Source organism: Copadichromis virginalis, linkage group LG2 (assembly GCF_057382275.1).
Source record: "Copadichromis virginalis isolate Kocher_CV1m ecotype Utaka linkage group LG2, C_Virginalis_male_GT1.1, whole genome shotgun sequence".
NCBI classification, from domain to species: Eukaryota; Metazoa; Chordata; class Actinopteri; order Cichliformes; family Cichlidae; genus Copadichromis; species Copadichromis virginalis.
In genome coordinates, this window is record NC_140619.1 from 4,347,235 (window position 1) to 4,491,413 (window position 144,179).

General features: G+C 40.0%; 3 protein-coding genes across 9 annotated transcripts; 1 reads left to right on the forward strand and 2 right to left on the reverse strand.

The window, feature by feature from the left end:
* Positions 1-1,364: 1,364 nt before the first annotated feature.
* Positions 1,365-82,039, reverse strand: fam13b (family with sequence similarity 13 member B). Of its 6 annotated transcripts, none has more exons than XM_085468790.1 (24): positions 81,795-82,039; positions 64,955-65,102; positions 63,242-63,454; positions 57,325-57,537; positions 55,726-55,903; positions 54,035-54,179; positions 41,398-41,522; positions 28,204-28,248; positions 16,121-16,216; positions 15,633-15,780; positions 13,199-13,296; positions 12,412-12,463; positions 11,911-12,031; positions 11,376-11,447; positions 10,524-10,797; positions 10,114-10,255; positions 9,761-9,842; positions 8,903-9,097; positions 8,069-8,283; positions 7,088-7,171; positions 6,891-6,986; positions 6,426-6,796; positions 5,661-5,762; positions 1,365-4,881 (listed from the first exon to the last, which is right to left on the reverse strand). In XM_085468790.1, the coding sequence occupies exons 3-24, from the start codon at positions 63,405-63,407 to the stop codon at positions 4,758-4,760; spliced, it is 3,144 nt and encodes a 1,047-aa protein (XP_085324916.1). In that variant the 5' UTR covers positions 63,408-63,454; positions 64,955-65,102; positions 81,795-82,039; the 3' UTR covers positions 1,365-4,757. The 6 variants fall into 6 exon arrangements, with proteins under 6 accessions (XP_085324916.1, XP_085324925.1, XP_085324908.1 ...); XM_085468799.1 differs by having other exon boundaries at positions 16,136-16,216; positions 64,955-65,107; XM_085468782.1 differs by having other exon boundaries at positions 64,955-65,107.
* Positions 17,137-20,462, forward strand: LOC146716836 (zinc finger CCHC domain-containing protein 12-like). 2 transcript variants are annotated; one of them, XM_085468841.1, is made up of 3 exons: positions 17,137-17,422; positions 17,538-17,623; positions 17,830-20,462. In XM_085468841.1, the coding sequence occupies exon 3, from the start codon at positions 18,719-18,721 to the stop codon at positions 20,378-20,380; it is 1,662 nt and encodes a 553-aa protein (XP_085324967.1). In that variant the 5' UTR covers positions 17,137-17,422; positions 17,538-17,623; positions 17,830-18,718; the 3' UTR covers positions 20,381-20,462. The 2 variants fall into 2 exon arrangements, with proteins under 2 accessions (XP_085324967.1, XP_085324960.1); XM_085468834.1 differs by having other exon boundaries at positions 17,538-20,462.
* A 1,544-nt stretch (positions 82,040-83,583) lies between the features above and the next one.
* Positions 83,584-94,835, reverse strand: cxcl14 (chemokine (C-X-C motif) ligand 14). Its single transcript, XM_085468856.1, has 4 exons — positions 94,424-94,835; positions 92,655-92,760; positions 88,985-89,098; positions 83,584-85,681 (listed from the first exon to the last, which is right to left on the reverse strand). The coding sequence occupies exons 1-4, from the start codon at positions 94,485-94,487 to the stop codon at positions 85,666-85,668; spliced, it is 300 nt and encodes a 99-aa protein (XP_085324982.1). The 5' UTR covers positions 94,488-94,835; the 3' UTR covers positions 83,584-85,665.
* Positions 94,836-144,179: the final 49,344 nt, after the last annotated feature.

Consider the following 144,179-nt stretch of genomic DNA (forward strand, 5'->3'; position numbering starts at 1 on the left):
CCAGGTAGGATGGATTTTTTTTTTACAATTGGAGGACAATTTAAGCTTAAAAATATTGAAAATTATATTAAATGTCACTTAATGTTATAACGCTGTTATGTATAAATCAAATAATTAAGCAACGAATTACATTTGTTGAGCTCAGGCATCAAAGGTACATTTTTTATTTCAAAATGTCAGTGATAATATTAGTGTTTTCTCAAATAGATGCGAGTTGTGGGATCTCATAGGCTGTGAAACTTGGAGGACACAACTTGTTGTACTTTTAAAATATGTTTTAAAAACAATAATGGTTGACTGTGTGAGACGTCTCAACAAAATTAGAACAAAGGGCGGTATATAACTTATCTTAACTGGTATGTTTGACTTGTAGTTTGCAGGAAAAAGGGAAGGAAGAGTGTATTTGTGCAGCATATGTGTTCTCTAGCTTCCACTAGAGGTCACTGATTACTAATTTGTAGTTCACCTAATCAGGTTAAAAGGTTTCTGTGATAAAGGGTTGGTCAGATTTTTCAGTAATCAGATTACTAGTTTACTCGCATCTATTTGATGTTTTGAGAAAACACTAATATTATCACTGACATTTTGAAATAAAAAATGTACCTTTGATGCCTGAGCTCAACAAATGTAATTCTTTGTTTAATTGGTACCCAATCTCGGGTGGGGGTGATGATCTCTCCCCCTGACCTGGCGTCCTGGCTCCCCCTTGCCGTAGCATGTGTTTTGTACCTCGTCAGTCTCTAGCAGTGGGAGCAGTCCCTTCTTCCAAACGAACACAGAGCTATTAGTTGTTTTGCCATCAACTGTGGATGTTGGGTATTGAAGATTTCATAGGTCTACGGTTATAAGATTCCCTTACTGTATATAGAATGGAACGGGTGGGAATCGAACTTGCAACTCCTGCTCCAAAGGAGCGTGGTCTTACTACTACGCTATCCATTTGTAGATGTATAGAGCATAGAACTACTTTTATGGGAACTACAGCCTGCAATTGGAGAACATCACACATAATGTTGAAGAAGAAAAATTATCAGAGACAAGTGACATTATGTCTATGCATCTGTTTACGCTATAAATCATATTTGCGTGATAATAAGACAAATTAAATACTTATTAAAGTAATTTAAAAAATTAGCATAGATTGATGAAAAATGGCTGCAGAGCTGGTTAAATTCTAATTTAACCTAGTACAAAACCAGTCTGTAACCTGGATGGGTTTTAATGCTAAAAGTGGTAAATGAGTCATCTTAAGGATTTGTTTGTTAAAAATGGACATAAGTTATTTAATATTCAGGGCAAGTTTGCAGGGGACATCCTGGTCCCAGTATATTTCATTTAAAAAATAAAACAGTCGGGAGAAGTGGTGTGGCAAGCTTGTAAATTTTATTTTCATGTGTAAATGTTTGTTACTGATTGTATTTTCTCATTTTCGTCAATGAAGGAACAACTGAAAAAGCATTCACAAAGTAAGAAAACAGTTACAGATGCATACGATATATTAATGCGTTAAAACGCGTCACGTGTAGGTCGACTGGAGGAAATGGGAGGGAGCGTCTGATGCCACATCCCTCCTGAAATCTCGACTGAAGGAATTTATAGCAAAATCCCATCTCAAGGATGTCCTGAGGTTTTCTTCTTGACTTCAGACTGTTTGTAGTTAAAGGAAAAACATAATTTCTGTCTTTTAAACGAACTTCTGGACAACTTTTATTTAAATCACTTTAAATAATCAGTTAGTAAAAATGTGTCCAATCTCTAAAGTATCTCCAGGAGGACCTAGGAGACGTCTTTGAAGAGGAGTTTTGCTCTGAATTCCTGGTGTGTAAAACAACCATGCACGTCAGATGGGTAAGTGTGAGATGAAGCATACTGTACACCGACAGAATACATTTACATTTGTGAATTTTACCACTCTGCTACAGGCACAATGAAAAACAAGTCGACAGAAATAAAAGCCCTTCAGATATTGACGGTGGATCGCTTTTCTTCACTTTTTTGATGACGATAAAAACTGGAATGTTTTCAGATGATACATCTGTCATTGGCTTTTCAATCCCTGCTAGTTTCACAGACTTATTGATACGTTGGATTTCAGCAGTGCCGGCGTGACGCAGAGGTAAAAACACACTGTCCAACCCCGAAAACATCGTACCTCAAATGTTCACTCGGGATCAAACCCACAATGCTTTTTTGTGTTAAAGAGAACACAAACATATTATTGCTGCTTCTTCATGGCACAAATAATGGAAACAATTTGACTTTTTTTTCATATGATTATGTTCTTGTTTGCCATGCAAGCTCACTACAGTACAGCTTCTATATTAGCTTATATTACACAGAGCAACAAAGTAATTCAGAAAACAGAGCAGGTTCATGTGCGTCTCGCCACAGTGCCAGACTAACGTCTACAGCTGGTTTTACAGTTAGTGAGTACATACAAAAGGATTATTATTGTCGTTACCACACAAAATAATGGTTATGATACTACAAGCAGTATTCATAATATTAATAATAATAATAAAAAACACATTCTCAGGGCATCACAAACAATAATAAACCAAAGGGGGCCAAACTTAATGTTTGAAATAATTTAAACATTTCTTTTGACATTCATTCCTTCGGGTATTTCTTTTTTTTTTTTTTATTAAATGTACAGTATAATTTCTGTATAGAAGTAGTGCTTCATTTCTAGAAATACAAATGGAAAAAAAATTATAAAACACAAAAGGGCTGCATTCTGTGAATGCTGTGCAAATAACATCTTTTTACATCAAACTTTTTAACTTCAACTGTCCCAACTTCTCACACTCCTAATAATCTTCACACAACACAAAAGGTTCACCTCATTCATAGCTTTGAATGCCCACCGACAGACAGACTTGCAGCCTCCTCTGAACCAGGCAGAGAATTGTGCGTCAGCTTTGTCCTGTGCGCCTAAAACATGCAAGTGCAGATTGAAGAAAAACGACAAACAGCTGACTGACGAGCTCGCAGCTTAAAACCAAAATTCAGTGACTGTCGGAAACTTTTGTCCCACACTTTAAAGCACGCTGTGACGCCTCGACTCTTACTGGAAACAATAAAAGAAGAGCTCAAATCAGACTTTGTTCCCCTCACCTGCCCTACTTTGACCTGCCAGCAGGAAATCAAACTGCAGACCGGAGGTCAGAGGCACACCTAAAGACCGTTCACTCGTTAAAAACACCCTCAGCTCTCTCAGTATTGAGGACATCATGCTAACATACAAATGATCTGCTCAGCTTCAAATTTCAATTAAAACCTCCAGATTAGTCACAAGACTACTAATGCCCGCTGCCAACATGCTTTTGGATTCTCAGATGAAAAACAACACAGACCTATTTATCACCCATAACTCAGGAACTACAATGTGGCAAACTGAACAGGAGACGGATGAAACACAAGGAGCCAAGTCACAGCTGTTTCCTGTGAGCATCTTCTGTTTAATGAGGCCTTGGGAACTGTCGAAAGACTTAAAGCAGCATTTCTTTTTTTCTTTTTGCAAGATGCTCCCACATCAATGCAAACAAAAAGTAGAAGAAAACGCCTAAGAATAGAAAATAACGAAAAGAATTAATACTTTTGTTGGAATAAATCTTGTACGGTGTACATCATCTTTTTAAAACAAAGCGGCTTTGAAATCTTGTGGATGAATATTTAAAATCAGTCAGAAGGTGAGGCATCCAGGATGTAAGGATGTTAGACTATTATTAAAATGACAAGTGAAAGAGGTTGAAGCGCAGTGCGAGACGTTCCAGATGAATCCAAAGTGTGTTGAGTGAAGAGTGTCTAAAATGCCAGTCCTCGAGCTGTCCGATGAGATTCCTCAGAAACGCAAAGATCGACGACAACAGTAATGTTCTTGAAATCAAAAAGTCAAAATGCTTTTGCCTTTTTCTTCCTGGTCAGAAAACCAGGAGGTGAGAGACGAGTGCAGAGTCTTGAGTCAAATTGGTGAGATGATGATGATGATGATGATGATGATACACACAGTGATTAGTTTCTCTTTGTCTTTTTTATTTAAACTGCTGTTTGTTTTCAGATGATATGCAGACTGAGGCAGCGGGGATGGATGATGGAAGTTGCTTTAAGTTTGACCAGCGGCCGTGCTGCATTCACATCAGGGGGAAAAAGTTGTAAGAACGCACATTTAACTTTAAAATGCTCAACTAAAACCTAGGTTTCAGATATTTGGCAAAGCACCTCGGTTTGGCCACACATTAAATGACGGCTTTACTTTTCCAGTGTTTGTCCTCACACACTTGCAGGCATTTGGCAGATTGGATCACTAACAAGTTAAAAAAAACATTTGAGATGTCATTCCATTTTTTAATTTGAGGAAATGACACTTGAAGCCGCCCTAAAATATTCTTCTGTTTGATATGTGGCAGAGTCAGTTATGTGTTTCTCTTTGTGAATATTTTGGGTGTTTCTGTACCATTTTAATTTTTGTGAGGCTATTTGTAGCTTAGCTACACCATATGTCGTATTTACGATTTCGGTGGCACTTTTATTTTTTATTTTTTTACTTTTTAATAAAAGCAGTCAGAGCTGACTTAATTTCCCCATGATGTGGCTGCAGGGTACCAACAGGAGGTCATTTGTTGTGTGTTGGACTGTTGGCTGCAGTCTTTGTTAAACTCTCCAGGCGTGATGACAGGCTAGACGTCCTGGGCGTAGCGTCGCTGCAGTGATGACAGCTGATGTGTGCGGGGATAGCGGATATTTGAGGAAGGGGTCTAGATGGATTTGGAGGAATCTTGCTTGCTGATGAGGACCTCCAGCAGGCGGAGTTTGGCCTTGATCCTCTTGTACTCTCTGTACGCCTCCAGCATCGGCACCCGGTCCTCCTTCTGAACATTTCTAAAAGGGGAACGAGAGCAGACAGAGTTGTGAGGTTTCTGTTGTGAGGTTTTATGTTTTTATTTTTCAGCTCTCAGCACTTTTGCAGCTTCCATCTGAAACGCAGACTTTTTATTAGTTGAATTTCCCTGCCGTTCAGTTTGCTGGTCGCTTTCAGCCATGTCGGACCTGTTAAGTTACTGCTGAGCATGGTGAACCTGATCCAGCTGCTCCTTCACTTCAGCTAATTTGTTTTGGCAGGAAATGCAGTGTGTTTATTGCCAAGCAGGTGGAGCTTCAATAAGGATATTTTTCTTGACTAAAAACCGATCTCGGAGAAACTTCTGCTCTTTCTAGTCAGTGGATCACTGTACCGACAGTGAGAGGATGTGACATCTCGAACATATCATGAAGGTAAAAAAACTTTTTTTGCCTCGCTATATGGTTCTCACACCCCGCCTGGCTTTCATTTTCACAGCTTGGCCAAATTACCTGCCACACACAGGCTGAGACTGTTTTTCGCTGATCTATCCAGACAGACAAAGCTCTAACACAAAGACTTGCCTGTCAGAAGGTGTGGTATTTATTTTTTCACAATAGAGAAGCTGTGAGAGACCAGAAAAGAGCTGCATGGAATACAGAAAAGGGAGTCCGTCACAAATGTATACATCCTACATAAAGGTTGTCCTGATTCAGTGAATAAACAATCTCTGCTGAGTTTAAAAAGACAAAGCTGAAATCATTGAACACATGTGATGTAGCTGGACTTCATTCCTTAAATAAACGTGTGTCCCACCTACCTTCCATTATGCTGATAGAAATCTTCTTCAAACTCTCTGATGGTCTTCCTCAGTTTCTTCTTCTCTGCTCTGGCCTTCCACAGCTGTTCCAGCAGCTCTGGCCTGGAGGATGATGGGATAGAAGAGGATGCTGTAACCACACGTAACACTACAGTGGTGTGGAGACATGAGAACAGCTTTATTCTCAGCAACATTTGCTCTCTTTAACACTAATAATCACTTAGCTTATAAACCAGAAATTAAAACTTGAATTCAGAGAGAGAAGGTGACCAGTGTGAGCAGGAAGTGACCTAAACAGGAGTCACAACCTATAAGAAACACATCACAGTTGGACTCAGGAACCTGAGCTGATCAGAGGTGTGAGTCTATGTATGTTAATGCCAGGCATTATCCTGTGACACGTTAAACAGATTACACCTCAGCTGCTGAAACCTGTGTGAAAACTGTGTCACACTTCCTGCTTGTATCTGCACAGTTTGCAAAGCAGAAGGATACGTGAACATTTCCTCTCCAGGGTTTAGTAATGAACACAGCAGGCTACACTTCTCCTGTCTTTGAGATGAAGGCAGAGGCTCAGTGAACTTGCAGCTACACTGAGAGGAACAACTGTAGACCTTTACATTTGCAACAAATATGTATTCAAATTCACAATATCACCCAAATTCAGTATTTCTAAAATTTCAGCGTAACAACACATCAGTTTTTAGGCCCTAATGTCGCATGAATGCGTGTCTATGAATGCGTCTGCGTGTGTTTTGCTCTCACATGGATGAGGCGTTCGAGCTGGACAGACGCAGGTCGAGCGCCAGCCTCCCCGATCCCTCCTCCATCTTTTCTCTCATTGAACAGTCGCTCTGTCGGTCAGACTGGTTCTGGCTGCTCACGGGCCCGTCACTCGAGGTCATTGGGTCGATGGCCATGATAACCTCGGGGCTCTGCATCTCACCACCGCTGCTCTCTCCCTCTTCCTCCTCCTCCTCCTCTTCTTCTTCCTCCTCATCCCTCTCCTCTTCTCCTCCACTTTTCTGCTCTTGCTCCTCCTCCTCTTCCTCTTTAATTTCCTCCCAAAAGTGAGCAGTTTCACCCTCAATGATTGGCTGCAGGGTTTTACTCCGCCTCTTACTAGATGGAGATACCTAGAGGAGGGAAAGGAAGGTAGATGCAGTTGATCCGTTGTCTGCTCCATGAGTGCTGCTAACTTTGTGTCTCTGGTGGAGATTGTGAACTTACTGCAACAGGTGTAATGCTGACTCTGGTGAGCATCTGTTTGACCAGCCTGTAGCGGTCGTACAGAGGTTTCACTACCAGCCGCTCCTCTCTGGTCACCTAGAAGGACAGGTGCAGCGACAGACCTGGTTAGAAGGGGTTTCTTTTTTGCTTTTTAAGGCAAAGACAAATCTTTGCAGAATTTAGGTTTTTGAACGTACCGGTCGACCGTGCAGCCCTTCGTAGTGCAGCAGATTCTTCTGCAGGACAGTCTTCTCACAGGTTAATTGCTCTTTTGTCATCTTCTACAGAGATGCACAGATATTTAACACTCAACAGTGTCTTTCCTGGTTTTAATATTACTAGTCATTAAATGTGAGGAAGGGGAAAAAAAGATCAACTAGTTTAAAACACAGAGACGTAGAAATAATGTACGTGTAGTTAAAAACATAAGAATTTTTTGCTGAAATGTAGGGCCTCACAATCAGAGCACAGGCCCGCGTCCACATGCCCGAGCACAATGTGCTTGCACATCACCGAGCTGAGGTGAGCTGCCGCGCGCTTGTGGGTCAGTTTATTCTGAAACAGCTTTCATACATTTGCTAATTTTCTGCATCAAAGTGCTGCAGAATCTTGTGTCGTCACTGCTTACTTTCCATCTTGCTTGTTTACTTGCTTGTAACTTCCTGTCGCAGTGCAGAGCCCTGTTAGTGGCTGATGGCCTTGCAACACCTCTGAACCAGCAGGTAACTGCCATTGTATGTTAATAAAACAAAAGTAATACATTTAACTAACTAGTATTTAAACTGGTGATGGGAGAAGTTCACAATCAAACTATTTAAATTACCCTTAAAGTTATAGTCAAACAATATACCAGCAGTTTGTAAGTTGTAGTCTATAAATTTTGTGCATGTCCATCAAAAAGATTTCTTCTCTTCCTGTAGAACTTAAAAGCATGAATTGAAATGTAAAAATAACGTTTTTGTCAATAAAACTGGACATGTTTAGTTCTGCTAGGTATGTAAACCTACACCAGACCTTTTCTAAAGGATTTCATAAACCCCAAAAAACTCTATAGGTTATATTCTGTTCTTTTTCCCCATCTTGACAACTATATATCTGATCCACATCCTTTTTATTTGTCCTGTTGCTGGAGCCCTGGATAAGTGCAGTGGCTCTGCTGGAAAATATCTGGTCCTTACCTTGATATCATCCGGCCAGCCGTCCTCCTCCCTCTTGTCTTTGACTCTGCATTGGATCAGCTCCAGTGTTTCCTCCCTTGTAGGCCGCGGGCCTTTGAGCTCCCCTGCTGCGTCATGAGCACTGTGATCCAGTGTGGATCCAAAGCTCTTGGGCAAGGTGTTGCTGCGGGGCCGAGTCTGAGGGCCGAGCTCGGTCTCTGCACGGTGTTTGGCATCTGGGGAAGGATGAACACATGAGGTTGAGGAGAGAGGAAAGAAATAAGGGCAGGGATAGAGAGAGAGGGAGAGACGTAGAAAACAGAGAAAGTCAGTTAAGGCATGCAGGAATTTATCCGTCACGATTACAATTAACCCATCAGAAATAAGGAGAAAGAAGACAGTGTGACAACACACAAACACACCACCACACAACATACAAAGCCAAAGACAGAGAGCAAACTTTTTCCAGACAGTAAAATCACTAAATTCAAAAGGCCCTGATGGCTGTAAAGGTGAAACACTTCTGCACCTTCAGCACCGCAGCATTCTTGTTTAAAGAACTGATACCAGCAGTTAGACATGTTTTTTTGCAGTTTGCCAACATTTTTAACATGTCAGAGACCCAAAATGTCTGGCAAAAAAGAGAGCTTGTTTTGTATTTTGAAATCAGAACCATAAATGTGTAATTTCATCATGATGCTTCACACTTCTCACCACCTCTCCATTAATTATCCCATGCCAACAAGCTGTTTCAGCAGACACCGAAACAAGGAAGCAAGATGCTCTCACAAAGCCGCCTCGCTGTGACTGTCAGTAGTGTTTGAGATGTCTACTTACTGAGGGGTTTGTACTTACTGAGGTGAAACGGTCTAGAGCTGAGTAGGCCTGAGTAGGGGTGGAGCGGGGGGGTGAGTATGTGATGGGGAGGTGAGCAGATAGAGGAGGAGGAGGAGGAGGAGGAAGGGGAGGAGGGAGCATGGTGGCATCTGTGTGAATGGATCAAAGCCTGGTGCCTCAACGTGCTTCTGGGCAAAAGGTGGTGCTGGCGTCCTGGTTGGCCGATCAGTCAATCAATCAATCAATGGGTCGTTGGGCAGTAGGAGGAAGGAGGAAAGTGAAGAGCGGATTCTCACATTATTGATTTCAGTTTTGATTTGAAACAGTGACAAATGTTTTGGCCGCTGCGTTACTCCATAAAGGAGAGCCGGCACCTCACAGGAAGGAGGTGGACGGGCGTCCTGCAGGGTTCGTTCAGTGTGGTGAAACAACGGGAGGAGAAACATCCGCCGGCAGAAAAGAATTTCTATACATTTTATATTTTAATATCTGATTTTGGACATGCTGACTGGCAGCCAAACCAAAAGCTTCTGCAACCACAGTTTGGGATTTCTGACCAAATATTTTCAAATACTTCCTTTGTGTGTTTTCCGCTGCTTCACCTGACTGAACTCACCCTGCAGGTAATGAATGTGGGTTCACAAGGACGCACCAGCACACTGTAGGGTGGGAGCCACGCATGTGAGAGCCACGTTGACCCTGAGCACGTGCATGTCTGCGTTATGTCTGTCAGACCAGCATACATGCCATGTTGTCACAAAAGGTCAAAGGTTGAAAGTGGGGTCAAAATGTCCAGCACAGAACAGGATGGCATACAGACACTCTAACCCCGTCAAGCACACATGAATGCATGCCGACAGCAAAACGTAGTTGTACCTTTAATCTGCCTGCGGATCTTGGTCAAGTCAGTCATCCATTTGAGGACCTTGGGGTTAGCTGCCTTATCTGCATGAGAAGGCTGCAGAGAGAAGAGGGGGGACACACAGAGACCAAGAGTTGGCATTTCACCGAAAACATCAACAACAGCTAAGACACAAATACAAAATTACATTTTCAGAATGTGTGACAGTGTAAGCAATTAAACAATGTGTTGGTGTTTCTGATGCAGAGGAAGATGACTGTTTGCTATAACAGCCTGAAGAAAGCAATAACTGACTGGCTCCTGCAGTTTTTTTCTTCTTCTTTTTTTTAAATTACTACCTAAAAAACCACTAAAGTTCTGATTTTACCTTGTAGTTTCTCTCCTTCTCAAACTGCTCTTCAAACTGTTTGATTTTCTTCTTCAGATGCTGAAGCTTTTTGGTGAGCTGGTGCATCACCGAATCTCCTCCTCTCATCGCCTCTTTGGAACCAAACGATGCTCGCCTGGGCCTGAGGATAAATAGTAGACTGGTACTTGATGGCTCTTTTTGACTCCAGCTCAGCCCTTAAAGGGCTTTTTACTACAAGCCACTTTCACACACACTCTAGCCCCTGAGCCACAGCGACCCCCCCCAGCATGACAGAACTACCAAAAAAGAAAAACAACCCAAAAAAAACCTTCGGGTCTCAGACCAAAGATAACGATTTGTGGGTGTCATTATAACCATTAAACCCTCCCAAAACACCAGTCTTACAGTGAATAAGCTACACATCATACCTATGTACTTTGGTGGGTGAAGTGGCGTCCAGATCCTGCTGGAGAAATCTCTGGGCACCGTGCACACCAAAATCAAGAAAGCGCCGTGCCAGCAGGTGAGGGTGGGAGCGGGAAGAGGAAGGGGAGTCATCCTGCCCTCCCTCTCCCTGTTCCTCTTCACCACCCTCCTCCAGGGGGAGCGGAGGGAGAGGAACCATGCGACCGGCCAGCGGGGAGAGCTGTGCCTCTCCGCTCTCGTTGTCATCCTGCCAGGATTTAAAAGCTGGGACGGGGTCTGGAGAGGACGGAAAGAAATAAAGAGAGGAATCAAGCCAAGTAAAAAGAGGACAAGAAGGAAGGGAGAGGCCAGATGATTAATCCCTCTCTAGCAAGTGCATGAGAGAGAGAGAGGTGTTATACATATCATGATGGACAGATATGTACAGCAACATTTTATTTTGTTTACTTCCATACCTGCTGACTCACGCTAAGCCTGATTACCGGTGTATTTACAGTCAGTGCTATGCTGCCAAGTTGAATCGAGGAGGAAGAGAGAGTGTAGGAGGGGTCGTGACCAATAAGAGCAGCAGAATCAAAGTGTAAATTAAAAAAGTAAGAGGGAAGAGTGAAGAAAGAAAAAACAAGTTCGCCTGCTATCTCATGAAATCTGATGGAGGGAAGAATGTTACAGGGAAGGATTTATCACGATCAGCGTCACCACGCGCACATTTGAAAAGCCGAGGCTATTTTAATTATATTTTAATATAGTTTCTTTTATTGTTGTCACCCGTGACCACCATTAAAAACAATAACAAGGACGAGTGAAAGGAGGGAGGGGTAGACTGGTGAATGGGCGCTTATGAAATGACTTACCTTGGCCTTCCTTTTGCAGATGCATCAATGAGAAGTTGATGGGAGGGAGGTGGAGATGGGAGGGGGGTGACGCTGTTTGGATGGACGGAGGAGAAGTAGAAGGACGAGGAGGAAGAGGGACAGGGAGAGAGATAGCACAGAAGAGGAGCAGTGAGGTCATTCATAACTTCACTCACCAGCATTCATCCAATGTGTGTTGTGTTTAATTGCAAACAAATGCCACCAACGTCAGTTTTTCATCACTTATATGAGAGAATTTATCCAACTGAGCAGGTTTGAATTGAGATCTCAGCGACATATTTAAGCTTAGAGTAAAAATATTCCATAATTTTTATATTTAAGTAAGAGTAATTCATACAACAATCTAAATGAAATTAACTTTTCCCATTATGTCACTTTTATTAGATAAAATAAATTAATTTAAAGTTTTAAAAGTCTGTTCCTCTGCATAACTTCTCCAATGCCACTTTAATTTTCTATGAATATTTATGCTGCACTGAGCAAGCTGGAATTCCCAGGATATGATGGAACTCACCTTCCCATTGGTTGTTGGGAAAAAGCTGGAGGTGGGAGGAGTCTGGTTGGCATGGTGACAGGTGGTTCCTGTTGGGCTGGCTGGTGTTGGCGTTGTGATCACAGCAACATGAACTGGAGTCCTGGAGGAGTAAAAAAAAATAAAATCAATAAGAGATAAAAGAAATAAGGAAAATGGACCAAATAACTGAAGGTAAATTTGCAAGTGTTTGAAGGAATGTTGGCCTAAGGTGTTTTTCAGACCAGCACCTTTGTAACCAATTTCACCTAGCAACTTCCAGCAACCACTTGCCAACAAATCAGGGAATAAACATTTTCCCCCAGCATCTGCTGGTTTCCATGGGGTCACTGACTGCTCTGTAGGCCCGTGTAATTAAGGCCTTAACAGATACTTAAAAGCTTTACTGTGAAGGTCCAAGCCAGTGGATGACATAACCATGGCTGTAGCCATTGTTTATATACAGTCTATGAAAGGTGTACATTTCCACATCCTGTCACTTACACAGCTTATGGTGACAGTGTGCTCCATCGTCACAAGAGGCTGATTGTCCTGCCTGAAAATGAAGATTAGAATGAAATAAAATTAGATAAACACTCAAAATTAAACCATAAAGGAGATAAACACATTAACACTCCACCAGGGGATGTACGTTTTCAGTACTCTTTGGTCCAATAACAAGAAGTACTAATATGGTACCCCTGTACAGACTCATCTGGATAAGTGTACTTTTATAAAAGCTGTCCAATCATATCACTCTCACCATATTTAGTCTTCCTGAAACCTTGCCTGGATAACAGCTGACGAAGAGTCACACCACAGTCACACAACAAAGAAATCTTTCCGCTGCACGAATAATTCGACGAGGAAAAAAACTCACAAAGCTGTAACCAAAATCAGTGCTTTGTGTAGTCAGTATTTTGCCTGTTTTAAATAAATAGGTGTGAAGCAGCATTTGTCAGTTTTAACACTGCATGCCACATTGATGGCGGTGTACTCACTACAGCTGTTAACAACAAGCTGGGGGTGTAATATCATCATATGACATGTAAAGATACACAAGAAGGAAGCAAAAGTGAATAAGTGTTGGGAGTGAGAGAGACTGAGATAAAGATGCGTTTCAGATGCAGCATAAAATGTGAGCTCTGGTTGAAACAGCGTGTCAAAGCAATTTGCAGAAGGCAAGTGTCTGATCAGCACGGCAACACTGCTGCCTCTCGTTTGCTTTGCATCGAAACTAAACTCTGAGGGTAAATCCAGGCAGCTGGTGTTTGTGAAGTAAACAGCTCACCTGGCAGTGTTTAAGTTGTTCTTTGCATCGGTGACAGACTCTGCATCCAGGTCCATTCCTGAGCTCTCCTCCAGGGTGGGGACAGAGTCCAGTGAATTCTGGAGGAAAAAAGACAGGACAGCAAGATGTTCTGTTTAACTTAAACAGGAATAAGCAGAGCAAGAGACAGGAATGGGCAAGAACACAAACTGAGCTACACACTGGAGTCTAACAGAAATAAGTAAAACACTGTAATGCTTCACTTCCTCAGTTAATGAGACAACACAGAGATGTAGCACTCCAACAGATCAAATGTTCACAAAATACCCAGAATACAGTGAGGTAATCATAAATGCATTAAATAAAGCTCTTTCACCTTAAATAGTTAAGAATTTAATGCTCCTTAAAAATTAGAGGTTAAAAATGCCTCTGCTCATCTTCAACAACTCTGTAAACCTTGAAAAAGTTACTGGACTTCTTGAAGTTTGTGAGGCTTTTCAGTCCTGAAAACAAAAGGTGGAGAGTCCCACGTATTTAACATGGGGGTTGTTCTCTTTGGAGGTGGTTTGGAGAGTCGTTGACCCAGTATTAATCACATCATGTGCATTGTCACGAGCCAAGGTGGGAAAAAAGGTGTGGCTTAATACCATCAGGGAAGTTAAGGGTGAAACTACTGTGAAACCTTGCCCCACCCTATCATGTGACCTACTGACTCACATCTGAGGTAAGTTGTGAGTGAGATTTGAAAAACCTGGGAAGGGTTCTCAAGGCAGGTTGGCTTTTGGCTCAGCTAAATACGTTTTTTAGGGTTTTCCACTAGCTGGTAATAATGGGTACCACTTCTTTAGTACCTACTCAGCTTCCGAGCAGTCTGAGGCGAAAACGTGACATTAACAGACCGCATGCCACCGATTGGCTAGTCAGTGGCATCACTCGATGAGTCACGAGAGCGACATGCATTTTTGTGTCAGATACAGAAGATGTCACAGGACGTTGCTATAACAACCTCATGCACATAAGTTGGTAATCAATTGTAATGGAAAATGACTGAAACCAAGTAGAGTCAAGTCAAGCTGAGTAGGCGCTACAGGAAAAGGAAGAAAAAGCTACCATTTCTGTTCATAGATCTTTTTCATTTACTCCTCTTTCAAGCCATCTGTCTTTTCAGTCCAGAATGTGAACATTGGCATCGTTGAAAGAGAGTTTGGGAGTTTTGGATGAGAATGAAATGTCTTCACAAGCTTAAAGATGTCCAGATACCTTCTGTTTCCCCCCCTCAAGTTTCTAAGACTAGCATCACCTGAATGACTGAGAACCTATACAGACGACTCTGTAGGAACACAAAAGTCCTCATCATAAATGAGAAGACATTTCACAGCGTGTATGTTATGTGGACATACACATATTGAACTCATTGTTAATAGCACATGGCACAACTATACAACTTTTTAAACATAAAACCAGTGTAAATACATGCATGTCTGTGATGATGTAGTACAGTGGAGCAGCTGTCATTCTTTGGCTCTTGGCTGATCTATTTAAGGACTTGGATCAAGATTATTGTTTCTGTGACAGCTTCTCCTCCAGCCGTGGCTCTCATCTCCCTGCCTACCATGTTGTCTCCTCCTCACCCCTCTGGAAGCTAACATGGTTCTTGGGATAAAAGCCAGTAAGGCTGAATGGGGGGCACTAGTAACAGGGTTTTGATTTCCAATGAGACAGCTTCAATAAAAATGTATGTGATGTGCACAGGAATACAAAGAATATGTGCCGTGTATGTCTGCCTAAAACTGGATATTGAAAATAAAGAGAAACATTACTACTCTTCAGAATGTGTTAAACAGATAATGCATCTCAAAGCATCATCATCTGGATAATAATTTTATCAGTTCGTATCTATTCTTACCAAAATGTGAAGAAAGCAAGGTCAAGAATTTCCAAAGCCCTTGAAAGTAGCTCCTTGTTTTTTAATATAGCATCCTGGCATATGATAGGTATAAAAAGTGGCAAATGTGTTCGCCAAACCTTGAGAAAGAAGCTACTCAGCACTTTTTCCAAGTACAAAATGACCTTATTAACATTTAGTTATGACTAAATGTGTCTGCGTGTTTGCATTTGTTAAACAACCCTCTTGTTTCTCGCTTTCCCAGTAAATTTCCAGCTATTGTAGCGATCAGAGCAGAACAAAGATGGGCCTGTGCTGATAATATCAAACACATTTCGCCTTGGAATGAAGCGACACACTGAGATGGGAAGGAGGTTAGCTATGGGAAGCATGCTCTGAGCCCACACAGCAGCTTGCTACGATTTTCTTTTGTGTCTTATCATCTGATGTCACTTTCTGTTTGAACACAGGGGAGCTGCTGTTCGGCCAATGTTACAGTAACAGGCAGCGCGCGCAACTAAAACAAAGATTCCCTTTCTGGTTATCACGTCATGACGTCCCCCCACTGACCTGCGCTTCTCGCTGATTTTGTTGGATGTGCTGCTCAGGCTGTGTGAGTGGGGTTCCCCCTTCTGTGTCGCAGGCACTGTCTTCAGGGTCAGTTTGTTGCTCCTCGTCTCCATCACAGCCCTGGTCTGCAGGCTCACTGGGACTCTCCCTAACATATCACAATGGAAAGATTAATAAAGCAATGAAAGTACCCTTATTTAAATATAAATTCATAACTTGTATCCAGGGGAATGCTATGCAAAGTAGCATAATGCTAAAGTAACCTCTAAATGTGTTTATCTGTAACGTGAACCATCTGGCTGGCTTTGTGCCTTTGTACATGAGATTTGCTATCTTGGAAATGCTTCTTTAGAGTCATCTGATGCCACTTTAAAACACTGAGCAATCATGTTTGTACCAACAGGTGCAACTACAAAGTGCAACAGACATTTAATTCATGCGTGCATAGAAACTTTGTGGTTTCAGGTCTGCCTGTGTTGCACTCTCACCCCTGGCTGTCGTACCTGCTGAGGTCTTGGTCGATGGAGTTTTTCAGATCAAAGAAGTGCTGCTCCACTGCAGCCCTGATGGTCCGCTGAATAATACTGGGAAACAAAGCAGAAATACAAGTTAAAATGATGTTTAACACTAACCACTGTCCAAAGAGTTCAGACTACCTTTAAAGAGGATAAGCAGAGTTTCCAAGGTTTACATAACTAATTTGCATGAGATCCAGTGACCATGTTTTTTTCCTGTTCATTCAGTGCAACAACTCCACAGAAAAACAAAAATAGATAACCTGAAAATAACATTATCCACCTGAAGTATCCACATAAAACGAGCCACAGCAATAATCCAAACACCCAAGATGCTGGGCATGTTTCTCTGACTTCTATCGAGCAGAGAAAAAGTCTGTGACGTCAACAACTGTTTTGATAACCAAAACGAAAATACTTCAACCATGTTGCAAATAGTCAAAGCTGGAGACCGATAAGTTCCATCTGTCGTCCACCTGCCAGAACCATGCGCACTATTTAGGCTTGTGTATGTATTTATTTCTGAACTGCAGTAGGACACGATGTATCAAAAACCTAAAAAGATAAAAACTGATTTGCAGAGTAACAACTACCCAACATTACAGCACTACCATCACTATTTTTTTAATCCTTCAGTTAAACATGTTTTTTTTTAGTGATTAGTATACATGCTTTAAAAACGCTCACATAATGCCTAAAACTGTTGACATCAACATGACATCCTTAGTTCAGTTACACTGACGAGGTTAGAGGGCTGTTTTTCCAGATTTAATTAAGATGTTTGTTTTTAGCACTACCTCTGTGTCTGGAACCTCTGCTGATCAATTAACAGATAAATGGCATTTATATGTTCATCTTTATATAGTAATTAGGTACATATAAGAGACATTTATTGAAGTTTAAGAGTGAATAATATTCATCATTTTCACTCAGTGCTTTTTTCCCCCTTCTGAGCTATTTAACAAGTCCTTATTAAGCCAATTGTAACCCATATTTGAGTATGGCTTAACTAGAATACACCAGAATAAAAGAATCATTAATCTAAGCAGCACACTTCATTTGTAATGAATAAACCATAGGTGCAGCAGTTAAGGAGTTAACTGTTCTGGTTTAGACACGTGCTACTCTAGGCCAATGAGCTGCTGAAACGTGGTACAGGCTCCGCCTGCCGCCCCTGCCTAGGAGGACACAGATTTTTCTTTTCTCTCTTCCGCTCGCGAACTTTCCATGAGCAAGCTAGTGAGGAAACGAGACACAGCGATTTACTGAGACGAGGTATGAAAAAGAGTAATATAGACGGAGAGCTAGCACTCGCCGTTTACGAAAGATTGTTTTACTGTATGTATATTGATAAGACGAGTAATTAGTTGGTTCTTTTTACATTGCTTAGTCGAGAAAGGTCGGGAGTTAGAGACGACGCCATTTCATCGGTCGTGCGCCATCTCGCGCTGCTCCGTCTTTCTAATTCTGAGATCGGTGAGCAAAGTGTTTTACTTGTTCATTATTTATCTGTGTTTCATGAATGCCTTGCAAGTAAAATGTTCCAGTGTTTAATGATAATTGTTTAGGAATGTTCTGTAGGAAACTTTGTTCAATTTACTGAAACCCAGCAGTTGAAGTGAATGTGTGAATTGTGATTTTTATGAGGAACTCAATATGTCCCATGACACTGTCGTTGACAGGTCAGGTTTTTCCTTTTGTTTGGTTTTGTTTTTTTGTTTCTTTGGTTTGTATCTTCCTGGTGCATTCCAACGGATCCTGAAATTGATGGCGAGCCAACCCCGTTGAAGGACCAAATGACTTTGTTCTGTCCTGCACATCAGAGTGTGGTAGGCCAGATGCAACAAACCAGAGACACACCGCGCCATTTTGTACTCGTAGTCCCCCTTTTTCACACACATCCCCCTGGACTCACGGGCGGGTTGTTTTAAGGACACGTTTTACGGACTCTGTACATTCCATGAATGTGGACAAAAGTGAGTGTGAGCGGTCGGAAATAACCCTCCAGCTGATTAACTGTTGCTATTTGTAAACGAAGTCTGTGAAAATGCAAATAAGTGTTAACATTTATATGCTGATGATTGACATTGTGGTTCATTGTTAGATGTGAACTGTACCTCTAGAAAGGGTGCACCCAGGTAAGATTTCTTTTTTTTTTTTTGTTTTCATCGAGTGGTCACTGTGATTTTGCCAAAAGGTATTATTGAGAGAGTACCGGTACCGAAAGGGAATAATTTCAATTGTAAGTGTTTTGTGTGTTTGTCATAATGTCCTGTTATTTCTAATTGAAAAGAAAAATACAATTCCGGCTATTTTTCAAAACTCGCGGTTGTCTGAGTCTCATTCAGTTCGCCTCTCCTGTACGTAGCCGAACCTACTGGTCCAAATCTTTGAGCTCTTTGGTGTCAAATTTGGGTGACATACTCTTGTTTTGATCTGGGAGTATTTGAGACACGCACATTAGTGTTACAAGTTGGCGAGCCAGCAGCCAGGAGTTATTGTGAAACTGCATGAGACTCATCTTATTAAGTATTACAACGATAAGAAACAATCAAAACCTAGTTTGACAAAATGGACGTAGTACTTAAAGAGGCAATTAAACTCCCAAACGCAGTAATCATAAAAGGGCTTACTAACAGCGACCTCGATGAAGAAGTAGCTATTTACCTGGGGAAACACGGTTCAGTTAACCGCCACATCCGTATAGATGATCCGCATTCTGAGTTTCACAGGCAGATGATAGCTGAGTTCAATCATGCCAGTGCAATGGATACTTTGAATCCTCTTTTGCCGCAGACTATTCAAAGCTCTGCTCAGCCTGAAGTCACGTTTGAAATTAGGAGTTTAACTGAGGCGTATGCAGCGAATGCGAGGAATGTCACAAGAGCATACATGAGACAACTGTCTGAAATGGCCAATCTTAGTGGCCATTCACTAGAAAACATGCTCAAAGAGGGACTGGCTAACTTAAACGTGCCCCCCCTATCTCCTCAGCCTACAGTTTCTCCCCCTGTTGACAGAGGCGAGACAAGTTTGCATGCACAGGGTGACCATTCCCCCAGTCAACCTGCTGCTGATTTTTCACAGTCTACGGATTCGATTCCAACCTTAAATCAAAACCTGATCGATCCTGACCCACCGACCCAGTTCCATCCCACACTTGAGCTTAACCCGCCCAATGTCCGGCGGGTGGTAGTTGAACATGTGGTGCGCAGTAGTGAAGTTTCTTCACACTCGCCTATGCCGAGTAGGATTAGAGCTTTCTCTGGGCGCATTCCTCGCCCTAACAGTGAAGCTGATTACGACGCCTGGCGCACAAGTGTTGAAGTCCTCATGAGTGATCCAGCCGTTTCTGACTTGAACTGCACACAGAGGATCCTTGACAGTCTTCTGTCGCCTGCCACAGACGTCACTAAGCATTTAGGTCCAAATGCTAGACCCCCTGAGTACCTGAGAGTACTCGATTCTGCGTTTGGAGCCGTCGAAGATGGCGATGAGCTCTATGCGCGATTCATGAACACACTTCAGAATGAAGGAGAAAGACCATCAGCCTATTTGCAAAGGTTACATGTCTGTTTGACCAAAGCAATGCGACGAGGAGGTGTCAATGTGTCGGATTTTGACAAGCAATTGTTAAAGCAATTCCTTCGTGGCTGTTGGGAGGACAGTCTCATCAGCGACCTCCAGCTAGGACAAAGAAAAGAGAGCCCACCTTCGTTCTCTGAGCTACTCTTGCTTCTACGCACGGAAGAGGACAAGCAAGCCTCAAAAGTCCGTCGTATGAGACAACATCTTGGTCAGAGCAAACCTGGCCCTAGCAATCCAAAGCACCGGGCCATGTCAAATGTACAAACAGCAAGTAGCTGTGAGTCTGACCTCAATGTGTTAAAGAAACAAATTGCTGAATTGAGTGCACAACTTAACAGTTGGAAAATAGAAAGCCAAAAGCAAAATCAGCCCAAGCACTCAAAGTCAGAGTGCCACACAGTTAATGCCAAAGTCGAAGTCTACCCCACGAAAAGGAAGGCTTCGACCGCACAGAACTTTACAAAAGCCAATGCAAAGCCGCGTCCTTGGTATTGCTTTCACTGTGGTGAGGACGGTCATATTGCCTCATCATGTGAAAACGAACCAAATCCATCCTTAGTGGTCACGAAGCGAAAACAGCTGAGAGAAAGGCAATCTAGTTGGGAAGCATCAACTAGGGCCAGTGATGAGCCGCCTTTAAACTAATCCCAGCCTCCAGTGTGGGACAAGTGGGGGCTGCCGGAGACAATTCTCGTCCCAAGCCTCAACGTGCCTTTTCAAGGGAAGTTCAGTCAAAAGCGCCGTCTATACACCTTCCAAAGGGTTTGGTCGGAACCAAAACTTCTGCTACTGTCATTATCGCTGGCAGAGAAACGAACTGCCTTCTTGATACAGGGTCACAAGTGACAACCGTGCCTCAGAGTTTTTATGAGAAGCATCTCTCAGACTTGCCTATAAACCCGTTGGGCGATCTCCTGGATGTAGAGTGTGCAAACGGCCAATCCGTCCCTTACCTAGGTTATGTAGAACTCTCAATCACCTTTCTCAAGAACTTTGTGGGTTCGGATATTAGTGTTAATACCCTAGCATTAGTTATCCCCCCTCTGCGAGCCGAGGCGCGAGAACAGATCTTGATAGGTACAAATACCTTAGATGCCCTTTATGCTGACTTCCATGAGTCCAGTGCGAACTTTCAGCCCGTCCCCCATGGTTTCAGAGCGCTCCTCAAAATCCTTGGAGTACGTCGAAAAGCCGCTAGCAATTGCAGCCTTGGGTGTGCAAAGTTAACGGGTAAAGAGCAAGCTGTGGTGGCGGCAGGGCAGACGGCAGTTTTAGAAGCTTCGGTGTACATTCCCAACTCCATTAATGAGAAATGTGCAGTTGTCGAATCGTCATCAGATTTTCCCTTGCCCAGTGGTTTGCTTGTGTTAACTGGTCTTGTCAACCTGCCAGCCAAGCGGCCTTGTAAGCTGCCGGTTGTAGTAAAAAATGAAACCGATCACGACATTGCTGTCCCGTCAGGCCGTGTGCTAGCTGACATTAATGCTGTGACCAGAGTCATATGTAAAGAACAGACAGAGAAGATGTCAAACTCTTCAGACCACTCAGGAAATTCTTCTCAACCTGAAGAAATCAGTTTCGACTTTGGAAATGACCTACCTGATGAATGGAGAAATCGTGTCACAAAGTTGCTAAATTCAATGCCTGGAGTGTTTTCACAGCATGCATTGGATTTTGGACACACAGAGAAGGTGCAACATCACATCAAGCTTAGTGATGAAACCCCATTCAAGTCCAGACCCCGACCAATACATCCACACGATGTGGAGGCCGTGAGGAAGCACCTGCGGGAACTGCTCGACGTGGGAGTGATACGGGAATCTGAATCACCATTCGCTTCCCCAATCGTAGTAGTCAAAAAGAAAGATGGTTCAGTTCGCTTGTGCATTGACTATCGGAGGTTAAACCTCCAAACCATCAAAGATGCATATGCACTCCCGAATCTGGAAGAGGCTTTTTCCGCTCTAGCAGGGTCGAAATGGTTCTCGGTCCTAGATCTCAAGTCGGGATATTATCAGATTGAGATGTCAGAGTCAGACAAGCAGAAAACAGCCTTCGTATGTCCCTTAGGATTTTGGGAATTCAATAGGATGCCCCAAGGGATCACCAACGCACCCTCCACTTTTCAAAGGCTCATGGAGCGGTGTATGGGTCCGATGAATCTTAAGGAGGTCCTTGTCTTTATTGATGACCTCATCATCTTTTCATCATCTCTTGAAGAACACGAGCAACGCCTGAAGAAGGTCCTGTTGCGGCTGAAAGAGTTTGGGTTAAAATTAGCACCCGAGAAGTGTAAATTTTTCCAAACCTCTGTTAAATATCTCGGCCACGTGGTGTCAGAGCGTGGAGTCGAGACTGATGCAGAGAAGATCAAAGCCCTCACGAGTTGGCCCGTCCCCACCAACCTTAAAGAGTTAAGGTCATTTTTGGGCTTTGCTGGGTACTACCGGCGATTCATCCAGGGTTTTTCTAATATTGTAAGGCCGTTGAATGAGTTAACCGCTGGTTACCCACCATTGAGAAAAGGAAAGAAAAGACCCACGAAGCAACAAAGCTCCATGTACCATAGCCCGAAAGAGCTATTTGGTGACAGGTGGACTCAAAAGTGTCAAGAGGCTTTTGAACAAGTCATTGGTAGGCTAACCTCAGCCCCAGTGTTGGGCTTTGCCGACCCCAGACTCCCATATATCCTCCATACGGATGCTAGTACCATTGGCCTTGGTGCCGCTCTGTACCAACTCCAGGATGGACAGTTGAGGGCCATAGCCTTTGCTAGCAGAGGACTTTCAAGAAGTGAGATGAGATATCCAGCCCACAAGCTGGAGTTCTTGGCCCTTAAGTGGGCTGTCACCGAAAAGTTCTCAGACTACCTATATGGTACAGAATTCACAGTAGTGACAGACAGTAATCCGTTAACGTACATCCTAACATCAGCGAAGCTGGATGCAACGAGTTACCGTTGGCTCTCAGCCTTGTCTACTTTTTCATTCCAACTCCAGTACAGGGCTGGCAAACAAAACGTAGACGCGGATGCACTGTCTCGTCGTCCCCATGGTAGCCCAGGTGATGATCCTGTCTCACAGAAGGAAAGTGAAAGGATCCGGCAATTCGCCCTCACTCACCTCAGTGGCGATGACAGAGAAATGGTTTCTAGGGAGGTTGTACAGGCCATCTGCGAAAGGCATTCAGTTAATTCTGCAGGCCTGGATTCAGGGTCATTCACTTGCCCAGGTTTGGCTTTAGTTGAGTCCTTAGCCTTACATGCTACAGCTGTCCCTGATAGCTTTGCAGGGGAGCTGTTGAATGGTTCTCCTTTTCCCCCGCCTATGGCAGAGGATGAGCTCAGACAGAAACAGAGGCTAGACCCAGCTCTCGATGCTATAGTCACTCTGTTAGAAACTGGTCAGACCCCACCTCCCAGTCTTAGAGCAGAACTACCTGAGCTTCCCTTGTTGCTGCGTGAGCTCTGTCGTCTTGAACTGCAGAATGGAGTTCTTTACCGAAAGAGGCAAACCGGTCCAGACATCTCCTTTCAACTCGTGTTACCCGAGGAGTTGAGGTCAGTAGTCTTCCAACACCTCCACAGTAACATGGGCCACCTAGGAACTGACCGCACTATTGACCTGGTCAGAACTCGGTTTTACTGGCCAAAAATGCAGACGTCAGTTGAAAAAATGATCAACACGTGTGAACGGTGTGTTCGCCGGAAGTGTAGGCCAGAGAGGGCAGCTCCCCTCATGAACATCAAGACAAGCAGACCCCTTGAACTGGTCTGTATAGATTATCTATCGATTGAGCCAGATCAGTCTAACACTAAGGATGTATTAGTTATGACTGATCACTTCACTAAGTTCGCAGTAGCTGTCCCTACACCCAACCAACGAGCGCGCACTGTTGCAAAGGCCCTCTGGGAGAACTTCATTGTTCATTATGGTGTCCCAGAGAGACTTTTAAGTGATCAAGGCCCCGATTTCGAATCGAAGACAATAAAACAACTCTGCGAAATTATTGGCATGAAAAAGATACACACAACGCCATACCACCCCAGAGCCAATCCAGTTGAGAGGTTCAACAGAACACTTCTCCAAATGCTTGGTACCTTGAATGACAATGAGAAGTTGCATTGGAAAGAGTATGTAAAACCTCTAGTACATGCATATAATTGTACCAAGAATGATGTGACGGGCTATTCGCCTTATGTGCTGATGTTTGGGAGACAACCAAGGCTTCCCATTGATCTAGTATTTGGGTTGCCTGTGAATGCTCAGAAGAAGTCACACTCCCAGTACGTCAGTGATCTAAAACATAGGTTGGAGGAGAGTTTTAAGATCGCAACCTCAAACGCACAAAAGAATGCTGAGCGCAATAAAACTCGCTTTGACAAGCAAGTGGTTGACTCAACTCTCAACGTGGGTGACAGGGTTCTCGTGCGTAATGTTAAACTGAGGGGAAAGCATAAGTTGGCAGACAGATGGGAAGATGATGTGTACGTAGTTCTGAGAAGAGCAGGCGAACTACCAGTCTATACGGTCAAACCGGAAGCGAAAGAAAGACCAGTCCGAACATTGCACAGAGACCTGCTCCTTCCTTGTAGCTTCATACCGGTCACAGAGTCAACTGAAACCAGTCCCAAAAAGCCCCAGGCTCGGCGGAACACAAGGCAAACTGTTGTTCAGGAAGACGACGACGACCTCGACTCCGAGTATTTACCAGTACCTACCTGGATACCAATCTCCATTACCAGCTCTGTCAAGCCAACTCTCGTTGTGCCCCGCACTGAAAGTGTGCAAAGACAATTTCCAGCTTATGGTGAAGCCGAACGTGACAACCCCGCCGAACGTGACAACCCCACCGAACGTGACAACCCCGCCGAACGTGACAACCCCGCCGAACGTGACAACCCCACCGAACGTGACAGACAATCAGAGGAAATTGAGGAAACTGAAGTTGTGAACTTACCTGAAACTGCAACTGAGAACTTACCCGAACATGTGGACTTACCTGAGCCTAGTTTGCGGGAAACCAACGTTCAAGTTGAAAATCCTGTGGAAAGGACCCAGCAACCTAGTGAGCAAGTCCTGCCCGAAGTGGATGAGACTATGCTAGAGCGTCCTAATGACCAAGAAAGAGTCATAACTGAGCAGCCCAGTTCATTTGGTTCACAGAACAGCTCTCGGGAAGAACATGACGTTCTTCGTCGATCTCAAAGGTCACGTCAGACACCAGAAAGGTTGCAGTATTCTACCTTAGGTAACCCCTTACTGTATGTTGTTAATGCAGTATTTAATAGCCTAAACGAAGCCATTTCAAGCTCTATGCAGTCTAACCATTTGGATGCACAGGGACGTGCATACCATCAAGTGGGGAGGGTGTAACCCATATTTGAGTATGGCTTAACTAGAATACACCAGAATAAAAGAATCATTAATCTAAGCAGCACACTTCATTTGTAATGAATAAACCATAGGTGCAGCAGTTAAGGAGTTAACTGTTCTGGTTTAGACACGTGCTACTCTAGGCCAATGAGCTGCTGAAACGTGGTACAGGCTCCGCCTGCCGCCCCTGCCTAGGAGGACACAGATTTTTCTTTTCTCTCTTCCGCTCGCGAACTTTCCATGAGCAAGCTAGTGAGGAAACGAGACACAGCGATTTACTGAGACGAGGTATGAAAAAGAGTAATATAGACGGAGAGCTAGCACTCGCCGTTTACGAAAGATTGTTTTACTGTATGTATATTGATAAGACGAGTAATTAGTTGGTTCTTTTTACATTGCTTAGTCGAGAAAGGTCGGGAGTTAGAGACGACGCCATTTCATCGGTCGTGCGCCATCTCGCGCTGCTCCGTCTTTCTAATTCTGAGATCGGTGAGCAAAGTGTTTTACTTGTTCATTATTTATCTGTGTTTCATGAATGCCTTGCAAGTAAAATGTTCCAGTGTTTAATGATAATTGTTTAGGAATGTTCTGTAGGAAACTTTGTTCAATTTACTGAAACCCAGCAGTTGAAGTGAATGTGTGAATTGTGATTTTTATGAGGAACTCAATATGTCCCATGACACTGTCGTTGACAGGTCAGGTTTTTCCTTTTGTTTGGTTTTGTTTTTTTGTTTCTTTGGTTTGTATCTTCCTGGTGCATTCCAACGGATCCTGAAATTGATGGCGAGCCAACCCCGTTGAAGGACCAAATGACTTTGTTCTGTCCTGCACATCAGAGTGTGGTAGGCCAGATGCAACAAACCAGAGACACACCGCGCCATTTTGTACTCGTAGTCCCCCTTTTTCACACACATCCCCCTGGACTCACGGGCGGGTTGTTTTAAGGACACGTTTTACGGACTCTGTACATTCCATGAATGTGGACAAAAGTGAGTGTGAGCGGTCGGAAATAACCCTCCAGCTGATTAACTGTTGCTATTTGTAAACGAAGTCTGTGAAAATGCAAATAAGTGTTAACATTTATATGCTGATGATTGACATTGTGGTTCATTGTTAGATGTGAACTGTACCTCTAGAAAGGGTGCACCCAGGTAAGATTTCTTTTTTTTTTTTTGTTTTCATCGAGTGGTCACTGTGATTTTGCCAAAAGGTATTATTGAGAGAGTACCGGTACCGAAAGGGAATAATTTCAATTGTAAGTGTTTTGTGTGTTTGTCATAATGTCCTGTTATTTCTAATTGAAAAGAAAAATACAATTCCGGCTATTTTTCAAAACTCGCGGTTGTCTGAGTCTCATTCAGTTCGCCTCTCCTGTACGTAGCCGAACCTACTGGTCCAAATCTTTGAGCTCTTTGGTGTCAAATTTGGGTGACATACTCTTGTTTTGATCTGGGAGTATTTGAGACACGCACATTAGTGTTACACAATGGTGCGGCCCTGGTCTAAAAGGATTAATATGGAGTCAGGGAGAAAAAAAGAGGGGATGTTAGAGCCTATAAAAGGTAACATCGGCAGTCACACGCTGACCTTTTCTGCACCGACATGCAACGCCTGATCCACCGGCTCTACTGAGATTCCATCTATCTGGCTTCAATTACTGGACCATGTTTGTTTGATCATAATGTATTCCTCCCTCATTTACTCTGGCTTCATGCAGTCTGTGAGTTTTGTCACTGTTCCAGCTTGGACGGCAGCAGAGCCTAAGTTGAATGGGAAAAGACCCAACTCCCCCATACCAACTGTTCACTCACTTCATCTGCTTTCATCACGTGTTATTCCAACTTTTCCTCTATTTTTCTATCATATAACTTCTGCTCCTTAAGCTGATCCTCAAAGTAAATGTCCAGACAGTGACACCAAGTTGTCCCAGGTACTGTAGATACGCATGAATTTAACACATCGAGTACCTGTAGGGGATTTTCTGCTATGTCCATTTAAGGCAGAAACTCATAAAGCTACTGAGCTGAGATAAATGAAATGTAGGTGTCAATATATGAACACATACACTCAAACTTCGCCTCCACCTCCAGGAAGCTCTACAATAATAACTACACTGCACATCACACACAAACAGCCACTTCCAGAAATAAACACATAAGCAGTAAAAGATGATGCACTTGCACTCTTTCCTACTTACATAGACACAGAAAGAAGCACTTACACTCACACAGCGTCCAAATTTTTACCTCCCAACAGGGAAACTCGGTGGGACCTGCAGGGTCCCTCTTTTTAAATTTAAGGGAAACTTTTTTTATTGGCATGTGCGTTATGAAAATAGATTAAACTGCTTTTTTAAAATCTGCACAGCAAAAAACTGTCTCCCCATCTCCATCATCATGTGTTTCTTCTTCTTTTAAAACCATCTTTACTATTTTCTGTCAAATTGGTGGGCAGCTGAACATGTGACAATTTAAACTCCTTTGACTGCTGGTAGTGAATTCCAGCTTTTATGTTTAATTCCTCATTGTTTAAGTCTAATAAGTAAACCCACATTAAAGCGCTGTACAAAGAGAAATAATTGTATTCTGCGTCCATGCTGAGCAGCGTCGAAGAGACGGCCTGACTGTCATGTGATTGCAGTTCGTGTCCTTGAGACCGTCAAAGTGCCACGCCATGCAAAACGCTTTACTTTAGCTTCCTAATCAAAACACAAGGCCGGCTCTCCTCCTTCCTGCTCGTCTCTTCCTCTAAACCTTGTACAGTTTTTAAAACTCACTTGTCTCAGCAGCGGCTGCACATCAATCTCGATTTCTATTATTTTATTCGCCTCTTGAGAAAACGCTATTTGACTGTCTCATCACGCTTAACATATAATATGGCTCTGTCTTTCTCTTATTGATTATTTGCAGTTTCATTAATATTATATTCTAACATGAAATGCCTTTGCGGGATATAATATTAAGAATTATTGAGTACATATTTTATTACAGCTTATGATGTTTATGATAAGTTGTTGTGATATAATGCGTATGTTAGCGTGAGTTTATGTCTAAGTATGTCATTGAGAGTGTGTGTGAATATGTGGAGACTTACTCAGCAGAGTCAGCAGGCAGGATGGATATAGGGGAGAGGTGGGAGCTGTAGAGCCAGAGAGAGGAAAAGCACAACAAGGTTAGAACATCACGCACTCCTCGACTCCTGTCCCGCACTGACCTTGGAGGAGGCGGGTGTCGAGCCGCAAGAGTCAAAACAGGGAAGAAGAATGTTAGCAATGCTGTTAACAATGAGTATGTCTGTGTATTCTATACGTGCATTAGTGAGACAGAGCAGGGATCGAGCACTGAGGTAGTAGAGGTGAAATCAATGAAAAACATGTAAAAATTAGCACAGTGATGTCTGAGATGCCCTGAAATGACAATTTCAGCAAATGTATCACGCGCACAGTTTTAGTCAGTGGCGCCACTCTGAGTGGGCAGATTGTTATTTAGGCTACAGAGCTCTGCTTGACCCTGCTGATCAGATAGACAGTTGTGTATGTAATGTCATACTTGTTCTTCCATAAGCAGGGAAGTGTGTGCGTGTGCATGTGTACACGGCATGAAACAAGAAGTTGGCTGTGATGTGTCTCATCACTTGATTCACAAACACACCCACTGACAGGCACGCCAGGATTTATATAACACACACACACACACACACACACCTACCTAAGACGTGTCGGTGCTCTTGGACTTAATGCGAACGACCTTCTGCTGTGTGTGTGTGTGTGTGTGTGTGTGTGTGTGTGTGTGTGTGTGTGTGTGTGTGTGTGTGTGTGTGTGTGTGTGTCAGTCAGTCAAGGGGGCAAACTCGACTCATTAGAAAAACAACAGCTGACGTTATGCAAGCCTTTCATGTGTATATGTGTTCTGGGTCTGTCTCTCACACACACACACACACACACACACACACACACACACACACACGCACTTTTAACGCTACAAGAAGTGCTCAGGTTGATCGATAATGACTGAATTATTAATGGCAGATAGGAAACCATAATGCCCTCTCTTTATTCTTCTCCTTCTTGCTACTTTCCCTCTCTTTTCTTTCTCTGGGGTGTTTGTCTTCCATTAGCTATGTTTTAAATCAAATCTGCTTCTGTTTATCACTCTATTGTTTCTTTTCATTCATGCTCACTCAACCCCAAAAAGCCTTTTTAGTTTCATTACTGCATCTCTTGAGCTCTCCTTTCTCTTCCGCTTTGCTTCTTTTTTTTTCCATCTTACTGACTATGAAGGCAGCAAACATCCGACATTCCCTTCCTGAGAATGTAGCCTTGATCATGAGTGAGTGTGAAGGCAGGACAGACAAAAAGGAAGGCGCTCGTATTGCAGAGACCTAACAATGAGTCAACCAGAACACACACACACACACACACACACACACACACACACACACACACACACACACACACACACACACACACACACAGCTTTGCTTCAAGTAGTTGGATTAGAGCAGCTCCTAAAGCCTCGACGGCAGACACAGATAAGCCCTTAATAACATTTTAAGGAACCACACCTTTTATGGCTATTTGTTGGCATTAATACTCAAAACCCTTTGTTAGTGACCAAAGTATAAATAGTTCAACTTACATTTAGTCTCTACATATATGATGACCACTAAACTTTGTATTATTCAAACAGATTATGACAGATTTTTTTGATTTTACTAACTGCATTATTATCTACGTCTTAAAGGTGCAGAGACGAGCGCGTCAGAGTAAAAGGGATGCTTGCCAGAATCACTCAGATCGCATCAGGTTAATCTGCTGCCTCCTCCCTGGATCCCTCTGCTAGAAACATCTCTCCCGCAGCAGGGTCAGTGGACACAGTCCAACTTACACACCACCACAATTAGCACTCTTGTGTAAACTTTTTAGTCTTGGTTATAGTAATCATCACAACTCAGCTCTTAACTTGATATAAATCAATATCAATAAATCAATATAAATATAAAACTATCATGTACGTTTGGCCATTTTTCTCCAGTTGGATTACATGGGTTTCCATTTGTGAAGAGCAATATTTATACATTCATAACATATTTACTGCTGATTTACCACCAAAGGATTATCTCAGTCAGCACTGCCACGGTCTAAACACGACTGTTATTTCCATCTGTGTTGAAAGCTATCCTTCCATTTGCTGCTGTGCGTGCTGCTGAGGTAATTCAATCATTATTCAACAAAGCTGTTTTAAAAAATATCTCCTATTGGCTTTCAGTAATGGAGAAAAACTTGTAAGATTTAATATTATCTCGCAATCACACATTTTATACTTGCAGCACGGGGCGTGACCTTCAGGTATTAGGAGATAAAATCATTGAGAAATGTGGATGAAATGTGCAGTATTTACTCGACTCTATTTTGAGTTTGTGCAATTATCTGAAATCTAAAACATTACAGTACCCTGTGTGTATCACAAATTTAGGACACCGGTATCAGTTTTGTACAGATAAGAGCATGAACTGCAGAGGTGAACCACTGTGCTGTGTATTAGCGCCATCAAGTCAGCTGACTGGTGACTAAACAGCTAAAAGATTGTGGGTTACTGCAAAGTAGAGCAGAGGGACTTTGTATTATCAGTGATGACACTAAAGAATAAAATAACTAATCAATTACCCACTTTTATTCTTTTCAATGGTTCTTCTGATGCAAAGGCAAGAATATACGAGTGTGTGCGCGCGTAAGGTAAGTTAGAGGTGAGATATGATTTTAAAGATGTGCTGTTGTCAGCAAACCTGACTCGGCTCTGCTCTGGCTGGGAGGTAATAGTGACTGCAGCAGCCCCCGCACACACACACATACATACATATATATTTATATATATATATAAACCAGCATGTTCAACAAAACATAGCTCACTGCTTAAGCTCGTTACCCACTTCGGACATAAATACACCTTGCCTGCATAAGCCTTTCCTTCCTTAGCACAACCTGAAACACACACTCACTTGCCCACTCTTCTTCATAAGCATCATCTTACATCTCATAAACAGCTCTCCTGGCTGCGTCTGAAACTGTAAACATTTATAGTCCTTCGTGGAAGCGCCAAAAATCCGTCACAGATGTTTGTATTCAGATCGCAACCTAAACACAGACCAGGTCAAAGATGTAACATCTGTTTGTTTCACTGCCTCCATGATGCTCATTTGTTTCCTTCCATCATTTGCTTTGCACAGCTCAGATTCATTCATTTTCTCTTAATTGTCCCGCAGCAGTTTGGCCATCAGAGAATACTGATTTGATTTTGGTTAAGTTGGCCCAACAAATCCTCCTCATTCCACCATTCACCAGTCACGAGGAACTGATGCAACATTGTTAAGAGCTTGCACATTTACAGATACCCTCACTGTTTTGATTATTTTACATCTAACTATGCATTATATATATTTTTCCATATTGATGGTTTAATTCACATTCTTTTCCATGTCAGAAAAAGCCAAAAATGAATCAATGATTATTTTCTTGCTAAATAGATTTGCTTGTAAAATGTGAGGTAACAGCATTAAAAAGAAAAAGCTCAAGGTCACATCTTCTAATTGCTAATCATTAGCTGAACGGCATCAAAATCCTTACATCTGAGCAGAAGGAAACAGGGGTTTGGCATTTGGCACATCAGGACTTGTTTTACTTTAATCAGTTAGCAAAATTTCTGTCGATAAACTTCCACACGCCTAATTACTCCCTACTAACTTGCCTTTTCTTTCCTTCTATGGTGCAAAAAGTGCTGACACACTGTCATCATGCACTCTTGTGTCATTTATATTCAGATTACATAACTTAAAAAAATCTGCTGTCAAGTATATACTTCCTCTGGACTCCTATACAGCTTCTCTCTGGTAAATAAAGACTGAGCAACAAGCACAAACTATCTTCCTTCCCCTCCAGTTTTCCATGTACAATGATGTTTTAAATTCCTAACATTTCCACCAATTCATACCTAAATCAAAACTTCAACTATTCTTCCTGCTGCTTCTTACAGTCATTTTCCCTCAAACAATCCACAACGATCCACTTTTCCCCACCTCTTCTCTTTATTCACTTCATCAATCATCCAACCACATATTTGCTTTCTCCTTCATCCATCTATTCATCCATGAAATCTTTCATTCCAGTCAGACTACAGGAGTTACATAACCCCTGATGTTTACCTCTGCAGCAGAATGTCACAGGCCATTCTCATTTTCCCAGCTGTGTTTCCTCTCACTGTGATCTACTCTTTTTGTTTAGCTTTGGGGTTTTTATGCCACTGGATCAAGCCTGTAGGCGGTTCAGTTTCTGTCAGTTTCTCTGTTGAGTATCTTCTTTCTCGTCTTTCCACTGTACTCAGCAAGCCAACCTGTAGGTTATTGAAGTCCAGTGTGAGAAGCGAGCTTGACTTTTAGCCAAACTCTGCACGATCTCTGTGTTTCTCTTCTTTTTGCCTGTTAACCAATTGACACATCTCCTGTAGCAGCAGTATCCAGCTGTTAAGCTTGTTCTTCCTGAACCCTCAGTTTTTCCTTCCTTCTTCGAGTACCTGGCAGGTCTGTAGATCAACCTTGTATTCAGAGGTTATCCCAATTGAGCACTTTGAGGTGTCAGCGTCAGTACAAGCAGGTCTAGCAACAGAGCCACGGTGTCAGCAGGGTGCATGCTGTAGCGTCCTCTAAAACGGTGTGTGTCTTGAATTTATGAACAAGTGTGGATGTGTGTGTGTGTGAGTGAGTGAGGTTGCCTCACTCTGCACTCTGTCTCCAAAAGTGCTGCAGTAAATATCCAGAGCTCTGCTCAAATATATGAGCTTCTGATGTAACCAGGCAACAACCCCAGGAGGACCAATGGGATGGGAGGGGCTGAATTTGAGACCCAATTGTAAAGAGGGAAGAGGGAGGGAAAGCTATGTGGGCCAATCTTACGGCAGAAACTGGGAAGAGGGTTGATTTTTTTTGTCCACTCAGTGCCGAGTATGAACTCAGCAGTTTACAGTCAGCCCCGTGGGCTGTGTAATGGCGCGCACGCACAGACAAGATGCACACAAACTAACAGATGCCTGTGTCTTTTAAAACACCCTGTATGAGCTTTTTCCAAAAGAGAAGAATTAAAACATTTAGAAAATACAGACTAAAAAGGCACAGAAACAGTGTACGAAAGAAAAAGGGTGTGAAGGAACAAAGAGGCCAAAATATTTATACCAGTCAAAGAAGGAAGAGTTAAAAAGGAACAAAAGAGAGAACAAGTATGACACAAATGGACTAAAGGTGAAGACTCCTATCAGTGTGCTGATTCATTGCCTACAAATATCCCTGATAATCATGACTCAGACAAAGCAAGTAAAACTGAATGGGAACCGCTTCGATCAGAAATCCTAAAGAAACTTCTGTGGGTTCCCTCAAAAGAGAAGTAATAAAGACAAAAATATCCACTCGCCGATCAGCCAAACTAAACTGACAAAGTCAAAAATCTAAGAATTTTCCTGGATGGCTTTATCGGTTTTAGTTTTCTTTCTTTTAGTCTATTTTTTAGTTCAGTTAACTAAAATGTGTTTTTTCCTTATTTTGTTAATATTTTTGTTATCTATAATTACCATGGTTGTATATATTAAGTTATTAAGCTTTTTTAAAAGATGTATATTGAAGTTTTAGAGAACTTTCGAGTCTCGTAGTAAGAGCGGAGAAGGAAAACAATAGACTAAAACCATTATAGCCCCTGAGATTTAGAGGCACAGCGCTCACTAAGCATGACCTCAGCAGAAAGACAAAAATCATGAATCATCCTGAGCAAACAGCTGCTGGGTAAAAGGCAATACTAAATACTAAATACAAGACTAGGTACATATTTTACAAAAAAGAAAACCAAATACTGATTTTGTCTGTTTAAGCAAAACGTACCTACAAAAGTAACTACACTTAAAAAATAAGCATTTTCCATTTGGGAGCTTCAGTGTGACTATGAACACAGTGTGTTTATATCAGACAGTGTGCCTCTGTTCTTCTGTTCTGGACAAACTGTAAGGTGAAGCTTCTGGAAGTTTCCATAAAGAACAGTGAAAGTTAAAAGTTGATGATTTTACAGTTGCACAAGCAAAATTTAACCCTCACATACAGCAACTAGGAGAAGTTTGATCCAAATTTTTGTTTTCTGTATGATTTTTTAAAAGGAAGTTTCGACATATTAGATCTGTATTGACACTTTGTGTTCTGTGCTTATGATTCAACTGATCCTTCAATTAGTTAGCACAACTTCAATGATTACAGTTTGGATAAATTCTTTAAAAACTTCACTTTAAACTTGACGACTGGGTATTATTATATATAACTCTAACCGCCGTCAATTTGAAGACCATGGACTTGCAGATTATTGACAGACTACAAAAATTTAAAAAACTTTTTCATGACCATCATAGATAAGAAATGTGCAATACACCAAATCCGCTCAGTGGTGTACAAATCCTGCTAGTTCCAAACTTCCTAAAGGACCCAACTTTAGATTCTGTTATTTCCATGTGGGATACACCTGTCTACACACAACGTTCCAGGAATCTCTCAAGGGAAGAAACAGACGAGGAGAATGTGTAAATGTTATGAAGCGTTCTTCATGAATCATTAACACTACTTTGACTTTCAGCCTGCCTGGTATTACCGCTGACTTTGGTGACGCCTAAACTAAAACTTTATCTTCTATTTATAAGATACAGACACAACAGGGGCAGCATGTTGACAAAGAGGCTTCAGAGCCAATCAGAATAACTGTTTTATCTATTGTGATTTAGAAACGTGAGCACTCTTTGGAAAGATAGAACAGCTGTCCCCGAACTGTGGATGAGCACTGATAGCACGTCAATGAGCGGTACAATCTGGGTCAGCTGGTATATCATTTTACACACTGTGCCCGAAGCTACTGCCAAGGCCACAGTCTAGAAACAAAGGGCGAAAGGACCAGGAGACCTGTTTGAACATTATTAATGGGTTCACTGGGTTGTACTGACAACAATTCACCAAGCCATAAGAAACCAGTCCCATCAACTTAATGCAGTGATATAGAAACATATAATTAAAGCCAGAAACACACTGCTGCTGAATGGCATGTGTCAAAACAGCAGCTTCTAATGTTTTCTATGTATAATTAGAAACCCTGCTGTGACTAGTCACACAATGATGTGCGTGACATTTCACACAACTGCAATAACCCTTCACCTACACTTATAAACTTGGTAAGGTGTGGCTCTGCAGACTGGCTCTACAACTAAGAAATCAAAGTTCAAATGGTGGATGCACATGGGATTTTGTTGTCCCTCACAGACAGGTTATTTAACGTGGTCCGAGTCACACTTGGCCGTTGTTCGTGTCACTTGATGCACATCATATGCCATGTTGCAGTGCTGCTGTGGCTGTGTGTTTTCTCCTTTAGGTGTTTCAAGCTGAAGGCTTGTGTTATCGTTTCCAGCTCACTCTAATCTCTGTTCCATGAGTGTCACAGTGATATAGATGCATGGAGAGTGGAGCTGACGACAGCTGTGCAACAGCTTTCTGAGATTAAATTAACTGCAATGACAGTTTTGTTTAGCTCTATTTGATTGCGTTGTACATTTTTTTTATGTCTCCTATTACTTTCCCACTGCCTTGACCTGCTGATCCAGCCCCCTCCATGTTCCAGACCTCTTTGTTAGAGTAATCCTCTCGTGCTGAAGAAAACACACTATGACAGTGTTGACTAGTTCTGTGTATCCTTTTAAATGTTTTGATTATGTACTGATCCCTCACTTCCTGTGTGCATTACACTCCTTTTGCTATAGAAACATACATCACAATTTAAAAATGCTAAAGAAAGAAAAGAATCTAAAAACAACTTGGTCTGTGTGCATATCTACCTTTTTTCTTTTGGTGTCAGCTTTTGAAAATAAAGCAAACATGACCTATCCATATACAGTCCATGTACAGGTCACGCAGAGATCTTATAGCCAACATATTCGAGTAATGGTTACCTTAAGCATGGGCAGGGTGCAAGTAAGGAAAACCTAACGGAGAACAGCATCAACACATGTCAATACTTACTGAAGGGTTGTTATTTATAAAATTTCTGGAAGCAGACTGCAGAGCAGAGACAGCCCAGAACAGGTTTACCTTATCAATTTGTACCAGGAAGCAGCAAAGCCCTGGGAAGCAGAGCTAATTATGTGTTGGATTTGAACACAAAAATCCGCAATTATTTTTTTCGCTTTTGAAAAACAAGACAGGGTGGTTTGAATTGGGACATTTTCTCTCCTTTTTATACATGATGTGATTCTTTCAGCATTTGTGATAGATCGTGCTATCACAAGCTTTCAGCTCTGGATGAGGATATAAAACTAACCATGGTTTCTGTCTCTTTCTGTTCCTCATGTGCAGAGAGTTTAAAGGCCCTTTTACACTGTGCAAACTCGAGGGAAGAATTGTAAGGGGACTGTGGTACAATTTGTGCCTGTTAATCCAAAACAGTGGCTATGAATTACACCTGATAAGGACTCCAGCGGTCAGTTTGGAGATCATTTTGGACCAGTGCAATATGGCATAAAACGATACAGAATACACAACCAAGCTTTCAACATCCAATTCACACAGGTAAAAAAGTAAGTGACTGTTTGTCTCGATGCATGCTCAATCATCCAGGTAAGGAAATCCCCAAAAGCTGATTCTGTTCATCTGAACGATGGGTTTTCAGTTGGAGAAACAGTTCATCACTCATCCAAGTGACTTCTTCAGTCTCAGCTCACTGCAGGTTTCCCAAACATATAAACAGTTCCTTTGCACATTGCCCAAAACTAGGACCAGACCAACACAGATCAGTTTCATGATTATTAATATCCAAATTGTTGTGACCATTGACAGTTTGGTCAAAGCCAGTGTAGGTGACCCAGAAGGGACGAGGTCAGACATATATGTGTGCGTGCACATGAAAATTGTTGGCACAAATGGACAGAACAAGGCTCTCCAGCCTGGTATGGTGTCCCAGTGAGATATACGAATCATTTCCACAGTCACACAAAATAATCTCACGCGTGATTTTTATGTACACAGATGTAATCTGCTTCACGAAGAGCTACACAGGTCAGTCACGCTAGACTGGTACGACGCTCTAAAAAGTAAAAAATTGAGGCCAACTTGTCTTCAAAGGTAAAATTGAAGACAAACGTTTGCTAATCTTTTTAAAATCTACTGTCAGGCTGACATTTTTCCTCCTGAGGTCTAGTATTGCATTATCACTTAGATTGAAAATCAATAAATCGTTCACAAGTAGGGACATTTTCCAGTTCTTATCTCACTGTGGCGCTTTTAGCTGCCTGAATCTCCATTCCCTCCATTAATCCATCGCTCTCCTCCCGCCTTTAGCCATAGACGTGCTTTCTAAGGGTGATGCTTCTCATGCTGCCAGGGTATTTCAGTGATCCCATGAAAAATACTTTCCACACATGGAGAGAGAACATAAGCAAGGGCAGAGAGGGAGGGAAGTAGTGATGGGGTAAGAAGAGAGATCAGAAGAGAAATTCCAGGGAATATATATATAGATCTGAAATGAGTAGAGGCTGTTGGAATCTAAGGTGTGTGTGTGTGTGTGTTGGCTGTCAGAGTCTATTAAGAGGGCACAGCAACAGCCACAGAGGACAGCCTTCCCTGTCTGTCAAGTCTAGACAAACAACTGAGCCACCGTTAACGCTGAATCACTAGATGGGAACTTACCTTTTTGGAGCCTTGTCAAAGCATATGGCATATACATATATGGAACAGCAAGCTCAACTCAAAAAAAGGTTTGAGGACAAAAAAAACAGCCCAACCTGATTTTCAACAAAAACATTTCTGTGTATTTTAACAGAAAATTAGACAAGTCTCCAAATCTGATGTTAAAACTTCATGTAGTTCTATAGAAACGACACTGTTTATCGTCCACATCTCGTTGTGTTCTACCTAGCAGTGCTTATCCTTAAATGGTTTAGGGAGTTAGGTTTGTAGTGGGATCACTGGTGTAATTATGTGGCAATGATAAATAGTTAAAATGGCTCATGGATCTGTCAGGAAGATCCTTTGGCAGAACTTTGCTAAGGCCCCAGAGAGGTCAGGACTGGCTCTGGATCAAGCACGTGGGTTAAATTAATAGACTCGACTGTAAGTGTTTCCAGCTTGCTTCCAAAAACGTGGTGGTTATAATCGTAGAAAACAAAAAACAAACCCATCCAATCATAACCAGTACCATCCTTAATGCTCAAATTCTAAACATTTATGCATTTAATTTAACAAGCCTATGAAAATGTCAACTCTGAAAACACAAAATTTTTTTTTTTTTCACATAACCAGACTCGAGAGGACTAAATAGGACTAGGAATTTAAAAAAAAAAGAAAAAAAAAAACAATCTCTAAATCTGTGCATTATTGAAATGGCTCTGCGGAGTACCCTGGATGCTCCATGGTCTACAAATACCACAGTAATCCCCCCCAGACCAGACAAGAGGTTAGTCGAGGTCAAAGGGATGATGGCTGCAGGCTAGCCACGGCTAACCGAGATTTAATACCAACTAAAATCAATCCCATGTGACTTCAGGATCAAAACCATCTGATGTGCATTGTTTAATTTAAAGAATTTACTGCATGTAATCCCCCCTTTGTTTTCACTGGCAGTCTGTGCACTGTGGTACAATAGCTGCAACCTTAAATCTTCCTCTAATAGAGCTCACATAAACATAAACACAGTCACGGAAAACATTTTGTATTGAACCACAAACAAAAAATTAACTGCTAATACCAAAGATATACACACTCATACTCCAACTTGATCCCTGCTGTCATTGCTGACCTTTTATACTATAACACAGTTAAATATGTTCACAGTGGGCTAAAATGGGACCACAGCACAAACAAGATATCATCCAGTTAACTTCAGAAGCATACACTGACCTAAATACATTGCAACTGCAAAAACACTAAATTGTCTATATTAGTACACAGAGGTGTGGACTCGAGTCACATGACTTGGACTCGAGTCAGACTCGAGTCATTAATTTTATGACTTTAGACTTGACTTGAAAAAATGTTCTAAGACTTGTGACTTGACTTGGACTTTTACACCAATGACCTGGGACTTGAATTGGACTTGAACCGGTTTACTTGAAAAGACTTGATATTTTACCCCAAATATAAAATTTAACACGCATATTATATAGAGATTGAAAATGTGACGTCATTCACGGGTAGAACCGCAAAGGATTCTGGGAACTCGTGGCAAGCGGTACTAGCGCACGCAGGCTTTCAATTAAAATCAGTTATACAGCGATAAAAAGAAACACAAAAATGTCAAGAAGCTGTTGTATCATTAACTGCAATAGCCGGTCGCATGACAGCCACGGGAAGCCGACGGGTAAAGAGATCGGTTGTTATCGGATTACGTCGTTGAAGAGAAATTGTTCGAGCCATGTTTCCGAAGTAATAAAGAGGCGACTGGATTGCAGCCATTCAAAGACCAATTATAACGTCCCAGAACACTCCAGCTCACAGGTTAGTCTGCTCCAAGCATTTACACGAAGGTCAGTCTGCTGTTGTAGTTAATACGTCATTTTTGTTAACATAATTGGTGATATAGGTTACAAGCAAGTCTGGCGCTGAACAGAAATTGTGGCGCTATGCTCCTTTATTTATTGTGTTTATTGTGCATAAATAGTGAATTGTCCTGACACAATATTGCGTTTCGCTTCTGTTATTATGGTACATTGACAAAAACATATACTTTTATTCACAGGATAAAACTGTTGTTTTGTATCACTAATTGCCCAGTACGATTACAGCATACAGTATTATTGTCACTGCTACATTTCTGTGATGCTACCAGAAATTATTTCCACTACTAATTAATTACCGTTGAGCTCAAAGGTTATATTAATAAACGGTTAACGAATGTGTATTTATGAAGACAATTTGTGAGACTGGTAAACTTATGATACGTACGATGGTCTTTCGTTCTACACGGTGCATTTCAAGGTCCTGTACCCATCCGTCGGTAAACTGTACCTGGGCTTGTTGCAGTGACCTGAAGTTACTAAACTTCATGAGTGTATGCACTCACTCCAAGAAGCGTATAATTATAAATATGCATATAAATATGCTACGATGAGATAGCTGACTTCATCTAACTAGCAAATGTTTTCCAGGCTACGTTGGTGATGCAGTTTTTTTTTTAAATGATATTTTAAAAAAAATATCATTTATTTATGTATGATATTTTTGTCATGCGATTTTAAAGCCGGTCCTACAAGTGCATCCAAGAATAACATGCAGCTTATCTCAGAACTGTCGGTGAAAATTATTCTTGGAGCTAGGTTTAATTGAGCTGCATTTTAAAGAGGTGCAATTTCACAATTTGTGTATATTTTCTAACTTCACTATTTTGTCATGTGTTGAGAAAAACACAGATTTTAAAATTACATGGTCTAATATTTACATTTAGCATAACTGCAACATTATTTTTTCGTTTTTTTTTTTTTAAAGACTCGAAAGGACTTGAAATTCAAAGTTTCAGACTTGTGACTTGACTCGGACTTTTACACCAGTGACTTGAGACTCGACTCTGACTTGCCTGACATTACTTGAGACTTGACTTGAGACTTGAGGATAAAGACTTGAGACTTACTTGAGACTTGCAAAACAATGACTTGGTCCCACCTCTGTTAGTACACATCAAAAGGGTCTGACTGAGAACATAAAACAGACTGCTTTCTTGTGTGGAGCAAACTAGAAGTAACTAATCTGTAGGCGTTACGATCCAGATGCTACAAATGTGCTGTAAAAGATGCCCATTTCTGCTAATATATAAATAAAAGAGGAACTGATATTTCACATGAAAGAAGCTATTTTCCACATGTAGGCATGCAGGTGTGCCTTGAAAGTTTGGCTTGTCTTTTGGTGCGCCTTGGGATTAAAATATTTGTCTTTTTAAAAATCACTGTTTCTAGGGCATCATAAAATGAAATAACTCGATGAGTGAATGAGCTATTGTTCCTACACTGAGAGTCCATTACAGACCAAACAAAATCTCTCTTAATCAGACTGAGACGAGCAGCTGATAAAGTGACCACATTGCTAGTTGGCCTGAAGGGCTGTCGAAAAATAACACAGAACTGGAACGTCTTGGTTTTTAATCCAAGACATGTCATGCCCTTTATCACATGTCATATCCTCTGCCTAATATGACTCTGACACATCATGTGATCTAATAACAAAGACAGAGATGTGTGACCGCACCTGACTGCGGGGTTGTCATCGGTGTGCGTGCGTTGCGGTGAATCTGAGGCAGGGCCGTCCTCCCCGTCCTGAGGCAGCTCTTCACATTCTGCCTCACACTTCTCATCATCCAACAGCTCTGTGATCTGCAGACAGAAATATAAAAGGATGTAAATGAGGAGCACTACAAGCACTAAAACAATTAGATTTAAAAACAGGATTACATTACGGAACAACAAAGGTTACAGCACAGGTAACCACCTGTACTGCGGGTGTAGCATAATCCAGAAATGTTTATCAAAGCGGTTTCTTAAAGGGTAATGCGATGCATGTTTATTTTGCAATAAAGATTTCGGGTAGTAACGTGAAACTTTATTTATCTGTATCTCATGCTGAGTGGAAATATACACGCTGACATTAACCAGCCTCACGATGGAGTCCAATGAAGACGGCCAACTTCACTGTTAGGTTTACAGTTATAAGAATAGCATGTGAACATATCCTATATTTTTATTTTTCAGGGACTTCCAGTGATTGCAGAGATAAAATCATTTCATATAAAGCTGTATATACTCTGTGTTTGCAAGGCAGAACCAAGATGTTACCGTTTGTTCAATTAGATATCCAAATATAGACGACGCTAATGAGTAACACATTGACAGCACAGATGTAGTCTTCAGGAGGGAGGGAAAAAACATTTCTTTGACGGACAGATGGAGGGGGCGATGAGTGGACAAGAGAAACGAGAAGGAGGGAGAAGGACGGGAACGAGGGTTTAAATTCGGGCTTGAGGATGTATCATTTTCTCGTTGACGTAGCAATGTCCCGATGCATGATAGTCACATTCCAAGACTGTAATAAGGAGAAACCAGACCACAAGGTATGCAGCACGTGGAGCTTTGCTGTTTGATATAAAATAAATTAAAAATTAACAAGTGAATGCATTTTTCTTCTAAATGGCAGATACTCAACCTTTTTTAAATGTCAGACTGCATCCACAGCTGTAAACACACTGAGCACATAGTTGACATGTATGATACGTGTGGGTCTGTGTACTCTGCAAATATAGAAAGGTCACAGAAATGGGTCAAAAATTGATTATTAATATAGAAAAATAACCACCAGAAGACATTTTATTTAATTGCGGAGGTTTCTGGATGTTAACTCAACCATATCACACAAACTCTGTGAAAAACTGAACACGCAACACACACACCAGAAGGAAAAATCACCGTCTTGTTTTTCCTTTGACTCACAGAGAGCACATGTCCTATTGTAGGTGCAGGAAAATCCTTTGATTGGCCTGCACGAGCCACATATTCAAAGCTTTTACAGAGAAGGAAACAGGGTGATGGAAAAAGACGAGCTGATGCTGCGTGTTTCTAGTGCAACCTAAACTCGACAACAAACTATTGAGTTTCTTTTGCCGCAGCTCCGGTTTTAAGGCTAAGATTATGTAAGAAGGTGTGAATACGATGAGGAAAAGGTCAAGCGAGCGAGCCGAAGGGAAAGAAGAAGAGTGATAATGAATCTGCCAGTAAAAAGAAAGAAAGGGAGACGGGAAGGAGATGGATGTAGGAGAGAAGGTGGGAGGGGGAATAAATATGTTGACAGAAATAACTCATCATCATTCTGGTAGGTGACAGCATGTGAACAAGCTGTACTTTATGCTCCAGCTCAAGGATTTCTTTTGTTGATTTAGTAAAACATGACTTTTATAAACAGATATTTTTTCCTGTGTAAAATCATCAGCTATGTCTTCAGGCTACACCTTATGCTCACATTGCATTAGACACAAGTTTGACCTCAACTACAAAAACCCAGAAAGGAACGTGGACTAAAAGGTTAAATCAGATTCACTGTCATGAGGAAACAACATCACCCTGTTTGCCCTTTCCTGTGCCTCTCTCCTTTGGTCTTCTCAGCATCTGCTGCTGTCACTGTACTGTCACTATGGAAACACCTCTGTTAAAAAAAGCCCTGATTGGCTGTTGGGAAATTCTTGCATCGTCACATGTGCAGACCTAGGAGGATGACTCACAAGATTCCCTGAAGTAAGAGAGCGTGTGTGTGTCTAAGTGAGACCAAGTGCAGAACGTAGACTTTTAAACAGCTTCAGTCTCAGTTTTTATGACAGAGCTTCAATTGAGAAGTGAAAATATCCTTTATCCCAGCATGCAGTTAATTATCACCCCGTAGCTCAGCTTATCTTTACGTGTAGGTGTGTGAAATACTGATTAAATTATATGGAAGCCTGACAGACAATTATTAATCTCCTGACCATCCTTTGCTATTAACACATAAAAAATACAAGTGATGCTAATGTTTCACAGGAGCTGGAAAAATAAGCAGCAGCTCAGCTCATGGTGATGTTAAGAGAGGACTCTGTTCATTTCTGCCTTTACATCACATCACAATCATACTTGGACTTTTCTAGAAGCGACCCTGAATTGGATACGTGGAAGAGAATGGATGGAAACCATGCTACCATCTAGAGCTGGGCGATATATCGAGTTTTTAAAACATATCGATATATTTTTATACGAGATATAAGATGTGACAATATCCTTTATATCGATATAGTCTATGTTACGTTATAATTATAGTTGTGGAGCCACAAGTTTGCCTCTCTTTCGTCCACTTTTGTCTCTACGCAACGTTACTCCGCCTCGCCTTCACTGAAGACAACTCCCCCTCCTCCCCCATCGCTTCACGTGCAGGCAGCGACAAGACGGACACGGCAAATCTCCGTTAACGAGTTACTGCGCATCGCCCCATGCATGGGGCTGGACAGCGTCAACGTGCTAACGAGCTAACCGCGCTAACGAGCTAACAGCGCTAACCCTAAAATCCTTTCATTCTCTCAAAAGTTGATAGCGCGCCTTATGTATGAATCCTGGTTGTGCTTGGTGGCCGCGAACCGATTTTATGTGGTACACGGCGCTCAGCAATCTGTCAAAATGTTTGAGTACGACTTTGGTAAGCTACGGAGCTGCACCGCTTGATAGGTTGTCGGCGCATTACGGCTACCGAGGAGCTTCGCGGAGTGATACGTACTGTGCATCAACGTAATATTACCGTATTGTGTGTGTATAAGGACCATAAATGGCACCTGTAAGAGACGTGGTTATGAAGCGGATTTCAAACTCCAGGCTGTCAGTCACACAGCAAAACTTGGGAACAGAGCAGCTGTGAAATCTGTCTTTGTTATTACGCTCAGCGTCTTTTAGTTTATATTTTGACTGCACAATTGTGAGCTCTTTGTTTAGCACAAAAACAACCTTGTTTTCTTTTATTTATGGAGCATGATTATTTAATGAATGCTCATAATTTAATTTTGAGTAATTTTTCATGTACATCTGTGCTGTATGTTAATAAAAGTGCCTGTGTGACATCTGGGACACAGCTTTGACTAAGACCTCTCTTTTTGTTCTTACTTTATGGCTTAAAAAAAAATATCGAGATATATATCTTATATCGCCATCCAGCTAAAAAATATCGAGATATGAATTTTGGGTCATATCGCCCAGCCCTACTACCATCGGGAAGTATTGTTTTGATTTATTAAAACTCCAGTTTTGGATGTTTATATATGCATGCAGAAAATTCATCTCTTATCTTAGACATTTATATATAAGAACCCAACTTTCCAGGCTTGCTTCTTTCAGCTGCTTTTCATTAAAACGTTCTCCGCTGACCCGCACATACACATAATTATCAACCAGAGAGCTGAAACAATAAATATAGAAACTGTCATTTAGTAAACACCTTCCTGATGTTATAATCCAAATCAGAATATTTTGAGTGTAAAATAATTTCAGATTATGTGATTGCCACAAACAGATACAAACACACACAGCAGGAAATCACAGAAAGACGGGTTAAACATTAAAATTATGCAAAACTCATGAAAAATTCTCTGCACGAAAAATTAATATTGAATTCAATGAACATGAACTGGGATTAAAGATTTAACAGAAGCATATTCTATCCAGGCTGCTGGTCAGTGACATGGAAAAATTGGTGTGGATAAGCTTTAAATACAAAAGCCCCTGTGTATCCACATTAGCGGTTGACATCATGAACAATGAATCTTGATTGTATAACTTCCCCCTGGGCTAGATGTGTTCATTCAAATGGTATAAATGGAGTTATGAATATGGTCAACAATGTGCTGAGTAAGTTATCAGAAAGCATTTGAGGGGTTGTAACAATATTAGAGGATAAGAGAGGTTAAATCCCCCTGTCAAGATGACCTTGCTTGGTCATTCATTGGATTGGTTAAACAGTTATAACCCCCCGCCCCACCCCCATTTAGGGCTGTGGAAATCTTTAATCGGGCTAACTTATCAAATTAATGTTTAAAAACAGAAGATGCAGTGCTTTTAGACATCAAGTCCCAGTGATGATAGACAAGTGCGCCTCTGTGTGGTGTGTGTGTGGTCGAGTGGGTGAAACGATGGGAGAGAACACTCTAGAACAAAAGGTCACGACATTGGCCCTTATTTAGCAGTCTAATCCAGAGTTTCAGGATGGAGAACAAGGAACAAGCTGCACTGACATCACTAGCTTGGCTGTCAAACTGTCTGTGGGCCAAGAACACAGAACAATCACAGAACAACTGATTGGGATGGGCATTACCGATCTCAAACTGTGGCCTACATTTGCGGTTTCCAAGGGGTCATTTGTACGTTCAGAGCGGTATGAGACTAAAGAGAACAAAGACGAGAAGCAGTTCTTTCTCATTTTCAGATTTATCTACTGCAGAGTGGAAGCTGAACTGTGAAGTGGACTTTTTTTAAGGTGCTGGAAGTGTAAAGGTCCAAACTGTTCAACTGAATCTCCTCTCAGTGCTTTATTGCTCATTCTTGCTTGCAAGACTGCACTGTTTACTTCCAGCAGTACCACTGGAGAACAGCCCTCTGGCCTAATGTTCCTGCAGTGAGTGGGCAGTGTGATCTAGATCTTAGTCAAAGTAAATAAATCAAGAATGTAGCTGTGTATTCATAAGACGTTATTGAAAAATCCGTAGATCTTTGTGTGTTCATACTATATATCTCTCCACAGCTATTATACATCTCCTCTACTGTCCAACTAGGCCAACAGATCCTCCTTAAATAACTCCACATTCAAACTTAAATAGGCTACCACTCAATAATTTATCACTCGTGTCAGAGGTCCAAGCAAGTGTGTGTCCTCCATCCTAAGCAGGCTGTTCACTGCTGCTGAACACCTTGATATTTATGAATTTACTACATCCACCCAGTTGGAGTTACTGTTCACAGTTCTGACCACACCTGTGCTTTCATTAAGACAGTAATTAAGTAGACAGACAAGTCTTTCATGCATGGAACACATAATCCTAGATTTTCCTAGGTTTTAAAATTATAACCTTTCATTCACTCAACTGCATGTATACACATTGCAGCTGCACTACAATGCAGCTATTGATTATTTTAGTAATAGAGTAATCTCTTCCATTCCATTTTACTTATACAGCACTAAATCACAACAACAGTCACCACAAAGAGCTTTATATTGTAAGGTAGACCCTACAATAATACATACAGAGAAAAACCCAACAATCATATGACCCCCTATGAGCAAGCACTTTGGCGACAGTGGGAAGGAGAAACTCCCTTTTTAACAGGAAGAAACAGGTTCAGGGAGGTGCAGCCATTGATGGATAATCTATTGATTAATGCATCAATTAATCGAGTAATCAGATAAGAAATACTTGTGATAATATATGGTCTAGTACACCCAACACCCCCCTTTAGACTCACCCCTGTTTGCTACAGGTATTGCTCCAATGTAAAACAGGACGGCTGCTTTCAGCTAGGGCTGCCACAAACGATTATTTTGATAGTCGACTAGTCACCGATTATTTTTGCGATTAGTCGACTAATCAGATCATCATCCATTGGACGTAAAACGTACAGCTTATTGCACCAGCAGCATCTGCTCTTATATAACGATCATTAGCTTATAGCTTTAAGTGTTTCAGGTCTGTGCTAGCTAAAAATAAAGACAAGATGATAGTTTATTCAATTTTAATGAAATTTGCAGATTGTTTCGGTGAAGTTTAATAAACTCCTTGCTATCTAAAATATAACGGGACACCGGAGTATATTCTCCAGCATCTCACACTTCTGATAATCAGCTGTCTGCTTGAAGTTTATTCAGCTGTGTAAAAACTATAACTTTAATCTCAGCCAAACAGATTTACTCAGGAACAAATAAAATACAAAAAAAAAAAAAAGCCAAACAATAATATTTTTAAGTTATCTAAGTGACTTATATATGTTTAACCTGAGTAGCAAAAGACGGCGGTGGATTTGAAAACGATTTGCCGGGAGTCCGGTGTTCTCACGGCTCTAGTGACCTTGCCCCCGGCTAGCTATCGAGCTAGTGGGTAACAGACGTCTCCGAAAACGACAGAGCGCTTTTGAAAATATGTGGTGTCTTGATAAACTGTGCAAAAGTTTGAGGTTTACACAGCTACATTCTCGCCTGAAAATATGTTAAACGTTTATTTTGTGACCCAGAAAGAAGAATAAGAGTAATATTAAAACTAACTAGCTGCCGCCATTGTTGGAAACTGTTGGTGTCACTACCCGATCCGTACTGGAAACCCGATCGGTACCCCGCATGCGCAAATCTTACGTCACTTCCTCTCTTTGTCAACATCCAGTTGTTCAGTGATGACACGACGAATCCTACTTCCGGGCCTAAAGTAGTCTGCGTTTATATCCCACATGTGGTCTCTTATTGGAATTTCTTTGTCAGTGACATTAACTGGAAAAGAGTATGGACAATTCCTAACAAGTATCTGGTAACGAATAAAGTGAAGGAAGTCTCATTTAAAATGCTGCATAAATTTTATCCTGCTAATCATTACATGACAAAGTTCAAAAGGGACATAAATGTGAACTGTGGATTTTGTGGAAGCCATCCTGAGACTGTGCAACACCTCTTCTGGATCTGTTCATACGCTAGAACATTTTGGAAAGACTTCAGTAGATTCATTGCTGGACATCTCTATAAAGACTTTACTGTGAAATGGGAAAATGCTGTATTTTGTTTCTTTCAAAGGCAAAAAAAGAAGATGTTTACTTTATAATAAACTTGTTAGTTATCTTAGCTAAATTTTATTTTCACAAATGCAAATACAGTAACAAAAAACCTAATTTTAAACATTACTATAATGATGTTTTATGTTACATAAAATTGATTAGTGGATCACTTAACAAAAAGGCTATGAAAACTATTACTATTTGTAGTAATTACAAATTATTTGAATGTTTGTAATTCTTTGTATTACACCCCCTGGCATATGTTAATTTTGTTCTGATTGTATACATGTTCTGTATATTGTTTCTTAATAAAGTTTAATATTTAAAAAAAGAAAAAAAGAAAAAAAAGTAGTCTGCGTTTAATATGGCTTTTGTGTTGTTAACATGTTTAATATGGCTTTTGTGTTGTTAACATGTTTAATGTTTTGTATTTTCTTCTATTTGATCTCAAAAAGCTCCTAAAACAGTCAGTGATCCCTGTTGACCTCCCTCGGCTTTTATTACCAATAATCATTTATTTAAGCTCAGTTTTTAAAACCTTAGGATGTAGCTACAGCCCAGCCCATGCAGCAGTATATGAATGACTAACCTCGTATTGTGGGTGGATTATCTCAGTTGTTCTCCTGGCTGAAGTTTGGTCCTTTTACAGCATCCTGCCATGCGATTACATTTGTTTCTGACCACCGAGAACACTCACGTTAACTTTTATCGAGTGGAAAAAAAGTTAGCTTGTTTATATTATGCTAACATAGCTGTGTCACTAGCGGTCACGCAGCACATCATTATATACCAGCTAGCCAAACTTCAGTAACCCTACAAACGTCCCTGCTGTTTAGTTTTCTGTCTTCATTACACCTGGTAGAGCAGAACGCTGATCATTTTATTAAAGATGGAAGACTTTAGACAGTTTTTCAACTCTCAGTAATGCCATAGTGATCGTTTGATATATGGACCTGCAGCGGAGTTTAGGTCCAGACACGGCTAGTGACGTCAGACTGAACAACCGGATTGCGACATTCAATATATTTGAATGATACGGTTAGCGCCCAGTTAGCTCCTAGCATTTCTCAACAGCTCTGCCTCCTTTTCGACTGCCCGGGACATTTAAACAATGGACACCTCCGTATACAAACAAATTCATGCTTTTCTCCTCCACAGAGAGCGTCCCCCGATTGAACAACAGCGCCGTAAAATACGAAGAATGGCGCCTAATTACAGACTTAATAATATTGACTTAGCAATGTGTCACGTGAAGATTCATCAGCCGGATTAAGTGTTTACTGACAACTGACAGTGATAGCGGACATCATCATCATCACTATTCCAGTCAATCCTCTCCACACAGACAAGCATAAACACACTCGACTATCACTAAATCAAATTTAACACACGTTTGTAATGACGCCAATTCAGTTTACAATAGGGTTCATTCGCTCGGTCAGCAGGTCCCGATCCGTAACTATCTTTTTACTTTTCGTTTTTGTCTACATTGTTCTGAAATGCTTCATCATTGCAAACATTTTAAGATATACTTATTATTCTTAACATCTTAACAGATACTCTGACCCATAACTATCGTAAAATGCTACGACCGGAAGTAGACACCTTTCGCGCATGCGGGGTACCGATCGGGTTTCCGGTACGGATCGAGTAGTGACGATTTTGATAGTCAACAGTTCATCTGCACATTTTAATATACGTTAGTGAAGATTTTTTTGCTGTCTTAAAACAAACAGTGGTGGATGGAGCAGCTTCAGAGTTCAATTTTCCTCATGTCAGCGTTTGTTGGACTCTGCCAGCATTTTTCCAGTAAAGGTTTAAATGGTGATCACAGGAACAGCGCTGCTGTTTTGGATGCAAGTCTCGGTAATGGCTCCTCCTCTTTTCTTTTCGCGGTGTGTAAACAGCGTCCGCACTACACGTTAAACTGTGCCAGCATCATCATCACTGCTGCTGCTGTTGTGTCATCAGGGTTTTTGTTTAAAACTGTGTGGGCTTAATGTTGTTAAACTTTTTATTCTGCTCCTAAATCTGTTGGTACTGCAGGTCTGCTTTAAGTCGCAAAGCGCTCACGTTCCTACGGTGACAACGGCACAAAAGCAGTCAAAGAAAGGAATTTGTATCGAGAATTTTTTGTAAGAGAACTATATGAATTACTCCATGAATCGTTGCAGCTCTGCATTAAACAGAAATGACACCTGGTGCAATTAAAGGGTCATACAGCAACGCAGCAGGGAGCAGAAAAGTAATAACAGAAACAACTACCCACATACTAAGTCTTCTCACAAGCTGCCTAACAAATGCATTATAAAACATCTGTTGCTGAAGCCTTAACTTATGTCCACTTCGGGCACAGGGGATGTACAAAGGGATCTGAGGTCTTATTGAGACATGAAACAGAACAATTATGTAACAAGAAAAGAGCTCAAGAGGAAAAGGTCTGAGGTTCAGCAGTCAAATTAACTTCAAGCCTACAAGCCTCATTTAATCTGCAGAAATATCAACTGTGGCCCCAGTACGCAAGGCACTGTGCATCACAGATATTATTATTCCGATGGGACAGTGTGCACACTTTTTATGTTTGTAATATTGGTACTGCAGTATCGCTGTCTGTCTAAAAGCTATGAGTCACAACAGAGCAGCATTTTAGTGCCACAGGATTGTGGTTGATTAGAGCAATAATATATTTTCAAGCTGGTGTGTATCCAAAGAAAAATGTGGGCTAAGGAATCAAAACACACTATCAGACAGTCCAGCCAAGCCAAGCTAAGCTGCACCAAAAATGTCACAAGCCATCTCAGTAGAGAATCCAGAATATTTTTCTTTCATATTCCAAGCAGAAACCCTGAAACGAAGAAGTGTGAACTAAAAAACAAACCTTTTATTATCCTCGCAACAGCAACAAGCATCAGCGTACTCTTGTTGTCACCCAAGCAGAAATTCAACTGACTCCGATTGTGCGATAAACAAGCTAAAATCCATCTTTATATTCATCTTTGTCAGACCTATTCCCGCCTTGTTGTGCTCCAAAGGTGAGCACAAACACACCATAAAAACAACACCTGCCTTCCACCTTTCTCCGCTCATTATCGTTCATGTACTTCTCTGTTACGCTGCTTTTACAATGTCTCTCCATTTCTTAGGATGAATTGGCTCCTTTTATGTGTGCTAGCTAGGCTCGACCAAGCATTTTCAACTTACTCTTTAGTTTGTAACCAGGCTTGATTCAAGGTCTCCTGTGTGAAAGCAGGTGTGTGTGGGAGATAATCCCCTTCATGAGAGTCATCCCCGGTGTAGAGCAGGGACTGGAGGTGTGAGTTACATGGTTACATCATCCTCCTCCCCTGTCTCACCATCTCTACCTCCCTCCCTCTCTCCTTCCCTTCAGTTATTCCTCTTTTGTCTCTGCACTCTTGTCATTTCTCCCCTATCTTCCTGGCTGCTTTCTCTCCCCCTCCTTCTTCAAACCACCCACTTTTTTGCCCTCTCTATTACATAAGACACATGGATCAGTGCACAGAAATGTCTTTACAGATTTGCTTCTGTCTTCTCATTCTTCATCTGCTCTCACCTCCTCTCTTAGATTATAGTCTCATTCATCTGACAAATCAGACAATAAAACCGAGGTCAACAGCTAACAGAGGGAATGATATGACGTTGCTTGAAAGAACTTGTGCTTTATGTTGTTGTTGTTTAGAGCGCAATTACAATCTAATTAGTTGTCTTTCGCAAGGCAAAGGCTTTAAACTTTTCCTTGAATAAAAGGAAGGATTTGGCAGATAATAACTCCAAGGACTCAATATTACGAGGCAAGTGGAAGCAAAGTCTGCAGTGGTTCGGTTAAGAGCACACTAACTGTGTGAAGCGAAGAATAAAAGATAAGGAGAGGGGAGCAAACAAAGCAAGCAGCTGAAAGGTTTTGAATAGGTGACACAATGTAGATATATAGCAAAGTTTCTCTTTTTCTTTTTGTGGTCATACTTTCACAATGACAGGCTGCCCTTTCACTCCAACATTTTTAGGCTATCTTTAAAGAGTCCCTGCTGTGGCAAACAACGTACTCTTAAATTAAAGTAGCACAGCATTTGAGATACTGATCAAGGGTTGCCTCTTTATTGTTGTATTTTTGTTATCGCACAAAAGCACAAGGGCACTGTAAAGTTAAAAGTTAACTACGCCTTTCTTTGTACTGTGCACGACAGCAAAGAGAACGAGCTGTTAGAAAGCGGAGGAAAATGTTTGGTTTAGGCTCAGGTGTTTCTATAAAACTACATTCTTGTAATGCTCTGTGTAAAGTATGCAGGGGTGTGCCATTGTCCTTGGGCGGGAACACCAAGATCATTCGGAGAAAAATTTTGTTTACAGAAAAATGCTGTATTGTTTTCCTTAAACGCCACTGCTTACATTTCAACATTACCAAGAGGAAGTGGGTACAGCTGGTATCAGTTTTATTTACATGTCCTTACAGCAAAACTTCAGCCTGATCTTCTAGCTAATTAATAACTCCAGTTAGACACACTGTAGTTTTTGTACATAACAGGTTTGAATCAGTTAATGTGATGTCTTCTAGATTTCTAATACTGGAGTCAAAATAAAGCAGAATTGTTATTCTCACGTTAGCCTTTAAGGTTGATCATTTATTACATCTAACTTACTGCTGCTGATGCCAACAACAAAATTTAATTATTTATAAAAAAAAAAAAGACCCCAGCGCAAGACAGAACATGCTTGTTAGATGGAACAATCACTTCAAGCCTTTTTAAATTCTTTTATGCTGTTGGGTGACATTTATAAATTTCATCTTTCGCTTTTCATAAGATTTGACTGCTATCTCTGTGCGTCAGCGCTGAAAAACTTCCCCTCTGACCCTGGCACGGTTAAATGCCACATTTTACAGCCAAATGCCACCAGAGAGGACGAAGAAAACACAAAGAGGAGGAAGACAAAGAGGAATCTAACAGCTTTTGTGAAAGCACGCTTTTGTTCATATGTAACGATTGATGCCAATAAATTAACTTTTTTACAAAAGTTTTATTTTCTGCAAATAACTTGGCAAGAAATTTTAAATTTGTCTTGTTTTTCCATTTGATTGTTTTGTACTTTGTTTTTGTTTGCAGATTTCTAATTATTATATCAGGTTAAGAAGGCATTTACCATCACTCTCTAGATTTAGAGACTGTGTTTGTTTGAGGATAAAAGAAAAGCTACAAAGACCCCTATGGGAGAATGACCGGGGTGAACAAAAATAGATGAAGAAGACTTTATTGATCCCAGGGGGAAAATAATCTGTTACAGCAGGAGGGAAGACATGTGTGGGCTGGAAACACCAAAAACTGCATTAACGAGTAAGCTTGAAAATAGACGACCTCTCTGTGGACTGTGATAAAATGTTTTGCTACGACAGCACAAGCTATATTTACAATATCTTCACCATTCACAGTCATTAATAAATTCAAAAGCATTTGCAAAATCAAGTGTAGAAAGTTTGCTATGCTAATTATTGTCATATTATTGGACACCGACAGTACGCAAGGCAGAAACAACAATACTGAGAGGCGTGGTGTAAGAGAGATGGGTCGAACCTGTTCATTGATGGAGCTGTAGTCATTGGTGGTGGAGACATCATCGTCCTCTGAGTCAAACAAGCCCTCCTGATTGTCCAGCAGCTCTGCCAGGACTCTGCTGACAGACTCCTGGTCCCGAAGGTCCTCTCCTTCTGTTGACAGACTGCAGATGGAAAATGACAGAAAAGTTTGAGTTGGCTGCACACTGCTTCCCATGAGATTAATAATACTCCCATGAGAATAAACACCCCTCTTTTTTTAACTTCTGTGTAAACGTGTTCCTGCAAGTGCCAAAAATAAAAACTTCTTTCACTCTTTTAAAAAAAATAGATATTCAGCTGTCACTCCATTCTGTGGCTTCATTAAATGTGATGTGGTATATGGCTTCAAGAGTTTCCTTCCACGGACTTTACAGCTTTATAATCTGATAATTTGCACTTGATTAATCATTTCCACTGAAGATGTAACAATGAAGCTTTTGAATACAAGCAGCTAGGGATGCACCGATACCGGTATCGGCCTCGATACCACATTTTCTAAAGTACTCCTACTTGTTAAAAGTCCCCCGATACCGAGGACCGATACCACGGTCTGAGACCTGTCTATGTTTGAGCGGCATGTAAGGGGTTAATCACAGGTGCCGAGTGCCCGCCCCCAGGCCCCAGCTGCAGCTCAGAGCGGGGAGAAAGCGAGGCGAGACATGTCAGCTGTGTGGAACTATTTCAAAGTGAACGAAGACGCGAAAACAAAGGCGGACTGCAAATTGTGCTCAGCGAAATTGTCCAGAGGAGGCTCTAAAGGTAGCGCATTTAACACAAGTAATTTAATCAAGCACCTAAAATCCCAACACGACAACGAGTACAAAGAGTTTACCCACAGAGGAGCATAGCTGATGCTATAGCAGTGGGACGGAAAATAGTTGGGCATTTTAAACATTCCGCCTTAGCCTACTCCCGCCTCGAGGACATTCAGGGACAGCTCAACCAACCAATAAAGAGACTGCAGCAGGACGTACAGACGCGCTGGAACAGCACGTATTACATGCTCCAGTCCATCATTTAGCAAAAGCGAGTGCTGGGCGTGTCCGAGCACGAACTCCCTGACTATCTCACCGCTCACCAATGGGCTCATATGGAGACGACTGTTGCCATCCTCGCCCCCTTTGAGGAACTAACTAAAAAAGTGAGCAGCTACGACGCACCAGCCTCTGATGTCATCCCAGCTGTGACTGTGCTAGTGAGACTTCTAAACAGAGAAACAGACGAACAAATTTAAAATTAAATTTTGTTTTTTTATAATTATTTATTCTGTAATATGTTGCATACAACATGCTTTTCATTTTAAATAAATGTTCTTAATTCCAAACTAGTCCCTTGTTTGTTTGTTTTTTGTTAAATTATAGGACTAAAGCTGTTCCCTGCAAATTTAAATCATGTTTTTATTAAGTACTCGGTATCGGTATCGGTATCGGCGAGTACTGAAATGCAAGTACTCGTACTCATACTCGTTTCCAAAAAAGTGGTATTGGTGCATCCCTACAAGCAGCAGGAGTTCTAAAACAAGTAATGTAGTACTGAATATATACTAGTGACATATCCACACCATCCTCATTAAGTTAAAAGTAAACATCTGTAAGATGGAGACGGTAGCTGTGTACAATGATCAAAATTACGATTCGAAATTCTTAAATAACTGCAGAAGAATCTTACTGGAAGATGTCGGGTCCAAAGACGGCGGCCAGCGCTCCGACGTTCCAGCTCTTTTGCTGAAGTGACGCCACGCTAGCCAGGAAGCGGCACAGGAAACGCAACAGACCGTAGTTCAACTGGGGAAGATCCTGAAGCAGATACTTCAAATTTCTACACACCTCTTCTTCGTTGTCGTAATCTAGCAATGTGAAGACGAAAAACCGGATATCATTACTTAAGCCAATATACATTCATTTCTTTGCTTAACCACTTCCGCTTCACCGTCACCGGGGCTGGAGCTCTCATTAGGCGAGAGGCAGGGGACACCCTGGACAGCTCAACAGGTCTAACAAGGCTAAGAGTATTTACACCTATGGCCAATTTAAAATCATCAAACAACGTTAGGTTTTTGATGGACTGTGCAAACCAGCTCCCGGGAGAACCAGCAGGTCGTACTTGCTATGAAGCACAGCTGGCGAGAGCTCGACCCCACAGACAGGATCTCTTATGTAATTATTTTATTTTTAGTTGAAAAGGGTGTAAGCTCTTATTTCAGAATCACTATTAGAATTTCTGTTGTAGTCTGTGTTGCTTTTAGAGCTTGTTCTCAAAACTAATGATAATGTGGGGTGAATTATGGGTTATCGGGTCCTTCTTGGTCCTTCACAGATAGCCTTAAAAAAATCTAATCAAGAGAAACTGCACACACAGATAACATTATGCTCAGTTTCACCTCTGGGAGAGGTGAAACTAGGTGAGACGGAGGGCGACAGAGAGGAAAATGTGCAAAAAAGGCAATCCTTTTTCAAGTGCAGTGGTGCCATTACAGAATATAACACACTGAGAAATAAATGGCATGACAAGGAGTCTCGACAAACACACAGCCAGTCTTCTACTATAATCTGGATGACAGCAACCGGAACAACCATCATTGTGACAAGGGGATTAGAGCAGATTATCTGTGATAAAAACAGAGGGGAAAGAGGACAGGCCAAAGAGCCGAAACAAAAAAGGGAAATGAAACCCATGCCTTTCAATCATTTTTTACCCAAATACACAAAAATCCCTCAAAAATGAAGAATTAATAAGACAGCAGTTCTCTCTGGGACATTGTTAACACAACCTTAGATTTTGAATTTGAGAAGAGTGTGGACAAGCAGAGGCAGAAAGAATGAAGAAAGGAAAAGATAAAGGCTGTGCATCAGCGTAGCAGATATGCAAACATAGAGATAATTCAGGTTCTCGTTATGAAAGAGTTTGTTTCAGCCAGTTTTCCTTACATGCAGACCACCGTACTGTGTACTCACAGCTTATATAACCAGCATCAGCCTACATGGGCACAGCCTTAACAGCTTAAAACAAAATCAACTTGGATGAAGACCCAGAAATGATGCAGAAGAGTGTGCGCTTGTTTTTATAACAGCTATGGTCAACACTCTTTTCATAGGAAGTACATTTACGGACTGAGCAGAACAAACTCAAAGCTCCAACCGGACTTTAGGAGGACAGGGTGAAAAAGGAGGTTAACTGCATTGTACTGGATAAAAACAGACTGTGGTTGAGTGTAGAAGAAATTCGTAAAATAGCATGAGAAGAGGAAACACAGCCACGGTCACACACCTTGATAGAGCTGTAGTATACGTCCCTGTATAGCCGTTGGGATAACGGGCTCAGGAAGCTCCTGCAGGAACAGTCGGAGCAAACTGACAGCGGACGCCAGATCGGCCTCCTTCTCTAGCTTCACCTCCTCACCACTGTCATAGCGCTGACGCAACCAATCCACTCGCTCTGCATTGCCATTAACCAGGAAGAGCCCCTCAAAGTCCAGGTGACCTAAAGACACACATAGCAGCAGTTATGAATATGTTAATTATCAACTCAAACTACTTCAAAACCATTCATGTTAATATACAGTTCAATTTTCAGTATTTGGTTAACTTGGTTTGCTTATTCATTTTTACCAGGATTTTTTAAAATTATATTTATTATATAACAATCACACCTTTCTCATATTTGCATAATTGTTAAGATAACCTCATCAAAGCCCTACTGTGGTTCACAAACAGGTGTTTGCTTGCATGCTTAGGTCTTTAGAGGTAGCTTAGGTGTGGCACACTTTTTGGCAGCTAAAGGTTTGTCAAATTAAGTCCTCTTGTAGAGGTGATCAGGAAGGTATGCCAGGCATTACAGTAGTTTTGCAAGTTATAATACCTACTAGGTGACAGTCTTGCTTTCTGTAGTTTGGTTTGCTTGCTTTGGATTAATTTTGCATGTAAGTAAATTTTTTAGTAGTTGATATCAAAAGCAGAGAGAAACAGAGACACTGGATCCAATCAATGAGCCCATTCACAAGCTCATGTCTGTCAGAGAACTCTTTAACAAAATCAGGCATTACAGAGTCCAAAACCGATGTTGTAATAACATGCTTATTGTCACCTTGTAAAGTGTAACAACCAGGTTTAGCACCAGGAATACTATTATATTGTCATTGGTGTTTTAAAACAGTGAAGATTTATATGCTTCCCCCCCCCACAGGGCATGTTTTTCTGACAATAATAACTCATAAAGATGCAACAAAATACAGCTTGGTCATGTTAGAGTTTCCAAATTAGGAATTGAAAATTACCAACCTGTAAGGGAAGTCAAAACTAACCGAGTACTGTAATTTTGCTGATGCAGAATGATTCAGATCCTTCACTGTTACACAACTTATATAAGATGAACAAAAGAAAGTACAGTGACGTGTGTGTGTGTGTGCGCAAAAACATTTGGTTATGTGGATTCTTCCCTTATCTATCAGAAAAAGCATGACCATACTGTAATATCATTCGCATGTGAGGCAGCATCACATGTGTTTGTGACAGAAAAGATAAACCAATCTGTAAATCTTGTCAAGGCTTTTTAGAGGACATTTTTAGAATAAGCAACATTTTTCCCCCTTGTTTACCAAACATATCAGTTGATCTTGTAAAACAATATCCTGATGTTATGCACTGCGATGTCACATGAATCTGCTGCAAAAGATTTTTGGTTCTTTTTCTGGATGTGTAACAACTACTTGGTTGCAGCTACCTGACCAACCACTTGTAAGTTGTTGAAGTAGCGTGTAAGTTGTAAGTTGTTTATACAAATTTGCCAAAAAATGTACTGAAACATATACAAACAAAAGAAAAGGGGAATATTTGATAAATGCATTAAAAGCAAAGCTCCAAAGAAATACATTGACTGCATGCATTTTCACCTGAAAACATCTGTTTAGTGGTGAGTGTTCTAGATCTGATGACTTATCGCTATCACAAATGTGCGAAAATGATCCGTTTTTGACAACACAACAAATATATGGTGTGGAGAAAAAAAACAAAAAAAACACACGAAATGCTTCAAACTATATTTAAGTGGTAATGGTTTGATGTGTGGATTACATTTGATTATAGCCTCACTCTCCAGTTTCTTATCTGTTAACAAGCAAGATAATCAACTAAGTCCAAATGATGACAGGAATCCCGTGGGACCTGCTCCCTTTTATATCTCCACAAAGCCGTCTACATGAAGAACACCAGAGGTACACCGAGTGACAGCAGAGTTACACTAAAATAAAATAAAACGGTCTCTCTGTCTTTGCTGATCCATTAAAACACTGGGCATTTGCTCAGACATGCCTCTAATGTTTTCAGCTTTTGGCAACTGTCTTCTATCAAATTGACATTTCACGTCATTTTCCTGCTTCAACTACTACCAGGCATCCCAGAGAGACGGAGGCCTTTTCACTGTCTTAGTAACTTCCTGACAGGCAGCACCGCTCTAATTATTGCACCAGCAGAGACCCTGGAGACTTATTGCATAACCTCATGTAGTCAAAGAGCCCCCAAGTTACACAAATCACCAACCTGCTTCACTGGAAACAATTTGAAGTGGTACTTCATTTCAGCAGTGTTTAAAAAAAGTTCAGTGACAACTTTTGGGGATCCAGAAAAAGCGTATTTATTCAACACTTATTTACTTTAACGTGAAAATGTATCCAGCGTGTCCAGCGTCCCATTGACCTGCTTTGTAAGATCTCTATCAAAGATGAATCCTACTTAAATGATCAGGATGCTTCCTGATAATCTTTTTTTTATTACTTTAAACCATTTATTGTCTTCTCAGGCAATTCCTTCATTTTATGTGGGATATATTTACAGCTGTGGAATTGCTTTTCAATCTCTAATGATACAAAGTACATCAACTGATCTTTACATGCTCTGCAATTTTTTATCTCATGTGAAGTAATTTTGCACACAGTAAGGGTAACGACATACAAGTGTCTAATTGATATAACAAGGGTCAAACCAACAACATATCTTTAGCATACATAAGACTATCTGGCTGAGGTTTTAAAGAGCTATAAAACAAGTACTGATAGTGTAATCTAATCAGAACCAATATACAAGCCCAATTCAGATTTGGATAGTTTAAAAAAACAAAAAACAAAACTTGGATCTGGCTAGTGAAACAGTCAGGCATTTTACTTCTCATCTTTCAGACTGAGCTGTCTTAACTGCCAACTTCCTTTTTGTAAGAACATGACAGAAGACTGAAGTTGCTGTTCTGTGATGCTCATACAGAAATGTTCTAGGGAGTTGTAGGAAAATCCAGGGCGAGCGCTTGGTAGGTTACTCTCCTCACTCTCTTCTGTTTTCACAAGTGAGGCTGAAGTTGACAGAAGTGTTATGTAACAGAAGGAAGCCAGCCGTGGAGCTGTCTGCCAGGGCCTTCAGAATTTATCTTATCAAAAACTGGATCCCACAAACAACATATTTTGGTTTTATCATGATGTAAGATACTGTAGCTCAACAAAAGCAGGACTGAAACATCACAGAATCTGATTTAGCTGAACATCCAACATTTTGTACTGAGAAATTGTTTAAATCTTTGGCTCGACGTGTTTAGTTAAATAAGCGGAATGACCTACAGGTGCAACCCCTCGAGTCAAACTACAGCTAAAACGGAATAAAAGGATTTTGACATCAGCCGCAGAGTTCTTTCTACATTAAGTAAACTAACATTAGTGGTAATTATGTAAGATTATGTAATGCCTGTATCCTGCTACAAATTAAACGTTCCATGTAAATATGACTCATAACTTTAACTGAGGGAGATGCAGCAGATCCTTACCAAAAAGAAATGAGGTGAAAGATCTGCTTCAGCCACATGCAAAATTTAAGGAACCTCTTATAATTTAATCACAGAAGATTTAGAGAGGAGCTTTATCCCTACAAGAACTTCTCTGCTTCTTTTGTACACACTGAATGTCTGTAACTAGGCTACCTTCCTCTGGCTATTTTAAGTTCATTTAAGAATTAAGCTACTTTCAGTACTATTAATAATTATTTAGACTCTTTCCCTCTGATTTAATTTCAATAATTACTTCCTCCAAATCATTTCCCTATTACTGGGCTATGTACCAGAGGCCTTTAAGGTGGCAGTGATTAAACCATTACTTAAAAAGCTGTCACTTAACCTAGCTGTCTTAGCTAATTATAGGCTATATTAAAGGCTAATAATCACCAACCTTATTGTTATCTCAAAAATTCTAGAACGCGTAGTTTTAAAACAGCTAACAGATCATCGGAAGAAGAATTGTTTATTTGTAGAGGTACAGAAACAGAATTAGTGAAGGTTACAAATGATCTTCTTATGGTCGATGACAGTGGGCTCATCTCTGTGCTTGTCCTGCTAGACCTCAGTGCAGCATTCGATTATTAATTATTAGCAATTAGAGCATGTTAAAGGTACTGCAGTGATTTGAGTCTCTCTAATAAACTTCAATTTGTTAATGTTAATGGAGAGTCTTCTTCACTAGGGACGGGTACCGGTATCGGTTCTGACATAAAGAGTAGTAACCAGACCGAAAAGCAGCGCACATTTCGGTGCTTTTTTTCCCCTAAGATGTCACACACTTTGGATTCTAGCCAATCACTTTACCTTTGCAAGCGTAGTAGGCGGGCCCAGGTACGTACATTCTTTTAGAGCAGAGCTACAGATTAAAAATGCCCAAGGCGAAGCGGTCAAAGTCTGGCTGTACTTCACAGCAAAAGATGCAAACTCAGCAAGTGCTTTAAGGTGATACTGTGCAAAGGAGGTAGCACCTCGAATCTGATGAAACACCTGGCGACGTATAGCATTTTGTTAAAAGCCGAGAAATGCACCGTATTTGATAGCTTGCTGCGAGACCTCACACCGTGCACATCTACTGCGGGTGTGGTGCCTGTTATGGGACCAGAGTTAGCAACATTCCCCCAAAAACCCGAAGAGGAGAGTCCTGGCCCCTAGCCCTGCCAGTGTAGCAGAAATGATGACCGATGATGATGATAATTTACGTTGAGTAGGCTAACCACGTTAATAAATTAATGCACGTAAGGTGAACTAGCAAACACCGTCGTAGTTACATGCGGCTGTCTTCTTGTTTGATGGCAGATACTAAAATAACCAAAGAAAAGAAAAAGTGGGAAACAACTAAACATGAGAGGTTTTTGGACAAAATTGGTGTTTTTTCCATTGTTTAAGCACTGCTTCCAGCCAAGAGTGATACCATATATGCCCCATAGCTGCAGAAAAGGCTAACATTGTTATCTTTTTACAAAAAAACAGCAAAACATAAGAGGTTTTTGCACAAAGTTTGTGTTCTCCATTCTTTAAGCACCGGATCGAGCACTGTTTAAGCACCGGCACCGTTTCAAAAGTATCGGTTTGGTACTGGTATCGGATAAAACCTAAACGATACCCATCCCTATTCTTCACACACTAAGGTTAATTATGGAGTTCCACAGGTTTCTTTGCTAGGACCAGTTCTGTTTACGTTATACATGTATAGTATACACTTTCCCTGCTATGCAGATGATACCAAGCTCTATCTTTCCCTGAAGCCAGATGACACACTAATCAGTTAAACCGCACAAAACTGCAAGGTTTTATTAAAGACATAAAGACCTGGATGACCTCCAATTTCCGGCTCCTAAATTCAGATAGAAAGTGATATTATTGTACTTGTCCCTTCAAATCTTAGAAATATGGTATCTAACCAGATACTTAAGTCTGGATGGCATTACTTTAGCCTCCAGTAACACTGTGAGGAATCTTGGACCCGTTTTTGACTAGGATATGCATTTCAATGTGCATATTAAACAAATATGTAGGACTGAATTTAGGACGACCGTGGCTCAGGGGGTTGGGAATCGCATCTGTAACCGGAAGGTCGCTGGTTCGATCCCTGGGCTCTCTGTCCTGGTCATTGTGTCCTTGGGCAAGACACTTTACCCTACTTGCCTACTGGTGTTGGCCAGAGGGGCTGATGGCGCGATATGGCAGCCTCGCTTCTGTCAGTCTGCCCCAGGGCAGCTGTGGCTACAACTGTAGCTGCCTCCACCAGTGTATGAATGTGAGAGTGAATGAATAGTGGTATTGTAAAGCGCTTTGGGTGCCTTGAAAAGCGCTATATAAATCCAATCCATTATTATTATTGAATTAAACTGAACTGAACTGCGTCTCAGTCACTCACCGTGCTCCTCAATGTAGTCGACAATATCTTTTACTAGTGCAGGAACCTCATGGCCGCTGATTGTGTGTGTGTGGGTCACATCCTCCAGAGGAACACCAAAAACCCGCGTGGTGCTGGCTGAGCTCCCGCCCTCGTTGCCTGGCAACAGAGACACGCTCTTCCTCATGGCCTGCTCCTCCTCCTCCTCACCACAACCCCGCCAAGACCTCACGTCTTATAAAGGAAGAAATGGGTGAGATCAGACATAATGTGAGAGAAAGACAGAATGCAGCCTGGCTTAAAAAAAATAAAATCTTCATCCCTGATCATGCGGGCTTATAGATACCAAGAATAATTATTTAAAGGCGCCAGTAAACAGTCATGCAGGACATACAGGACTGTCTGGCTTTACTAACTGTTAAGTGCCAGTGAGTGGGAGGGGGCAGGGCCACAGCTACAGGGTAGTGACCTGCAAAGGGATTTTGTAAAAAGAGGGTAGGTGGGGGAGTAGGACATCTCATGTCAGTTTTGTTTACAGTCTTCCAAAGACTGCATAATCAATTTACCAATAAATAAAGAAACAATCATTTCTGAGAAGCTTTACCCTGCAAACATTCAGATTCCAATTTTCTTTGACTAAAATGTGTAGTCAATATTCAAAATAGCTACTGACTAATTGTCTGGTTTTCAGTTTGTAATACTGTACCAGTGTTTTTATCCTATAACAAATGTTGCATGACAAATTGCTTTGTTTGCTTCCTGCAGTCTTATATTACGTGTTCTGTGGTCCTCTGTAGCTTCTTTAGAGGTGATGACATTCAGGATGGGATGAAAATCAATGCAAAATAAGCAAATGAAAAGTCTGATATTGACGTTGGTTGTTTGGTGAGTAATCTAAATGCAAACATCGACAGATGGTGTCCAGTCCACTCATCACTGGGGGAGGAACATCAGTTTATCAGAAATGTAATCTCAATTTGTTCCAGTGAAACTAATCTTACAGTATTATGTAACTAATGATAGCGGTCTTTTAAATGTAAGCAAGTAATCTGGCCTTGTTTACAATAATGACATACAATGCAATATAAATATAAATGACATACAATATGAGTACATATTTTAATAGTTTCAAACATCAATGTTAAAACATTTTGATTTTCAGGTGAAAATAGAAAAATATCAGCACTAATAATTTAAAATACGTTCAATGCATTCTTTGTAATGAGTAGATAAAGCTACATATATTCAGTGTGCTTCTCTTTTACTCTCTTGATATCCAGTTTGTTTTACAATATCAACAGCTACTATGTTTAACCCTACTTTAACAGATTGTTCGCATTACTAAGTGGATACCTTCATGTACCAATGACTGCTTATTTTACAGCCCTTGGCAGAGTTCATCGGTTGTAGCTAATTAATTCTTGGCTGTAGGATGATGTGCTCTTTGTATCCTCACATCTGGGCTCTTTATAGCACCAAGAATCATAAAGATAATAAAATGAAATCTAAGAAATAGTTTATAAGGAAGTGTGACAATGAGACATTATGATAAACTCGCTTTGGCAAGTTTACCACACTGTTGACTGTATTACATAAGTTCCAAACTGCTTAAAAAAACCCAGATGTGCATCTGTGCATCTGATCTGTGATCATGGCTTAGAAATGCACCGAGTCTATTTTCCCCTTCAATTACGGATGTGGCTCGGTAAGTGTTGTGTGTTTGTGTGCACTCACCGTGTAGCAGTGAAAGTGTGTTCTATCCTCTCCTCCCCTGGCCAGTAAACCACTGAATCATCTATGGCTGCTTCAGGTTGTGGCAGAAGATGAGCCGGTAGTTCCTCATTGACAGACCGCTAATCCCTCGAACAGGATTCCCTTCTAGCTGCACTGAGAAGAGAACCAGGAAGAGAAAAAAGATGGAGGGGAAAAGAACAGGAGATAATGGCAGAAGAAGACAGGATAAGGATGGAGACAAAAAAGATGGAACGTTTTAATTAACCAATCGCAGGTGTGTTGAAAAAGACAATTAGCTACTTCATGTAGTAACAATGGGTTTCATGTGGGCTATAGTTTTCCACTTCCAGTTTCTATTCTCAGGCTTTATATCCATACATTGCATGTTCATGGTTATTTAGTGATGAAAGATGCATTGGGCCCAATACCAAAGCTGGAATCGCAGCAATAAAAACCCACAACAGCGAGTTTCAGTTTTCCCTTCTCTTCTTCTAGTTTTTCTATGCTCCAAGCCCATTTTCTTTTCATCTTTTTTCATTAAAATCCTTTCTTTCCTGTTTCTTCACTCCCCATTCTGTTTTTCTGCTCTTCTTGCTCGCTAATGAAATCTTCAAGGTTTGAGATATCAGGCTGTCTAAAAGTCAGCTGGAGAGCTGAATACAATAATTAAACCAATAAAGATTGTTCTGGAAAGCTGTGCCATAGTGTCTTACAGACCTGTGCCTGCCCGTATGCACAAAGAGTCCCATTTAATGTGTCTATATTAGGTGTGTTCCTATTGACTTCCTGCCCCTTTAGAGTGTGCATGTGTGTCTCAATACTGCCATTGTATGAATGTGAACTATTATTTGCCCAGACAGGACATGGTTGCATGTTAGAATACGTGCAAAATGAGATCTAGCTGATGAGTGTACGTGTCTGAAAGTATATTAGGAGGAAAAGTTTACTTTTGCTTAACTGGTCAGTATGGAAATATGTACCACAAACTGTATTTTATTTTGATGAAGCAAAGGAAAGGCAGGTAGACCCATTTAGGCTCCAGACTCAATAAAACAGTGTATAAATGCACTTTTCCATTTCACTCCTTTCTTCCCTATCTTATTCACAGTTTTGGCTGTGTGTTACACAACCCACCTGGCCTACTTGGATTCAACAGTTCTACAATAAGAGAAGCGCAGTAGTAGAGATAAACAGGAACAGAAATTGGCACGACAGGAAAATACTGACAGATAAAAGATTTGCCTCTCTTTGCAAAAACAGTAAGATTTCAAAATTACAAAAGTACCTAAATCTCATAAACAGTCATCTGGATCATGTAAGTAAGACCATCAAACGGAGCCAGTTACAAACCTTTTTAAGAGCCTTGGCAACAACCATATGGAAATAAAGCCCTGTGCCATGTTATGAAAGCTACAATCTCAAATCAGGAAAACCATGAAAAAACTCCAGTGCACTGACTTAAGCACTAACGATAAAATGAGCTCTTTGCCATTTTTGGTTAATATAAAACCTAAATCGACCATCAGATTACTTGGAATCGTATTTCTGGGTTTTGTGGGACTCAGCTGAAACAGAGTTTGCATATTATAATTGTCAGGCACAGCCATGTTTCCTTGTGATGAAGAAAAGAACTGCAATAAACATAGAAACAACTGTTTTCAAGTTTGGTTTTTAAGGCAGCACACATAATTATTGTCTCTTGTACCATATGGTCTGTTTGGGGACTCAAGTTTTACTTACTCTCCTATCTGCCATTTTGTTTGAGTACCAGTGTTCCCATCTTACTGAACTGTTGTCCGCAAAAACTAAGAGAGTGATATTTAATATCAAAGCTTTCCCAATGACTACATAGGATATTTTACTTAAGTTCATCAAACTGACCTTTCAGTACCCTTGTGTTTGCTCACAGTTATTACTAATAAAGAGATTCTTCAGCCTCCAGTTTTTCTAAGGCCAACTGAACTGGCATTGCTAAGCCTCTTTAAAAGCCAGAGAAAATCCCACTGTTGCAGCTAAAACTCTTGTACTGGGTCAGAGCCCGCAAGCTACACAGCTTTGTTCCCGGAAAACAAAGTCATTATGCAATCCCTAACTACCGTTTCTGAATATTGTTAGATGATTATTAATTCACCAGGCTGAAAGCTTCAATAGCAGAACCAAAAGCTTGACATTAACAGGCAGGTTCAAAACACTTGAGCAATGTCAGACAGAGGAAACAGACAGATGAGGACAATCTCTAATCAAGAGATTAGACAACCAACTAAACCAAAGCCTTGCCTGCTATGAAAATTTACTTCTCTGCAGTGTTTGGTCAGCAATAGAACTGATTTGTATGCTTCTATCTGATTGTCTTAAACCCATATACATTTTACAACGTCCTTCTAAACATTAAGGGGCATTGTTGAACATGATAAATTTTAAGTGTTTGAGGAGAGAAAAATAAACCTGAATAAGAACGAGGAAGGAAGGTGTTCAAAGAAAAAGACACACACCCAGAAAGGTGTACACAGAGACACACGGCTAAACAATAAGACGGTAAAAAGCCATGAGCTCACACATTTCAATTGGGAGGGACCGTGTGGTCCAGTAAAGAACCGGAATGCATGTCATTTGGGAACAGGCATATTCTTATTGTTTCCCTCGCATCAGCTGCGATAGAGGATGAAATGACTGGAATCGTTTGTTTCACATTTGCTTATTAGATGCCAAAACAGTATGATGTTTTGGCATCTAATAAACCTCCAGACGTATGGCTATGGCTCTGCTAGTCTTCTGGCATTTTCCAATTGTACTTTATTGTCTCACTAGAATAAACACGGTCAGTTGATGTGCTAAAGAAAGCACAGAAGATAAGCTAAATTAACTGTTTCACCCTCTGAAAGTCAAACACTGCTAACGAAAAGACTTGGTTAATGTTTGACTATGAGGATTTCTGGTTTTTGAGCTTAAGGTGCAGAAGGAACAGAAACAAATTTGAAATGAATCACTTATGATCAGAACTTTCGAAGTAAAATACGAGTTTGCAGAAACTGAGTTAAGGTGGCAAGATTTTTTTTTCCAGGGACTATATTCACAACTAATCATGTGATTTGAGTCAGTTCAACTACACCTGCCGGGAGAATCAGATTCTGGATCGTGACTCTATCCTTGCCATGTGACTTGTATCACATTTCAGTATGCCAGCACCTGTGTTCACATAGATATGAAACCTGAACAGAAAGATCAGAGGTTCCACAATATGACTATGACCACACAGTTCACTGACATGGTCCAAGTGATAACAGCAGCAAAAAAAAGAGGAAAGAACTATGAGAACAAAAGACTTGTTAAGTTGAACCTCTGATGTGCAAAACAGTGTCTTTTCCATTAAAACAGAGTCCATGACCACAATGAAAATAAAATATTCACAGGGCATTATAAATAAATCAGCAAATTCTCCCCAACGCGCACCATGGTGTGAAATCTACTGAATAAAAGAGATCAAAGTGGTTCAATTCTGCAGTCTGATTAAGTGCCAAACTATCATGGTCCAACTAAATGAGGGAAGGACAAGGTGACAAAAAGAAGGTTGGAGGAAGTAGCTGGGCCAGGAATTCTCTTCATAAGAACAAACCCAGAAACTGCTCCTGTTTCCTGCATTTCAGTAGTTCTGTTTTTCATTCTCAATGATGTACTGTCTTAAATTTCTGAGCTTAAAAAAATACTTGCACAGATTGGCTTCCTGGATTCAAAATGGTTTTGTTTGCTCTTCAGAAGATTATATATAGACTTTGTCAAAATCTGAAGAATTAAAAAGGCTTCATTCTCATACAAAACATTTATTCAATCTAAAAAACAAAAAAACCCAACTCTATTCTCTCAATTAAACATAATAGTGGTATAAGAAATAGAGTGTTTTAATTGTCACTTAAAACAAAGTGCCTGGGAGTTTTTTTAGCATTTATATTAAACCAAAAACTAAAAAAGAGAGAAGCCCTTTGTTGTGCCCTGGTGGCCCACCTGGTAGAGTAACTGCACCTTGCATTAAGGATCAGTAGGCCTTACTGCAGTGCCCCAAGTTCAACAACAGCCTTTGCTTCTGTCTCCCTTTCAAGGTAATGATACAAATTTCCTGTGAATTCGTGTAATAGTTTATTGGAACTTGGGTGTCTACGTGACTCAACTGCCTCACAAATCTATTCCGAATTTCTTGAACCTTGCCGCTGAACAATTCTTGCCAAGTATATTACTTAATCCCATTAAAGAAAAAAAAAGAAACTAAAGTAAATATTTTGATAGAATAAAAACCCAGTCTTAAAACCTAGTGAAACATAAGACCTAAGACATAACATAAGACAAAAGGTAAATAACAGAAAACTATGTAAAATACACATGCGATACATACATGCAAAGAAAAAAATCTTCAGGAAAGAGATTTTCATTCTCCTTCCTGAAAGTCTTAAAAGGTAAACGTGAGAAGAAACATGAATCCCCTAAACTTTATCAACTTTTATGGTCTGCCATAAAACCATTATTATGGCCTCATATTTCCACACACACCTACTGTGTTAGGTGCGTTGGACTCAAGTCATTTCTTACATGTATCCATTGATTGTTAAGTCGATAGTGTTGGAATGACCCACGCCAACCCCAACCCCCAAAAAAAGGTCTGTCACTGAAGGAATGAAGATGACACGTCACTTTAAGCACTCATCAAATATATCAGACATTGGTATTTATCATTCAGGGTGTGTATACTTAAACATTTTCTGTGCCATCTGATTTGCAATCTGAGTTACTGAGCACAAAGTGGCGGCTTTTAAATTGAGACTCGTTTACTCAGACACTACTTACAACATGTCACCTCACAGAAATAGTTTTAATTTTCTGCTACCTTGAGCCCAGTTAGCCATTCGTAATGTTTAACTAATTTGCAAGAACCTGCATAACACGAAGCATATCAAAAACCTGCTAAGCACAGCTAGTGATTATGTTGATCCCAGCAGCTAAGGTGTTTTTACATTACACACAGCTGTATCAGTCTCAGTATACAAAACATTAATAGATAGGGCTTAGAAAAATAAACAGTTTGCATGGGAGAGCCCGTAAAAGAAAGCACGAACACAAAGACAGGAAATACAACAGCTATTAAAACATATATAAATCAAAAACATATAGGTGGTGTGAAAGCTAACCTAAAACCTGTATGTGCACATTTTAAGCTGTCTGGTATTAGTGCCAAGTCTTTTCATTTGCCTTGTAGCACTAAGCCACCCTAACAATACACCCTGTCCCAGCAAAAGGATGTTGTTGTAATGTTGTAATAACTTACTTGTTTTCTTCTTCTTCATCTGTACATTTTAGTGACATGCTGTTAGCAGATAATGTTCACTATCCACCAGACTTACTTCTAAATGGGCAAAATGCATGAATGGCAACAACAGAGAGCAGGGATTTTGGTGAGAAATAAATACTCTGTCATTTAGATTCTCGCTGCTAGAATTACAAATTTGATACTTAATATTATTATTATTTGTTGTATTCTCAATTTGTACAATTTAAGAAAAATATTAAGTAATTTAAAACAATATATACATAGATAGCACTATCCTTTGTGTTAAAAAGCCTGAAGGTTGAATAGCATCTAATTATTACATAGACTGTTCATGGCAAGTGTATAAAGCAACAGAATAGAAGGATTACATATAAATAGATGTTAATATAAATAAATACATTTTCCTACTAAGACTCAAGTAGATACTACTATACTCTATCTAGCTTAATCTGTAGATTAGTTTTAGAGTTGAAGAGTATTATTTAGCATTCAGTCATTTATTAGTACAAAATCAAATATTTTGCGGATAGTTAACATTTTTAATTTTACGTTAAAGTTTTTTTTTATTTTACAACTTTGAAATTATAGTCTATTTCTTGGAGGCAGACAGCAGCAGGTCAAGTCAGGCTGAGAGTCTAAGATACAGACAGATGGGGGAATAAAGAAGGAGTAGAGTTATAGAGAATAAAAGAGCATCATAAAGAGAATGGCTAAACAGAATGGCTGAAAGAATAAGAAGAGGAAAAGCACACGGGAAAAATTGAGTAGTGTATCCACACAAAGACTGCGCATCATTTTTACAATTTGTTTGTTTTTTATTTTTCTTATGCCAAATGAGGAAAACTGGCAATTATCTTGCTCAAACAGAATCCAGTTTGCGTGCAGAAACACTAATGAAGTCACAGAAGAAAGGGCAAGTGAGGTAAGGAGGAGGGAAAAAAGGCAGTAAAGCTGGTGTTTGCCCTTGAATCAGCAGCAGCAGCTCACTGCCCTAGCCTAGTTTAGCTGCTCCTTCTGTGATAAATTAATAAGCACATGTCTTTGGGGGACATCTTCTTTTCAGGCCTTGTTATCTCTTTCCCTCGAGGAACATTCACAATCTTCCTGTAAACTATTTTGAAGATGCAGGGGACATCTAATAAAAATAACCATTTCAACACATATTTTTATACTATTTCATGCAACATGTACTTTAAAAACTAGTACAATAGGCTGTCAAATGTTGGTTAGCTTGATTTTCTTTGAAGCTAGAGAATCTGATGAATATGACAGCTCAAGGGGGTGAACAGAGCTAAATCTTGTTTCATGTAACCAGCCTATGCAGCACGCATCATATCATTCTGGACAGTCGTTTAGAAAATGCAACCTACAGACATTTTTGGAAACTGTAACAGCAATTTTCTGATACTTTATACTGATATTTTATGGATAAACAACCATCTGATTTATGAAGGCCTTTGAATTAATTTGTCTTAAAATTTCATAGGACTCATGTGCCTTTCAAGGGAAACGGTAAAAACAAAAAACAAAAAAAACAACCTTTCTTTGCTTCCCAGAAGGGCTTTGACATTGAAAAAAGCTCTAACGCCTACAGTGGAAACACAAGTGCAGCTCTGTGCAGCCAATGTGGGAGTGGAGGGAAAGCAGCATTTTGTTTGGGACATTTGCATAAAGTTTGATTGGTTGCCATCTGGGTAAACAGACATACAGAATTTATTTTTTAACACTTTACCAATAACCCAAATCAGATTTTTCTTAAACTAAAGAAATGGTTATGGTCACATTTTATTAAATATAACCATCTTAAAAAAGGTAATTTGCACACAGACTGTGCAATCTCCCAAAGAAGTCTATTATACAGTATACATAGTATATATTACTGTCTAAGCATTGGCTATATACTGTGGCTTTACTGTCATGAATTATGTCTGGATGACAGTAGGCCATCACTAACATTCAGCAATGGTGCATAAAAGATAAATGGGACTTTTGATAGTGTATTATCAACTTTTAGTGCAGCCTCTTTATCAAGCCAATCCCAATAGAGCTATTAAGTAGTTGAAGATTTTTTTGTTTAGAGGCCTTATAATCATAAACGTTTAATTATTTCCCTCAGGCCTTCAGAGGTGAAGACTGTACTTTAAATTGTCCCCCTAGAGCTCACACTAATATATCCTTAGAAAACTAAGTAATAATAAACCAGTGGTTTTTGATCAAACGATAGCATCTACAGCAACAAAGTCATGTGGAGCTGGCACATCTAAAGTAATTACCCTCTATCAAGAAAATTATGCAAAAGATTATGAACAAGAACATTAATTACTGTAAAAATGGGGTTTTAAGTCAACAGATCTATTTCAAACTTGTACTGTAAAGTAACTGCAGTAGTCATTTTAACATTCAGGTGTGGTTCACACTAAATTCAGCAGGTGTATAATCTGCGGATAGGTTTTGTATGGTGATATATATCTCATGTCTTGTATGCATATTATGTAAGTAATCGGTTATTTTTTTTGATGGTACTGATATCTATTAAATACATAGTAAATTCGATTGCTATGTCTTTCTTTTTTCTTAGTTGCCATGGTGACAAAATATGCACCACTGGTGTGAAGTACACTTCCTACTGATATACACGACCTACAAATTTGAAAGTAAATGTTTTGTTTCCAGAGCTTCCATATACCTCAACACACTCATTTCAGTTCACCATCAAAGCATTACAGATTAGGTGGTAGCCCGACCTTAGCAGAGCTTGGAGGAGTTACTGGGCCCAGCCTCCTTTGAGGCAGTGACTTTGAGCTTTATTGATTTAGCATCGATCTGTATCACCTCTTTCTCTCACTCGTTCTCACATTGATGGAAATTTCCAAATGTCTGCACTCCAACTTTGGGCCAGTACTCTGCCGGTATTTTACTTCCCTGTTGCCTTTGTACATTGTGTATGTCTGGCATCTCTGTGAAAGCAGTGACAGTGCAATGGGAAAGTCAAACATAAAAACAATGAGGAAGCCTGTTGTCCAGTATCACAGAATGAATATCCTTTGCATTACTATACAAAGACTGAATGAGGCTCAATTAACAGAGTAGTCTACACAGGATAGTACAAGTCTTGTCATTCCCATCTGTGTGTGAGTTCCTGTGTGTAAACAATAGATCAAAACACCAGCTGTGAGCATAAGCTGACAAATGAACAACAGTGACCAAGCAAAATCTGATACGAGTTCAAGCTATAGTTTCACAGAGAATAGAGGAAGTGACATTTTAATTATAGCTTTTGCTGCTGTCTTTTACTTCCTTTAACTGCATCTTTTTATATTTTGAACTTTTTTTAAGTGAACAAATCTACATTGTGGTAAGTAGTTAGGTTAATTAAGAGGGATATTTTAGCCATTACGTTTAGGCAGTTTTGCATTCTCACCAAAAAGGGCAGAGAAATGAGTTTAGATCAATGAGGATTTGCTTCTCAATTATTGCTCTGTGGCCACGAGTCAATGCTTGTTCTCCACATGCATCGAACACACAAAAGAGTTGCTTTTCTCTTCAAGATGCACTTGCTAAATTTTGTTTGCCATTTTTACTATGATAAGAACAGAGGTACAATAGATAATTTAAGTCAAGGCAAATGACAAAAAATGTAATTGAAAAAGCACCATTTTTTTACCCAACTAATTCCACGTGTGGAAAAAGGAAGAGCATGTACAAAAGTATCCAGAGTAATGATGTAATTTTCTTTTTGTAAGTAGAAACCCATCTGGGAAAACGGAAACGCACAACAGAATCTAGCAAGACTGTGTACTTATTAAAGTGTAATGTAAACAAAATATTAAGAGTGGGAAACAGTTCATATCATTGTTTGTAGACTTCAAGGGAACAGTTTCATGATATTATAATCACTTAATTGTTGTTCAACCTAATGATACTGATATTTAAAAACTAATATAAATAATTATTATAATGCAGTTTCCCATGCATGTCTAGTTTTATATAATGTATGGCCTTTGTGTACAACTTTAAACAGTTCTGTGTTTGCTATGATTTTTATAAATCTTTCAAAATATTTCCTTAATTTTACTGATTTATATGAACAGTAATAGAGAGTATCCATCATATTCATGTAACATTGCAACATAAACCCTTAATGTGCCCAGATGAAAATAAACCAAAGTACATTCCATTAAATGAGTTTCCGTGCAAAAGCCAATGCTGAACAAGTGAGCACAGCTGATCCCAGATCTAGGTAAGCAATGACTTGACCTGAAATGGCTCCAGAGCAGTGTTGAGAGGTTTTAATAGCTGAGTTTGATGCCAGCAAACTAACTTTACCCTTCAATCCAAGCCAAACAGCACTACTGCCAAATCAAGAGAGGAAAACTCACCTCTGAGGTCAAGGTCAAATTAATGCATTAGCCATTTGCAAAGCCTTGCTCTAGCTATCACAAGTATAATTCAAGAGGTTTGAAAGCATGCAGTAATAGCTGACTGACTGTTGGCTTTACTGATTCCAATTTGGCTTAAACGGGACTTAAAACAATTTTTACTGATCACCCACCCCAGTTGTGATAAGTCACTTTCATACATTATAAAGAATAAATTATCAACAAAAGTGAGTCACTATTTCTTTCTACAAATAAAAAAAACAAGGAAACTTGGGCAACTAAACCAATTCAGTCTTTAGTTTCGTATATATATATATATATATATATATATAACTTAAACACCCAGCGCGCCCCTGCGGGCGGTTTATCCTTCAAGCTCGGGTCCTCTACCAGAGGCCTGGGAGCTTGAGGGTCCTGCGCAGTATCTTAGCTGTTCCCAGGACTGCGCTCTTCTGGACAGAGATCTCCGATGTTATTCCCGGGATCTGCTGGAGCCACTCGCCTAGCTTGGGAGTCACCGCACCTAGTGCTCCGATTACCACGGGGACCACCGTTACCTTCACCCTCCACATCCTCTCGAGCTCTTCTCTGAGCCCTTGGTATTTCTCCAGCTTCTCGTGTTCCTTCTTCCTGATATTGCTGTCATTCGGAACCGCTACATCGATCACTACGGCCGTCTTCTTCTGTTTGTCTACCACCACTATGTCCGGTTGGTTAGCCACCACCATTTTGTCCGTCTGTATCTGGAAGTCCCACAGGATCTTAGCTCGGTCATTCTCCACCACCCTTGGGGGCATCTCCCATTTTGACCTCGGGACTTCTAGGTTATACTCGGCACAGATGTTCCTGTACACTATGCCGGCCACTTGGTTATGGCGTTCCATGTATGCCTTGCCTGCTAGCATCTTGCACCCTGCTGTTATGTGCTGGATTGTCTCTGGGGCATCTTTACACAGCCTGCACCTGGGGTCTTGCCTGGTGTGATAGACCCCAGCCTCTATGGATCTTGTACTCAGAGCTTGTTCTTGTGCTGCCATGATTAGTGCCTCTGTGCTGTCTTTCAGTCCAGCTTTGTCCAGCCACTGGTAGGATTTCTGGATATCAGCCACCTCCTCTATCTGCCGGTGGTACATACCGTGCAGGGGCCTGTCCTTCCATGATGGTTCCTCGTCTCCCTCCTCTTTCTTGGGTTTCTGCTGCCTGAGGTATTCACTGAGTAACCCCGGCGGAAGGGGCTACATGAATAGGATGAGGGACCTATGGATATATATATATATATATATATATATATATATATATATATATATATATATATATATATATAAAATTATGCAAACCAAAACTGAAAATAGATATAGAAACCAATACACTTAGAGATATTTAGCGACTGGGGCTTTCCAAAGCAGGAAGAAAACCACAGGCTTAATGTACAAAGGTCTGCAAATACTGTAGAAAATAGTGCTAAGAGTTACAAATATATTTTATGGTCGTTTGTCATGCTGTATTTACAGTTATATGACCTTGCTCACCAGGCAATCTCTGTGGTTGCTCGACACTCAGCAGATACTGTACGGCTAGGGCACTGTCCTTAAACCTACTGAGAACACGGTGTCAGCCCCAGATTACTTAACCCCAACCAGCTGCTCAGTACAGGATTTCTCCATCTGCCTAATTGAATACTGTAGCCCTCTGCTTTTCAAATGAACTCCAAACTAAAATTAAGAACTGCTTTCATCAAATAACTACAGCAAATAGAAACGAGATCAAAACCCGTGAGAAGTATACTGTTTATCTACTAACAGACTAAACAAAGTGAATTGTTTTAAACTTATAAATGTAATTATCAATTTCTGATTTGGAATTTTCAAACGTAAATACAAATTGTCAAAAGATTGTAACCACTCTCTATTGGCTCATTGTTGCTGCCCAAACAGTTCTGACCCACAAAGCCTGGAGGCTGCAAGGCCTTTTAAGGTATTTCGCACTCAGACATGAGCAAAAAGATCAGTCAAGTCCTTCAAAGTGCAATGAGGACCTTGTTTTACTTCCCCCCCCAACTCCATCTCTCTTTTTCATAGTTTTTCCCTTCATGGCACTCATCACTGATCTTTTAAAGATGATCAGTCAGATCTTTACACAAGACTGATTCTCTAGCATTCTCCAGAGATCAGTTTATACGTGGGACATTTAGTTTATACCAGACCCAAGTGCCATCTATCCCCCTCACCACTCTCCTTGCTGACCACTTCTGCAAAGTGTTATTTCATACCACAAGGAGCTTGATAACTTAATGCATTTTGTGTCAGTTTTTTAGAAGTAGTGACAAACTGTACTTTCACATGACTTCCTGATTTCATAATTGCCTGACAGCGATTTTTACTGAGCTGTTTACTGTCATTGAGGAAACAGCGATAGCTCCATGTTTGAGAGCACTTAGCAATTAAATACATACATGCCAAAAGGATCATACTAGTCATACCTGTTGATGGAAGTCCTAAAGCATGTACACATGGTATTTATCAAACCAAAGGGTGATTTTCATCATTTCCATCTATTCTCTATGTACAGTTAAAGTTCTGATATTCTTTGTTATTCAAGGTAAATGACAAAATATGAGGAAAAAAGCTTCTATGAGGGTTTTTTTTCCCCTCATGTAGAAGCTTTCGTTTCTATAGCCACCCAGTGAACCATCTCCATTTACACAGTCTTTGAGCCAGGTCAGTGACACACAGCATGACACTGCCTTCGGGCAGTTTTGGTTTAATTTACAACAGAGGGCAGTGCTTTGGATTTCCTCAGCTTGTAGCTACATACTTTGATATTGCTACTCCTTTTCATGGGAGTTTGTTGTTGTCCATCACTGAGTACTTAGCCTTGTGCTTACACATGACATACAAACATACAAATGGTGTTTTCACCAATTCTACTAGTTATAAGTTACAAAGCATATTTGCTATATACGTGCTAACATAAACCAAATGAGATTTAATTTTGTAGCTTTCTGGTATTGCTCCAGCTTTAGCAAACTTTGGGGCATATTTAGTTTGGCTTGGGGCCCTATACACAGCATTTAAAAAAAAAAAACATTCAATGACTAGGCAACAATAGTTTCACACTCCAGGCAGCTGTGTGATTTTGACACTGCTGTGTGTGCGTGTGTTTTTCCTTCCATATAAAAACTATGGGTCGTCTTACATGTATGTCTTATCTGACACTGTAGGAGGCTGGAGATTTCTGACTTTGTTGGTATGTGCATACGTGAGAGACTCCACATAAAGGGCTGCAGGTTCAGTTTAAGTACACTTAATGAGAATTTAATTTTTATTTGATTTCAGTATTAATAGTTAGTTATAAGTAGGTATAGTAGGTGACTAGAGGTAAAATAATTACTGTAATTATTAAATTTCCAGCTGTTAACATCTAGGCATCTCATGAAAAAAAAAATACTAACTTATCCAATTATTCTTGAATGTGGCATATGGATCCTCTACTCAACCCAGTGAGCTACGCCACCACCCAGTCACTACTCATTCTTATTAGTGGATGACAACTTGAATATTTGAAATTCATACCGATTCCTGTCACAATATGACAAATTACTGCTTTTTCTCCTGTATTTAGGGCTTAATATGTTACACTCCACTCTAAGAGCCTCTAAGAGTAAGAGCCATTGTCACCATTTTTGGAAAATGTACAGTTTCATCCATCCATCTTACCCAACTTAGGGCTGGAACAGTTTTCATGTAGTGAGAGGTAAAGTACTCCCTAGGCAGGCGGCCTGTCTTTTGCAGGTCTAGCATAAATGGAAAGTCATCCCTTCATACTCACATACACACTTATAGCCAATTTAGAATCACCAGTTAACCTAACATGCATGTATATGCACTGTGAGAGGAAACCGGTTATTAAAATTGATAAAATTGATAAAATCACTGGAGGAGTAATAAAAATTTAAAATAGATTTTAACTGCAGTTCCACATTAAGTTAAAGTTAATGCAGCCCATTTCAAATCAATCACAATAAAATCATACTGATCAGTTTTTATTAGAGAGATGTTTGCGCTCCCATTATCTAGCTCATTTACACCAACAACTCCAGAACTCAACTCTAGAATGACCATAAAGCTGAATCAACACTTTGCTTAAACAGTTTCATCAAACATGGACAATTATAACCTTTATTAAGGTAGACTGTATTGGAGGACTGTTGTATAAGACCACTTGTAAAGTACTGTCAGATTAAATCCAAGGTGTTTTTACAGCAGCTAACTTTACAACTACTTTTATTTTTTCCACTGACCTGTATAGATCCACCTGTTGTTTCTTAGACACTAGTGTTTTGGTAACAGGTTATACTGTACTGAGAAGGCCTAAGACTAAAGTAGATAAAAATAATTCTTATTTTATATCTGAAGAGCTCAACACAATAAAGATTATCCAATCAGAACAGATTGGAAACAAATCAGAGGTTGCTTCGGTATTAAATTACTGCCAGGACAGTTTTGTGACATAAATAACATATAATCTAATTTTTTCAAGCTTTTAGTTTTTTAATAAACTAGTATCAAAAACAAAGATATCGTCTGGACAGCTTGTAACATAACTGTTAGAAGTCTTTCAGCCCTTTGTAACAATCCTGATATATATTTACCCATTATAAAATTTATAACATTGACTTCTGCAACTGATCAAGACCAATGCAAATGTTCTGTTGATATATTAGTATATCTCTAGTTATCAAAATGCCATCCCCATCATTTGGTTAGCTGATGATGTCACAGAACAACTCATTTTAATTCCCAATCAACTTAATCACATATATTTTCTAATGTAAATTTCATAAAAAGCTTTTCATAGCATAATTTGAAATCTAGTTAACTTGTTTTGTCTGACAAACAACAGAAATGTATCATTTACTACCAAAATAAAACAAAGCTTTTTATTGCAATTAAAAATCTCGAAGTCATAAATGGTATTTATGACTGCAAATTACGCAGTGCTGAGCAGTGTACCAGTCTTTCATAAATGCTGTACCAGTTAAAAGATACAACGCCCACCGTGTCCTTTCAAATAGCTTATATTATTATTTATCTTATTACTGCCATGGATACTGCTGAAGCGCATGAGAAGGGGGCTTTTATGACTGTACAGTCTTCTCACTCATAGTTCCTGTCCTATGAATCATACACATTATAAGGACAGCCATTACAAATCTGCAAATCTCTTCAACTGGGAACAATCCTAGGACACAAGTTGTCAAACAAACTATTTAATTAATAACTTCATATTTACACAATTATGCCGCTTAACAGCATACTGGGTAATTCCTCAAGGCTAAAACACTGTTTATCGTGACAAGTCCAAATGGAGTTTGTATCAAAGCTTTACAACAAAGACTTGCTATATATTGACTTTATTTAAAAACAGGGGCAAAGGTAGCATTGCAGCAAACATTTTATTTTGAATTTATTATGTACCATTTAAACACAGTTTTAAGACAGTTGAGCCCAACTGCTGATATTCAAGCCCCTGTTGATTGCCTATCAACTCAAAGCAGCTTTCTTCTCTGACCTCTGGCACAAACAAGGCTTTTTATCCAAAGAGCTTTTGCTCACTTGATATTTTCCCTTTTCCAGACCAGACTGAACTTCAAACTAGATTGTGAGAGCACTTGTTTTACTTGTGCACAGTACAGAGAGGTGTGTAGGAAAATACTCAGACTAGCCCATCTGGCACCAACAGTCAAACCAAGTTCAAAGTTATTGAAACCACTTTTCTTCCTCATTCTGATGCTAAGTTTAAACTTCAGCGGGTTGACTTGACAAAGTCTGCATGCCTGAATCCATTGAGTTGCTGCCATGTGACTTCCTAATTAGGTATTTGTGTTAATGAGCACTTTAAGAGGTATAACTAATAATTGTGAATGTGTATTATTTAGGTGCGCTGTAGTTTGAAATGTATTCGAACTAAAAGGGTTTTATAGAATTAACTCCTACAAGTCATGAAGTGAAAAAATTATTTGTTATTTTATATTTATTATTTGAACCTATATGGTAGGCACAGAAATAATATTACTAACAACATACCTGGATATACTGGTAAATTCCTCTTAACTAATGCCTTATTTATGACCTAAATTGGCCAAATATTTATGAATAATTGTGAATTACAGTCTAGTTTTCATACACATGGAAGTTCTTTTACTTATGCACACTATACAGCGTATGCAGAAGACCAACCCGTCATGCTTCTTGACATGTTGCCGGATGCCATTATGCAATCACCAAGACTTCAAAAAGCTCAGAAATAAACGTCAGCCTCTCATTTCAATGTAACGCCATTGCTGACGCAATTATTGCACATATACATATCCTCATCTGGATCAGCACAGCTTCGTATCAAATCATGTGAACCTAAGCATTGGCGAACATTCCAGCACACACAGTTAAATGAATCCGAGCAGGAAGCATCTGTGTCAGTGATGAAGCTTTCCAGAAATAAACAGAACAGAAAACGAAACCATCTACAACTCGGGAGAACACGAATTCCAGGAACACAGATTTCAAAACGGTTTCCGTATAATCCTGTATAAAAAACCCGTCATAACCGGATGATTTTAAACTATCCTACCTACTGCGTCTCATATTCTTGATGCACAAGCAATATCACACAACTCCATAATTTATATATATTATCAAATGTACACAAAACTTTTTTTTTTTTTTAAATCCATTGAGTGTTTTTTTTATCTTGCGGTACTGATAAAAGCCAACAAACACTCAATTATTTAGGAGTTTCTTTTTCTGTCTCAGAATTAGCTTGCCGTGCCTGCGGAGGAGCCACAGATGTGATGGAACTGCTATTCGGTGCTATCCGTTAGCCACTAGCTCACAGTGACCACAAATGTAGTCGCAAACGGGTTTAAGCCCCGCTGTGCGCTTTAATATTAGCCTCTATGTAAAGACACATATAGAGCAGATATATCATATCAGGTATACATGAGAAAAAAATGATATAAACACATAATAGAAATGGTCAGACAGAGTTAGCTTAGCAGGCTAGCATTAGTTAGCGTTTAAGATGCTGAGAGAACCAGAAGAAGAGCTGTTAGCAAGGAAAGCTAATCAGACGCTCCGGGGTACCTTACCAGGTCAAAACAAACAGGAAAGCGGAGCGAGATGCATTAATTTCTTGTTTCGTTTCTGAAGCCGACTTCTGGTGAGACGGTAACTTTGACGAGATCAAAGCAAATAATGTAGAAATATCGTCGGGAACATTGCAAAGACACTCGAAATTAATGTGGTTCCTGTTTTTTTGCTCAGACTGCCTCGGATGCCCGTTCGCAGGTCGTTGCTTGGAGAGACTCGCACACATACACACACACCCTCCAGGGACGAACCTGCCAAATACTGGCCCCGCCTCCTTTACTGTGAGCGCAGCAGGAGACAGCTGCCAAATACTGACCCCGCCTTGCAGACAGCTGTAGACTAGCAGAGACATCTTAAAACGCATCTGTGGCTGATTTCTTTATCTACTTATAACAGTAATAATCCAGTGTCAAGTATGTGTTATATATATATGTATATATATATAGACGATAGGAAATAGGTGCAGCGATTTACGCACAAATGTGAATGTGTAAACGTAAAAGTAAGTACAGTATGTAAGGCAAAAACACACTTGGGCTTATTTCTCTTTAGGAGGCACCTTGCTAGCGCAAAAACATTTTATTTGTGGCAAACTATGTTGTGTTTCACTTTTTTTGTATAACCAAATGTGTTTTTACAACATTCTGCTAGTAACAAAGTGACTAAAAATAGATTTCAAATTTGGTTTTGGCTATATTACACTATTGTGCAAGACTGGTTTTTCCCCTGAGTTGTGTGGCTTTTTTATACTTGAATGGCTTCACAAACAGTAGAAAATGTAAAAAATGCTCTGGTACAAGGAATGGACTGAAAATTAAAGAAAAAGCAGCCAATGTCTAAAGAAAGATTGTGAAATAATTTCAGAAAGCCTGGAGAACTGCTGCTCACTTTAAAATATTACATGGAAGTCTGGCTCCTTGGAAGCAAAAGAAAGGAGTGGCAAGAGACTTTTGCACAGTGCTGTAAGTTCAGCCTAATAATCTCTTTTTTATATTTTAGAAATAATAAAGTACTATTGCTATTGTATGCTTAATAATGCAAAGATTCTTTTATTATTACTTGCATGTTAGATATGTGTTTGTTTTGTTTGTTTTTTCTCTTCCAGTGTTTTTGTACATTGCTTCTTACAAATAAAACTAATGAATAAATGTATAAACTAAAACCTTTAACTACATATACTTTAATAAGCACCCCTTTTTTCATATGCTGGCAGCATAATAAACCTGAGCCTTTACAACAAAGTCCACCCCATAAACTATATGTGTAACAATTGTAACCTTAAGGTCCACAAGTGTGCTTTTTTTTTCTCGAGCTTTTATCTTCAATTTGCTGCCTTTCATGGCAGATAGAGTTTGTGCAGTTACATAAAGATAGTTGCAAGTTAATTAATCATTAAATGAATAGTTTATGTGCCTAAAAATAAAACACTGAAGTAATAGAGATAACATATGCTGTTATGAAAACGTAACCACTTTTAGAGATTTGTTAAAGTGAATAAAAGAGCATTACACGTATTTGATATCCAGCCTGCCTATACTGCACATAGTGACATGATAAATAAATGTACTATATTAGTTATGCATTATATTACTTAACATAAATGTATTTTATGTATAAATACAGTGGAGCAAAGTCACTTTCAGGATATTAAATGTGACTGAATGGGTATTTACCGCCACCTGGTGGAATAAGTTGTAAGAAAAAAAGGTTTCTTTGCTGTTTCAGTTGAACTACGATTCAATAATTCAATTAAATGAATTAAATACAAACACAAGCTGACACAAGCTCTATAGACACTCTATAGACACTTTATTGCTGTGTTTATTGTTTAACAATCTAAGGAAGGTCTAACAGTGAGCTTGGCGGGCTTCAAACACACACCCTCCAAGAATCTGTTACCAAAACAAGATTTAAATAGCAAAAAACAGCTATAATGCAGTAATACAACATACATGATGCTATAAAGTCTTAAGATGAATTTATTCTTTATTCTCAGTAACGTATAGGCTATATGTTTCCACTTCCAAAATGCTTCTTTACGTATGTATGTGTGTGTGTGTGTGTGTGTGTATGTGTGTATACATACATATATATATATATATATATATATATATATAATGTGCAAAAGGAATAATAATAATAATAGGAATAATAATATTCAAAAGGAAGAATGAAAGAATTGGTTAGGAGATACTGAAGTCATCCATATAGGACTATAGGAAAAAGAAAACCAATGAAAAAAAAACCCATAATGGCCATACAGCTTAAATTGTTGTGAGTGTTGTCTTCTGTGTGGGCAGTAATTGTAATTCAGACTCTTGGAAGATTCAGCCAAATCGTCCCTAGCAAAGCATTACTTTTCCAATGCCTTTCTAACATCAAAATAACACAAACTCCATCATAAATGACAATTCTGATAACAGCCAACATTTCCTCCATCAATATATATATATATATATATATATATATATATATATATATATATATAAATCATACAACAAAAAGAAGACATACAAAAGAAACTTTTTTCTATGTAACCAAATCTTGCTATAGATCATTCTTTTGTGCCACTGAGCTTCCTTATTGTCCATAAACTAGTAAAAAACACACCAGTAAGCCAGACTATTTCACTGGGCAGAGTTTGAAACTATTGATAATGTCACTGTAATTTCCTTTTGCTTTACTGTTGTAGGTGCAGTAAAGCCCAGAGCACATTTTACTTCTGTCTGACAAATATTTCCTAAAATTATTCTAATTATTATTATTTTATATTTTCAGCAGGCGTTAAAGAGTTTAAATAGGTTTTAAAATCAAGATGCTGTCTACTGGTGCTATCGCAGGCCTGCCTCATCTTTTTAAGGATGCCACGATATGTAGGTCAGTTAAAAAAATATTTCAACCAGTGTGAAAATATGGAAACATATAGTCATTCGTCATAAACAGCTAGGATTCTTATATTCTTAGTGTACTTACTAATGACCTATTTGGACAATTTCCAATAAACAGACTGTAGCAGTGATGGCACAGATGACCTGTTTGATTTTTTTATATTTATTGAATGTGCACTCTGCAGGTTAAGTATGAGAACAGTTTGCAAAAAAAATAGATTCAGTTGTCCCTCTGAAGATGAATTTTTATTAAGATGGAAACAGTTAAAACACTCACAGATGCGTACACACACACACACACACACACACACACACACACACAACACACACACACACACACACACACACACACACACTGACTGTCGGACCTCCATAATCTGTCTGAATAAAAACAACTTCTGTATAAAATATAATCACACACTGACTGACTCTCCTCTACAGATACAGAGAATCTAATTTATGGAGAACCTTTATCCCATTATTTCAACTGCGCCCTTGTAGCCAAACCTTATACGCTGATTATATAAATATACCTGTCATACTGAATAGGATACGGAAAAGTGGAAACTGCAATGATTAAACACCAATACACTGTATTTTTAAGAGAAATATTTGCCTTTCCTCAGAATTTCTTTTTCTTGCACATTTTTCACCAAAGCCAAAACAAAACAGAAGCCCCTTTGAATAACAACCATACAACTGTTTGAACACAGATGGCGTTGTCCACAATTTGACAAATATAACTACAGTGGCAAAGACTGGAGTGGTGAGTGACTGTAACTACACTGATGGCCAACTAAAGCGAGCCCACCAGCCTATGTACAAATTGTAGATATCTCTTGATGCGCTTGACAGATCTCAGGCAGAAGAAGTAGAAGTACAGCTTCAATGCAGATTACATCTTGTACTTCACAAATGTAGTCCTGGTGGAGTTGGTGTCCTTTGTTTGTCTCACACGATCCTTGTGTTGAGAGCGACGGTGTTATGCTTCATACACCCTGTGGAAAACAAACATATATCTCTTACGAGATTTGCTCCTTTGGTTGCAAACTAAAAAAGGTGTCTCTGTTTGAGTAGCGATCAAATGTTTACATGTAGTACGAACATGACTTTAATGCTTCTGTAACCAACAGTGTCCCTTAGAAATGCTGTTTTTGAAAAAATACGTCCAGAGGACTTTTGTCTAAGACCTGACTCTGACCTCTGAAGTTAAAAAGACTAGTTTTAACAAAACAAATCAATAAAGCATCACATCTTTATTGATAGCCACTGGATATGGTTTCAGCCCGGAGTCAGGGATAAAACTTGAAAAACTTTATGTGCATATGTTTATGAGTGGTTTATGCATTGCTTCTTAATGAAATGACAAAGAAGATATAACATGGTAATAATAATGGTGATAATGCTTTATTAGGTACGCCTGTTTAGGTGATTGTTAATGCATATCTAATAATATCTAATCAGCCAATCACATGGCAGCAATTCACTGAATTTAGGCATGTAGACATGTCCAAAATAACCTTATAATGCTCAAACTGAGCATTAAAATGGGGAAGATGATTGTTAGTGCTGGTGCGGGCTGGTTTAACTAGCTCAGAAACTGCTGATCTACTGGGATTTTCCCACAAAACCATCTCAGGGTCTGTAGAGGCTAATCCAAAGGGAAACATTCAGTAACAGTTCTCTAGGAAATACTGGCTTGTCAGAAAAGAATAGCCTGACTGCTTTTAGATGATAGCAATGCAGAAGTAAGTCAAATAACCATTAGTTACATCAAATGTTGTTTGTGAAGTTTTGTAAACATTTGACAATATATATAAGTTATGGAGCTGTGCGATATTGTAAATACATGAAATGTTCTTCAGATTCTTACTTTTATTTACTTTAACAAATCTCTAAAAGGGGTTAAGTTTCCATAACAGCATATGTTATCTCTGTTACGTCAGTGTTTTATGTTTAGGTATATAAACTGGTACATTTATGTAACTGCACAAACTCTATCTCCCATGAAAGGCAGCAAATTGGACATAGAAGCTAAAAAAAGTACACTTGTGGACCTTAACTGTAACACCGATAGTTTATGGGTTTGACTAAGCTAACTCTGTCTGACTTACGTATTTATATAATTTTTTCTCATGTGAACCTGATAGATGACCACTAGATGTCAGTAGAATGCAGATCACGCTCAACTTAATTCTGTTTTGTTACGCCTACCAATGCAAGAGTAAAATCCTTGCTATGGTGGCCTCCATAGGACAAACAATTCTAGCTGCTGTTTATCTGTAGTGAGTGTAGGCTGTCATTCTGCTTTCACCTCAGCTGACAACATGGATCTAACATTTTTGGACTGGGACTCTTAGCGACACTTTGTCTCTGATAAACAGAAGGAAATGTGATTTTCAGGGCACTCGAGCCTAACATTAGGTGGCATAATGTTAGCTTATACTAGGGCTGAACGATATATCGCATTTGCGATAATATCGCGACATGATCAAGTGCAATTTTCTAACCGCAAAGGCTGCGATTATACTCTGGACATGTCCAAATTCATGGGCTGCATCCTCCTGAGGCCGCATTTGTAGACCGATTACGTCACAGCGACGCGCCGAAGGCTGTCCAAATTACTACCATATCCCAGAATTCATAGCGCGGCCCAGCCAAACTCCAGTTTCCAACAATGGCGGCCGCTACTAAGTTTTAAAATTACTCATACTAATCTTTCTGGGTCACAAAATAAACTTTTAACATATTTTCAGGCGAGAAAGTAGTTGTGTAAACATCAAATATCTGCTCGGTTTATCAAGATATCCCATATTTGCAAAAGTGCTTCGACGTTTTCAGGGGCGTCTGCTACCCACCAGCTCGACAGCTAGCCGGGAGCTCGAGGGTTACTGATGCGGCCGAGAACGGCACAACTCCCGGCACATCATTTTCAGATCACCGCGGAGTTTCGCTGCTCGGGTTAAACGTAATATATAAGTCACTTAGACAACCTAAAAATGTTATTGTTGGGCTTTTTTCAGTGTTTTGTTTGTTCGTGAGTAAATCGGTTTGGCTGAGATTAAAGTTATTAGATTAGATAAAATAAAACTTTATTAATCCCCCGGGTGGGTTCCTCCTTGGTTTTCACACAGCTGACTAAACGTCAAACAGAAAACTTATTAAACAGAAGTATGAGACAGTCGAGAATTTACGCCAGTGTCTGGTTATATTTTAGATAGCAAGAAGCAGACGGCCGAGTTTATTAAACTCCACCGAGACAGCGGTGACGCTAATCAGAACTAGACCGTCCAATTTCACGCCTTTAAATTTTAAAGGCGTGTTTGTGTGTGTGTTTATACAATTGCTATTATGTTTGCACTTTATGTGTAATGTTACTGACTGCAGAGATCAGTAAGATGTGTGTATTTTTTATTTATTAGTTTTATTTATTTAATATTATTTTTTAATTGAATGACTGTCTAGTAGTTCACAGATGTCGAAAAACTGAGTGTGGTAAAGCCACTGATTTTGTTTATGTATATTTCTGCAATCTGCACATTGTACTGACTTTCATTTTAATGTTTACACCAGGGTTCCTTGTCAGCACTTTATGCTCAGATGTTTGTAAGCTAAAAATAAACTATTGTGTATGTTCAAATATACTGTTGTGATTGAAGAAGTTAAATAAAAATGTCAGTCATCAATTCATGCATCACCTCATGTCATCATAACAGAGGTCTGTCTTCCAGGAAAGAACAGTTTAAAATTAATGTAATATAGTATTGGCCATACTATATGATGTATTGCTTGTCTTTGTTTAATAATACAGAAGACAAAGACCTTAAAAAATAATCGCATATCGCATCGCAATCGCAATATTGGGGCAAAAAATCGCAATTAGATTATTTTCCATAATCGTTCAGCCCTAGCTTATACCCAGCTGCTGTTGTTTTTTTTATTCAGGTTGTTATCATCTGTCCAGGGATGGGAAGGTCACGTGTCTACTCTGCTACCATAAGTAAATGTGACAGTATTTGGAATAAATAAATGTGTTCATGCACGGTTTCGTTCAGATACAGGAAGAGGATGACATTTTATCTAGTCTTATTTATTTATTTATCTAGGCCACGTGTTTGTTCTGTGTACTATGAATTAATTGATTCTAAGTTTGTAAAATGTTTAGATGTTTCGGTTTGTGAAAATCAATTTGCTGAAATATATAATTACACATTAAATAACCTAACAACACGACTGACTGTACTTTTAACTAACATCACCTGATTTTTATTTATTTATTTATTTTGGTGTTAGGCTATTACCTGTGCTTGTCCTTCCAGATGCGGAACCATTTGACCAGGTTCTTAGTGCTCTGAAGTTTGGGATGAAGACAGTACTCCTGCCCCTTGAACCGAGACACATTCTCCATTGTCACACTGAGAACAGGAGCCGAGAAGAAGCAAAGGTTAAATACTGATTTTAAAAAACACAAAACATGACATGTAGGTTTTCCAGTCTGTATCAAGTACACATGTACTCTTGAACACTCTTATTTATTCCTATAAAAATTAAAAAAGATTTTTAAAATGTGCAAAAAGTTATTTTTGCACATGTGGCTGCCAGCTATTCAGTAAGATCGCTTTTAACATTTCAATGACTACATCACTTATGAAAAAAATAATATAGTGGCCCTAAAGGCCAAGCACTTACCGGAATCTGACTGCTACCATATCATGACAACAAAAATGGCTAGTGAGTAAAATAAGAACATTTCACAATGAAAGTTTTCAGTTTGACTTGGAGGGTTAAGTTCAGCTTAAGAACTCAAGGCACAACTTCATTGGAGTAAAAACACTGTTGTGAGCAAGTCAAACCATCTGAAAGCCAGTCTGAGTCTGCTGAATAGAGACTGGTTAAGGAGTAAGACATCTGACATGTTTTTGCCCCAAATTTTAGTGGCTATTCTAAGCTGCCTCCAATAACATTTCCACAGCTGAATGCCCTCCGAATTCAAAAGATCCGCTTGCACAGCTTTGCCAGCTTTTTTGGCAATGAAGCAATATTATGGAGCTGCCACTTAAAAATGTGACATCTAAGCTCATTGAATCAGTTCATCTGTCTGTTATGCTCTGCTTTTGGCAACGACAGAGACAGACTGCCTGTATGTGGCGTATTCAGATGAAAGAAGCGAGCGTGGTAAATATAAAAAAACAAAAGACCCACCATGCTAGGGGGCCTCACTATCCAGTGACACACTCAAAGGCTCAGCAAACCATGAATGCTAAATGACTTGACTGCAAAGGAACTTGACTTTTGATTCGAAGGCTGTATTCAGTGGTTATAAAGATTAAAGAGTTTTGCCTCTATTTTCCTGCCCATTTGGTTGTCCCTTTGTTTCACAATTGATGCCTTAGTTAGATAGCTCTGTGTTCTTTCTTTTGGAAGAACTGAGTTCTGAGTGTGTTTGATGGATAGAACATGAAACTTCCTGTGTATATTGCATTTAACCTAATTACCGTGATCGTTTGAGCTTTGGTTCCGACTCATTATCATTCACCTAGGTAGCTGAAGCACAGCCACTGACTGAAAACTTCCGTGAGTTATAAGGACATTAGAAAAAGGAAGGTGAAGATGAATGAAGTCCAGGGAAAAGACAGAAAATTGAGAGGACAGGTAGGAATAGGGAGATGGTATATGGGGCTCCTAGGTTGTGCATGTTTGTGGTTAGGAGTGGCTGCTGAGAATGCCAAACTAAGCGCTGTAAGCCAAACGACCAAAGTGGGGACTCTCTTGCTCATTTCTCTCCCACTCTCTTTCTTTCTGTTGCTTTCCGGAGCCTGCTGAGACTCATTTTTCACCAGGCACTAACGGCTGGTGGGCCCCATCTCATGCTAATAGAGCAACCTTGAATGATGACTGTGTGGCGCGTAACACCCTCACAGAAAAACAGACCTGTGAGGTGATGCAGACCAAATACAATATAATGCTTCTGACAGGTTTGTTCTTTTGGAATGCACACACAATTTATTTCTTGACTGACTTGATGTGTGACTATACATCATCCCTCCGCTTTGCAGCTGTATTCCTCCGCCAGCCAGTTACGTTGCAGTTCATGTATAAAATATGTAAGGTAGGAGTCATGAATTCAAATAGCCCTTTTCAGCCTTTATCATGAGTGATGACTTTTACAGAGTGTTAAATTTATTAGTATTTACAGTGTAAATTCTTGAGTTAAGCCCCAAAATGTTTTTTGTGAGGTTAGAGTGACCATAACCTCTGACCCTCAAAATGTAATCAGCTAAGCTAACATTTGGCTCAATTTTTAAGAAATTCCCTTAAGGCGTTCAAGAGCACATCACATTCATAAAAATATAACGTTCGGATAGATGGAGACAACATCTAACAGCTATTTTGTAACTATTCAGCACTTGAAAGGTGAAATTTTCAAATGAAATTTGAAACACTGATTAACACACTAAAATTTTCAAATATTATAATTTCTTTGCTGTACTCAACAACAACCGATTACCATAAAGTACTCATTTCGGAAGGGCATCTGTAATAAGATGAATGATTTTAATAGTATAAATGTACTTGGAGCTTAAATAAATTATTAATGATAAAACAAAAACAGAACAACAGCAAACTTAAAACTTAATAATCAATTTTACTTAATTAAAATTGCTATAAAAGCAGCAAATTGTGAGATAAGAGGACCTAGTTTTCTGTTTAAAATCAATTGATATGATAAACTGACTTAAATGGTTGGATATTATCTCAAACCTTTTGTAAAAAGTAGAATACACTTTGAGCATAAAAATCTGTCCACACATCACACAGCCTGTGTCCTCTGTGTTATATTGTAATGTGGCAGCAGGTGGCAGCAGAGATTGTGCATTGAACACCAAGCAGAGTCCCAGGAGGCTGACATAACATCCCCATCTGCTGTGCCTTCATTTAGCTTTGAAGCAAAAACTTAAAAAAAATGAAACGCGCACAGCGTTTTATAGTTTTTTATTGGCTTGTGTGGGGCTTCATTCACATCAACTGAAATCATGTAGTACAGACTGTACGCATAATATGAATGTATTTATAAATTTCAGGTGAGAGTGTCTGTCTTAAAGCGCTACAGGTTACTTCTTTTGAAATATAATTCATAGGAGAAGAATCAGTTCATGGTGCATTCCTCAGTAGCTCAAAATGAGCATATTAGCTGTATGTGTGCTTGAACTTTGACCTGAAAGGTTAAATGTCTGATGGCAGAGAGAGGCAGAAAGATCAAGCACTGATCTGTGATTTAGCCCATTTTTTATTGTTTAAGTACAAATAGTCTTTTGAACACAGAAGCATTACATTATTCTTACATTAACTAGACTTTAATAGATTAATAGATAGATTAATGGACTGCATCATTATGTGATGCTTACATCTCACACTGCCCATGATGTCTGAATTTACAAATAAAAGTCTGGAAATGTTCATGCTTGAGTAATTGAACATTGTGGAATGTCCTGGAAATCGCTGCTTTCTTCATCCCCTCCTTTTCAGGTAATAAATCATCCCCACCTCCTGTCTACAGGGAGTAATTAAATTATCAGTTTATCGCGCTGCAAATCTTTCAGAGTGTTTTAGGCACCAACGAAAGGGTGTTCTCAAAATGTGAGCGCGGCAGCTGAATATGTTTACAGTATGTTGGAGTATCATTATGCTTCAGGAACGGCTTTAAATATGCTGGTAATCTGCTAATTGTATGATTTGTATTCAAAGCATGTGCAGAGTACACGCTGGAAGAAAAAGGGGATGAATAACCAGAGGAAAGGGGGAAAAACAGGGAACACAGGTAAGCAGGTAGGAAAATGTCAAGGGATTAAGCAAAAAGAAGAATGTAAAGTAGGAATAAGAACTGAGGAAAAAAGCAGAGAGAGAAACGAGAAAATGCAGAAATGACATATGGAGAGTGACACACTGAAAGAGAATCAGAGTCTGACTCACAATATCATCTTCTCCTGGCAGAACGGGTGTTTGGGTTTGATCTCCAGCTTCTGTACATCCTTGTATCGGATCTTGGGCCCTTTTCTGGTGCACCTGCACTTGTAAGCTGTTGAGAAATATAATGCACACATTACACTGCTAAGACACAAATCTAATAAACTTGTCATGCAAGCTCAATTACTGCCAGTCAGACTGACAGGTATTTAACTGACAGGGAAGTTAATTCTTTGCGATCTGACGGCAAACTGGCGTGGAATCACAACGAAGTATTCCCGCTTTATCTTTGAATTATAATTCAAAGGACAAGTGGGTGTTATCTGTTTCTATATTTATATCTGGCAACACACAGCTCAAATTCCATGCTTTTACTTAAGTCACAGTCAAAGGCACATTAAAATAGAAATATAATTTGGCATGCAGTTAGACCCCTTTTTATATTAAGCATGACTAAAATGGAAACATCTGTGTAGAGAGGAAATTGGCTTGAATTCCACACTGTACGAGTTTTATGCTGTTGCTGATTGTTCACTGCACATCAGCAAAATTAAACATGCTGCATTTATCCCGTTAAGCTCAGACGATGCATGGGTTCCTAAAGGTCTTACTGCCTTGCACGAAGAACTTGAGACTTCAGCTATCCTGTATTTATCTCACTATCATGTTGCTTCTCTATCAGACACTAATTTTATAAAATTCCTGCACTACAAGCACTAAGGGAGAGTCTATGCACCTCTTTAATTAAAGCTACATGTCATCTTACTTCTGAAGCATACATATATATTTAATAATGTCTGTCCATCATCTTCTGATCAACTTAAAATGATGCCTGTTCAGGGCAAGTTTTCTAGCTGTAGTAGTGAATATATTACACAGAGGAAATTAGTTTTGCTGGGCTGTATATTTGTGATGGGAGGTGATGACCTGGATAGTCCAAGGTTTCCCTCATCCATCATCTGCTATCTGTCCAGACCGCCAGGCACTAAATCTGTCACAAGCCCCCACAGTGGAGCGCGACTGAGCACCAACATATCAGACAACAAAGGCCAATAAAAATGGGCAAACACTGGTGTTACTATATTGTCAAAGGCAAACAGCTTCACCACTTTACACACTGAACTGAAAGAGATGCCCGTTAAACCTGTTCTCAAATGATGTATATGTTTACTTTCATATATATATGGTGGGAAAGACGTTATACAAAAAGTCAGTTTCCATCAGAATATAATAATGCTCCTGGCAAATACAGACAAAGTTTTCCCATAAAGTTTGACAGCTGCAGACACGAAAGGAGAATGAAACTATGATACAGAAAGAAAAATGCATTTTAAATAATTATGTAAAAACTAAAATTGGAATATTTTACTGTTAATTTAGTTACATAAGGGTGGCTTCGCTTGTCTTGCCAGACGCTGTATGTCCCAGAGGGCTGTTCAGGTGCCTAATTGAGTGCACACTACTGCTAACACACTGTTTATGCCGACCTAAATTCATTTTTGGAGCACAGGCATGCAAGCAAACGCACCACCGAGTCCCTTCAGCAAAGTTGACTTCAGCTGTTGACTCTGGTTTCAAACAAACTCTGCACAGCATGAGTTGATTCCTCAATCTTTCCTTTCACGAACACAACACAACACACCAGGCGTTTGCTTTCACCTCCCACCTATTTTCCACCTACCGATAATTGTTCAGTTATCACAGCTTAAGCGCCGCACAGCCCATTTTGAAAAATGACAAACTTTAACTAAGATAAACAGGAAAAAAGTGTTTACCTTCTGCGCTCAGGCAGCATAAGGCCACCACTAACAAAAGCAGCACCGTCGTGCACCCACGCATGTCTTCACAAGTCCAAAAAGATTTTTTAAAAAAAAAGAAGTTCCTCAAAACCCGAGCCTTGCAAAGCAGTAAATACTGAAATATCAACAAAAAGTCTTTCGATATGTAGATAGCATCCACTACTGGGAGGCAGACGTGAAGAGCAATGGGGATTTCAGCTTTTTGGGGTCCCTTTGGAGCACTGATTGTGCAACTCCGTCTGTGCGTCCCGAGCGCTTGGATGAATCTCCAATCACTCGTTTAGGTCTCTCTCTCCCCGTCGCTTGCTGTGGAGAGGCAGGCAGCAGCTCTTTTAAAAGCTGCCCGCTATCCCATTCTCATTAATATGCACGACCAGACAGCGAATCAAACACTTGTTGTGTCCTGCGAGGGAGAAGTGGAGAACGTGGAAAGGGAGGGAGGGCAGAAAAAAAACAACAAAAGTGCACGTATTGTTCACCAAAATCTGGAAGGATGACGTCTGCTGGTCTGTTCGTCTCTTGTCCTGATTTCAGGCTGACAGACAGAAAACTTGGTGGAATGAAGAAAAACGCCACAATGACAGCAACAACAGAGCCAAGACAAAGGAAAAGTTCCTCCTCGCTGACAGGACAGTGAAATTGAAGGCTGACGTGTACGAAAATACGTTACCCAACACACATTGTGGGTCAGTGAAGGCAACATTTAAGGATCAGAGACTTAAATTGAAGAAAAAAAAAAAAATCCGTGTTGTTGGCTAAAAACTGACCGGTAAAAATCACATGTTTAAGAATATATATGCTCAAGAGATTCAATTCATTTGCTGATAGAAGACTGTGAATTTTTTTAAGCATACACGCACATTGAAATCGTGGAGTATATTATTTTTCTCATTATTTTTTCCTCAATCAGATATAACCTATAACATAATAAATATTGATCAGTTTAGAGAAAACATTAAAAAAGCTGGATTTCCCTCGCCTGACGTCAGCATCTAGAAAGAAAACTGGACTGATTCGTTTCAAAAGCCATTGTCACGAAAACGTAATGAAAGTCTTACAACCTCATGTCTGATCACATTTGTCACTTTCTAAAAGTCAAATTATTTTCTGTCCTTCTTGCGTTTTTTTGGATGTGACTCAGTGAAATTCAAAGCTGATATTGTTTCTGTGAATGCTTTTTGGGCTTATTCTGTTCCCTGCATATGAATAAATGCACTCATTGTATCTGGGGATGCCATCAGGCTGAACCTTTGGCCTGTAAGAGATAGCCCTGAGAAGAAGGTCTGACCCCTCCCACCTGGAACACTCTAACCACAGGATTAAACCACATTCATCACCATCCAGCGTAATAAGATTTGTGTGTGTGTGCGTGTTTCCCATACTCACTTCCCACTTGTGCTCACCTCTTTGCCCCTTGCACTGATGCAATCAGATTCTGTCATAACTCAAACCAGCAGCCATGAACTGTCTGTCCGCACGATGTACCTGTGTGCGTGCATTTGTTCATGTCTGCATGACCATATTTGTGGGTGTGTATCTACACGAGTTCTCGCAGCATGTACATCTGTCGCATGCTGCAGGATTACACGCGCGCACCGCCAAAACAGTGTGCAAATCAGCTGTGAACCTGTCTTAATATTACCACAGTTTCTTCTTTGTTCCCTTCACGAACAGCAGCGGGACAAGATGCCAGCTATCATTTTCAGTGGACTGTGACAGATTAGGATGTACGTGACCCCTACAGGGCATTGCAGCTGTGTGAATCTATCCCGTTTTTTGATCTCAGGATGAAAGACAATGGTCAGCTGTCTGTTTCAGTCTTCAGCTGTAATGACTGAAAATAACTTGGACATGAGTTGTCTTCATCCATTAGATCATTTTAGCTACAAGAAAGAAAGAAAGGAAGTGAAGGCAGCAGTTAAAAATACAGGAGGACTTTAGCCAAACTGAATCTGTCTTAAAAAGAAAATAACATCATTTGTCAGCCTTAATAAGCTGATGTTGATGATGCTTTGGAGAAATATTTTTTGAAGTTTAGCTAATGATTACTAACCAGAACATAATTAAAAACACTGACAATATATCAACATTTGATCTTTGTATTCACATAAAATGAACACTGGCAGCATTGGCAGTGAAGCAGAGAGCATGGTAATAGAAAATGTAATTAGCGGACCAAATTTTCCACAGATGCTACATAGCAGTTGGCTCAAAAAAACAAAACAAAAACAGTAATAAACTATGGAAAGCCTTCAAGCAGTTGTTGCCAGCCTTTCTTCTGTCTGGTGTAGCTCCACAGCAATATCAGAAGAACGCTACATAGCACATCCACATCAGTGCAATTCACACTCTAAACAGAAAAGCCCCAGCTGGACACCGTTGTTGTTAAATTAGTTTTTTTTTAAAAAAAAGACTAAATTTGTGAAAAAAACCCCCCATAATAATTCAACATTTATATGTTGTATTTCTTCTCATGATCGCATCAACTGTTTTCTTTAAGACAGCAAAAAAAATCATGTGTCATTTTAGAAGTAAACACTTCATATTCTGACATTTGTTTTCAGAGTAGAGAAAACTTTTCTTCACTTGATCAAGTAAGACAGCTGTTTTCTGAAAGTGGCTGTCAAAATCCTCCAGCTTCACTGCCTGCCTGCAGCTGTGGCCCTCTCTTCAGTTCTTTGGACTGGACTGAAGGACCACATGTATTTACACAGAACTGTACTGCTTGCTAGATTGTAAACATTTGTCTGTGATACTAAGTTGCACTGTGTCCATTGGCGTTTAATGAACCTGGCAGCGCTGTAAATGCAGAGCTAATCCGCAGGAAAACTGTAAAGTTTTACCCCAAGATTAAACATAGCAGAAGGTGGATATAGTGTAGAAGCTGTTTAGATTGGAATGATATGTAGTTAAAGAGGGAGAAGGAGAGAAAGAGGTAGACAGAGACACAGACACAGAATATGTTTATGTTGTTGGGAGCTGAGTGTCTCAGTTAAATGCAGGCTTCTGTCTGTAACCAAAAAGCACAGAAACTTTTCAGGTTCAGCACATCTGCCTGTGTATCAGCTGTTAAGCTCTACAGCTGTTTAAAAACTTGGGAACATGTGTTTTAAACTGTACAGGGTGTTTTTTTTTTGTTTGCTGTCATCCTATCACACTACAAATGAGGTAATAAGCTGTTGTGCTTGTTATAGAATGGTGGACATGTACCTGTATAACTGTGGGGAGAGTTTCACTCACTCATATTGCAATAAGTCTGATCAGTTCCTGATGAGAGCTGGGCTCCACCAGGGCTGCTTTTTGTCACCGATTCGATACATAACTTTTATGCACAGAGATTTTAGGCTCAGCCAAGCAGCTGAAGATTTCTGGTCTTGTGGCCTCAGGATCATCTCTCTGCTTTTGATGATGTGGTTCTTGTGGCTTCATCAGCAGGTGTCCTCCAGCTCACTGTGGGGTGGTTTGCAGGCAAGCAAGAAGCAGTAGGAATGAAAGCTGTCAGGTCCGTGTCTCAGGGCATGCTTCTCAGCTGGAAAAAGATGGAAGGCCCCTCTGGGTCATCTATGGCCATGAGGTGTGGGTAGTGACCGAAAGAATGAGATCACTGATACAAGCTTCGCCTGAAGGGTTGGACTCTCCCTTAGGTTTATGAACATGCTGGTTAATGAACAAATGAGAGCGTGTATCTGTTTTTGACAGAAATGTGAAAACATACATCTCTTTTACTACTATATGAAAAGCACATTCTTGCTGTTTCAGGCACAAAACAATCTGGTAGATTTCTCCTTAATTGCATAACAAAAAAAATGCATCATAGCTGTGAAAAGTGGTACTTTTATTGGTTATTAATAATCTCTGTCTTAAAAGGGAGTTTTTCCTTCCCATTGTTGCCAAGTGTTTGCTCAAACTGGGTTCCATGATTGTTTATAATATAGGGACTTAACCTTACATGAGGAGACTGTGATTTGGTGCTATATAAATAAAATGTAACTGAATGAAAATACTGTTCCAAGTGAAAAAATTCCCCTGATCTTTGATAAATAAAGGATTATCTTCTAATCTTTACCTGAAGGGATCAAGTTGCATCCAACTGGCTGCTCAGTGTCCACATGGCAGCCAGTCATGTGAATGTGTATGAAAAATTTCACATTATCCTTTGGAGTAAAACAACCACAGCAACAAAACAAATGAATGTAAAGCGCAGTCCATTCACCGACTGTCCCCTTAATATAATGTGGAAGTCATAAGTGAATCTCGATCTGCACTCTTTGAGGCTTGACCTAAAATAGCCCGAGCTTATTCAATAACTCTAACACTGCAGACATTTCCAAAACATTCTCAAACTGAATTATTGCTTTTGTAGAGTTTGTCCTTCCTAATACAGTCCTAAGCTTAAGTGAATTTTATGAATAGCTTATGCCTCAATGACATAAAATGACCTGCTGAGACATGAAAAAGAACAGAGGCAAGACAAGCACACCATCTGTTTCAGGTTGTTTGAATTTGCATGGCTTTTACAAGAGAAGCCTTCCACGAATATAAAAGTCTGTAAATTCTTTTAGGGGCTGGGAGAGCATCTAGCAGGTGTGTACTGTCTTTCCATAAAAGTGCATTTGGGATTGCTTAAATTAATGTCACTTGGCACATAAACAGACTAGGCCATTAGTGCATAGCAGAGAGACAGAAAGACTGCTCATCTGTTTTGACATATTTCTGCAGAGAAGTATGTGAGTACTGCAGCGAAATCTTTCGCCTGAAGCCACAATGGTGAGGGTACGTGAGAGGTCACAGTGGGAGTAAGTATTTTAGTGGAAATTCTGTATCACAAAGACAGACAAAGAAAAATAGAACTTGAAAGGATGAAAAAATTATCTGACAGTAATAATGCAAATTTGGTGTGTAGGCTAAATATGTACTGAGGTCCCCAGTGACAGGAATGGTAGGTGAGTGGGAAAATTCAACCAAACTGTCATGCACTTGCTCGAACTTGTATTCAATTCACCATGGAAAAATCACATGTTCTTTCCCAGGACATGTCCTATTATGAGGTATTTAATGACACTGGTCATGGCTTATGTTGGTGTTACATCATATCAAGGTCAGTTCTAAAACATCACTCACAAGTGAATGTCTCTATTTAAAAACAAACAAACAAACAAACACAAAACTCATGCTGTGATATTATAGTATATAGTATATCAGAAATCTGTTCACTATTTTTATTACAAATGATATCAGTAAGGAAGCTGACTAAATATTAACTGATAATTTATGGCAAAGGGGTGGGATTAAATAAGTGTGTACTTCTTCCCACTCCCTTTCAACATGTAAATCAATCAGAATGTTTTTTTGTATGTAATTTGTATAGTATTTTTTTCTCTCTTATTTTCTTTTCTAAATGTACTTGTATATTGTTCACATGTTGAAATAAATTACCAATCAATCAATCAATCAATTGTACTTACATGGGTCACAGACATTTCATTTCCTGATATTCTGCCCGGTCTTAAGGATGTATATGGACATATTTTGCCCCCCCCCCCCCCCCCCCCCCATTTTTTTCTTTTTACAAACATGACATTGAATTTAATGCATTTTAGTTAGCAGATTTTTTTTCCATCTTGCACCACCTATATTTTTGACACTCCTCAGAGTAGAGATGTTACCATAGCAACCAAAAAAATCACGGGCAATATAAAAGATGGATGTAGCTACCGTGTTAACCATTGGTATCTGAAGTCCTGTTTTGAAGCCTCCACATGGGCATTTTCGCTGTCACCATCTTTCTGTTTTAAAACTGATTTTGCATCTGACTGTGAATCTTCATGCTCACCGGTCAACATAATATGACCAAGATTTAATTTTATAAATCTTGGTCATATTATGTTGACCGGTGAGCATGAAGATTATTTATTATTATTTATTTTTTTATTCAAATTAGTGACAGAGTCCATAAACTTGATAGTAAAGTGCTTACAGAGTTCAAGTCAGCAGGCCATTTTCCTATAGACTTCTATGGAACCAGATGTCACAGGTATCACCCCCTTGTGGCCATTAAAAATAATGCAAATATTTGCAAGTTGGCTTCACATTTAACAGCTACGTCCATCCTTATTTTTTTTTTTATATTGTACTAATTATACTGATAATATACTGATTATATAATACTATACTGATTACTTTTACAAAAACAAAACAAAAATACAACTGATATGTAAAAGCAATCCATCCAGCCATCCATCCATCCAGGGCTGATTATCTGGGTCTGGATAGCAATTCTGACATGCCCAAAACATCATGCAAGACTTTAACTGTCTCTGGCGTCAGGGGCAAAATGACCAATGCCATAGCTAACCTTTCTATTAAAAATGTACATTGACATAGATACACAGATACAAAAGCAGAGCAATTAAAAATTGCGGGAATGTAACCCCCCCCCCCCCCCCAAAAAAAAAAACCCCAAACAAAAATCAATTACATTTTGAAGCTATTTTGAAAACTGCAATGTGATATTTCTCCTCTAGCCAGTAAAAATTAAAACCTATATGCTGAATTGCAATATCTCTACGTAACCAGTACAAAACAAAGTGACATCAAATCTAGACTTTCAGATCAAAGTTAGATTTTACACCAATCATAACCCAGTTTTATAGCCTGTGATCTCAGCCTTCATAGATTCAGTCTGGAACTCCACTTGATCAAGTTTAACAAAATGCTTGGCTCAAGATGTTTATGTCTCCATGGGTCCATGCTTGAGGGATCCACAGCAAATTTAAACCCAGTAATTAGGCTTCAGCAATACTTTATTTTTGGTTGCAAAATCCCCTTTTCCTGTTTGACCAACACATGTTTCAGTAAATCACATTTATACGCCACTACTCAAGTCAATGAGTTTGTGTACATGTTCAATGTCTATACCTGACAGCCATCAGCTGTAAAGTCAGATTTCTAACTAGGGAAAACCTACTTTCATTCACTCATTCACTCACATGCAGTCATAACAAATGGAGGAGGCTACCGCTGGGTAATGTGATTTGGTATTTCTAACACAGTCATTATAAACCCCAAGCACTAATAATTCATCTCTTGGCTTGCAGCTTCAAACTTGTCCAGGCTTGATGTTTTCCAGGTTTCTGTCATAACTGTGTAAACTTCCAAAAAAAACAGATAAATAAATCTAAGGAACAAATCATAAACCCCTAGATAAAATAAAAACAGAAAAATGATTTATCCTGAGTGAGGCAGCAGGGTTATATTTCATTGAGCGGACAAAGCTCAGCCTTCATAAACCAGAGTAAGCTGAATCTGTAGTTCTAATGTGATATAATCACGGGAACTGAAACTAGCTTTAAGTACAGTATCTTAGCGGTCTAACAAATAAATCCAGTCTCAGTGTGAGACTGAGTTAAACAGATAAACAAGAAGAAGATAAATATATTCATACCAATTATATTCTCCCCAAATATAGCAATATGACTTTGCTGCTTTAAAATACAAAACAAAAAACAACAAAAATAATTAAAGCTAATTGTAGATGTAGTTCACCCCACCTCCCCACTTGCTTTTCCTGCTGAGGCAGGAATATATTCCTTAGTATGGCTCAAGATCAAAAATTGCAACATCCTATAATCTCCATTATGCAACTCTGTAACACTTTTAGATACAAAATATCTTGTTTTCTCTTCCCCCCTCTTTTTTTCCAATTTGTAAACCAGGTTTTCTGTTAAAATGTATATTAATAAAGTCTAACCTCATTCTCTCCTAATCTCTGGCTCATAGACACCTGTTCTCACAGTGCTGCCACTGACAACTGAAGTAATCATGCATAAAATCTGCAGAATTTCTCCTCGAATCTAAGCCACGGTAATGATTAATCTTAGCGCAACCAGCCTTGGTGTGATGATATAATATAAATCTGAAGGTCTAATCTTGTAAAACAACTCAATGCAAAGTGTAACTATACACCGTCAGTACCGATATGAATGTGACAGGATTGCAGCCAAAGGAGAAAATACAATCAGTGTTTGCGAAAATGTCCAGTCCACAAAAAACCATCATGACTCATCTTGAAGTTGGAACTAAACTCGACTTTACATCAAGCGAAGGGAGCATGAAACTTTACTTCATCGTGTTACCAAACAGTGTATCTGCCTTATTTGGTTCTGCTGACAGTGTCGCCTCACTGTCTACCCTCCTGTGTTGAGAAACAGGCAGTCTGGGTCTAAAGACAAGCAAATTGTCTGAAACAATAACTTCTCTGCTGACAACATGTTATTTAACCTATAAGAATCTGAAATCCTTGGATACCTCAGAGCTGAAAATATCTGAGGACTTCAAACCTACCCGAAAAATTTACACAAAAACCTGTACCCAAATTAAAGGTGTAAAATAACAAATGACTCATAGATCATTGAAATGGATCTAATTCATCATATATAATAAGAAATGTGTTTTCCATTTGTTTCCCAGTTAAATCCTTCTTGGAAAATTACTTGCTGAAAATAGAAAAACTCTGTAATTATCACAATGAAGTGAAGAGTGTGCCTATCTTGCAAAAGAGTTTCTTAGAGTATCAAGACTGGTTAAATAAAGGTTTTTCAATATATATGCTTAGATTCATTGTATAAAAATCTAAACCTTTAATCACCTTATAATATAATACATATCTGTTTACTTCATGTCTTGTCTTGTTCATGTCTTTACTTTTTTTCTCGTGTTCCCTTTTCTCCCTCCTCCCGTTTCCAAGTCAGAAGGACAGTTCAATAAACAAATGTGGGAGAGATGTTATCCATGTGTTTCCTGTGCAACGGGAAACCTGTGCTGTCCTAACATGAACCACTTTGTTCGTCAAAACACCTGGTCAGGAGGTTTCATGTTTAAAAATCTATTAAAAATATGTTTTGAATGAAGAATAACTTCAATACACCACCTTGTTTAATGCGGATAAGACAGAACATGTTTGAATTTAACCACAAGATTTTGCGGACAAAGCTGAACGAGAAGATGGCTGGTGTACAAAAGAGAGGTGGAGAGGTGAGATATTGTTTGTATGTTAAATAAAGGCTTTGATTTGTCTGTCTTCACAAAAAAAGACACAAGTATGGGTTCTTTGACATGTTCAGGTTGCACCTGGAGTGTTTTTTTAAAATGTAAATTGTCTAGTGAATGAAGGAAAGCTGGAAAGAAGAGCAAGGCTCAAAGTAGCAGTGACGGTGTTAAACAGCGCCTGCCCCAATCTTATCTTGGAAAAATGTGGTCAGAGTTTCTAAAGGTATTCAGCTATTGGACAAGCATGCTTTTCTGTTTCGTTAAGTTTCTCCTTTGAGCTATTTCACACCTGTCTCACATCTGGTAATCGAATGATCAAGTATGAAGGATATCCAGACTTCAGGTTGCAGTTCTTTTCCAAACTCTCATGGCCAGTATGGTGAAGATTAGGCCACCTGTGTTACCTGCTCCTAGTAATCATTTGCTTTTGCTCCTTAGTGCACTCTTCGATACTCATAGTTGCCTACTCAGGTACCTCCTGGAAAACCTTGCTTTCCTGGAAACCAACTCACCTGCTGCATGTGGAAATATCAGGTTAATCATACCAACTCCAAAACCAGCTCTCCATAACCTATCAAAGGAAGGACTCACCTGGTCACCTGCCTTCCTGCTCTCGGCATCAACTCCTGGAATTCCACCAGCTGCCCACCAACTCGCTCCAAGATTCTTAACCCTGCACACGAATAAGACTGATAAGATGATTGAGAACCATCAGGATTCTTCTTACAATTCATACTCATCTCTTGGGCAATTGCTAACTCCATATTTTCTCCCCTGACAGAGCTCAGGAGTGTGAAGCTGCAGTGCTGCTGACACCCATCCTATAAAATCCCTTCACTATTCTTTCTTTGTCAGTAAACACTAAAAACCTGCCAAATGTGCCCCGAGTCTGCTCCTTGAGCCTGTATTTTGCAAAAACACGACAATCTAGGGTTTATGTTACTGGCCTTTAACATGCCTCATGGTGATATACAACTGTGACATTATTTGAGTTACAGTCATTCTTGAATAATCTGCTTGATGAGTGAATAGAAGAAAAAGGCACATGATCAATAGTGGCTCAACAACCCTCTTAAGGGACAACTCCTACTAGGTCTTAAAATCTGGGACTCTGCACAGATTGGTTTTAGAGCTGAAGAAACTTCTTGGATGAGAGGTGAAATGTTTTCAAGAAACTCAAACGGTCTTTTCCTTCCAAGCCCTTTAAAGCCCTGCTAATTTGTTCTAGTCAAATGAATCCATGTACAGGATAAAAATTGTGGAGCAATTTGTTTTTATTGCCTGAAAAGCCAAGAATGTGAAGAATGATGATAAAGTGCAAACTGTGGGCAGGCTAGGAACAGCTGCTGATAACAAGGCATGGACCCTGTGCAAGTATCTGCAAAGACAACATACTAACACAAAGCCAGAAGTGAAGAATCCATAGTGATGCTAAGGCTGAGTGTATGTTGACCTCAGGAAAGCAGGCAGAGCCTTAGTGTCTGTTTACATTGTAGAATCACAAAGTGCTGTTTGGCTGATTTTCACTAGTTTTCCTATTGACTTTGTGTTCATGCAAGATAGAAATTCTTCTGTGTGTTTAGTTTGCTGGAAGGGATGTTTTTTTCTAAAGTTTGTGCTAACTTCAGGTATAAATCTTTGTATAATAAGGCAAACAAAAATGTCTCCCTAACCACTGGAAATTTCTGCTGATAACTGTGGAGAAGCTGCACAGTGAAAATGATATTAGAATTATCTGAGCTGATGCAGACTGGAACTACTCAGATCATGCTGGTAGAAACAGAGAGGAACAAATCAAAGAACTAAAAATGTAACTGGCTGAAACCTGCGGGGAAGCAGCAGCAGTTATCTAGGTTGTATGTGTCTCGACATTATCAACACTTCTTCCAGAGATAAAACACACACACACCTGAAGATGCCTACATGTGGCCAGCACAGTGTGCAGTCCAGTTCCTCTAAACAGCAGTTAGTGTCTGATGCTAATGTAGTTATTGAGATGCAATTTTGCTAATGTCCTCTGAAATGAAGAAATGTAAATACTTTGTGAAACCACAACAGGTTTATTGCACCTCCTCCCTCGTATTTAATTGACCCCGTTTGGCTCGTCATGTCACGTTCGTACATGAGAACATTAAGGCAATAAGTGACCCGTGGTTTTTATTATCCTCCACCAGGTCTCCGCAGGAAGGTGCATCAACATAATTAGAAAAATATGAAAGCGTGCAAATGTCATTTTCTAACCCCAGTACTGAGATGTGTACAAATTCAGTTGCTTAAAATTACATTCATTTGGGAAAAACCTGTGGATAATGCTCCATGTATAACAACAGAAACTAGGGCTGAAAGTAATAAATCTTCACAGTTGTTTTACTCTTTTGTCCTCTCTCCAACATGCATATATTCATGTAAAAACACTTTTGCATACAAATTGCAGTAGAACAGTATCACTGCTTATTTTTCTATCTGACTTGAAAATGATTTTATATGTTCTATGATAATGGGGGTTTATGGTGGCTCAAGTCCATCATTATTGGATCCAATTTCTGAATTATATCCATCAGCAGAGAGCTGTGGTGCTCCTTTTTTAGGCTGTGTCTATGTCCTGTACTTATGATTCACAATGATTATTCATGATTAGAAAGTAATTTTGGTGAGGTAATCCCAGCTATGTAAAAAAAAATCAAACAAAATTACTTCAAATTTTCTCTGACTCAGGAAATCATAATATCCAGGTGCTCATTACACAGTGTACCTCACAGAAGAACAGCTGTGTTAGCTTCCCGTGTGAAAGCTGAAGGTCACATCGTTCCCAAGCTCCTCTGAGTTTGTGTCCAGTTTTTTCCCCAAGAACTAACCAAAAGAGTCCATGAACATATCAGCCAAGGAAACACCTACACGGCTGGGTCTTTTGTCTTCTGCCAAAAAAAGGAAAAGCAGTGAAACACCTTATGAAATACATCATAAAAAATAGACATTATGATAAAAAGAAAAAAAAAATCTAATGGAATACTAAGAATTTAACAGTCACTATAAAAACTCCTTAATTAATAAGTCCTTGTTTGTACCCAAAGGGGAAAGAAAACACTAGGCAAATTTCACTATTCCTCAGTTTGACCCACTTTTGCCTTCAGAACAGCTTTAAACCTGTGGCATAGATTCAGCAAGAGATTTTGGTCCATAGCATCACACAATTACTGCCGATTTGTTGGCTCCATATCCAATATGTGACCCTCCCATCCCAGAGGTGCTCTATTGGATTGCAATCTGGCGACTGTGGAAGCCATTTCAGTACACTAAACTCATTGTCGTGTTCAAAAAACCAGCATGAGATGATCTAAATTTTATGATGTGGCACGTTGTCCTGCGGGAAGCAGTCGTCAGGAGATTGGTACACTCTAGTCATAAAGGGATTGAAATAGTCATCAAATCAATTATACAGGAAGGTTGGTGCATTTAAATGATCACCAGGTAATTCTAAGGGGTGTAAAGTGTGCTAAGAAAATATGGCTCACACCATTACACCACCAGCATGTCACACAGCGTTTCTTCTCATCTTGTCCAATTTGGTGAGTTATAGCCTCAGTTTCTTGTTCTTAGCTGACAGCAATGACACCCGGTGTGGTCTTCTGCTGTTTTGTCTGCGTCAGGGTTCAACATGTGTGTTCAGATCTTCTCTTCTGCATTTCTTAGTGGTAATGAACGGGTATTTAAGTTATTGTTGCCTTCCTATCAGCTTAAAGCAGTCTTGCCATTCTTTGACACAGTGAGGTGGATATTTTCTCTCTTTTTGACCATTCTTTGTAAACCCTAGAGGTGGTTGTGTGATAAAATCCCATCCTGAAATACTCGGACTGCCTGGCAAAAGGAAGCATATCACATTCAAAATGACCGTCATACACTAAATCACCTGGTGTATTTTGCCACACAACTGGATATGCTTGTTTCCACCCAATAGCAATCTTAATTAAAATGTATATATTTTTACGATGACCACGATGAAGCCCAAAAGCTGAAATGCATTACTTAAGTGTAAGTGAAAGGTAGTACTGGAGGTTTTTTTTTCTTTACTGGTCCATTTCCTCTCCATGTACCTGTAAAGTAGCATTTTCAAGCAATTTCATGCTTGTAGCCAAACATGCCAGAGTCTCTTGTTACCTTTGGAGGAGCTTAAATGTCATACGTCAGAAGCTAATGCTTTGAGCTCAAGCTCAAACATTTCTTCTGTTAAAAATGCTTCCAGGAAGTTCAGCTGAATATCAAACTATGTCAGTGTTTGGTTATAGTCTGAGAAATAAAAAAGGTTGTTTCAGGTTCGTGGTATATTAACGGGGAAAAAAGAAGAAATAAAAGTGTGATTGTCAGTGGTGGAGGCAGACAGTTCTGACAGGAGTGGCCAGACTAAGGCATTTATTATACTGAGACAGAAAAATTGTCAATCTAATTTGTTTTTTGGTCATTTGCATTGTCTGCTGATACAAAAACAGCTGTCATGTAGATGTACATCATTACAGCTTTTTAAATGTAGCATTAAGTAGTTAAAAAAAAATCTGGACAGTTGCTGTATTTCAATCCATTCATCCAGTCTCTTCCACGTATCCTTATCAGAGTCACAGGCGACGGAGCCTATTCCAGGTCCATCACAGGGCCAACACAGAGAGACAAAACAACCATCTGGTTGTTGCATTTATTGTATTGTAATTGTTGATAATTACATTTTAAATGGATGTATGTGCTGTTAAAATGTGCTGATATGAGAAGTTAAGCTGTAAAAGTGATTCTATGAAATGGCCTCACTGGCTGTGTTGACACGTTAGTATCCTCCCATTGTTGATCTTGATCTTAGCTATCATTGATCATTCTTGCCTTGGTGAGGGGTGGTTTCGCCAGGAAGTCACTGATTTTGACATGTCAATAATCCTGCATACAGCCTCTTTTTTAAGGATTAATCTGATTACCTAGCTGCTATTACCACAAGAGCAAATAAGTCTAGTGAGGTGTATTTAAAGTTTTATAAGAAAATTGTGCTTAACTTAAAATCTGACTCCATTTGGTTGCAAATAACTCACAGTAGCTCATAGTTATGCTATAAATAACATAGTATCATCTCAGAAATGATATCTGCAACAATTTGTTATATTCCTGATATTTAAAAAACAAAGGGAAGCGCTTTGTCAAGAGTTAGTTATCCCTTCTGGAAACTAATACCCAAAAAAATAAAATCCAGTTGCCCCAGATGCACAGACATATACTGTATGTTAAGTAAAAACAAGAGATAAAAAATATCTTCTTAACCAACAAATTCTGCAGTGGTTTGGTTTATTTATTTTGGCCTGTGATTTGTGCTATTTGAGAACATGCTGGTGGTGCAACAGGTGAACAACACTGGCAGATTTAATATTCATTCTAGGCTGTACATTAAGGCTGAGACCATGATGTAGGTCACCATGCTAATGCTGGCACGAAATGAGGCGGGGCACTCTTGGAAACGTGACCAGACTCCTGAATAATTCACATGCCATGTAAAGGGACACCACAGACCTCACACAAAGAAAAGCTACTTGCTCTGGAGCTTAAGGACATACATTGTGGTGTTGGTAAAGCTTGGTAAAGGCATGGATACAATTACCCACGTTAGAACATTAAGATGTGATTGTCGTGTATTTTCTGAAAATTATTTAATTTGAAATTTTAATGACGAACAAAGAATAGAAAACAATGAACTTTGTAACAATGGAATGAAATAATGTGTCCATTTATGGGAATCTGTAGTTCATGTTAAGCAACATGAACTTTAAAAGCTAAAATGAAGCTTCTTTATAAATGAGTAAACTTTAGACAAAAGATACAAAAACATCTTTCATATCTTTGTAATAATATTTTAGTAATCAGTAAAAACTATCCAGATATCCACACAAAAGGCTTGCACATAACGACCTGGGCCTTAGCCCTACACGTTCAGATACTGGGCAGTGACCCTGCTTGCATTTTCTGGTCAAAAAATGCTTATTCCCTGACTGCTTGGTGAGTGGTTGCTGGTTGTTACTGGGTGGTTCACCAAAAATCTCCTTGTGATTGCCTCCATGGGAGCAGATTGCATGAGTCGATTGTAGTTGTATGTAAAACGCCGACTCCAAAAACGGAGAACTTTCGCCTTCAGTGTAAAACCTGTGACTTACTCTCAAAAGTTATGTTTCAAAAGGCTCAGCTTTTACTTTGAAGACCAACGGTCACCGTTTCCAGTTTGTGTTGCACTCTTCACAGTAGTTGTTGGGACAGCAAGACTGTGTCTTCCATACAAACTACAGGTGATTTCGGGGCTAGCAACCAGAACAATTAAAAGGAGGTTTTCAGTGTAACAAAGTGTACCTCACTGCAACTAATTTTACCCAGCAACAGCAAGGATCCTCCAGCAACCACTGGTCGGGGAGTACACATTTATTTTTTATTTTTTTGACCAGTGTTTAGGGGACTGACTGGTTTCCATTAATTTCACAGTGGCTGCCAGCAACCACTTGCACCCAGTCGGGGAATACTCCCTTTTCCCTAGCAACTGGTAGTTGACAGGCAGTTGCCAGCCAATCTCCTGGTGCCACTGGGAGCTCAGTTGGCAACTTTAACAAACAGACAGACAGAGGCATATGGGTCCTACACAGAAAGTCATGTCCACTGAGGGAAAAACACCACAATATGAAGCTGAGGGCTGAAACATGAACTTTATCTGGCTAAAAATATCACATCTCACTCAGACAGATGATTAGTTCAGCTCTATGTCCACTCAGCTGTTAGAGGGCCTGTGTTAGCTTTCTTTTTTAGTAAGCTGCTGTGATCAACTCTTTAAACCATCCACATTCCATTATAATAAATAAAGTCAAAATGCAGCTTAATTAACATCTGGATATTTGGACTGGACTTCAGTTCATTTGATGCTTACGTTTTTTTCAGTGTGGCAGCTTTTAAAAACTTACTTCTGGGTCTTTTTACACTGTAGTCAGTTCATCTCACCACACTGCAGCTCCCTCTGTGTTTTTTCACTTGGAGAATTCACAAGGAGGCACTTTGATGTGGTACAAAGTCTACCAAGGCCATGAACTGTTTTCTTCTCCTGTCTGGATGGGACTTAACTGTGCCAAGTCTCTATACGACTAAACTTTCTTTATGTGATTTCCTAACATCTTCCAAATCTGCCTCAGAAAATATCTGATCCTGTTTCGAATGCTTGCCTTCTGTGGCTAAGCTGCATGCGACTGCATTTGCATTTTGTTCATCAACAATGAATAATTTCTGTTTGTTCTTGTTGAATCTGATCATAGTGATCTTAAGGTGCATGCGTCACACAATGATCTCACTCAGGACCTGTCAAACACGTGTGTAACTCACACATATATGCTTAGACAAAGCATGCAGGTAAGTTTACTCACTCATGGAGGGATACAAGTACACTGACACCTGAGCCTTCCTTTTAATGTGTTAAGCCACAGATAAGCTTCTTGTCTCTCCCGGAACTGAGTGATTCTCTCCGTCATCCAGCTTCTCGCAAATTCAACTCTGGACTTGGTGAAATGCCACAGACAACAAAAGAAAGCAATGTTGTTGCCTGCAGTGGCGGGTAGGATACACAGTTACAGTATCTGCTTTTGTCTATATGACTTAACTCCTTCCACTCACGCAACGCCATTAATGAACTGGTTCACACAGGCCAGTAAAGCAGGGCACACAAAGCAGGAGGTGGGGTGGAGGGTCTAATTTCACTTTATGAAGAGACTACACTCACTTTAAATGGTGTCATCTGTTATTTCCTTAGTTGTTTTATTTATTTATGTATTTATTTATTTTTTGTTGAATTAACAAATTTTATTTGCTGAAATCATCCAGTGTCTACATTAGAGACTTTATAGCAGAAGCTTTCAGGTTTTGTTTTAATTAAAATAAATAATGCAACACTTAAACATTAGATAATGAATAAAATATTAAAATATTCTTGATAGTCATTTGATGGTGGATAATGCCCTGAAAGATATCCTCCCAGACCTGGATCAGGGCATCAGTGAGATTCTAGACATTTTGTGCTATTATTTGGCAGCATCAGATGCACCAATACATAATATCTCAGAGGTTCTCTCTTGGTTTCAGGTCTGGAGAACGTGAGGACCAGTCACCCAGTGTCTACAAACCCTGACCAAATGAGAAATGAGGAAGTCAGGTGTGGCAGAGAAGTATGCGAGGGTGGTACCAGACGTGCATGATGACAGCAAGACAGTGGGGAGGTGTGTGATTGGACTGACAGATGGGTTTAATGTGGGGGTTCACACATCAGGTCAGGAAGCAGGCTCCATGGGCTATCATGTTTGCAGAAGACTTTGTGATCTGTGATGAGCAGTGTTGGTCAAGTTACTTGAAAAAAGTAATCAGTAACTAATTACTGATTACTTCCCCCCCAAAAGTAATCCCATTACTTTACTGATTACTTATTAATTGCTTAGTTACTTAGTTACTTTTTAAAAACACGATTTACAACCTGAATAGGTAATAAAACAATAGATCTTTCAGCCCAATTCTACTTTTTCCTGCATAATCCATCATACAAAATGTAATCAAATGGAAAAGTCTTTTTTTTTTACTTGTTTTATCAGTTTTAATCTTTTAACTTTATGCATCAAGCAAACAGGGGGTTAGGGTTTAGGGTTAGGGTTACAAGTAACGCGTTACTGCCCATCTCTGGTGATGAGAGTAGGGATCAGGTGGAAGACGACCCAGAGAGGTGGAGGTATGCTGTGGAAAGAAGAGACATGAGAGTTTGCAGAAGCACAACAGAATACATATGTGCAAATGACAGGGAGACAGGTGTAACTATGAAGATCTGAGGAGGAGAGGTAGTGAAGGTGGATGACTTTAAACACCTGAAATCAATCATTCAGAGCAATGGACAGTGCACAAGAGAGGTAAAGGAGGAGGTGAAATGGTGAAGGCAAATGTCTGGGCACTTTGTGACAGATGTATAGTAGCATGGGTAAAAGGGAAGGTTTACAAAATGGTAGTAAGAACTGCTATGATGTATGGTTTGGACATGGTAGCACTGACAAAAAGACAGAAGGTATAGCTGGAAATGCTCAGTTTCGCTGGGAGTGACCAGAATGGAGAGGATTAGAAATGAGTACATCAGAATGAAAGCTCTGGTTAAGTGATTTGGAGATTCAAGGTGCAATGGAGGGATATTGATTATAGAGCTGCCAAGCATGAGGAAAAGAGCAAGACATGGATGCAGTGAAGGAGGACATGCTGCAGGGTGGTGTGACAGATGAGGATGGTGGGATAGGGTGAGATGAAGGCAGACAATGTGGTGCAAAGAGAAAAAGTTCTAAATCCCGTTTAGCATGATTCATGTTACATACCGAAAATAACCAATAAAAATGACAAGCAGATGGGTTTTAAACTATGGTTTAACCTACTAGTTGCTTCCAATTACATTTATGTACTTGTCCACTTGCAAATCTATGTATGCAAAAAGGTAAAGGTCAAGTTTTGATTCTATATTGTTTCAAGGGAAATTGCAATCTATGGCCTTTTCCATCAGGACTGAGCAGCAGGTGGTAGTTACACACGATGCAAAACTCCCACACACTCACTTCACACACATCACTCATTCACTGAAACAGAGAAATGCATGTGCACACACAGCCATGGACATGCATACAGCTCACATACATACTTGACTTTTCCAGCAACCCCAGCACCGCTTGCTGTGCTGAGAATTTTACGAAACACAGCCACCTTTAGCCTAAGCGCAGTGTGTGAGAGTATGCATGTCAGCTGGCACACAAACCTGACCAGCATCCAAACAACTGCTGCTGACCTGCAGTGGAAACTATTCGTGAGTGAAATGCCAAATTCTAACACACACACACACACACGCACACAATTTTTATCTAAGACATGCAAGCAAAACTGCTTCTAAACACTTCAAATGAGAAATGCTGTCATCAGCACTCTGGCTTGGCTACAAACACCACAGCATCCAAATGGTTGCGTTTCTTCCGACACTATGCTTTAAGTGCAAATGCACACACACAGACTTTTGTCCTGAGACTGAGCCCTCTCAGCAGGGAACGGGGCACTTTTTTCCCCCAGTCCATAAAAGCAGCTTTGTGTCCAGACTATCTGTTAAAACACACACACACACACACACCTAATGATTGTGTTCACATTTTAAGGCAAGGGCGCACTCACGCATCAACACAGAGACCAGCTGCTTTGTACCCTCATTATGTAGTTGTTAGGCTCAGGCTACTTGGGATTACAAACACGGGCCAGGCAGATGTCCACTGGCCTAATAGTGCTACCGGCAGTGACACACACACACACACACACACACACACACACACACACACACACACACACACACACACACACACACACACACACACACACACACACACAAATGTACTGACACGCTCTTCCCTCTGTCCTGATTGCTCTTTAACCAGATCATTTGGCCTTGTTTCTAATATCTGCAACCAGGTCGATTTTCCCCGGTGAATCCATCTACAGGGAGTGCAGAATTATTAGGCAAATGAGTATTTTGTCCACATCATCCTCTTCATGCATGTTGTCTTACTCCAAGCTGTATAGGCTCGAAAGCCTACTACCAATTAAGCATATTAGGTGATGTGCATCTCTGTAATGAGAAGTGGTGTGGTCTAATGACATCAACACCCTATATCAGGTGTGCATAATTATTAGGCAACGTCCTTTCCTTTGGCAAAATGGGTCAAAAGAAGGACTTGACAGGCTCAGAAAAGTCAAAAATAGTGAGATATCTTGCAGAGGGATGCAGCAGTCTCAAAATTGCAAAGCTTCTGAAGCGTGATCATCGAACAATCAAGCGTTTCATTCAAAATAGTCAACAGGGTCGCAAGAATCGTGTGGAAAAACCAAGGCGCAAAATAACTGCCCATGAACTGAGAAAAGTCAAGCGTGCAGCTGCCAAGATGCCACTTGCCACCAGTTTGGACATATTTCAGAGCTGCAACATCACTGGAGTGCCCAAAAGCACAAGGTGTGCAATACTCAGAGACATGGCCATGGTAAGAAAGGCTGAAAGACGACCACCACTGAACAAGACACACAAGCTGAAACGTCAAGACTGGGCCAAGAAATATCTCAAGACTGGTTTTTCTAAGGTTTTATGGACTGATGAAATGAGAGTGAGTCTTGATGGGCCAGATGGATGGGCCCGTGGCTGGATTGGTAAAGGGCAGAGAGCTCCAGTCCGACTCAGACGCCAGCAAGGTGGAGGTGGAGTACTGGTTTGGGCTGGTATCATCAAAGATGAGCTTGTGGGGCCTTTTCGGGTTGAGGATGGAGTCAAGCTCAACTCCCAGTCCTACTGCCAGTTTCTGGAAGACACCTTCTTCAAGCAGTGGTACAGGAAGAAGTCTGCATCCTTCAAGAAAAACATGATTTTCATGCAGGACAATGCTCCATCACACGCGTCCAAGTACTCCACAGCGTGGCTGGCAAGAAAGGGAATAAAAGAAGAAAAACTAATGACATGGCCACCTTGTTCACCTGATCTGAACCCCATTGAGAACCTGTGGTCCATCATCAAATGTGAGATTTACAAGGAGGGAAAACAGTCCACCTCTCTGAACAGTGTCTGGGAGGCTGTGGTTGCTGCTGCACGCAATGTTGATGGTGAACAGATCAAAACACTGACAGAATCCATGGATGGCAGGCTTTTGAGTGTCCTTGCAAAGAAAGGTGGCTATATTGGTCGCTGCTTTGTTTTTGTTTTGTTTTTGAATGTCAGAAATGTATATTTGTGAATGTGGAGATGTTATATTGGTTTCACTGGTAAAAATAAATGATTGAAATGGGAATATATTTGTTTTTTGTTAAGTTGCCTAATAATTATGCACAGTAATAGTCACCTGCACACACAGATATCCCCCTAAAATAGCTAAAACTAAAAACAAACTAAAAACTACTTCCAAAAACATTCAGCTTTGATATTAATGAGTTTTTTGGGTTCATTGAGAACATGGTTGTTGTTCAATAATAAAATTATTCCTCAAAAATACAACTTGCCTAATAATTCTGCACTCCCTGTATTGGGGCTGATAGATCGCAGGCTACACTTTTAGTGAAGAGTGAAACTGTTTTTCATGAAACACCAGCAGGAAGAAATGTGTAGTTGTTGACAACAATTACTGTAAAATAAAATAAATCAGTGATTGACAGACATGAGAGAAAAATAAATTAACCTTCAGCTCCCTCGCTGAGATCGAGTGTGCGTGCAAAATGTGTATGCTTTGTGCACATTCAGTCTCTGGTTGATTTCCACAAGGAAGTCCAGCTGTTACCGTTATTTATTCCCAAACCTTCATTTTTTCTTTGCAAATGTCCCTGCAGTAACGCTAAAAAGTCTAGAAATGACTGAAAACATATTGCTCAAATTGAAGCATGTTAAACTGAATAGGATGGATTGCCAGTTCTGTGCCATCCAGAGAAAACGCTTGCCACTTGTGTACACTTCTGCACATTGACACGCTGCCTCTGAAATCCAAGCTTTTGAGGAGATGTAAACAGACACTGATTTACTCCAGGCAGCGTGAATTATGTAGAAAATGCATCCAAGAGTTGGACATTTTTCAACACTAGGGACAAATTTACGCTTATCCCACCACTGGTTGGCTTCACTTCACAGATGTAAAAAAAAAAGAAGAAAAAAGAGACGATGAATAAAAAGAACATGTGTAGAAAAACACAAGAAACAGCAGAGAAGAAGTGGGTTTAACATCAGGGAAATTATATTGTAGAAGGTAAACCAAGATTAAGTGAATAAAATAAATCAAAGAACATCACTAGTTTTTTACTGAAAATGTGTCAAGGTTGCATTATTTTCACTGTCTTGTAAGATAAAAGATTTTCATCTGGTTAAAATGTCACCTGATGTAAACACTCCTTTGCTGAACCCATATATGAACCCACGAGCTGCAAAGAATACCGATGGATGTCAGCCCCACTGCAGATTGTTAGGAATAAGTTGCATCACTGCACATTTGATGAGCAAGAGTAGCAACAACAATGCAGCGTTTTCTTCCATCGCTGACGTTCACAATCGTGTTTGTTCATGAGTCATTAGAGGGCAAAGAAAACTACAAAGACGACTGAAGAATGGGAAGGAAGCACCAAACATTTATCTTCTGTGTGGAGTCAGTGCTCTGGTATTTCTTCTTTGGAATAGCTATAATAGTTGAATATGAATCTCTAAATCTGCGTCACTCGGATGCTTTCATGTGGCATCAGGCATGCTGGAAAATAACGCAAAGTTGAACAAAGCGTCTTTTTATTTCCACCCGTGACAACTGTTCAGAACAACTGACGTATGCCAGGATTGTCTCACACCCACTCGGCACACATAGTTTTTCAAGGCACACTTTTAGCTGCTTACTGCGTGGGTTTTTATTTCCACTGGAGTCATTTGCCATCTTATCTTTGCATACATTTGTACGCACACTCGAGGAACTGACACGTCAGGAAGCTGAGGAACTCGACCCACACGAACATGCGGTTCTGAGTAATCCTGCAAAGATTCTTGCATGCGAATTTTATAGCAGGACATACAGGTCAGCTTCAACCCACTGAATTCAATGTTGAAATGATGAAAAACTGAAAAAACCTCCTGTGTCATAATGGTGTCCTGCCCTGACCAGATACAACTGCAGGTGTATCTGCCTATCATGTACTGAGATACACCCCCTTAAAGGGTTTGAGGCTAAGGTCAAAGTAAATAGAGTTTTGATGCTTGTGGATGCAGTCATACATCATGTTTTCCTCTTTGGTGTTATACTGCGCACCATACCTCTGCTCTGTGCGATCTCTGTGTTTGATCCATCTACTGTACATGGTGGTTTCAAAAACCATGAATTCTAACAGAAGGCACCTTAGATGCATCACTGCTTAATTTCAAAGACACCCCAACCGCCTGTGGGAAGACGAGGCAAGGTGAAAGAAGACTTCAAACACTGGGGAGACGACAGCATGATCCATCCTGGGCTGCTGTCCCATGAAAGGGCACCACGGGCTGCTGCTGGAGCCAGACAAGACCTAATGTGCTTTTCTGAGGCATCTGTGAAAACACAAGCATGGACAGACTGTGACAATGACATTACACTGTTTATACACTATGCATTTGTGTAATCATTTAATATTGTGACACAAAAGTTCTACTGTATTTTTGTTTTAAAGGATTATTTCTTATTAATGAGCCATACTAGTAGATGTTTTTAAATCACTTGACAAAGTAAATTTCTGCTTACTGCTGGTCAAATTCCACATTGTTCTCCTGAGAATGGAGCCAATTCACAGTAACACCTCCAACAATCTAAAAATGGCACCTGTTATCTCGACCTTTTCTATTGACAACACAATGAAAATTGCCAGTAAAAACATTTACCCCCACAGCGTTACATATTTGGATTGCTCCATAGGACCCCATTTATTCTGGACTGTCATGTGAGCATCCAAGCATGCATCAATGGATGTGTTACGCCCCACTTAATGAACGGAGTGTCGACTGGAGTGAGGGGTAACACAAAGTGAAAGGGAACACATGAACTACTGGAGAAAGATGTCAGTATACAAGATTTATTGCCTAAAACTACTACAGTACAAAAACACAGGGAAGCTCTTTTCTTCAGGGTCTCCAAGGCCAAAACAATAAACAAAACACCCCCTTTTAGCTAGAAATCAAAACCAAGTACTCACTAACCAAAAACAAAATACAATGGCTGAGCTCCCTGTCTAACCAAACCAGGAGAAAACAGGTGAAACAAAAATGGCAGAGAACCCCTACCTGCTTCCACAATGACAAACTAATTATCACAATAAGGGCACACCTTCGCTCACAATAAAAGAAAGAAAAACCAAAGTTCACAGAGGGTAAGTTCTCACACACATACACACAAAGGCCCGCTGCCCAAAACTCTACAGCTCACAGCTCTGGCAACATGGGGAAAATGGCAGGGGGGTGTGGCAGTTTAGGATGGCAGCCTATATGCCGTGGCTGACGAGCTGGAACACACCTCAGCTGCGGCTCATGAGGCAGACCTGCAACACAAGAAAAGGAGAAAAACAACTCTTCTACAGAGGGAGAGCCACTAGAGGTCAGCGACCGTAACACCCCCCCACATAAAATATCACATACAGTAAACAGACACCTTTAACAACTGCCACCAGGTCCGTTACCGGGGTTAAGGGGTTAATACTGGGTCCTGGACAGTGCGTCAGCCACCACGTTGTCCACACCTCTCTGATGTCGGATGTCTATGTTATACTCCTGAGCAAGCAACGCCCATCTCATCAATCTTTGGTTATGATTGTACATGTGCTTTAGGAATACCAGAGGGTTATGGTCAGTATAAACCATGACAGGGGTGGTGGTTGACCCCACGTACACGTCGAAATGCTGCAGAGCAAGCAACATGGCCAGGGTTTCCTTCTCAATGGTGGAATAGTTGAGTTGATGAGGCTTGAACTTAGCTGAGAAGTAGGAAACCGGGTGACTGATGCCATCAACTCCATCCTGCAACAGTACTGCTCCAGCGCCCGTAGCGCTTGCATCCACTTCTAGCTTGAAGGCCTTGCTGAAGTCGGGAGCAGCCAGTACAGGGGCACTGCAAAGGAGAGACTTGGCACAGTCAAATGCATGTTGGCACTCAGCAGTCCATACGAAGGGTTCCTTTGGACTGCACAGACGAGTCAGGGGAGCCACCACTGTTGAAAAGTTCCGGCAGAAACATCTGTAGTAGCCCACCAGACCCAAGAAGCGTCTGAGCTCCCGTCTGGTGGTGGGCACCGGGTAGCTCAGTACGGCCTCCACCTTTGCATTCACGGGGCGCACCTGGCCATGCCCCACTTGTTTTCCGAGGTATGTCACTACCGCCTTGGCAAATTCACTTTGCCAGGTTCAGAGTTAGGGAAGCCTGGGTTAAACGAGCAAAAACATCCCTCAGAGTACTCACGTGATCAGTCCAGCAAGAAGAATATACCACAATGTCATCCAAATACACATTACAACTGTGAATGTCTGCTAACACAAGGTTCATAAGTCGTTGGAAAGTGGCTGGTGCATTCCGCATGCCAAACGCCATCACTGTGTACTGCAAGAAATAGTCTGGAGTAACAAATGCTGAAATATCAGAGGCTCTGCTAGTTAGAGGAACCTGCCAGTACCCTTTTAACAGATCTAGCTTTGTTATGTAGGTGGCGGCTCCAATACTGTCTATGCAGTCTTCCATGCGAGGCAATGGGTATGAGTCAGGGACTGTGACTGCATTTACTCTCCTAAAATCAGTACAAAAACGAGGAGAACCATCTGACTTTGGTGTCAGCAGACATGGAGAGCTCCAAGAGCTATGGCTAGGTATCGCCAAACCATTTCCAAGCAGGTACTGTACCTCGTTTTTCATTAATTCCCTCTTGAGTGGGGGGCACCGATATGCGTGTTGCTTAATAGGGCACGCATCACCCACGTCAATGTCGTGCTTTAACACTGGGGTTTAGACGGTACATGATTGCGGCTGCACATCAGACAAAAACTGTTCTTTCAGGGCTTTTAGAGGCCCTCTCACACTGTGCCCAAAAACTAATTCAGCAGGGCTGAAACCAAGGGACTCCTGTTTTGCTTCACGAGCTGCAAACAGCAGGAATGGCAGTCCCTCATCCCAGTTCTTGTCAGTCACCAGACAATATTTTCGCATCATCAACTTGATGGTCTGGTGCCATCTTTCTAGTGCACCTTGTGACTGGGGATGGTAAGGGCTGGAAGGGATGTGTCTGATACCAAGTGATTGTAATGTCTGCTTGAACAGTTTTGACTGGAAATTGCTGCCTTGGTCGGTCTGAACAATTCTAGGCAGACCGAATGTTGAAAAGAATTTAAGTAGAGCCTTAATCACAGTGGGAGCGGTGATTTTTCGAAGTGGTATGGCTTCAGGAAAACGGGTTGTGGCACACATGATTGTCAAGAGGAACTGATTACCCGTTTTTGTTCTGGGTAGAGGACCCACACAGTCCACTAAAACACGCTCAAAAGGCTCCCCAACTACCGGGATGGGTTTAAGAGGAGCAGGTGGCACTGTCTGATTAGGTTTACCCACAATTTGGCAAACCTGGCATGTTTTGCAGAACTTGGCAACGTCTTTCTTCAGACCTGGCCAGAAAAAGTGCTGAAGAACACGGTCATAGGTTTTAGTAATACCTAAATGACCTGACCATGGGTGTTCATGCGCAAGCTGCAATATGCCACCCCGGTAATCCCTAGGAATGACTATTTGGCGTACCACCCCCCAACCCTCATCACCTCCTTCCTGCTGTAATGCAGGTCTTGAGACCCATTTTCTTAGCAGTAACCCATCCTCAAGATAAAACCTGTGTGCCTTTTTATTGTTTGCTAACTCGCTTACCTCTTTAAAACAGTTAGCGAGTGACTCATCCTTTTCCTGAGCCTGGCTCAAACACTCACGTGAGACCGGCAAAGGAAGAACCTCAGACAGAGTAGCCAGACCCTGTTCATCGAGCGCTGGTTTAGAAGGGCTAGCAGCTGGCTCTCTGTCCCCAGTTAGAACCGATCCAAGAACAGTCTCACTTAGGTTCACTTCCTCCAGCTTCCGAGCTTGCGACCTGGTAAGAACACTGACAGAAAACACATCAGGGTGGGATTTCAACAGCTCGTCCTCTTCCGGGATACAGCTGGGTTTATCCACCACCTCAGGAACAGGAAGTACTTTGTCCCCAGCAATATCATTTCCCATTATAAACTCAACACCCTGAATAGGAAATGAGTTTCTTACTGCAACCTTGAACAAACCAGAGGCTAACCTCGACTGCACATGAACACAATGTAGTGGTGCAGGTATGTAGGCCATCCCAATACCTTGCACTATTGTACTAGCGTTACAAGATGACTCATCACTGACTGGCAAAACGTCGGCCAATAGAAATGACTGCGAGCCCCCCGTGTCCCTCAGCATTCTCACGGGCTTTTGATCCCCAGGAAACCCTGTTAAGGAGACAAAACCATCGAAAATGAAGGGTTTAAAACACTTATCAGGTTCACTCATGGTCACATGGGGGGGGGGGGGGGAGCTCAGCGACTTGACTAGGCCAACCCCTTTGGCTTGTTTTAATTGCTGGGGCACTTGTTTACGTTTAAGAGCCAAACACTCAGAAACTATATGCCCCACTTTGTGACAGTAGAAACATTGTCTATCAGACTTGGAACCCAAGGAACCCCTATGTGGTTGAGGCTTTGTGTCCTTTTCCAGTCGTTCACGATAGTGTGATTCGGATTTACCCACAAACACGCTTTTGTGCGTTAAAGCAAATTCTTCTGCCAGGACAGCTGCCTCCTGCAAAGTGGCCACTTTTTGTTCATTCAAGTACAGCACTGTACGATCAGGAACACAGTTTTTGAATTCCTCCAACAACACCAGTTCACGCAATGCGTTGAACTCTGACACTTTGCTTGCTTGACACCACCTATCAAATAGTGTCCCTTTTTCCCTTGCGAACTCAAGGAATGTTTGAGCAGCGGATTTCCTCAGGGTCCTGAAACGCTGCCTGTAGGCTTCAGGCACCAACTCATAGGCTCTGAGTATAGCGCTTTTGACATTGTCATACACAAGACTGTCCTCGATAGTGAGAGCTGCGCATACTTCCTGTGCCTTACCAATTAATTTGCACTGAAGCAAAAGGGACCAAACCTCCTTGGGCCAATGTAACGCCATAGCAATGCGCTCAAACGCATTAAAATAGGCCTCCACCTCAGTCTCCCTGAATGGTGGAACTAGGGCAATGTTTTTGCCCACATCAAATGCCGGAGGTGCAGGAGCAGGGAGAGAATTATCCGAAGGATTGCTATTGTTGTCTTCATCCTTCACTGTAGGTGGAGCAGAAGGCTCAGGAGACAATTTGTTAGCTTGCAACTCCAGTTGACGCAACCTAATAGATGTCTCAGCTTCTAGCTCCCGACACTTCAACTTGAACTCAAGCTCATCCTTACGTTCCCTTTCTTTGGCCTCAAGTTCAAGACGAACTAAACGTACCTTTACGCGTGCACTAACACTGGGATTACTAGATTCGACAGAGAAGGGCTCAAACCGTGGAAGAGAGGTTGGTGGCTTTCCCTCACCTGGTCTGACCACCGTAGGTGTCCCCGCCCCCTCCTCAGCACAAACCTGAGGATGACCAGAGGTTTCGAGGAGTGACGCGGCATCCCCCGAGTCCACCTCTAAGGGGAACACGCCTTGCCCAACCAACCCACTGACAACAAGAGTCTTTAACTCGCTCTTCTTCATGGACTTGGCCACAAGGATGTCATAATGCGCGGCAACAGCACACAAATCCTCCTTCCGACATGCATCAAGCTGGTCCAATGCAGGCCTAGCTATAAAATCACCCAGGCTAAACTGTGCCATAACCCAAATAATCCCGGACGAGCCCCCACTTATGTTACGCCCCACTTAATGAACGGAGTGTCGACTGGAGTGAGGGGTAACACAAAGTGAAAGGGAACACATGAACTACTGGAGAAAGAGATGTCAGTATACAAGATTTATTGCCTAAAACTACTACAGTACAAAAACACAGGGAAGCTCTTTTCTTCAGGGTCTCCAAGGCCAAAACAATAAACAAAACACCCCCTTTTAGCTAGAAATCAAAACCAAGTACTCACTAACCAAAAACAAAATACAATGGCTGAGCTCCCTGTCTAACCAAACCAGGAGAAAACAGGTGAAACAAAAATGGCAGAGAACCCCTACCTGCTTCCACAATGACAAACTAATTATCACAATAAGGGCACACCTTCGCTCACAATAAAAGAAAGAAAAACCAAAGTTCACAGAGGGTAAGTTCTCACACACATACACACAAAGGCCCGCTGCCCAAAACTCTACAGCTCACAGCTCTGGCAACATGGGGAAAATGGCAGGGGGGTGTGGCAGTTTAGGATGGCAGCCTATATGCCGTGGCTGACGAGCTGGAACACACCTCAGCTGCGGCTCATGAGGCAGACCTGCAACACAAGAAAAGGAGAAAAACAACTCTTCTACAGAGGGAGAGCCACTAGAGGTCAGCGACCGTAACAGGATGCATCTGTCCATTCTCAGACCTCCCTTACTTTAGCCACCTCCTCCAGCTATTCCAGGGGAACTTCAAGGTGGTCCCAAGGCAACAGAGAAGCATAACCTCTCCAGTGTGTCCTGAATCTGACGAAGGGCCATCTCCTTGTTGAAAATACTCCAAACACGGCAAGGCAGCTTACTTAAATGCTAGAACCACCTCAGCAAGCTCAACTTTCGTCTGTGACCAAATGAAACACAAACACACGGAATAAGAATCAGTTCTTAATTCAGTGTTGATTTTCCACATGATGAAGAAAAGGAAAAATGAAAAAAACTTAGAAGAGGTATCACTTGGGAGGCAGGTAATAGTTTAATTTCTTCAAATAAAATAAAGTAGGCAAGGAATTACATGACTAATCTTTGGTAGACACACACACACACAGACACACACACACTCTTGCACCTGTGACATATCCTTGTTTAGCATGGTTATCTTTACAGTGACAGTAACAACACCTATGGGCCCGTTTTGCCCACAGTCTCCTCACATTTTTTGACTTGTCAAGAGACCCAAACTCTACCGCACTATCATGCAAGCTGAAAAATGATGCTAAAGAGGTGCTCAGTCTGTCACAGTCTGACGCCCATGGATCCTGACCAAGCATCAGTATGTGATGAGCTGGGAGTCAGAAGAGGTTGTTAAAACTATCGGGAGAGTCCAGGACAGCCTGGCTCCAGATGGCAAAACCGAAAACTGACACAAACCCAAACAGAAATCTGAGATCCCATTAGCAGCAACTTCATTGTGGAGCGTTTAGGGTGAGTCAAAACAATACAGCTTAGCTGGCTTATCTGGTGCCAGCTTCAGGCATAAAATATAGCAGCAGTAGATGGAAGACAGCAACTGGAAGTCAAAGTTGTCACATACATAAAGTGCCATGTAGCACATTTGCTGTCTTCATTAACAGCTATTATTGATAATGTTTCTTATAATTTTGGCCGACTACATTTTAACCACCACCAGCCAATTTGCAAAAATTTAAAAAAAATAAATCCTTAGGAAAAAAGCTGATTTGCTGAGGGGCAACTTTTAGACGCAGATTAACAGCAACATGATGTCTTAGTCGATATGTATGGCAGCAGAATGGTATTTTAAAAACAAGCCACTACTGTGGCCATTTATGCATCCAACCAAAAAAAGTTTGAACAATATTGATTTTTATTTACTTACTTTTTTAACCTACAATAAAGAAATACAGTTTTACCCCATAAACAAGATGTGCATGCTGGACACCTGTGCACTCTATGCATACTCTGTGCACACTTGCAATCTGCACATTTACAAATTATGGTCTTTAAACTCAATGCAATAAAAAAATTAAATAGAAAAAAAAACCTTGAGAAAATTTACATCCAAAAGTCATCCTGTGCCCAGAGGAGAAAAATAAAAGAAGGATTTATGAGCACACTGTACATTCCCTGAATAGTGATTTGCAGATATCAGTCTTTTCCTCTCAAGTAATCCTCTTAGTGACGAGATCTGAGGTTTCATTTCCCATCAGAGAGATGGGGGAAAACATGCACAAATTCAAAATTACATACACGGTGTACGTCACAGCCTGAGCTCTTATGTCAGCTGGTGTATGCCTGGAGAATATGGCACTTTGTGCAACTATTTTAGAGCATTTCACTGTTTAATGGTAGTGCAATAAAAGGTTTCAGCCATTTGGACTGATTTAGAACTTGTTAGCTACGAATACTTCTTCCTCATATTTTCAGTGTATTGTTTATGGTACCACAGTTTTTCATTGAAAATAAGAGGACAATCACTTTTATGTATGCTGTTTATTATGTTTAGTGCTGATGTTTTCCCCAAAACAAAATTCCCCACGGGGACAAATTCAAGCAAAATATGAAAATGTTTCTAAATGCCAAAAGTTTTATTTAAAAGAAATACAAATAAATGTATGAATATGAGCACCAAGATTCAGCCCATACGTTCACACAGATGCCCTCAGTCAGTAATCAGTGAGCTGCAACTACAACAGACACACGCAAGCAGTACAATGGGACATTAACAGTAAAGTATATCTTTAATAATGTTGTCAAATGTTGCTTCCACGGCTTGATAAATGCACACAGATCTCTGAAACCAGACGGCCTGTTGTGAAGATCTGCTTGGTTAAATGCAATTCGTTATCAAAGAAAAAAAAAAACATGGAAAAACACAATCATGCCTAAACCAAGACACTCCTTAAGTTAGAATATCTTCATAATGATGGCATGTCCCAACTGGACAAAAAATGCCTCCACACAGCAGCCTACATGTTCCTCAGGACATAGTTCAACTGAGATGAGCAAGGTGTTTTCACACGCTCTGTTAGTCAGGCAGGTGCACGGGTGTTGATAAGTTCTCCAAAATCTTTTACTTTGAAAGTTGTGCAATTCATGTTGTAAGCTCAAATTTGCTGAATCACTTTCATATAATCAGTATTAGAGATATAAAGCAGAAAATGTTGAAAACATATAAGGTAAGCCCAGTCACTGGCTTTAACACACATTTGTAGTCAGGTTGATAATACAGTTGACTTTCATACTTTAAACTTGATGTGGTTGGCAGTGGAAAATTTCCACCCAGCAATTAAGTTAATTACAGTTCCACTATGCAGAAATTCTTTGTTTGTCTCATGTAAGTGGAGAGTAAGAACATTTTAGTGAGGCATAAACACCTGTGCAAGATACAAGAGCATGAGTGCAACATGCAATTTAACGTCTGTAAAATATTTAATAATCACAGGTACGTTTTTGAATGCTAGTGCAAAACATGCATTTGTGCATTTCTATATATCATTATGTTAAGCTAAAAGAAGAAAGAGAATCAGTGACTCATGGACTTACAAGTAAACATGTATTTGACTGTAAAATGTCACTGTGGTGAAAACACTATAAAAGCCATTTCCATTTAAGGTCTTTTACTAGTCCTTATCCTTGCACTCACCTAAATCTGAATAGATCAGCTCTATTGGGTTAACAAATGCCAAAGGGTATCTTCTAACTGCCTGTTGCTGAAACAACTTGACATGCACGCACATGCTTGCGTGCAAGGAGTTATTTACTAAGATTTCTAAACAAAAAGCCCATGCTTCAGGAAATAATTATGCAACGTGCCATTTTCTTGGGCAGTATTCCTGAAAAGACTTAAGCATCTGTCAACACCAGATACTTTGTATGCTAGAGAGGTCTTCTGAGTCATTTACTTTGTAATAGTGAATTTGTGCAGTGCGTGTGGAGCACAGATCTATTAATCTGCCCCAGGCAGAATAAAGATAACGTATTTACTTATAGTGCAGTAAAGGTCACTTACAATAGGCAACAAAATAGACAAGTGAAAACTGTGTGTTTGCGAGTCTAGAGACTCTTTTTCCTTCTACTCTCAGAGCCATTTAGGTGTTTCATTGTCAGTGTTTCCCACATGATTTCAGAAAATATCCTGGCATTTCAAAAAAATTGTCCATTATCATAATGATGTGTGCTCCACTGCGTTCCTCAGAAAATTCAAAACCTTCTAAATTTTTCACTCACTTAAGCATGGTTGCACAAGGTTTTACAGGACAAAATAAAAATCATCTATTCTTATTAGGTCTTGAAATTTCTCGAGGTAAATATATCCTCAGATGAACAACAAAACTTGACAAACACTCTGTCATTATTTATTTTCAGTCATGTTAAGCAGCTGGATTTGAAACAAGTTTTAGAAATATCTCAGGGGAAATTAAAGCAAATTGGAGGCACCTGTGCTTCAAAAAGATTTTACAGCGTGAAAATCTGTTATTGTAGTATTTTAAATGAAGTAAATTAAATTTCAATAGTGCTCAAATCTGGCTTATATATTCACACGCATACGGTATATTAGTAGCATTTCTAGCATAAAGAGCCTTATCGCCTTTCCTCCAGCAGAAAGTAGATCAGGGCCGCTTTCATCCATCCTTTCTTCATGCGCATCCACATTTATTAGCTTCTCTTCAGTCCCAGGAGATCTCAGCTTTGTGTGCACGATCATCAAGCTCACATGTTCATGCCTGCACACGCTGCTTATAGATTATTGCCTGAAAACGTGTCAATTATCTCTAAGCACACCCCACGCAGGCTCACGTGCACTGTGCTGAGCCTGTCCTCATCTTTACCCCCTCCAGCAGCGACTATAGTGGAAATACCACAAATTTTTTCTCATGCCGTTTGACAGTCTGCTCAGACCTTCGCCTCCTCCTTGTTAGTGTCTTTTCTACAAATGTTTTCTATTTTAGTGATTCGCCTTCTCATTCCATGTCAGGATGTCTTGTCAACAATCAGAGTGGTAAAAGGAAACAGCATTCCTTATCACATCGTGAAACTTGAAGCTTGTCATTGGTTTAGCTACCTTTTTTTTGCTTTAGTTATTTCAAAATCAGGTATTTTGGACCATAAAATGTGTTGTTGTGGAAAACAAAAGTGCTGAGATTCATTTCACAGACGTCATTCAAGAAAAAAAATTGTCTTTTTTAGATTTTTGATTTATATTTGATAAATTGCAAAATATTGTTAAATATGTTGAGATAAATATTGTATTCAGGCAGACGATTGGTTAAAGTGGTGTATTTGTTCATACAATGGGCTGGTCCAATTGGGATTTTTCCCACACAACAATTGCTAGGTGTTACAACGAATGGTCTTAAAAAAAAGGGAAAATATCCAAGCACAAGGTCTTGATGCATACTCAATCATCCAGGTAAGTAAATCTCCAAAAGTTGATTCTGTTCATCTGGACGTAGCGTTTTCAGTGGGAGAAACGTTTCGTCACAAGAAGTCACTTGGATGAGTGACGAAACGTTTCTCCCACTGAAAATGCTACGTCCAGATGAACAGAATCAACTTTTGGATATCCAAGGACGAGGTCAGAGGAAAATGACACGAGTGCCTCAAGCTGATAGGAAGGCAACAGTAGGTCAAATAACCGCTCGTTAGAGTGTCTCTGGCCATACAACACGCCAAAACTTGAAGCAGATGGTCCACAGCAGTAGAAGACCACACATGGTGCCACTCCTGTCTGCTAAGAACAGGAAACTGAAACTACATAGGTTCACCAAAAGCTGTGTAATGGTGTGGTGGCCCCTTAGCACCAACTGCAAAATTTAAATGCCACATCCTACAAGAGCATTGCTCCAAACCACATTCATCCCTTTATGACCACAGTGCATCCACCTTCTGATGGCTGGAGAACTCCCAAATCTCCAGTAGCTGGATGATGCATCATGACAATATTGAGTAAAATCACTGAGGAATGTCAGCATCTTGTTGAATTTATACCAAGAAGAATTGAGGCCATTCTGAAGGCAACAAGGTAGTAGGAAGGTGTACCTAATAAAGTGACAGAGACTCAGAGTTCTGACTCCTTTAAAGGAAGGGCAATGATGGAAAGAAGAGCGTGAATATCAAAGTTTTCTGGTTACGTCTGGTCACATACATTTGTGATACATAGACATGCACAAAGTGCCCCCCCAAAAAAAGCAAAAGAAAAAAGAAAAAAGAAGCAGACACCGGCTGTAAACTTAGTTGAAAGGAATGAGTTTTTTTTGTTTTGTGCTTTAATCAAAGCCAGATTCTGTTTAATTATTGTCCGGTTTGCCTGAAAGCTGATAGGAGGAATCTTTGAAAACCATCTTGTAAAGCTTGATTGTTTATCGACGTCAATTGGTTAAGAAAGTGATCTAATCCAAAAGAACGCACAGAATCAATTGCAATTCTCTGTCAGTCTGTCATGTCCAGTTTGGGAGAAAAAAGGAAACATTTAAGCTCATTGCCTTGTTGTAGATTAAACAGAGGTGTTAAATCGAAGGCAATTTTTAAGAGTTTCTTTGTTCAGGGTTTTTTCCCCCCACATTTTTATTTTTTTTACTTATTTGAACCAAATGATCTTGGAAATCTAATCGTCCTGCTTCAAAGCATCCAGACCTTAATTACTTTGTTCATTTAAAGCTACACTGGGCCCAGCATCAGTTTGTATTCCCATCGGCTCATGTGAAGCATCCTTTTAAAACAAAGCACTGTTAGTTAGTTTGCTGCGATCCTGTAGAGCTTGCCCTCTTAGCCAACAAAGTACTTTGATGTATAGTTGTAGGGAACATACGAGTCTAGTTAATTAGTATCCCAAGCTACCACACAGTGCTCAGCTGTAACCTCGAATTAACATTTCCTCTGGTAATGATTAAATAGTCAGTAAATGAGCAATGATGCAAAGACACTCAGAACAAAAATCAAAGTAAAACATTTAATTGAGGACAGAGGCAATTAACACCAAACTACATAAAAATAATATTGTAAAGAGGAGATTCAAAGACTGTACGGTAAGTGAAAGATTCCAGTACCTGGTTATAAACTAAAGGAAACACGTAGTGTCTAAATGGCCGGATTTCCCTGCATCCATCACAATAATGTCTAATCTAAATCAAGTCAAAAAAGTTTCTTCATTTTCTATCAGTTAAAGTCAAATTACAGGGAGTAAAATAAAACGCCTGCTGCTAGGAAAACAGGCTTTCATTTAATATATATTAAAATCTGAGGTAGACAGAAAATCCACTGAGAGGTGAAAAGGGACTTGTGGTTGTCTGGATGTATTTGCTTTGGCTACACTGAAGACGATTAAAAACTACCAGAAAGAATAAACCGGAAATATGCCAGAAAGAAAAATCACAGACAAGTGGAGAATCAGTGGAGAATATGAATGAGACTGAAAACAAAGACAGGTGAAAGATGGAAAAATAGCCATGCATCTCACGCACACAAAGCATAACAGCGGACAGGTTTGTTTTGATGTAGAAACAAAAGAGCTTATCAAAAAGTATATGCAGCACACATAATCACACACAAACAACTGAGAAATAAAGTGAACCTCATCTCAAGCCTTGGTGCCCTTTCAAGATCTATAGCACTGTGCAAAAGTCTTGAGTCACACCCTCATTCCTTTATATTTTGGCTGGAAAATAGGAAATATATGCAGTGATTTACTGAAACGCTCAAACATGAAAATACACAACACAAAAGCTTCTAATAAGCTTGAAAAACAAAATTTGGTATAAATATCTTTGTTCTTCAACATAGAATTTCTCAGACAAGCTTTCTTTTAACTTCTTTAAGTGATTAAAGAAATTAAATCAGTAATTTCACCAGGAATAGCTCTCCAGACAGTTAAAGCCACTTCTTCTTTTGCCCTCTTTCTTTCCAGTTTCTTCTTCAAGGACGAATCGCACAAGCTTTTTATTTCATAGCTTCACCAAAAGAATGCAATGTGGCATTCAGTGTGGTTTCACTCATTGCGGGAAACATTCAACACACAGCACTGCAAAACAAGGGAGAAAAATGGAGGCAGAGACAACATATACACAAGAGATGACACGAGAAAACGCAACAGGTGAACAGAATCTAACTAAATAGACAGGTGACGTTAAACTGAATGTGGCATATACAGGACAAGGACCTAACAAAGTAAAACAGGAAGTAACTAACACAGTGGCCAAAAGGCTTACTAACTTGACAGAACTAAACAGAAAATAGAGACAGGACACTGAGACCACCCAGATGTGGGGACACAACTAGCAAGACAGAGGGGGAAACAACAGACTGATTTCACAAAAGGACCAAAGACGGGGAAGAGACACAGGAAACAGAAAGGGAAATATCAATGGGAAAGTACAAAAGGCAGAAGGAACTGACACGAGGGAAAGAGAAACATTAAGGAAGGAATAAAACTAAGGCGACGACCAAGAACAAGACAAAATTCACTAAGTAGTACAAAAATAAGAAACAACCTAAATACAACACAAACCTGGAATCACATAATATTGAGATTAACTAAATTAGAAAGCCCAAAAAAACCTCAGGAAGCTGTGGAAACAAACCCAGGACCATGACAATCTTAACAAACAAAAAGAAATCCTCCCCTGAAAATGATCACGTACAAGGACTGGAAAAAGCCTTTAGAAAGCCTGCTGAACTGTTGCTTTAGACCACTTCACAAAATTACAAGAAAGTCAGGCTCCTTTAGTGCAAAATGTAAAATAATGAAGGCTGTCTCAATACTTCTGCACATTAATAATAATTCTGTTAAATCAGATTATGATGTATTATGATGTAAAACTGCAGTTCAAACTAACCTGACAAAAAGATCCAAATTTATTTGAATGATGATAACAGTAATCAGTAAATAATTATTTAGCTACCATATTTCTACTTTGCTCTCACATCTCTTACAGAATAAAAACAGCTGTGGAATTATTAAATGTAAAGCTCTGGCCAAACAGAGCATCTGAAAGTCATCATTCTCTATTCATGGCAGATGCATTTTGATAGATATTTCTTTTTTCCCGCATTCTGTGGTTTGCCTAAAATTACAGGCATGTTCTGCTTTTTTAAACTCCTTTTCCGGACTATTAGAAACACAGTGTGTGGTCAAACTGTGCAGGGGAAATGTGTATGTATGCACAGCTTGAAAAATAATCCAAAACAAATACTGCAAATGAAGGTGGAGATGGAGCTGTCTGTTTGAGTTTGAATGAATGAAAGAGTCTCGAATGGGCTTTGACAGCTGCTCTGTAATCCATCAATAGACTACAAAGCAAGTCCTTTATTTTTGAAACATCCTTTTTAAAAAAACTTTTTTCCTCTACTGGCCCCAAACTGCAAGCCTGACTTTTTAAAAGAACAACCTGATGTCGGCAGGCAGGCGCCAAACCAGAAGCTCAGCAACACTTTTGCAGGCTGTGCTTGTCCCAGCTTCCTCATCTGCATTTATAAATCCTAGTGGATTTTGTGCCATTCAACATCCAGGAAAAAAAATAATAAAAACACACGACAAAAGATAAGAGTAGAAGTCAAACAGAAAAAAACTCCCCATGAAGCAATACTTTAGAAGAAGCAGTGCAGATAAATGTGGGGATTTGTGTCATCATTTAACTATAAATCCCTTTCCACGTGGTGACAACAGCCTGACTCTTAATGGAATAACAACACTTATAAGAGCCGGAAAACCAGTTATGTAATTCATCATCCAACTTGAAATGAGGTGGTTAGATATGACACTGACGTGCTGAGCAAATGCTACGAGACTAACCTTCTTGTGATGTCAACGAAAACATTTTGGGAAAATTTGCTCGACATGCTGTTGCACTTCAAATCCTTAAAGAGTAAACATTCCAGCATGGGGTATTTGTGTATATTAGCAAAAGGATGAATAATTTGTGACGGTGCTTAAGGGCTCACCACTCTTCCCTGTGCTTCTGTAGCTTAATATAATCTATCATGTGATGATTTTCTTTCTCTATCTTACTTTCTGAGAAAATATAAATGTTCCTGGGATTCTGTGAACTAAATAAATAAATAAATAAAATCATAAAAACACAATAAAATTAAATAAAAAAAACAAAACAGATGATTTAAAGTCTTCTTCATGTGCCTAATTTAAAATAAGGAACTATTATAATCAGTTTCCTGTATGTGAATGACTTGCATAGTAATCTGATGCTGTCAAGTGCAAAGAAATGATTAATGCCTAAAAAAGAAAATAAGCAAAATGGCAACTTATGTGAACATTAAACAAGATTTTAAAGACAAAGGAAAACATGACAATGGCACTAAAATGGAAGGGAATGAGTCTCGAGCACATCACCAAACTCTGGGACTTTGATACAAGGCATTAAACATGAACACTACAGAACATGAGGACCCTTGTGATTAGCTAATTTTTATCTTCATTTTACATTATGCAACATCTGTACTGTAGGGAAGGGTTGAGAATCTATGATAAAAATGGACTAGTCCAATCCATCAGCATTTAATTAACTTTTTTATTTTTGGGAGACAGTTGGCTTTTACTGCTGGTAAATCAAAACCTTTGTTTGACGTCGGCTCATGACTGTCCTGTCCTCTAAAGTCCAGTCACCTCAGAATAATATGTAAAAAAGATAAAAAAAGAGACTTTTCTTTTCTTTTTGTTGAAAAACCTGGCTGACCTGTGCAGAGCCCTGACCTCAAATTCATTCACCTTTGGGATAAACTGTAATACAAACTGAGAGTCAGGCCTCATTGCCCAGCATACGTGTCTGACCTCAATAAAGCTCTTGTGGCTTTACAGAATTTTTGCTGCCAGAAAGCACTCCCAGAAGAACTGAGGCTGCTTTTGGAGTACATCAGTGGCTGCTAATGCACTCCAAATATCCTATGTACTGACTACATACTTTTTTGTGTGTGTTCTTAGTCCAGCAGTTCAAGTTTCATATCAGCTCTGTACACAGGTTTATAAATCACCTCCCCTCTGAAATATGCACCGTTTAAAAAGACCTGGACGTGTTCCCTGGATGAGCATGGTGCACCGACATCCCCTCTATAAAACCAGCTCTGTGTTTGCTTCTTTCATTTAAATATTTATTTAATTCTGGTCATATGAGATAGTCACAACTTTTAGCTGACCTTTCCTCTGGCATTTATAGACAAACACCCAGAAACACCATGGTGCTTCATTGCTGACAGAAACATAGCGCTGGTTCTGCCACTGGCACGCATTAAAAGTAATCTACTCTGGTTTCACAGCACAGATTCATGCTCAAACATGCACACATACACACAAATAACACAATGGCTTTTGTCTGGGCCGTTGCCACACACTGCTATAATTAGGTCTGTTTTGTGCTGATAGAGAAGCAGTAATGTGATACACATGCATGCTTCTGTGATTAAGGACAGAGCCCGACAGTAAAACAAGCAAGCAAACAAAAAAACTTAAGGATGGGCCAAAAGTTAAGCTACAAAGAAACCATGAAAACTGGACTTGATGTTGTATTTGATATACTATATACAGGAAAGGGAAAAAAATATACCAAAGAGCAAATATACATTTTTGTCTGTAAAAATAAAAAAGGTCCCCCCCAAACTTTCCTTTTTGAAATAAATATAACTTCACTGTAGAGATGCTTTTAAAACATTGATGAAAATTGATTTTTTTTTCACAAAATGTAATATTGTGCACAAATGGAAATGAACACGCAATCTGGGTGTGTGACTGGTGGCGGCGGCAGGGCCAGATGGCAGCGCCCTGGGGAGAGAAACAGAGTGCGAGATAGAGAGCTGTCATTTCACTTCATGCTGTTAACTTATGTTAACACTCTGCAGCTCTCCTCCTCTCTGTGCTCCCTTCAATATCTGTGAAACTGACACACTGCGAGTGATACATAAGTGAGTTATAAGTGATAAATAATAATTATGACAGCACAAAAAGAAAGTTATTTTAAATGTGAAAGAAATCATTTCGATATATGTTGATCCAAAGTAAGTAAGAAGTGCATTACCAAGTCAAACTGTGCAGATAGAGTCGGTCAACCATTTACACTGACATTTATTTTAAAGCACAAATAGACCAGATATGCATGGTTTTGGATTGAGGAAGGAAGCTGGATCTCTGGAAGCACATCTCAACAAAGTAAGGCTCCAGCAACACAGCAGATCATAAATTTCATTTTCAATTTCAATTTCTTTATTGTCCCACAAGGGGAAATTAGTTTAGCAGCAGGATATAAATAAACAGAACAATACTATAAAATAATAATGACAATAATAGTGATAGAAGGTCCTAGGACAGTTATTTGCCATTGAGGAGACAAGATGCAGTGGGGATAAAAGAGACCTGGAGTCTTTTAGTCTTCCTCACAGGTACTCTAAAACGGCGGCCGGAAGGCAACAACTCAAACTCACTGTGAAGTGGATGGTTCAAACAATTAATAATAGAATGAGCCTTTCTAAGCACATTTCTATTGTAAATGGCCAAAAGTCCATCTTGCCAGCGCCCTGAAATTTTGCTAGCAGTTTTTACCAGAAGTCCCAACCGATTCTTATTCTTCACCGTCAGGTTACCAAACCAGGCAGCGATACAAAAAGACATCACAGATTCGATAAAACTTCCATAAAACAAAGACAACATCTCAGATGAGACATTAAAAGATCTCATTTTCCTTAAAAAGAACAGTCTTTGTTGAACTTTTTTAGTAGTGGCATCAGCATGAGATTCAAAACACAGTTTATGGTCAAGTACCACACCTAGATATTTATAACTCTCAACGATCCCAATATCGGCAGTTTTAATGATAGTGAGTGATGAGCTATAAGAGGACTTCCTAAAATCAATAATCATGTCTTTAGTTTTTCACACATTAAGTGAAAGGAAGGACTCATCACACCAATTCACAAAATCATCTACAACCTGTCTACAACCAGATGAGACAAACTATAGGACAGAGGTGCAACAACTAGAGTCATGGTGCCACGACAATAACTTGGTCTTAAACACCAAAAAGACCAAGGAGATCATTGTAGATTTCCGGAAGAGGGGTCATAACAACCATCTGTCTCTCTTCATTGGCAGTGAGGCGGTGGAGAGGGTGAGCAGTTTTAAATTCTTGGGGGTAACTGTGACCGAGGACCTGTCCTGGGGCAACCATATCACCTCAGTTGTACGGAAGGCCCAACAGCGCCTCTACTACCTGAGGAGACTGCGGAGCGCACACATTCCCAGATCTCTGATGTTGAACTTCTACAACTGTGCCATCAGCAGCGTTCTGACGTATGGATTTCTAGTGTGGTTCCCCAGCTGCACCAAGGCCGATCAGCAAGCACTCCAGCGGGTGGTGAAGGAAGCTGGCAGAATTATTGGAACAAGTCTGCCAGAGATCAGTAATATCTTCCCCACTCGCTGTCTGAGGAGGGTGCACAGTATCCTGCGGGACCAACATCACCCTGCGCGCCACCTTTTCCATCTGCTGCCCTCAGGGAGAAGGTACAGGTCTATACAGGCCAGAACATCCAGACTGGCCAACAGCCTGTATCCACAGGCTGTGAGGCTCCTGAACTCTCTGCCCCCCTCTCACGGACAATAACCATATCCAACTTCTTAATAGCAATGAACTGGTCTGCATTGGTGCATCATATCTTTATTCTCTTCCCCCTCCTGCCCCCCCCCCCTCTTTCTTAAATAGATAACTATCATATCTGATATCATATCTCACAGTACAATAATATTGAATGGGTTGCATTGTTGTATTTTGTCATGTTTCTCAGGTCTTTGTCTGAATTTCTACGAACATTATTGCTAAGGATTGTCTTATTGCATTGGAGTCACACTGGGTTAAATATGTACACTTGGGTTTTAAGGGGTATTTATTATTTTCTTCTTTTTTTTGGGTTGTATGGAAGCCCCAAACACAATTTCATTGTTCTTGACAATGACAATAAATAAATAAATACTAAAAAATACTAAATACATGGCCAGACTCGTCCCCCACTAGAGGACTGACGATCACTGTGTCGTCAGCAAACTTCAGGATGTGACTGTTTGTGAAATTGCTGCGACACTCATTCGTGTACAGAATGAACAGAAGGGCAGAGAGGCAACAACCCTGGGGTGATCCAGTAGAGGAGGAGAACACATCAGAAAAGACATGATTTCACATTTCACACATTGTGACCTATTAGTCAGAAAGTCTGTCACCCAGCCGACCAGAGTAGTGTCAAGCTTGAAATGATTGTAAAGCCTGTCAGCAAGTAAGAAGGGTTGAATTGTATTAAATGCAGATGAAAAATCAGCAAATAATAATCTTGCATGGGTGTGGGGGGCCTCAAGATGCTTATACAAGAGATGCAGGAGTGTGACAACAGCGTCCTCCACACCTCTCCCTGCTCTACAGGCGAACTGGAAGGGGTCAAGATGGTGTTCAACATACATTAAAATCTCCTTCTTAATTATCTTCTCAAATGACTTCATCACTAAAGAAGTCCGAGCCACAGGCCTAAAATCATTCAGTACCTTAGGAGAACTGCCCTTAGCAACAGGAACAATGATCGCATGTTTCCAAATCTCAGGTACTGTCTGTAGCTCTAAAGAAAGTGAGAAGATATGGTGAAAAATCCCACTCAGCTGATCAGCTCAAGTTCTCAGTACCTGTCCACAGATGTTGTCAGGTCCAGGACTCCTGCTTTTAGTGTGTCTAACAAGATTAGCTACCCCCCTCTCATCAATACAAATTGATGGGGGAGTGATGGTCTTTTCCCTCAGTGTGCTGGTCTGCCTAGAACAGTCAAAGTTCTCAAAACAAGAACCTCCTTAATGTGAGACAACAGAGCTAACCTCTAAACCTCTGTGCTCCACAAATCAACATTCAAATAAAACACAAGAAGCATTAACAGACCAAATCCTCCAGTGCCAGTGAAACCTGTCTATATACTGTAGATTATTTATCATGTGCATATATTATAGCAGCTCAGTAGCTGGTGTGTGAGTGTGTGTGTGTTTTTATCTGGGAGCTTTAACAGCAGGTCCCGAGGCTACGAACGTTTAGGAGCTCAAAGGGTAAGCTCGGAGGAGGGTTTGTTTTGCATCAGGAGAGAAATAAGCTGTGGTGCAGGTGTGTCTACATCTGTTCCGGAGTATACTGGATAGTGAGACAGAGAGAGAGAGCAGGGTTTGGATCTCCCAAAAACAGAAGAACATCTTGTGGAAGGCTAAGATGTTTTGCAGCAGGCCAGCGCCAATTAATTGATGAATTTTAAAGAATGGTGTGGCAACATTAGCTTAAAAGGCTTCCCTCTAGTATAGGTGGTGCTGAAAAGTTTTTATGAGGAAGACAAACTTCTTATAGTCAAACCTCCAACTAAGCAGGAGCCTCACTAGAGCGATAAATAGATAATTCAGCTGCTTGTCAATGCAGCTTATTAGCTCAAACCAGTAGAGCATGTTTGGGAACAGCAAATTCACATCATGTTTCACAACAAATCTGCAGCAACTGCATGATGCTGTCATGTCAATATGTCCCCAAATCCTCAAGTCAAATGTGTACCTAATAAAGTGGGCATTGGTGCATGTTTTATCTGAACTGCAGTGTAATAACACAACCTGTTCAAACTAATGACAGTGTTTTGAGTTCAAAATTTCCCCTTTGATCCACATTCAGTCATTAGGAGCAGAAAAGAACTGGGAAGTAACAGAGCAGCAAAGTCTTTTCCATTAAAGACATCCATCCAAAATACAGCTGTACAGCAAATATATCAGAGTCTGATCGTTTTCCACTGAAACAGTGAGGGGATAAAGCTTTGAACATTTCTCTTCAAAAGGACATCAAAAGTGTCTCTGTGGACATGCAATCTGAATATCATCTTTGTGCTTTTGTTTATTTTGAATTTAGTGTCATTTTACTTAAATGAATAATAATCTTTTTTAGGTTAATAGATTATTTGCTGCAAAGCTGTGTTAAACTAGTGTCACTTCTATTTTCCGTTAGTGTGTTTTCTAACTTTAGGAGGAGCATTGGCACTTAAGGTCGTTCCTTTTCTCTAAAACAAACAGACACAAACAAACAAACAAAGAAAAAAAAAGGAAAAAGCAGGAAGTCCACCTGTTCCCAGTGAGACGAATCAGGGCAGAGAATTCAGAGAATTGGCTGTGGTGTCATGGAGCCCCAAGTAACCAGGAGGACAGTTGACAGATGACAGCAGCTAATTGGAAAACTAATGAGGTCCAGAAACCCAGCCTGGACTCTGCTGTGTATGTTTGGAGAGTGAGACAGAGAGAGTAATGAGGTCCACAAAAAAAGGGACAGAGTGAGAGGTCAGCCATGTCAAGAGCAGATGCTCATAAAACAAACAAAAACCCAGTCTAAGAAAACTTCTGCGTCTTTTCCCTGTTCTTTCAGTCGAGACCTTGTACTCATCCATGTAGCTTCTTATAATGCAGCTTATAAGTCTCCCATTTGGGCTGTCCTTTGATTTTTTTAAAGGAAGGAGAAAAAATACAATTTTGATTATCAGTAAGCAATACAAGTCCTGGAATATATCCTATATCATATCATATTATATCCTTGGAGAACATCCAGAAAACAACATGAAATTTGGTGACAGCTGAGGGTGCCAAATTCTGTCCCATCCTATAGTGATGATACCTGTTTTTCAGTCACTCACACAGAGGAGACATTAATTCAGAAGACCAGAAGGATATACTTTACAATAAGTAAATTACTGAAGTACAGGTTTAATGTACTTATACTTTAGATTTTCTGTATCATGCTACAGTCTGCTTCTTGTCTACATTACTTTCTGTATTCTCTGTGTATTCTTACTCTCTGTATTATTCATTATTAAGATTATGTTTCTTCTTAATTGCGTTACTACAGATCAAGCTCAAGATATCAACACAGTTTGTATGATGAAAATATTTTACAAATGTGTTTATTTTAGATGCTTAAAATAAGTTCTTAATAACAACTTGAAGACTATTAGGAAACTTAACAAGTGCATATATGATGCTTTTATAGACAACAGACACTGGTTGGTAGAGAGATATTGTGAGAGCCACTGAATGAAAAAATGATTTCAGTGTTTTATTTTGTTGCCCTTCCTGCAACCTGAGTTTTACTGGCATAACTACATGAAAAAATGATTTCCATTAAATGCGCTTCTTTTGCCTTACAATTTTCTTCCGATTTTCTCCTAAAATATTCATTTATCACAAAAAAACAAATCAAAAAACCCCCTGAAAAAGTCCAAATTTATTGACAGGAACAGATATTCGGCCACTTGGCTGTGTCAGAGAACTATAGGATGAGGACTCAGTAGGAAGGGAGTGTAAAGAAAAACACACCTTTTTTGTTAGAAAGTTGAAAATAACCCAACAAACAAAAAAAACAAATAAAAATCTAAAAGAAACAACAGAATTCAGGCAGAATGACTGGGTGTTAAAGGTACACCCAGTCAAAAAAACAAGACAGGGAAGTCAGCATTGTTTGGACACACGACGCACTAAAGGATAATCAGGGAAACTAGACACAGGTGCACATAATCAAAACAGGAACACACAAAAGTAACTATCAAAATAAGACAGGAAGTTAGAACTGTTACTAGACCAGGAACCACAGATACATAAATAAACTTAAGTTAAGGGTCGAAGCTAGACAATGACTTGAAAACAGAAAATGCTAGAAATCACTAATCATTCAAAATCAAACAAGAACAGATTATTTTGTTCTTGCTGTTAATATCAAAACGACATGACATGTTATTTTCTGGATAACCTAAGATCACAAAACTAATCGGAAAACTTTTCACAATGCTCAACATATTTATGGTTTAGCTTATTTAGATCTAGAGTGTATATGGCTAATCCGTGCTCCAAAACTCTGCATATCATCATTCTTCTTGTAGGAATAGAATAGAAGCAAAGTTGTCTGTTAAGCAGAATAAAAGTAAAAATGGAAGAAAAGAGAAAGATAATATGAATAAAAGGGATGAGGTAAGGATATATGACCCTGACCTTGACACAGATAAAAAGTGCCACATTGTATTTATTATTGAAATATTATTGTGACATTGAACCAGCAGAGTAATAATAATTAAAAAACAAACTCTCCTCACCTAACAATGAAAACTTTACATGCACAAACATTTTCAGCTTATCTTATGCACGAGGTAGGAGTTATCCATTGGCCATCAAAAGGCCTGCAGCCACTTTCCACTTTCAGGCAGAAGAGGATTACAGAAAACACAAAGAGTGCTGACGGGAACAGGCAGGAAGATGGTGGTGCAGAGAAAGAGGATAAGCAATGTGATGGAACAAAAAAGGACAATGGTGAAAATGAATAACGGGTGGAGCGGAAAAGTCATCACAGGCATGAGAGGAGAGAATGACATGAAGGGCAGAGAGGATTAGGATGATAAGAATCATTATCTTATGTGCGTTACAATAGTGATGGAAGAAGAGTGTGAGAAAAAGGAAATGATTACTTAAGGGCTCTATCACAAAACACAATCTTAAATGTTGCATTTATTGTTGCAGTCGTTACTTTACATGTACAGGGTCTTATTTTAACATGCGAGTCCTACCCTTTGAAATGCAGTTGTTTCTTTATCTTTATTCAAGTTTAGTTAACACTTTAAACTTTTTTATTAATGTGAAAGCAGAAATTGTGTGGTTGCTAATAGTGAATTTGTTTATGTAACATGTAATGTAATGGACCGAATCAAGGATGATTGATTGATTGATTGAATCTTTATTTTGAACATGTTGAAAAAGTACAACAAAATAGAATTAAAAGAGACAAATGAACAAAGCAAAACAAAAGGAAAACGAGCAACCGCAACTCCAAATAACTTGCATGTTCAAAAAGGAGCAGGAAGAAGCACAAGCTATGATATGAAGGCTGTGAATGTTACACCAGAAGACGTCCTTGATAGGAAGAAGTGGAGGAAGGCATGCAAGATGGCGGACCCTGCATCACGGGATATAAACCGCTAGGAAGAAGAAGAACATCTCAGAGTGTAAAAACTGCTAGAAATCACACACAGACACCAAATACATCTACATTTAACAACGGCCAATTTTACCTCCTTGCCAGTCAATACAGCTAATTAAAATCTGTAAAAAACCAAGAAAAAATGTTGTCAACTACTTTTATTCATGGCTGCTGTTGTGAGATAAGGCGCAAAATGAAAAGCGGCAGCAGATAAGGGCAAATCACTCCACAGCCAATGAGACAAACAATTGCTAAACTGTCGCTACAAAATCTCACGCAGAGCTCAGAGTTTACATGCATCTTGTACACAGGTGACACCCTGTTTGCTGTAGCTAAACATTTTAGATCTGGCATTTGTACAGGAACTCTTGTGGGTTTCCCAGAACAAACATTCTCATCACACCTCTCACCTTCTCCCCTCCTCTGCCGCCTAATCTTGTTCAACAGAGCTATCGCTGGTCCAATTTAATACATTCATGAGGGAGCAAATACAATCATAATGATAAAAATCAAAGGAAAAAAAATTTCCACAGAGCCACGGCGTGAAATCTCTTTACTGTGGTGGTGTCTGACCTGTGGGAATCTGTCCAACTAATCAATCATGTGTGTCACAGTTCTGCAGCCTTTTATTGCTGAATACAAAAACACACTTTAAAACCCAGTGTTAGCCACTGAAATGTGCTGTGCTGCTGGCAGTAAGTGTGTGCTTGAGCTTGTGTGTGCATTGCTGCTAAGAGGGCACAAGTGTGTGTGTGTGTGTGTATGCGTGTGTTTTTATGTGTGTGTTGTAAGCTCTGGGTTCATGCAGAGTGTCACACAGAGCGTGGGACTCTCTTCTATATGACAATAACATCAAAACACCGAGGCATACTCTTTGATTTCTCTCCTCCTTTCTCTCCCTCACACACACACACACACACACTTTCTTTTTGAGAAGTTGACTTTGCGTGTGTGTCTGTCTGTTCCCCTGTGCTTTAATCTGTGGCAGCACCTAAATGATGAATGACGCCCAGCCTCTCATTTTGTCTGCATTATGTTCATGTAACAAAAAATAAATGAAGCACTGAGAACTTGTTTCACATCATGATATATTAGCTCCAAACTAAAGCAGCATCTGCCTCTAATTAGCCGACTTGTTCTTATTATTAACAATTTGATATTGCTGTTCAATTTCATTCTATGAGCACCAACGCTGCCAGTATTCATGTGTTTTAATGGAGATTTGTGAAGAGAAAAGTTCTACCAAGTAATACAGGTCAGTTATTAATTCTATAATCATCGATGAACACTGGAAGAGAAAAACAGACTTAAATGGAGTCACTGATAATCAAAACAATTATTCTTTAAATCTTTACAATGGTCCGGCATACACCCTAGCCCCGGGTAGGTTGACCTAGTTGGCTGTTGAGTACATGAATATGTCCCATTAAATAAATCAACTCTTTAATAAAAAAATGTAGGGCAATGAACTATAATTCCCATATTTATGTCTATACCTGTCATGGTCCTGGGTCTAGCGAGCCAGTGTTTATGTTTTTGATTATTTAGTGTTCTGTGATCTAGCCGTTTCTCGTGGTCTGATCTGTTAGATTTTTAGCTCCTTTAGTATTTCTGGTTTTTGTTAATGTGCCTCCCCTGTGTTCTGTGTTACATCTAGTTATCCTGGTTTCTATATTTGTGTATTTCCAATGTCTACTCTGTGCCTTTCCCGTGTCCCACGTCTCTATGTTCCCTGTCTCCCCACTCAATAGGGTCACTATGTCGCAGTTTGTACTCCGTGCCTGTCTTGCGTTTCCTGTTTTACTTTGATAGTCTTGCGTCCTGTGTTCATTGTTTTCAGTTTTGCTTCTCCTTTATCTTGTTATGTCAGATTAGTCCCAGCCGTTATTCCCTGTGTTTTCCTCTGTCCGTTGTCTCGTTGTACTGTCATGCACCCTCTCCGTGCCCCTTGTTGATCATCCTCCGTGTACTTTGAAGTCTGAGCTGCAGCAGCAAGTCCTCCGTCCAAATGATTACATACGTTTTTTTCATCTAGACCTAACAAAACACCTTGCTACTACCTTTTTACCTTCTGTCTTAATAGGTTCAACAAGGTGCTAGAAAGATTGGTTAAATTTTATTTAAAAATACATTTATTAACAGATTACTGCGAACTAAAGTAGCACAAGGCTCAACAGAGCTTTGATTGCTGTGAGCTGGCTACAG

Excerpts from the sequence above, each read along its gene's own strand:
- LOC146716836 (XM_085468834.1), top strand. The coding sequence starts at position 18,719 with ATGGACGTAGTACTTAAAGAGGCAATTAAACTCCCAAACGCAGTAATC.
- fam13b (XM_085468790.1), bottom strand. The coding sequence starts at position 63,407 with ATGAGGAAGAGCGTGTCTCTGTTGCCAGGCAACGAGGGCGGGAGCTCA. Across the intron at positions 41,523-54,034 it reads ACAGCTCCATCAATGAACAG|ATCACAGAGCTGTTGGATGA; the intron begins GTTCGACCCATC and ends TTCTGTCTGCAG. Across the intron at positions 9,098-9,760 it reads GATCCGCAGGCAGATTAAAG|GACGCCAGCACCACCTTTTG; the intron begins GTACAACTACGT and ends TCGGCCAACCAG.
- cxcl14 (XM_085468856.1), bottom strand. The coding sequence starts at position 94,487 with ATGCGTGGGTGCACGACGGTGCTGCTTTTGTTAGTGGTGGCCTTATGC. Across the intron at positions 92,761-94,423 it reads ATGCTGCCTGAGCGCAGAAG|CTTACAAGTGCAGGTGCACC; the intron begins GTAAACACTTTT and ends ATTTCTCAACAG. Across the intron at positions 89,099-92,654 it reads TGCCAGGAGAAGATGATATT|TGTGACAATGGAGAATGTGT; the intron begins GTGAGTCAGACT and ends TCCTGTTCTCAG.